Source organism: Gopherus flavomarginatus, chromosome 2 (assembly GCF_025201925.1).
Source record: "Gopherus flavomarginatus isolate rGopFla2 chromosome 2, rGopFla2.mat.asm, whole genome shotgun sequence".
Lineage (NCBI taxonomy): Eukaryota > Metazoa > Chordata > Testudines > Testudinidae > Gopherus > Gopherus flavomarginatus.
In genome coordinates, this window is record NC_066618.1 from 164,917,421 (window position 1) to 165,061,599 (window position 144,179).

Genomic DNA, 144,179 nt, shown 5'->3' on the forward strand with positions numbered 1-144,179 from the left:
CTTTAAAAATTGCTCCCAAACAGGAACCAGGTATCAGATCTAGCCATAATATGTTGTCCACGACACATTCCTTCTTCCAGGCCATTCTTTTTATTCGTCATTGAATTTAATATTAGTGAAAGGTGGCAGGTGGGCACTTTAGAGTACTATGCAGACCAAGGTCTTAAATTTATCAGCACAACAAATATTAATCTTATGATGGTAGCTCCTAAAGGCCCCACTGGGGAAATCAGGATGGTATTGTGCCAGGCACTGTACACAGGTAATGAAAAGACCCAAATAGCTTACAGCCTCTCCAAGAGATATGTCTGACAATCACAGGAGATTTAAAGAAATAAATGGGCAGGGGGTGAGAGACAAGGTAAACAGTGGAAAGCTTTTTGTTGGCTCAATGAAGAGAAGTGTCATCAGAACAACCGCGTGGCCACTGTTGAGTGATTTGCAGGCATCTCCAGAGAGGTGAATTTTAAAGGAGGAATTTGACAAGGATACAATGCAGCAACTGCTTTTTTTTTTTTTTTTTACAGAGAGATCCCTCAATAAGTAGAGGGCAGCATGGATGTGAGTATGAAGGTGCCTGAAAGAAAACTGGAATGAGGAGGAATGATCTTCAATTGCCACTCTCTCCGCAGTCACTGATGAACTGTTACGTGCTCTTATTATCCAAGAGGAGGAATGGACCCCTGGACTCAAGTGTCGAAAATCCCTGTAGCTCTGACATTTAGCTGTGGTTAGGCATATTGGAGCTGATTGGAAATTTTCCAAGTTAAACTTGATGCAAATCTGTGAAAAAAAAATTGTGTGTGTGTGTGTGTGTGTGTGTGTTCCTTATTTTCCGAACAAATTTTCCATACTCTGACTTCAGGGGAGACCTGTTGACAAGAATGCAGTGGCCAGAGAGGACAGGCTTTGTACCATGCTTCTGGGATACAAAGCTTACACTAGAAAAATTATTATTCTTCAAAGTTCCCCGAGAAACAAGAGTTTAAGGTGTTTAATGATTAAAAACCTGATGCCCTTGAATATGAAAGTCAGATAAAAGAACTGCCAGGGACCCTAATGCAGCTGAAATGATAAACACAAAGGGAGCAATAATGAGTCAGCCTGAGGTGATTACATTCTCTAATTAGAACACATGTATCATTTAGGCATGTTAATCTTTGTCTGTCTGACGCAGTTTGGTTAGACTAACCTATATGCAGTGTAAGTTATTTTCCTTTTATTAATACACTGCTCTACAGCCAAAATGCTTCTGAAATAAATGTAGTCCAACTTTACTAATTCTGGGTCACTGAGAATGAAAATGATGCTTAAAATTGTTGATTGGCTCTAGTTTTCAAGATATGCTATTGGGTCAGTATATACAACCCTTGACTTGGGAATGGCGGAGGATAAGTGAGTTATAAAGGGAAGGGATCTCAATTTAAACCAGAAATGACTAAAATACATCTTTAACTGGATCTATGAATAAATCTATGACTGAGTTTGGACAGTACTTACTTTTTAGGCAAAACAATGAATGATGCAGTCTGAAGCTGGTATTACGTCATACATGATATGAATTGCATCATGTTATTCCTAGAAGTCATGGATGATGCAATCATAACAAAGCTTACATCACTCTGCTGAACAAATTGCCCTATATCAGCTCTAGAAATCATACAGTGTCGTGCTCTCTTTTTTGTCAGTGTTTGATTTTGCAAAGGGACACATTTCTGTTTAGCCAAAGTGAGCAGAGATGCCTCGTACTTATGTGAACAGTGCAGATAACTTCTGCTATGTTTGTGCTGAAGTGACTTCTGCATCACAAAAGCACAGTATAACCACTATGGTTAAGAAAGCCCATCACTTTTATTTTGGCTGCAAAATTGGAGATCAGGACAAGAGGTGGGCCCCACACATATGCTGCAACACTTGTGCAACAAATCTTCGCCAGTGGTTGAACAGGAAAAGGAAATCCATGCCTTTTGCAGTGCCAATGATTTGGAGAGAGCCAACAGATCATACCAGCAATTGTTACTTCTGCATGGTGCCTCCAGTTGAGAAAGGTGTGTCAAAGAAGAAAAAGTGGACTGTGCATTATCCAAACATTCCATCAGCTATACGCCAGGTACCCCACAGAGAAGGACTGCCGGTTCCTGATGCACCAGAATCATTCTCATTTGAGTCAGACGAGGAAGAGGATGAAACTTCTGGTCCTGAACCATCAATGTCACAGGACCCACATTTTCTCCCATCCTCCTCCTCTGAACCACACCTCATAACACAAGGTGAACTGAATGACCTTGTCAGGGATTTGGAACTACCCAAGAGTAAGGTAGAGCTGTTGGGCTTCAGACTACAGCAGTGGAATCTCCTGTCAGGCTATCAGGGCAAATGGAGCCCTTCAATGCTTGCAGACTATTTCTGGACAGTGACAAGAGATGCTCCATTTAATGAATACGAGAGACAAGCCAAGAAGCACCGAGTAGACACTGAATAGGACTAAACTATGTACATAATAGTTTTTTGCCTTTTGTTTCATACTAAATTTTATTTATATAATTCTTTTGCTGATTTTTAAAGTGTTACATGAACAGGACAGGTGAAATATTATCATGTAAAGCAACTATAAACACATGAAAAGACCTAGGTTTACAATTTATGATTAAAACTCTACTATCTACACAATATACATAGACATAAAATGTAAAAAATTAAATGTCTTAGAAACAGTAGCCAATCAGTTGTTTTAATTGTCATATTTGAATTCAGCACATCAAAATACATAATAAATATCACATTTTATCTCTGAAGCAGATGACTTCTCAAAAATTGTAGACCAGTGATATAGCAGTACATGTAGCAGGCCAAACCATTACATGTATGGATGTTCTTCCAAACTACTCTGTTCTAAGTGAACAGCAAGTCCAACAAAATCATAATGGAGGAGGTTTTCAAAAGAGGCTAAAGTGATTTAGGAGCCTAACTCCCATTGCAATTCAGTGACATATGGGCAGCTGACTACATTAGACTCCTTTGAAACCCCATGCCAGTACATCTGGAGCAGGTAAAGGGCTTTGATTTAAAAGAAGGACTGACCCAAACTTTCATCCCAAACCTCAAACTGAACATGATGCAAAACGTGCACTCCTAAAACATTTCAAGTCACTCTTTGTAGAAGTAGGGCTACAGAACTGGAAGCTCAGCTGGTATAAATCAGTGTAGCTCCACAGGTGTAGCTTTGTTGAAATTAATGGTACTGCACCATTTACACTGGGTATTGTCGCAGTTCTTTGAGAGTCTTGACTGAAGACTTCTCTTAAATTACCAGCATTGCTTTCTGCAGCATCTAGATGCTCCTTGGAGGTTTCTTAGGCCAGTATTCAGGAGGTAGGATCCTGCTTAGCCAAATACTTGTGACTGAATAACACAGACTCAGGTATGTAAAAGCTAAAGCACTTCTCTTGGATTCCTTGCAGGTGCCTCTGCAGGTATTACAGTACTGGACAGAATATCAGCAAGCCTCTCTTCTGGACTGCAACATCTGCATCACTGAAGCCAAAGCCCTAATCATTTTTACAGTCTGTACTGCTTTGCAGCCATGTTATTTAACAAACTGCTTGCCAGTTGGCTTGGTGAGATCAGAGATTGGCTTGGGAAAAGGAATGGAGATCCCACTAATAACATTCAGCACCTTTCCAGGCCACTTTAGGACTTTCATGCAAATGCTGGTAGAGTCTGGTTCTCACCAGCATTCTTGTCAATATTATTTACCCATTCTCCCCTGTTCCCCCCATGTTGTAATGACACTCACTCATTTAATTTTGACTGCTGAGTAGTTCGACAATGAGCTGATTCATTCTTATTTCTTTGGGGTATTTAAATGTGGGTCCATATGAACTTTTGGGCATTTTTTGGATGTAGAAGAATAACAAGGGCCCTGCACTCTTAAACCCTTTGATTCCTATTTTAATATTTGTAGCCATACCATCCTCCTCTTCTCCTGGAACAGGTAACTATGCCTTATCTGCTGAGGGTACCATTAACATAATGATTTCTCTCATAGATCATCAGCAGTGTTTGAACTCTCAGCACCAAAGCTCAAATAGTAGGGAAGTGTGCTAACAGTTACTGTGCTGTTACCTTGTAGCAGTAGTAGGTTGTTATCTTCTATATGAATTAGCCATGTGAGGAAGGCACAACAAACACTTGACATCAGCTCCTTGGAGGCCTCACTGCATGTTTGGTTTAGATATTCTTCCTAAAGAAAAGTAGATAGAGTTTTATTGGAGCACAGTGGGGATTTCTCATTGGGAAATCTGGTTCACTTCAAAAGAGAAGTAAGACAGTCAAAGTTTAAATAAATAGCCTATGATTGTTCCCTGCCAGCCCAGTTCATAGAGTAACTAGAAGATATAGTATATTGTTCCCCAAATCCAGCTGTGCTCCTTGTCCATGAAATAGCACCCCTTTTCTTGTGCACCAAGGAGTAAATTCTGCCTAAATCCACAGTCACAGAGGGTCCTGTGCCACTGACCCTATTGTGAGTCTGCTGCGAAGAAGTGGAGAGGGAAGAAGAGGGGGTGGCCAAAGCAGATGCCTCTGGCTTGATTCTCCCTTTCTTTTCTGTTTGGTTGCTCATTCACACTCATGCACAGAGAGTGCCAGATGCTATTGGATCAGAATGGTCATGTTTTGACACTCTGCCCAGATGTAAATGATATCACAAAGTGATGGAGAACTGGTCCCGGGAATTAGGACTTCTGGGTTCCATTACCAGCTCTGTTGCTAACTCACTGCATAGGCTTGGGAAATTCTGTTCACCTCTTTATGACTTAGTGTCCTCATCTGTAAAGTGGGGGGGGGGAACAGTACCTCACAGGGGGATTGCTAGTCAGTGTTAGTAAAGTGCTTTGAGATCCTTGTACTAAAGGTGCTATTTTTAGTAATAAAGTTAGCAATAATCATAAAGGGATATTAATATCCCTTTATCCACAGACTCCTAGTACTGCATGCATATGAAGGCTCTAGACCCTGTAGACTTAAGACATAGCCAGCAGGGTCCACCTGAAGACTAAATGAGCAAGAAGCCATTTAAATTACATGTTAAATAAATGGCCTTTACCTGGTGTAACACAATATTTCTCCCTCCAGCTTAATCGCAAATTGCATAACGAACCTGACAATTTGGATTATCAGGCCCGAAGGGGGGACTGTGACAGTTAGCAGCCCACCCTCAACAGCTAGTAGTCTTATAATAGCTAGTAACCATTAAAAAAAATTAAACACTTCAGGTACACAGTAGCCTAAACTTTTGAACTGTCTTTCTTTATCAGTCTTGAGGCAGTTAAAGCTGGTCCTAAGCTGGTTTTTGCTGAACAAATTGCAAAAATGCAGAGTTTGCTAACCACCAATCAAATGCTAACACAACCAAAGCCTGTATATAAATATTTATGCCAGGGGATGCTGCCAAGGAGGTCATGTGACCTATTTGCACCAGTGTAGTTGGCAGAAAGTAACTGGAGCATGGGGGGGTGAATGTTCCCTTGAATGGGATGAGTATGGACAGCAGCAGCACAACTTTAGCCTCTCCTCCTAGTGTAGAAGGGTGAATTTTTAATGTCTGCATAATGCAGAGATTGGCACCTTCGTCATGATCCAAACCGCATGCATGCAGCCTGGAAGGAAGGAAGGAAGGAAGGAGACTTACAATCAGACGCTCCCCAGGTTCCCTGCCCCTGGCAGTTAAAGGCAGTGGGAGGATGTGGGCCACATTCTGGAATCACACAGGATGCTACCAGGCTCTATCAGAGGGGTTCTCAAACTTCATTGCACCATGACCCCCTTCTGACAACAAAAATTACTACACGACCCCAGGAGAGAGGACCAAAGCCACAGACTGTCTGAGCCCCACTGCCCCATGTGTGTGTGTGGGGAGAGGGGGGGAAGCCGAAGCCCGAGGGCGTCAATCCCAGGTGGGGGGGGCTGTAACCTGAGCCCCACCACCCAGGGCTGAAGCCCTTGAGTTTTGGCTTCTGCCCCAGGTGGTGGAGCTCGGGCTTTGGCTCCAGCATGTCTAACTCCAGCCTTAGTGACCCCATAAAAATGGGATTGTGACCCACTTTGGGGTTCCGACCTACAGTTTGAGAACTGCTGCTTCAGCACACAGCCTGTACTTTTCCTGGCTTTTGGAGGTGCCATGCACTTGCCTTTAAAGTGCCACTTCTCCCAGTCCACTCTCTTTCTTCGAGAGCCCTTCTCAGTGCTGTCGGAAAAGTGCTGCTAATTAGGAGCTGTGTCCGTCACCGTCCCTTATGTACTCAGTCTTGTATTAGCCCAACATTTTTTGTACCCTCGTTAGTTTTAAGAGCCCCCATCAGATGATTTCCAAATCAGTGTGATTGAGCCAATCAAGCAGGTTGCATAAGGTTGTTAAAACCCTTCATCATCCTCAAGTATCCCTTGTAATGACTGCCGAAGCTGAGAAAGCTTTGAAAACCAATTGAAAGGAGATTGTCAAGGCCAGAAACTGGTGGACAGGGTTCAAGAAGCTCATGGAGAAGGAACAGATCATCCTGAGACAGGCCACTGAGAGTACTGAAGAATCAAGCAGATGGTATGACCAGGAGCTGTCCAAAGTCTTGACCCTATATGCTCATTAAAGGGCCTGTGGTGCTATTGGCAACATTTGCAGAGTTTGCTGTTTTCACTTTTGTAATGAAAATATAGAACTGAAATTTTCAAAAGCCATCTTGGGGATTTGGACATGATTACAAATAATCCAAATCAGGGGTCTCTTAGGAAGCTTTGGAAAGATCTTAGGGTTTACCAGTGGTCTCCAAAGGCACCATGTCCATCCAACAGGTCATGGTAACAACCAGAAGAGGACTCAGAACCTACTGTTCCTTAAAGCACAGGCCTCAACCAGCTAAGCTAAGAGACAATATCCATTAGCGGTTAGCTATATAGGGCCTATGACATCCAATAGAGCAATTCAGATTCCTTCCAGTAGAGGGCAGTGGCTTGTTTACACACTGGCCACTCTGCAATAGCGTTATCCCTTCTCTCCTTAGAAGACACTCTTCTTGCCTAGTGTCCAGGCTGTATTCCGCTGCAGAGGCAGCTGTGTCCCAGCAGTAGGTGCATCAGTTGCCACCTGCTCATTCAGACAGAGCCTATAAAGCTGCTGGCGGCTGGCTCTGGCAGAGAAGCAGCACTGCAGGAACATGAAGGATTATTATTATCATCAAGAGAAAATGAGAAATGAGCTCATTCCTAAAAAATATGCTGCACTGAATATTCTTCACGCAAACACGCTTGATCCTCTGTCACGTCAGGCAAGTTTCTCATATTAGGTAAAATAATGGCCTTTCTGAAGAGATATTAGTGGGTTATTTTCCTTTTGGTGCATGTGGCATTAAGATGAGAGGCCCTGGCTATTGCACTGTCAATTCGTTTAATGTTTATTAGAGGAGCAGGTGATTTCTATTAAAGGGAAGTGACAGACTGTTCATTAGGTGTAGATGCATGTTTATTAAATTGGAAGCCTAGAGCAAGCAGCCGGGCTCATTCACATCCAAATTCCATGCCGATCCATTTTATTTTGCATCTGGAAGGTTCAGAGCACAGCTAAAGCAGAAGCAGTTCACCAGGCAGAGGATGGGAAAAGTGTCATGTTCATGCACAGACATCTCTTTGCAAAATGGAGACTGAGCTGGGGAAGTACAGCCTCTGCATCAAGCTTCACCATTTAATTTCCCAGCATCCTAACTGGAGAGGTTTGGGAATGGAGGGAGGACACAAAGACGACATGAGGATTTTGTCTTTCAAGCCAGGCCTTCTGCTGCTGCTGTCAGGGTGTGTCCTGGCTCTTGACCTAATAGGAACATAGGAGTTATTCTATGAATTCATCTAGTTCAGCATCCTGTTTCTAACAGTGCCAGCACTGACAAGAATTGTGCATGCGATCGGCAATTATACCTTAACCTGCCCATAGGAGAAGAGTCTTCCCTGCCTCCATCAGTTAGTGCTTCATTTGTGCTCTGGAGCAGCAGAATTTATATCCCCTTTTTTCTTTTATCCACTCTAATGTAACAGTGGATGTTTCCGTTATCCAAACAGAAGTTTAATCCCTATCAGTCCTGGCACCCAGTGCTTCAACTTTCATTGTTCCCAGTCCAACACCACACAATTAATTCATTCCATGATTAAATCTTTCCCTTACAAGCACCTAGTTTATTAATAAGCGTACAGCAAGATCCATTAGCATTAGTGACACCATTGTTAGAATGGTGTGTCCAGTTCTGATGTCAGCATTTCCAATAAGATGTTGAACTATTGGAAAGGGTTCAGAAAAGAGCCAGATGAATGAATCCAGGTCTGGAAAACTTGCCTTATAGTGACAGATTTAAGGAGCTCAACCTATGTAATCTATCAAAGGAAAGATTAAGAAGTGATTTGATCAGAGTCTTCAAGAATCTACATGGGAAAGAGAATTCTGGTAGTAGAGGGCTCTTAAACCTAGTAGACAAAGGTAAAATAGGATCCAATGGCCAAAAGCTTAAGCTAAATAAACATGGGCCAGAAATAAGGTGCAATTTTTTAACAGAGAAGGTAATTAGACACTGGAGCAATTTATCAAGGGAAGTGGTGGATTCTCCATCACCAGAAGCTTTTAAATCAAGACTGGATGCTATTTCTCAAACAGAAGTTATGGGCTTGGTACAGAAATTACTGGGTGAGGTTCTCTGGCCTGTGTTATACAGGCGATCAGACTAGATGATCATAATGGTCCCTTCTGCTATTAAAATCTATGGACTATTGAAAACCCAGCCACCCAGCCCCATGTTCTAGTCCTGACACTTCCTGCTCCCTGAAGCTCTCTCGCTGTGTGAAAGGCAGCCTCTCAAATAGTAGGTACCACTTCTTGGCTACCATCATGTGATCCTGATTCATGCGCAGGTCAGAGCTTGGCCTCGATTCCTTGCTCAACCTGTGATATTTTATTTTCTTCTGAATCTTGTTAAGTTTCTGGCTCCAGGAATACAGTGCAGCAATGAGTTCTACAGGCTAATCAGCAGTTTGCACATCTGATTCTATAAGTCAAACTTTCTCTGCTGTGTTGCACTGGTGCTTAGATCCTTCCATGATGGAGTCCATGTAAGTAGCTAGATAGAGCTTTGTCAACAGCCCCAATGACTAGCAAGAAAGAAGAAAGCATACAAGCTCCACTTATGGTTGGCCAGGCTTCAATGTGATGTAAAAAAGAGTAGCACTACTTTAAAACAATGGATTTTTCATTTCAATTTTCCCAAAACTGCGGAGGAGTTAATGTTTTTAAGCTTAATGTTTTATAAAGAAATGTTTGTTCCTCTCTAATGTCCTCTTTAGGAATGGAGGATTGTGATGAACTTTGTGTCTGCATATGCGTGGACATATGCATACTAGTCTCTTAATTGGATGAATCAAGTATGCTCAGGAGTGAGTCATAGGTTCAATATTGTTAGTACCTAGTGGAGATTCTCCTCTAGCCCAAGTGATAAGGCTCTGTGATTTTGGAGAATGTGGACCTGGGATCTATCCCCATTGCTGCATTGAAGTTCTGAGTGACCCAATGCTGTGACATGGTGACAGTCATCAAATCCTGTAGAGCCACATCGATTTGCCACAGCAGAGATCATCTGACCATGGGGAATATGGTTAAGTGACTTAAGCACAGGCCTGGGCGTGAGGGAGTCATGAGCAGATCTGGTCAGGAATTTGTCAACAAATGTTTTTTTATTGGAAAATGCAAATTTGTCAACACTGAATTTTTTTGTGGGAAATGGTCAAATTCAATAAATGTTTCAACTCAATTTTTTTTAAATAAACCTAGTTTCCAAATGGTCAAAACATTTTGTTTTGACATTATCTGAACAAAATGTCTGGTTTGCCTGTTCAAAACAATGTTTTGTTTAGAAATTTTAGCTAATTATAGTAGAGAAAAAAATTTAATGATCAAAATCAGAAACATATTTTGAGTGATCTGAATGGAAACATTTTTTGTTTTGTGAAAATTTTCCAGAGTTTGACTTTTCATCCTAATTTGGGATGGGAAATTTTTTCAATGTTTCAAAAATGTTTTGTGGGACAGGAAAATCATGTGCAATTCAGCTCTGCTCCTGGGGGCTGATCCCAGCTCTCCCACTGACTTCTTGAGTGGCCTTGAGTCTCTCTTTTTGTGTGTCCACATCAGTGAAACATAAGCTACAACTTACAAAGAAAATAAAACAAAAATCTGCTCTCCAGTAAGCTCTCCTTCCTCGGTTGTGTACCTGTCACTGTGAAGGCAGGACAGTGCACTGCTGCACACTAATAAATCACTTTCTTTCTTTCTTTCTGCAGCTCTGTACTGTTGTTGAGTGATTGTTATTTGTGACTGACTAAGTTTCTGTTCTGAGGACACTTGACTGAGAAATGAGCTGATGTGTTTAGCCAGCCCTTCACCCAGCTGGATCCAAAAAAACATGTAAATGCTGCCACCCAGAGGCAACACCTCTATATGGCAGCACAGGCATGTCTACACGGCACACTTCTTTTGTTGGCATGTAGAGTAGTACATACACTGGTATCCCCCCAGCACAGGTATAAACAGCAGTTTAGATGGTGGGGCACTGCATAGGTAAGTTCTGTAAAGACATACCTAAAACCAGTGTGTATATATCCTGTCTACACTGATATTTTTAGCAGCTTAGTGTCCTGCTGCCTCCCAAATGCTGCAGCCTATCCCTGCTTCAGGAAAAACTCTACCAGCAGGGAAAGGCTCTGGCATCTTCCTGCGACCAGAGCCTTTCCTCACCACAGGGCTCTGGCAGAAGGAAGCTAATGAAGTCTTTCCCCGCTGCCTCCCCGCCACCAGAGCCTTTCACTTTTGCATGTAGCTATGCATACTGGCGTGCAGCATAGCTGTAGCTTTAGAAACAGGGAGATTGGTTTCAGAGCCAGAATAATATCATTTTTCACCCCACAGATTATAAACACACAGGTTTCACTTCACTACTGAAATGCAGCTACCTCTGGAGTGAGCAAAAGATCAGTTATCTCTGTTTTACAGATAGGAAGCTGAGACGTAGAGTGATTAAGTGACTTATCCAATGTCAAATAGTAACCTGTGGCAAGGACAGGAACTGAGTCCTAACCTGGTGCCTTAATCTCAGGACCATCCTTCCTCTCAAGTGTTCTGTTTTAAGTCACCTAGGAGGGCTTCTGCCTACAGTCCTTGGTGCTTCTGGATTGAAACTTAGCTTTGGTAATATGCAGGGGACAAACACAGAAAATCTTGCCATCAGATGAGGTTCCACCTTAGAGAAATCCCCTTGGAGAGTTCTGGCGATGGCAGATCCCATACCTGGCGGTTCCAAGCAGGGTCAGAACTTCAGACAATTTTGGATTGTTTACTCGCTGTAACCTGTGATCTCAAAACCCTTCCAGAAAATCCAGGCATGGAGAGAGGTTGTGAGTACACAGCCAAATTCAGTGTGTGTGAACAAAACATGCAAAACCAGGGGAAAGTTACTCAGCTTAGGACAATAGTCTTTTTATCTCCCTCTGGGAACTTATTTCAACAGCCTTCAATTCCTGGCTCAAGATTTTGGAGTCTTAGATGAGTAGCTGATTGTAATTGTGGTGTGTCAAAGTGTAGAGGGACATACACAAATAACAAATCTGCCAGATGGCAAACTGTCCAAGTACAGTCTTCACCATTCAAAACACGTCCCATTAGTTCCAATCACTCACAGTCCCTTTTGGCGCTCAGATAGGGGAGGGAGAATTAAATAATGACTCTATTTAAAGGCCATAATAATACATTCTGTGCCCACCAGATGATGAGTTGCTAGGCTGTTATTTTACCATTTGGTTTTCATGTGCATGCATTCCCCCATTCAGGAGAAATCATCACTTTCACACTCAGCTGGCCTGATTGCATGAAGAAGAATCTGATTGCATTATTCATCTGAAAGCTTCATAAAAGACTTTAAAACTCTTGAGGAGCCCGAGAGCTTTTGTTGAAATTATATTTCAGTGGGATGGAAGAAAAAAAAAGAAAAGAAAAAAGTACTGAGTTAACTGGTTGCATCTGAACCCAACTTAGCAGCTGCAGATCTGGTGGCTGGGCCTGAATGGAAGAAGACGGGCTGTTGTTTTTATTGACCAATTTATTGACTATGGCATATTGTGCTACTCCTCTTCTGTTTTTCTCCCCTCTGGCCAAGGCCTGGCTATGACACCAACCCTTCAAAGACTCCTTCTTATATCAGAATGCAATAGCTTGCTAGCTAATCGCTAAGGAAATGCTGCCACCTTTGTACAGAAAGGTAGAATGGTAACTTCTCCTGAAGAACTAGTTTTTCCTTAAAATATGTTGATGAAGAAGTTTAATAAACCAGTCTTCAGACAGAAGAGAAAGAGAGTTCCCTTGTTCAATTCTGGCCATTTGAGCTCTTTTCATCACCTCTTGTTTTAAAATACAAATGTCCTATTGTTTGTATTTCTCTTTGAACTGTTGGACCCAGGCAAGAACTCCCAACTGATCACCCCTCCCCAAATATTATGGATGCCCCAAAGTTGAAGCTTTTCTGGATCTAAATTTGGCAAATAACCCCAATTTTTAAGGCATTATTATTTATATTATTGCCTGGAGCTCCAGACTGAGATGGTGTTGTACTGAGAAACAGTCCTTGCCCTAAGGGTTTACAATTTAAATAGACAAGATGAACAAGGAATGAAAGAAAGGAAGGATTTTTCTCCCTGTTTTGTAGATCAGAAAGTGAGGCTCAGAGAGACTGTGAGATGCCCCTTTTTTTATACTGTGCTACAGCCAGCAATTGAACCATGATTTACTGAGCTCCAGTTTAATTCTTTAATCACAAAACCATCTTTTATCTCTATTAATATTATTTATTAAGAAGAAGAAGATCAGAGTTTGAGAGTAGGATTGTTTGAAAGATTTCCAGTGAAAAAGCTACAGGTTATTTATGAAATGAACAGTACTACAATGTGTCTAGTATCAGAGGCGTAGCTGTAAGCGACAAAGAGTCCTGTGGCACCTTAGAGACTAACAGACGTATTGGAACATAAGCATAAGCTTTTATGGGTGAATACTCACTTTGTCAGATGCATGTACTACAATGTGTTATGACTGTAAAGAAAAATACACCAATATCCCTAATAATAAGAGATAGCCCAAATTAAAAAAGCCCTGGATCCAGATACATCTTTTTTGCATCTCCACCTTTTCTCTTCCTGTAACAGCAGTGACGTCACAGTGCTGCATGTTGATAACGATGTCACAATGATACTACAAAAGCATAGTGTGTCTTAGAACGTCACAGATGAGCAGTGGAGGAAGCTGAGAAAGAAACAGGCAGAGAGAAATGACTAGTACTAACCTGCATGAGAACAGAAACTTCTGTACAAAATACGTGCAGTTGGCTTTTATCCTCTCGTCTTTGTCAATTTTCTTAGGAGGCCTGTTCCTCATAGTAGCTTCCAGGGTTGCCAAATATGCTTACAAGTTCATCTCAAAGTGCATTCTCAGCACAAAGGTAAATACAAAGTCTTCTTGAAGTAGTGCATGTTTGGGTGCTGACATGGGAAAATCTACATTTTAGAAGTCTTGGGCCTTTTAAATTTGGCTGCAAAAGAAAAGGAAAAGGAAACTAATAGACAATCAGACCTAAAATGCAGGTGTCTGAATATTGTAGTGAGAGGAGATGCTCACAGTTTTCTACCCACAGAATAAATCTGCATTGGGTATATATTCTACTAATTAATAGCCATACCTATAGGACAAGAAAAAAGCCCGCAAATATGGTAAGCTAATCACAGTTAGCTGATTCTGCAAGGACAATGAAAGCCCCAGTCCTGGGTAGTGTTGGGGTCACATATAAGGGAAAAACAAAAGGGTGAATCTTGCAGGTCACATTAAAACAACAACCGAGAGCTGGGATATTCCAAGGCATATGTGAGAGCAATGTTTAAATGATCCAGAGTTCATAGGTTGAATTCATTCCTGGTGCAAGCAGGAGGGACATCTCACAAACTCCATGGAAGATGTGCTGGCTTACTCCTGGATGAATTTGACCCAGTTTCCTCCAGTCCAAGGTTACAAAGAGCCATAACATAAGGGTTGTCGACATATGTCATCCATGAGAGCATAAAATACTCCTTCATCAGACAGGCCACTGGTCCAGGCAGTCCTGTATCCTATCCCAAACAGTTACCCAAACAGAAAGGCAAGCAAACCTAGCATAATGGATCTGGTCAAATGCACAGTGCTATGTATGGGGATACAATGTCTTTTCCATTCCCTGCAGGCAGCCAACTGATATCTTGAATCATGAAGTTTGATTACTCTGGGATACTGTTTAATTCAAATTTAAGTTGTACAGTTATACAGCTTATTGATGGTAATAAACCTATGTGGCTGTTTGCAGGAAGAATACTTTCACTGCTTTCTTTTCAGAACTGTGTGTGTGCATATGAGTATTTGTGTGGATGTGTTCTGTGTGTTTGTGCTCAGGTGAATATTTGTGGGTTTAGGTTTGTGTGTTATGGGGGTGGTTTGTGGGGGTTTGATTTTCTTCTGACAATTTGTTTTCACTAGATGCCAAACAGTTATTAATTGACTATGCGGTCACGTGACTACCATGTGGCAGAGGAGAAACAAACCTATATGCTGTTGTGATGTGACAGTGGGATTCTGTCACGTCTGTCCAGCATGACTTCTAGCAAAGTGAATCTCAGGACAGCTCCTGCCACCTCATCCAAGGAAATTCTTCCCGTTAGCTCACCTGGGAGAGCTGCAGACTGGGCAACATATAGGTTTTCTTTCTAGTCTGGCGTATTGGATGCATGTTGCAGGGATCCCATTCAGTGGCTTTCACGATCCTAGCAAGCCATGTAAACTCTGGTACTTCCTAGGGTCCCAAACTATTTGTGTCTCTCTTAGGGGGAGCACAAACAACGTGCTCAGTGGCTGCCCAAAATGAGGCAAATTTCAATTCCCTGGAAAGGAGCCTTCCTGGAGTCAGTGGAGATGATGCTGTCAGCTCAAACATGTGTGGGGCGTGTGCTGGTAAGTGGATTGGTTGGCAGGGTTTCATCCCCTGCTAGGGATGATAAGGCCTATCAAACAAGTCTTCTGAGACTCTTGTAGCAAAGTGAAGCCCATTGGTGGTGCTCCAGCAAACCACACACAACAATTGACCCTGTTCCTCTAACCAGACATGATTGGGGTGGGAGGGGAATCTGAAAAGACTCCCTAAGCAGAAGAAACACAAAATGAAATGGTAGATGTTCATAACCCTGGGGTCATTCCAGGTCAGGATGGAGGAAGATTGCTGGGTCAGGTTGCACAGTCACTCTATCCTGCGGATAATCAAAGGGACTCAGTCTTCATGACCCATTGGGTGTTTGCCCCCTTAACTGAGACTGCAAGTACAGGGGCCAACTATGACAGCAATTTACTTATTTATTTAATGTTACTCAACTAGGCTGAAAGTACCTTCTCCTTCCATCAAAAAGTAATGATCTCTGTTCACTAATGCAGATGATGATGACTGCAGTAGAAATGCCTGTAAATGAAGTTATTCTGAATTAATAAACAGAGAAACTTGCATCTACCCAGTTTTTTAATGTACACAGATCCCTAGATGTACCTGGGACTTTATTGCAGAGTGTTTCGTAGATGCATACTGCTTTACATAAACATGGAAGAAAACACCTCTCTCTCCCAGGACGCTTACAATCTAAGTCAAATAATCATTATGAGCTAGACAAAATCAGGCACAAACCTGGACCATATAATACTGGGAAGAAGATCCATCAACAGTGACCCTTCATTTCCCCAAGTGCTGGGTAAAATTACTCCACTTATCATCAGAAACTTATTGCCCAATTTATCTGTCCTTCCTCTGTGTATTAGATATTGGTAAATTGGCATAATGCATTAGACTTTACTGCAGCTATGTCAATTAACAACATCTGAGCATCCGTTGCTACTGATCTAAATTATAAACCATTTCCTACCTTTGTCACAGAGCTCAGATAACTGATTATTTGTTTCCTGACTTTCTCCCCAAAGTCACAGATAAATTCCACAGGGGATGCTCTAGCCGTGTTTTTGGAATCTATGTCAGTTTCAGACTGGCAAGTAACATGACATCTCCTGCTTGATGCCTACGTTTTTAGGTGATACTGGTGTTCCTACTGAGTATTGGATCCCTCATCATTTACTTTATCAACTGTGCCTTGTAAGTAGAATCTAGGCATTTATCTAAAATGTTTATTGCTTCCTTAAACATGGGAACAAGCTGTAGAAGCCCAAAATGATATATGTTCTTAAAGGGTGGTCTTGTGTCTACAAACACAGGCAAGAGGAGCCTAAGAGAGTTGCATACCCAGCTCTTGTTGAATTTCAATGGGAGTTGCATGCCTAACTCCCTTAGGCTCATTTGGAAATGACAGCCTTATTTTAAGGAGGAAGTGGCCTTATAGTTAAAATCCAAAAATGGGACCCAGGAGTCCTGGGTTCAATTGTCAAGTCTGCCAAGACCTTTGTGGCCTTTGCTTTGTCACTTAGGGCCAGATTTTCAAATCAGTTCCCACCTAGGTAGGGTGACCAGATGTCCTGATTTTATAGGGACAGTCCCGATAATTTTTTTTCTTATATAGGCATCTATTACCCCCCATCCCCTGTCCCGGTTTTGTGCACTTGCTATCTGGTCACCCTGCACGTAAATTAAGTGGCCAGATTCTCCAAAGTATGATGCTCAGCATCCTGAAGCTCCCACCTGGGCTTCTGGAAATCATTTCTGATCATCTGACCTCATTTCTGGGGACTGAGCATTTTTTAACCTTTGACCCTGAAACTCTCTCTGCCTTAGTTCCCTTGCTGCAAAACAGGGATAGTGATATTTCCCTGCCTCACAGGGTTGTTGTAAGAATAAATTTATTAACACCCATAAACTGCTCAGATGCTAAGGTGAGGAGGCAGCATATAAATAACTAGATAGATAATAGATTCTCTTACAGCAAACTCCAAATCAAGTTGGCTCCAAATAAGAGTTAAATTATCTTTTTTTTCCCAACTACTGTTGCAGCAAAGTCAAATAATATCAAGCTGACAAAATACAGCTGCTTCTTCCATCATCCACAGCAATAAAGAAGATAGCTGATGATTCTACTGATGATGCATCAGGCAGAATAGAATCCATCTAGTTTCTGCACAGCTGCATTTGATTGGAATTGCTAATAAGAGTGAATCCCATTTGTGTCCATAAAAATCAACAGATCTGATAGTGAGAAAGAAGGGACTATGTTTACATGCAGTTGCTGTTCTGAGAACAAGACAGTATAGAAATGTAATTGTGTTCTTTGTGACATGCTCTGGTCTAAAAAGTTAGGTAGTGATAATATCCTCTTTGAGTTATCCCATTGAAACTGACCAATGAGAAGGTTATTGTTCTAAAGATGACCCACACAACAGAGCTCATGATGTTCCTGGGCAAAAAGGGAAAGAAAATGGGCTATACTTTAAAATTAAATGTTTGTAATTACATTGTAGTTACACTGTGGTTACAATAGCTAATTACCACTTATTCATGTCACCAGAAGTTAACTACATTACAGAATTACACTTATCATCTCTTTGATTTCATACTTAATATATGGATTTTTAGCTTTCAGGAACATTCATTATATCATATTTACACAATAATCACCCACTCAGTCATATAAACATCCAGTTTTGCAAATTAAGTAATAATTAGAGGTGCAAGAAAGCATAACTAAAATGTAATTACACTGAACATTCTTCTGCTCAAATTTCCTTAAACTGAATTCTTTTTTCTTTTCCCCTCATGGAGCTAATATTTTTTTCAAATGATCTTAGGGCCAGATCTCCATGTGCTCAACACCCACAATTGGGGCCAGATTTTCAAAGGAGCTCAGCACTCAGTAGCTCACATTCTGACACTTATAGCCAGATTTTCAAAGGAGCTCAGGACCCAATATGTTGAACTCTTTTGAAAATCTGGCCTCTTATTTCGCCCAAATGGGAGTTGTGATCTTTTTGAAAATCTGACCTTTGTAAACAATTTGACAGAAATAAAATAACTAGACAGAGTAGGAAACCTACTGTGGCCTCCAGCGATCTTCACCCAAATACATATATTTTACAGGAAGTGCTCAGGGGTAAAAAATATATTAGTATGTAAAGCCTCGTGATAAATGTTGAACTCTTTTGAAAATCTGGCCTCTTATTTCGCCCAAATGGGAGTTGTGATCTTTTTGAAAATCTGACCTTTGTAAACAATTTGACAGAAATAAAATAACTAGATTGAGTAGGAAACCTACTGTGGCCTCCAGCAAACTTCACCCAAAAACATATATTTTACAGGAAGTGCTCAGGGGTAAAAAATATATTAGTATGTAAAGTCTTGTGATAAATTTAACATGCCACAGCAGTGTTTCTTTTCTCAACACTTTATTTAGACTGCTGCACAACACTGGGAAAATAAAATGGAATGTTAAAACAAAATAAATAAAATATAAAAGCTTTGGAACAAACTGAAGTGAGTTCAAACAGCAAGGGTAAACCTCAGAAGCAGAATTATGCATCAAGTGCAATCCAATATTGTGTTTAATCCCAAGACATCAGAAACCTGCCAAACAGTTAGGAATAGCTACAGAGGGGAAAGAGTTTCTTTTCAATAAACAAACAAGTACTTACTCTTATTTATATCCTATTCTTTCCATGAGAAAGTATATTAAGTTTTTACACTGGTTGACCTATAAGGCCAGGTTAGCTGGCCAGATCTCTCCAGTTAAGAATGCCCCCAACATGGAAGAGTCTTCAGCTGGTGCACAGCCAACTCCTAAGGCAGCCCTCACAGCCAACTCTGGCATAGGTGGCATGCCAGAGATAGCAGGTGTGAGAATCTAGAGCTCTCTCAGGGTGAAATCCTGTCCTCACTGAAGTCAATGGCAGCTTTCCCATTGACTTCAGTGGGGCTATGGTTTCACGCTAGGGGCATGTCTATACTGCGTGTGAAGGTGTGATTGCATCATATATAGGCATACTCCCAGTTAGCTTTAAGCTAATTAGAGTGGGTAACAACTGGCAGTTCAGGCTTCAGTCCAGGCTAGCTGCTTAAATTCAAGTCTGCCGAGGAGCCAGGGTATGTATTTGGTTTGCTAGCTCACACTGAAGCCTGTGCTTCCATGTCTTCACAACTCCTGTTATCTGCACTAGCTAGATTAAAGCTAACACAGGTATGCCTACCCATGACACAATCACACCTTTGCTTGCAGTGTAGACATACCCTACAAATAAGTGTCTAATAAAATGCTATATAAATATATGAAAATTAAGATGTCCAATAAATTTGCCTGATTCAAAAAAACAGTTTAACTCACTAATGTTAATGCAAACCTGATATTAGTTTATACATCCCAACTCACTGAGAAAGCAGAGATTTAAATTGCTTGGTGTGTTCTTAACCTGTGGTTTGGGAAAATTCCACAACCAAAATAAAAGCCAGATCAATGGCCATTGCAGGTTTCTGTATTGGATACAATGGATGTTGAATCAGGACCTAAATGTGTAAATGGGACAATGACATCATGGAGGTACACACGCATTTCAACTTTGTTTGTGTTAGATTCTGCCAGTGCCTCTCTTACATGGTGGCACTACAGAAAGAGTATGGATTAGAATAGGGGACTCCAAATCTTGGTTCCCATTCCCAGCTCTGCCACTGATTTCATGTGTGAACTTGGGCAAATCACTTTATCCCCCTTTGTCTCATTTTGGGTCTGATCCAAAGCCCACTGAGGTGAATGGAAAGACTTATTGACTTTAATATGCTTTGGATCAGGCTGTGAATCATCACAAATGTGGAGGAATAATCCCTAATTCATAAGTATCTTGCAAGAGTTTAATAAATTAGTTAGTCAAGCATCTGGAGATTCTTGCATGAAAAGAGCAATGTCAATGCAAATAATGATGACTTTTCCTCCCTTAGCCCTGTAGAGCACTACTTCACAGACCACACCCTTTCTATAGATATGAGCTTCAATGCATTCTTCCTCTTCTATTTCGGATTACGGGTAAGGGCATTTTACAATCAAGCTGAGTTAAAATAATAAGTACTTGGAAATCATTTAACAGCATGAAGGAACATGAAAGGAATATTTCTCCTCTCATCACAATATGAAGCAGGAATTAACTCAACTGAAATCAATGGGATTACACCAGTATGGAACTGGCATGAGATCAGAATCATGTCTCAAATTCCAATATGTAAGCGAGACTGGACATTTCTGATAGCAAGAGGGAATACCAGGGGCCTCATTACAAAGGGCTAGGTTTTGATATCCTTCATCACATAGTATGACGTAGTATGTGACATTACTCCATACTAACCCCAATAGTGAAGTAAGGCATTATTTGCCATGAGCAAGGTTATCAGAATCTCTCCCATGTTAACAGGAGATGGAATGACTGTTATGTTACTGTACTGGGTATCAGGATCTGGGTTCAATTCCTAACTTTGCTGCAGACTCCCTAAGTGAGCTTAGGCAAGTCATTTCACTGCTTTGTAAGATGAGGATAAAAATACTTCCCTACCTCCATGGGTGTTGCAAATTAAGTGTTGTTAGAGTTTGTGAGGTTCAGGTACCATGGTGATGGGGAGGGGCCACATCAGTACTAAGATAGAAGTAACCTCTTTGTGAACCATGTTGCTGCCAATTAGGAACATAGGATTTGTCATACTGGTTCGGACTGTTGGTGGCAGTGAGCAAAACCTGATGTTTCAGAAAAAAGTGAATACTTATTTAATGCACCAGACTGACTGTTCATTAAAGAAACTTCCCTCCTGTCCTGACAGCAATGTCTGTGCTCTGAAGCATGAGATCTGATTGCCTTAGCTTAGCTTTTGTAGCCAAGGTACAAATGTTATCAAGGCTTATAAGAATTTTCTATCTTTCCATTTTTAATCTGTTTTTTCCCCAGCCTGATAAATTCTTAAACCCTTTTTGCAGATCCCACTGTGAACAATGTGTTCCTTACCCCTAATCCTCAAACCATCCAGTCAATTAGCTAGATTTCACCTCCATTCTCCTTGCATGGAGAGGATCATAGTGTGCATTTGTTAAGATACCACTGGCTGCACTGATGCGAAATACACTTTTGTCTTCGTTTTTGGCATTAGAACTCTGGCAAAGTTTTTAGAAAATAGGATTTTCCTTCTGACAGATTTGGATAACAATGGCTGTGGGTTTTACCAACCATTGGATTTGCTAGTTCAGTGTCATCGGCACTTAGATTCCATGAGAAAAAAAAAAGATGGGTAAATAGATGTCAGTGGAGATAGAGTTCATTACTGTGACTGTGAGATGATGGACCAAATCCTCCTGTTGTAACTCCATTCTCCACTGAAGTCAGTGCAGTTCAGCTACACTAGGAATTAAGTTGCCTCAAGCTTCCCAACTTTAAAACAAACTGGGAAACGTTCATTGGGTACCCATAGAAGCCTCATTTCTGCTCTGATGTGCTTCAGTCTCACACCGTTCTCATGCTCCTTGACTTTGCCTGTTTTCTGTAGTTCATGGCAGCAAACGACAAGCTGAGATTCTGGCTCGAGCTCAACTCCATTGTGGATTTCTTCACCATCCCTCCAATTTGTGTTGCCTACTATTTAAAGAGGAACTGGCTTGGTAAGTAGGACTTGGAGATCTAGTTTCCCATTATTGTTATTTCATGTCTTGTTCCCAGGATTATTTTACTATGCAGAGGTGAAGGTGATTTATAGGTATGAGAACTTCAGTCCTTATAGTTTTGTATAATACAAGGCCTGTCTTGAGGGCTTAAATTGAACTCAAGAAGCGCCTGGTCCTGAAGCCAAGTTTGATATGACATTGGCTACAGATAAAAACAGAAGTGTGCGTGTTTGCTTACATGCATGCACGCACACAGAGACATGGTCTTGTTGCTAGACTTTGCTTTTCTCTGTCCTTTTCCTTTGCTGTTTTCCTGCAGGTCTGCGGTTTTTGCGAGCACTTAGATTGTTAGAACTTCCCAAAATATTGCAGTTTCTCAAGATCACCAGGACTAGGTAAGTCAAAGTCTGGTCAAGTGATGTCTGCCATATATTATTGGCTCCTGGCCCCTGTATTTTGGTTGGCTTAGGAAATGGAGGAGGTGGGTGTAATTCATTGCTGGACAATTCTGATCCAGAATTCCATGTGTATTGCATCTGGCCTCTGACCCTGAATCTAAACTGCGCAAACTATTCTATATCCAACTTTGTGGCTCTGGCTCATCTATTTAGAAGGAAGAAGGAAAATCAAAAATATTATGCCCACTTGGAGGTCTCTTGCAAGAGGCAGATGGAGTCATGCAGGTAGTTGAAATTGTAACATAACTTATGCAATGTCTTTAATGAGATTTTCCTCCTCCTGTCCTCAGTAATTCAATCAAGCTGTCCAAATTGTTAGCTGCAGTTCTCAGCACCTGGCTCACAGCTGCAGGATTTATTCACTTGGTATGTACAGTTAGTTCCACATCCTTCCTGGATAACCATAGAACAGTGCTTAGGCATTTTCTCTTTGTACATTTTGCTGGAGGAATGTAGACATTTACTTGAGAGAGATAAGACAGAAGTAGATATTGGTCTGAAAGACCATTGCAAGGGTCTGTCTATACTACAGAGATTTGACCAGCATAGCTACAAAGCCATATCTATGCCAGCATAACCCCATAGGGTAGACAGCCTACATCAGTGGAAGGGTAGCAACACTGCCTCCCTAAATGATGATAGCAACATTAATGGAATATAGGACAAACAGGAAAGCAGTTTCTTCTTAGCTGCACAGTGACAAGCTGTTCCTTGGCAGGGAACAAGGGTGAGGTGGATTCAGAAAATAGTCTCCCAAAGGAGTAGGGGACTGTTAGACATCAGCTCAAATCCCTAATGCAGACATGTTGTACCTGAGCCAAGCAGAATTTACACCAACTCAACTTGCTTGGGTGTGTTACCAGATTAATCTGTACTGGGGTAAGTCCCATTTTGCACTACTGTCACGTATCTGCATCATAGGGTGACCAGATGTCCTGATTTTATAGGTACAGTCCTGATTTTGGGGTCTTTTTCTCATATAGGCTCCTATTACCCTCCTCACCCCCGTCCTGATTTTTCACACTTGCTGTCTGGTTACCCTACTGGATCGGGGGGTTACATGGGTTTAGCTATGTGGATGTAGCTACAACAGGGCAAATTTCATGTATGTTATTTCCAGCAAAGAGGTTCCCAAACCCTAGCTCACAGGGCAGATGAAGGTGAGGGAGGTAAGCCCTATTATATATTTATATATTGGAACAGGGCAGCTGGCAACTCATCCAACAGGGAAATCAATGGCAAAGAATCATTATGACTCTTGCTAGGAAATAAGCAGCAGATCCTATAGCAACAAAAATGCTTGTTTCATTTATGGGAAAATAAAAAAAGAGAAACAGCAGCAAGATTTGCCACTCAACCAAACCTTTCCAAAAGGCACTGAAATGTATCCATGACACACTCATTAATTAGAGATGGACCTGAACCAAAATCTTGGATTCAAAGGCTTTCCTACCCTTTTATAATTCTGGCAGGTGGAGAATAGTGGAGATCCTTGGGTCCACCATCAAAATTCCCAGTCCCTGAGCTATTTTGACTGTTTATACTTGACAATGGTGACCATGTCAACAGTTGGCTTTGGCGATGTTGTGACTGTAACGTCCTTGGGTCGTATTTTCATGATTTTCTTCATCATCGCTGGTTTGGTAAGAAACCATTATCTCCTTTCTACAAGTGGCCAGTTCTCTAGAGTTTAATGCAATAACAAGATGTTTAGTTGATTTGAATGCCAACACCAAAGCTCAGAGTTCAGCATTTCTACTGTGATAGATGTTGGCATGACTAGCAGTAAAGCAGGGAACTGCATTCACTTGCCTTTCTCACCATACAAGAACCAGGGGACATTCAGTGAAATCCAGAGGTGGCAAATTTAAAATGGCTAAAAATAAATATTTTTTTTCTGAACATTGAACAATTAGTCGGTGGAACTTACTGCCACAAGATATCATAGAGGCCATGAGCTTAGGACGATTCAAAAAGGGATGGATATATATCTATTAACAAATATACCCAGGATCTGAATAGCAAAAAAATTGCAAGTGTTTAATATATTAACCCTCATGCTTCAGGGCACAAGCTTTGACTAATCAGAGTTAGGAAAATATCTTATCTTTCTTCTTCGAGTGCTTGCTCATATCCATTCCAGTTAGGTGTGTGCACGCCTGTGCACATTCGTTGGAAGATTTTTACCCTAGCAACACTAGGTGGGTCGGCTGGGCGCCCCCTGGAGTGGCGCCGCTTGGCACTAGATATATACCCTTCAGTTCCTTCTTACCTCCCGTGTCGGTCGTTGGAACAGTGGAGCGCGGCTTAGCTGACCTCCACTTCCCTAGCTACTCGTAGTTCTCATGTATATAGTTATATAGTTATAATCCTTTTATATATATATTTAAATAGTTATACATTTTTTCTCTACTAGCATAGTTAGTTTAGTAATAGTTAGCGGGGTTCGGGGAGTAGCCCCTTCCCCGCACCCAGTGCCGGAGCCCATGCCCGGCTCACCGAGTTTTAAACCATGCTCGGCCTGCCACAAGCTGATGCCGACAGGAGTTCCGCACGACCAGGGAATCGCACTTGGCAGCTAAGTGCCCCATTTGCAAGGCTTTTTAGCCGAGAACAAAAAGAAGCTGGACTTTCACTTACCCCTCCGCCTTTGGCACCGAGCGCTGGTCAATCGGTGGGCAGAAGCGCCTCCTCGGCACCGGACCCCACCGGTACTGCCAAGGCCTCTTGGCACCAGCCATCGCCAGCACCGAGGTCGACTAGGCACCACTCCCTCTGTCCGAGGCTGAGAAAGCCTACGACTCCTCCTGCCAGTGCCTGACAGCTCCCCGGCATGCGCCGTGGTTGAGCTCCCTCCTCCTGCTGCTTCCGTGCCAACTGCACCGCAGCCAAAGAGCTCGTCTAAGTTGGATCACCCGGCACCGATGCCTGCAGAGGCACCGATGATGTTGGCACCGTCGATTTCGGTCCCATGGAGTCTTCGAATCCAGTGCCTAACAGCACCCCAGCACGCGCCATGGTTGAGCTTACTGCTCCTGCTGCTTCCATGCCAACTGCACCACAACCAGAGACCCTGTCTAAGTTGGATAGCCCGGCACCGACACCTACTGAGGCACTGACAAAGTCGACACTGTCAATCTCGGTCCCATGAGGGCCTTCGAATCCGGTGCCTGACAGCTCCCCGGTACGCGCTGTGGTTGATCTTACTGTTCCCTCCATGCCAGAGACATTCCCAACAGCGAGAGATCTCATTGCCATAACAGAGTTGACGCTGCCTGAACTCCTGGCACCACCGGTGCGGGTAATACAGTCTCTTGCCAAGCCTCCCTTGGTATGACCATCCTCTGTCGGCACAGCAGAGCAGCACCGTTCATGATCACGGTCCCGCAGACGCTCCAGGTCCCGTTGCCACTCCCGCTCCTGACACCACTTGCAGTCCCGGTGTTGTTCTCCTCCTCGGAACCGGTTGCACTCACTGCACTAGTCGGTATCCCGTTTGCCGACCAGCTACTCTCGGCACCGTTCCAGCTCCCAGCACTGCTACAGGCATCGTGACTCCCGTAGCCGCTCCTGACGTCGAGCCTCGAGATCTCGGTCAGCCTCCCTGCACCGCTCTGGTCGCAGGTCTGGATCTCGTTCCAGGTACCGGTACGCCTCCCGGTACTGGTCCCCGGTGCCGAGTTGGGCAAGGTCCGATAGAGTCAGAGACTCTGCCCATGGTTTTTCAGCACCTCCATGGCCATCCAGACACGCATCAGTGTCATCCCACGCGGACAGCTCTTATGCTCAGAACCGCGATTCTGATGTGCCCACCAACAACCTGAGACCCATCAGGACCTCCTAAGGAGGGTAGCACTCAATATGGACCTCCAGGTGGAGGAGGTCCCGGAGATAGAGGATCTGGTAGTGGGCTTTCTACTGGCGGTTGCCCCACTAGGGGGACCCTACCCCTTTATTCGGACCATCAGGCGAATGCTGATATTATATGGCAGTCCCCAGCCTCTATCCCTCCTGCTGCCAGGGGAGTCAAGCATAAATATATGGTGCCCTCTAAGGGGTACGACTACTTGTATGTCCATCCTCTTCCCTGCTCACTAGTCGTTCAGTCCTTTAAAGAGAGGGAATGGCATGGCCAGCAGGTGCCAGCCCTGAAATTGAAGGAGGCTAGGCGAATGAACCTACTCGGCCGCAAGGTGTACTCTGCAGGGGCCTTTCAGCTCTGGGTGGCAAATCAACAAGCCTTGCATAGCTGCTATAATTATAACACCTGGGTGGAGGTGGGTAAGTTCATGGAGCTTCTCCCTCAAGACTCCCGCCAAGAGTTTGCTGCCCTCTTGGAGGAAGGGAAAAAGGTGGCCAGAGCTTCTCTCCAGGCCTCGTTGGATGCAGCAGACTCAGCAGCCAGGTCTCTGGCCTCAGGTGTTGCCATGAGACGCATCTCATGGCTTCAGGTTTCAAACCTCTGGCCGGAGCTGCAGTTTACCATTCAGGACTTACCATTTGATGGTAAAGGCCTCTTCGTGGCAAAGACAGCCCCAGGCTGCAAAGCCTGAAGGACAACAGGGTCCTAATGCGCTCTCTCAGTGTGCTTACACCGGCGACCAAACGCAGGCCTTTCCGTCCCCAGCCACACCGCCATACTCTGTGCCTAGCCAGAGACAGGACTTTGGCAGACTGCGCGGCCGAGGTGGTCGCAGACCACCGTCAGGACCCCTAGAGGGCCAAGATCAAGGTCCCTCGCAATCACCACCGGGACCAAAGACGAACTTTCAAAGGTGCACCCGAGGGCGGCGTACCAGTTACAGGCCGGGATCCCACTCCTACTTCCTCCCGGCGTGGTCCCAGTTAACTTCAGATAGCTGGGTCCTACGCACGGTGGGGTATGGGTACCACCTCCAATTTGTTCCAACCCTGTCCCCCTTCAGGGACCCCTCTCACGAGCAATTCCTCTTACAAGAGGTGCAGACGCTGATGGACGAAAGGGGCAAGGGGTTTTACTCCCATTATTCCCTAATCCCCAACTCGAACAGAGGGCTCAGACCTATCCTAGACCTGCGAGGACTCAATCAATTTATGATAAGGTTGAAGTTCCGCATGGTATCCCTGGGAACCATTATCCCGTCCTTGGGTCCTGGAGACTGGTACGGCCCCCTTGATATGAAGGCCACGTACTTTCACATCACCATCTTCCCTCTGCACAGGAGATACCTCCACTTTCTAGCCAACTGTCAGTACTTCCAGATTACGGTCCTGCTGTTTGGCCTTTCTACAGCCCCACTGGTATTGACCAAGTGTATGGCCGTAGTCGCCGCCTACCTCCGCAGATGTCACATATGCGTTTTTCCGCATCTGGACTATTGGCTTATCCGAGGAGACTCCGAGACACAAATCACTCAGCATGTGGGCATCATCAAGGATCTATTCACATGTCTAGGCCTGATGATTACTATAGAAAAATCCACTCTGGTTCCCACGCAGAGGTTAGACTTCATAGGAGCTATCCTGGACTCCGACTTAGCCTGAGCCTGCTTACCACAGCCACGGTTTCAGGTGATGGCAACAATTATCCGAGGTTTGCAGACTTTCCCAATGACCTCAGCTCGCACTTGTCTTGGTCTACTGGGTCCCATAGCTGCCTGCAAGTTTGTAACCAAACACACCAAGCTCCACCTCCGTCCTCTCCAAGTTTAGCTCAACTCAGCATACCGCCCGGACAGGGACCCAATGGTCATGATAGTCACCACTCCCTCGAGTACCCTAGGCTCCCTAGAATGGTGGCTAACTCCCTCCCTGGTGTGGTCAGGGATGCCGTTCCATCTGCCCCAGCCCTCACTGTCCCTGACGATGGATACGTCATCTCTTGGCTCGGGTGCTCACCTCAGTCATCTTTGAGCTTAAGGCCTTTGGTCTTCTCAGGAGCTGGCATTCCACATCAATGTCCAAAAATGAGAGCAGTCCCCCTGGCGTGCCAGGGGTTCCAGCAGCAGCTGCGAGGCCGTGGTGTCTCAGTGTTTACAGCCAACACAACAGCCATGTGCTACATAAACAACCAGGGAGGGACATGGTCCTCCTCCTTTTGTCAGGAGGCCATCCATCTCTGGGACTTTTGCATGGCCCACTTGATAAATCTGGTGGCTTCCTTTCTCCCAGGCATTCAGAACGCCTTAGTGCTTCGACTCAGCAGGTCTTTCCTGTCTCACGAGTGGTCACTCTGCCCTGATGTGATGCATTCTGTTTTCCAGAAGTGGAGACTTTTCCCCACATAGACCTGTTCGCTTACCACGAGGACAGGGGGTGCCAAATGTTCTGTTCCTTCCAAGGTATCTCCCGGGATCGATATTGGACGCTTTCCTGATGCCGTGGAAGGGCTAACTCCTTTATGCCTTCCCACCTTTCCCGCTGGTTCATTGGGTCCTGCTCAAACTCCGCAGGGGCAAAGAGTGCATCATCGTGATCACTCCGGCATGGCCAGGCAGCACTGATACACCACGTTGCTCGACCTGTCAGTAGCCAACCCAATTACCCTGCCACTCCACCCAGACCTCATAGCTCAGGACCACAACAGGCTTGGCCACCCAGACCTGCAGTCTCTTCACCTCACGGTGTGGCTGCTGCATGACTGAACGGGGGTAGCAGGAAGCCTTCCACCTGGTCTACGTACCTGGCCGAGTGGAAGCGTTTCTCCTACAGGTGCGAAACGCTTGATCTTACTCCTACTGAGGTCTCGATCCCCTCTATTTTGGACTACCTCTGGCCTACAACAGCAGGGCCTAGCGGTGTCATCGCTGAGGGTACTCTTGGCAGCCATCTTTACCTTCCACCCAGGCTAAGGTGGACGTTCCGTGTTCTCACACTCTATAGTTTCGAGGTTCCTCAAGAGCTTGAAGAGCTTACACCCTCAAGTACTCCGCCCAGCCCCAACCTGGGACCTCAACCTGGTTTTAACCAGACTTATGTCTCCCCCATTCGAGCCATTAGCGACCTGCTCGCTGCTATACCTGTCTTGGAAGACAGCTTTCCTCGTAGCCATTACATTGGCCAGACGAGTCTCCGAGATCAGGGCTCTTACGGTGGTTCCACCGTACACTATGTTTCACAAAGACAAGGTGCAGTTACGACCGCACCCGGCTTTCCTCCCTAAGGTGGTTTCGGCCTTTCATGTTACCCACACGTAACACAATGGGAGCAACAATTGCACTCCCTGGACGTCTGTAGAGCGCTCGCATTTATATTGAGCGGACAAAACCATTTCGTAAAATGCCCCAACTCTCTGTCGCGGTAGCAGACCGAAGGAAAGGCCTACCAGTTTCCTCTCAGAGGATCTCATCTTGGGTGATGGCGTGCATCCGCACTTGTTATGATTTGGCTCGTATTTCCCCAAGCCACATCACTGTGCATTCTACCAGGGCTCAGGCTTCATCTGCCGCCTTGCTGGCTCATGTACCTACCCACGAGGTCTGTCGTGCAGCTCCATAGTCCTCGGTCCATACCTTTGCTTTGAATTATGCTCTGGTTCAACAGTCAAGATATGCTGCAGCCTCTGGCTCAGCACTTTTACATTCTGCCACATTTCACTCTGACCCCATCGCCTACATAAGGCTTGGGAATCACCTAACTGGAATGGATATGAGCAAGCACTCGAAGAAGAAAGGACGGTTACTCATCTTTGTAACTGTTGTTCTTTGAGATGTGTTGCTCATATCCATTCCACACCCGCCCTCCTTCCCCACTGTCGGAGTAGCCGGCAAGAAGGAACTGAAGGGTGGCTGGGTTGTCAGGGGTATATATTCGGCGCCATAGTGACGCCACTCCAGGGGACGCCCAGCTGACCCACCGAGTGTTGCTAGGATAAAAATCTTCTGACGAACGTGCTCATGGTGCGCACACACCTAACTGGAATGGATATGAGCAACACATCTCGAAGAACAACAGTTACAAAGGTGAGTAACCATCTCATTTATATGTCACTCATCAGTGTTGTATCTGATCACCTCATAATCACTAATGAACTGAATCCTACAACAGCGCTATGAGGTAGGGGACTACTATCCTCATTTTAAAGATGAAGAATTGAGGCATAATGGTAGATTAAGTGATTTGCTCAAGGTCATATAGGGAGGTTATGGGTGAGGTGGGACTAGAACATAGGTCATCTGACTCCCAGTTATATACCTTATCCTATAGATCATCCTTCCATCACTATAGTAGGCATCTGGAGGGTGTGTGTCTGTATGGAGAAGTTGCTCCCTCTCATAACTGCCTACTGCAGGGTTTCTTGTACTTCTCTTTGAAGCAGCTTGTATTGGTGAGTGTTAGAGCTAGGATACTGAGATAGATTTACACTTGAAATAAGCAAGAAAATTTGTGTATCGCACATGTACCCAGTGGGCATTCCCCCAGTCTTTATGATGACTATAGGATGATCAAGCCTTATTGTGAGCTTCTATAATGGCTCACAATTTAGGGCTTGAAATTTAACATGGATGGGGTGTTCACTCCACACCACGCCTAAAGGGGTTAACGTGGCTCAGAATAGGACTAATTAACTTAGTAGGCTGCACATAGGGGGAGACTTAGGCTTCCATGACAAGCATTAATTGAAGATGGAGTCCATCTGGGCAGCAGTTGATAGGGGCTTGTATAAAATCAGGAAGAGAGAGCAGAAGGGAGTTACAGTGTGGAAGTGTAACAGTCACTGTCTGGGTCTAGTGACAAGAGAAGGTGGAAGTCTTGGGATTCTGACCCTAACAGAAAGGTTTACCCAAAGTGGGGATGGAGAAGAAAGCTGCAGAAGGAGGGCCTGGGTGTCCTAGCCACTGGGGAAGTGCAACAGTCTTGAACTGGGGAGCCTGCCTGGAATGGCAGCTGGTCTGGTGAGACTTTGTTACTCCAGAAAGGGAAAACTGTACAGTGGTCTGACCAGAGGGCCAAGCCATGAAGTGGAAGCACTGCAGCTTCTAGAGAGCAAGAGGGATCATAGCATGAGCTACCAAAGGAAGTGGGTGTCAGAATGGTCAGAGCTAATCCCCAGACTCAGCCACAAGAGGATTCAACGAGCAGTACCTTTGGACAATGGGAAAAGCAGAGATGGCTCTAAGCAGGATTGTATTTCTTGACACTCTAGGTCTTATTTGCAAATTTTATCCCTGAAATTGTGGATATCGTTGGTGGCAATCAACAATACCGAGATTCGTATGAGGTAGTGAGAGGGAGAAAGTAAGTGCGATTGTTTATATTGTCTTTGCAAAACAAAGAGAAGCTTACTAGTTACTGATTATATCAGAGGAAATAAGGAATAATATGAATCTTCACAAAATAACTTGAGCCAAATCCTGAAACTATCTGTCTTTCCACCCATCCATCTTGGCCCTCATCACCAAAGCATCTGAGTGCACATCTAGTCAACAACAGCTCTCTTCAGGATGAGTTTTGTTTCTAAGGATATATCTATACATACAGTGCTGAAGCATGCAGTTGCACCGATACAGCTGCACTGCTGCAGCGTGTATGGTGAAGACGATCGAAGCTGATAGGAGAGAGCTCTCCTGTTGGCATAAAAAACTCACCTCCATGAGCAGAAGAAACTTTGTCTGCGGGAGGAGCTCTCCTGACAACATAGCACTGTACCCACAAATGCTTATGTCAGTATAACTTGTGTCACTTGGAAGTGGTTTATTCACACCTCTGAGCTCTGTAAGTTATGCCAACATAGGCTGTAGTGTAGAAATAGCCTAAGAAGAGAGGAAGTTTAAATTAAAGATAGACAAGTCCTATCATTTCAATTAACCCATCCCTTTCAAACAAAGCAGGATTGTTCCCATGTATTCTTCAGTGCTTAGTCCATTCTATTTTTCAGTAAAACCAGTTGACATTTTTCAAATTTCAGCTAAAAATGTCACTGAAATTTAAAATATCACCAAAAACGGAGGGGGGAATGATGTCATTAGATCAACATTTTCAGAGTTTGAGGTTTTTTTATTTTTAATTTAAAAAAAAAAGGAAATATGTCCCTTAATTTGTCTTGACCTGTATGTCAGCCAACTCTGTTTTTCAGTGACGCAAGTGATGGAGCTCACACAGTTTCCTTGGGGGAGTATCCCACTGTATTAAAGAAATCACTTGTAATATTTTTCCCTGATATTCATTTTAAATTATTTTTGGCTTAATTTTATCTCATCACTCCTACTTATATATTCATAGGCTGAGAGATTTTAATGCTAAAAGGGACCAGTGAGATCATCTACTCCAACCTCTGGCATGGCATAGAATTTTACCCAGTAACCGTGTATCAAGCCCATAACTTGTGGTTGAACTAGATCATCTCTTTCAGAAAGACATCTCGTCTTGATTTAAAGGTTCGAATTGACAAGAGTCCACTACAGATCCTTTGGTAAATTGTTGCAATGATAAACTACCCTCACTGTTAAAAATGTGCATCTTATTTCCAGTTCAGAATTGTCAAGCTTCAACTTCCGGTTATTTGGATTTTGTTATGCCTTTGTCTACTTGACTAAAAAATCCTTTACTACCTGATATTTTGTCCCTGTGTAGGCACCTATAGACTCTGAATAAGTTACCTCTTAAACTTCTTTACAGTATCCCCCAAACCCTTCCTAAATGAGTCCTTTTTCCCATTGGTGTCCTCACTATTTGAATACTTGTAAAGGGTTGTATATCCCCCTTGTTTACAAAATAACCCTTCTAACCTACAGGATCATGATATATGGAATCACGATCACAGCTACAGATACAAACAAAAAGGCTTCCACACAACTTGAGTTCCAACTTTGTTGCTATATTTACCCAGGACCACACTCTGTTTGGAACTCTATACAGCACACAGAGACATGTAGGGGCTAATTAATTGTTGCACACAATGCCATGCTTATAATAAGCACTCTACAGGTTTCAAACATAACAGAGAGTTCTCTGAATCTCTTTCTGTAGGTACATTGTTGTCTGCGGTGATATCACTCTGGAGAGTGTGACAGCTTTCTTAAGAAACTTCCTGGCCCAGGACACGAGAGATATTTGCACTGAGATTGTCTTTCTGGGAGAGTAAGTATTCCCACTAAACATTTCAAAGTCACTTCCTAAGCACAGTTGTTTGGGGGAGCTAGAGGATACTTCTCTTGCCTGGTGGCTTTGGGCAAGGGAAGTCACAGTGTAACTACTGGGAAATAAGAGCAGAGAGTCATGTGAGACCTTCCCACCTTGGGAAGCTTTATGATAAAATCTTCTCTGTGCTAAATGTTTAATGAGAATAAAAATGTTCTCCTTTTTGAGTGTATCTTGCATTTTGGACTCACTCTATATGAGACTCTATGACCCACCCAAGGATCTCTTGGAACTATCTGGCAGAGTGCACAGGAGTAAATAAGGATTACAGGGTCTAGTATATACTTATTGTCAGATAATATCATTTAATTTCTCTAGTGAAAGTCTATGTCACACTGCTCATCATAATCACAAAGACATGTTTGTATGGAAAATATGTGAGGAGTTATATATATACAACAAAATATATTCTCTAGGTCTGTTAAGACAGGTCACCAAAAGGTGATCCATATACTACTGTCTGTCAGGGGGAGGAGACATTTATCTCTCTTTGGCTGGCCATGTGCAAATTAAGTATTGCCTGGTTCACAATGGATTCCCATTTACAGTCTGAGCAAAATGAGTGGGAGGTGATTTTGACTCTGGAGCACTGATGGGACTGGCACTGGGGTAATGCATGCAGTTCTGGCACCCATATTTTGCGAGGGATGTTGAAGAATTGGACAGGATGTGGAAAAAAGCCACAAAAATTATTAAAGGACTGGAAAAAATACCTTACAGTGAAAGACTTAAAGAGCTCATTCTGCTTATCTTCTCAAAAATAAGATTGAGAGGTGATTAGATTAGTGTTCATATATCTTCACGGGGAGCAAGTACAGTGTACTAAAGGGGTCTTTAATCTAGTGGAGAAAAGCATAATAAGAACCAGTGGCTGGAATTTAAAGCCAGACACATTCAAATTAGAAATGAGGCATAATATTTTATTGTGAGGGTGATTACCACTGGAACAAACTACTAAGGGAAGTGGTGGATTTTTCATCCCTTGTTTTCAAATCAAGACTGGATGCTTTTCTTGGCCTTAGCCAAACATAAATTATTGGGCTGAATACAGGGGTAATGGCGTGAAATTCTCTGGCTTGTGTTATACAGGATAATCTAGATGATCTCAACTTCCCTTCTGGTCTTAAAATCTATTATTCTGCGAGGGAAGGTTGGGTCATGTCTCTTGTATTTGGAGTAATAGTAAATGAGAGTGCGGAAATGAGTTAGGAAAATAACTGAGTTTAAGGGAAGGAGGTGACCTGAAGTGCACAGGGAGGAGAGAAACGGACTCATGGTTCCACCTGGATGCAGATTACAGGATCAGGGCTTTAGCAAGTCTTGCTTTCTGCTTCTCATGCAGTACCACTATGCTGCAGAGTGTGGCTGTGCTCATTTAAATGGAATAGTACTTCTTTAAATTCCATGACACTTAGGCTGTATAAAACCTAAATGATGTGCCTTCGCTGATCTGCCAGTGTCCCTTTTAAGCAGATTTTTAAAACGGTACATAAACAAAAGAAATATTTTTTGGGAGGAAGGGTCAAGAACATTGTTATTAGGGGCTGATCAGCCTTTTCCTTCTGTTCTGAATTTTTTATCATGTAGAACTCTTCCTAGTCTGGAACTGGAAACTGTATTCAAATGCTATTCTGCCTATACCACTTTCTTCCATGGCTCTGCACTGAACTATAAAGATCTGAAGAGAGTTGTGGTAAGACCCGCTTTTTTCCATCCACCATTTTCTTTCCAGGAGTCACAGTTTTGAAAATCCAGGCTCCAGCTGAGCTCCATCCACCCAAATGGTTAAATTCTGCCCCTACTAGCATTGATTAGATCCTTATCCAAGCACTCCCATGTATTTCAATGGAACAATTTGCAGAGTAAGGTGAAACTCGGTGTGAACAAGGATACAAGAATCTAATCCTAAAAGTTTGAGCTTAATGGGTTAAGACTTGGAAAGATGGAAAATGAAAATCAATGACAAAACCGATTTGGGACCAATTGGCCTTAAAATAAACATATAAAATAAAAGTAGCATTTTTTGGAAAGTAGAGATTCTTGACAGTAAGTCAGCTAAACACAGAGGATTATTGTACTTCATGTGGAATCAAACCCTGAGTCTGCTTTTCTTTTCTGAGAAACAGATGGGATTTGCAGATGCTTGTCTGATCCTAGCAGACACTTGCTCTTCGGACCCTTATGTTGAAGACAACTCCAATATCATGAGGTAGGGTGAGATCCTCCAGCATTCTCTTTCTGTATCTGAGTGATATTAGCATCGGCAAACACAATGAGTGGACCCAGGAAGGAGCAGAATGTATTTACCCTGTCACAAGTTTCTCTGCAGGCAGAATCCTAACATCATCTTTTGTGTCAGAGGACCAAGGAGACAGACAACTCTCCTCCCAAACCCTACAGTGGATGATGTTTTTGCTCTCTCACCCTCATGAATACTGTTGCAGCTCTCAAGGGGACAGGTGCCTTTATCCTGAGGAAACAGTCCTGCATTCTCAGGTGGCCTACTTTGGGCAGTGATTAGGCTAAGTCAGTACTTGTATGTGAGAGTCCTAGAGTGCATGTAGATGCTGTATTATCTGGTGCTGGTGATTCAATAGGTGTGTTGCTCCTTTTCAGAATCATTACAGAAATACTGTTCTGGCCCAAATTCCAAGCTAGATGATTATTTACATTTTTTATTTTATTTATTTTACAGCACCTAGCACAGTGGGGTCCAGGACTGGGGCTCCTTGGTGCTACTGCAATACAAATAAATCATAGAATACTTGTTACTGCCTTGAATCCCACCCTGAAGTTCTCAATGGATACAGATCTGATCAGAGGTGCTGGAACTATAGGTGCTGGGATGTGGCAGCACTCCCTGGCTTGAAGCAATTCTCATCATATACAGCGTTTGCAGTTTTGTTCAGTGGCTCTCAGAAACACTTCCCTCCCTCCCCCGGTATGATTGTTCCAATGTCACTGTGTATGGTTCTCCACTTCTTGTCTGATAATATTGTCAGGCACCCTTTCATTTCACACCAGAAGTGGCTGCATTTCAATGGGGATTGAAGTGTCTCCCCTTCTATAGATGGAATATCAATTTGTTGCATTTGTAAAACATCATTTGTGGGAAAGGCATAATGGGAAAGTACTATATGAATTATTGTTCTCCCTAAGACCACCTTCTCTCCCAGCATCAGACAGTGGATGGGGAGGAAGCCTGGGGTTGGAATTATTCCTTTGCAGAATTCTAGAACTTCTTTTTCAGATAACAATTTTTCACACACAAAAATCAGAAACTGACTGTAGTTTCGCTGGAGGGTCCTCCGCAGTTGTCCCCACTCCAGTCCTGATTCATCCGCAGCAATGGGATCCAGCTCTGGATTTCATCATGTCCAACTGCTTCAACTCTTGTGGTCAGCTGTGACATCTCATGTCCCTGGCCGGTCTCCATTCCCCTCTTGCTACGCTGTGCAGTTACCACTGTGATGAGGCTATGAAACCTGAGGGCATTTCGCCCAGAGAAAGCACATTAACCAACAGGTATATTTTTCACGCAGGGCACTGTCTGTCAAGAATCACTATCCAAAGACAAGAGTCATTATACAGATAATCCAGTCTCATAAAAAGGTAGCCCAGTAGCTTTGACAGTCTAATCTTATTCCTTTAGTGCTACTAATCATGGGTGAAAGACTGGCCTCACTGAAATCAATGGATAAATTCCTATTGACTTCTGTAAGACCAGGATGTCACCCCACAGATCTTCCTCCTTCTACTACTATCATATCAAGTATGTCTGTTAATGTTACTAAATGATAATAACTGAATCTTCTTCTCTCGTGCACATTGTGTGCCATCAAAGGGGCATTGCTAGATTTTTTGTTTTAAAAATATATGTTTAGGTTTTAACTCTGCATTGTGTGCTGTCCACATCAGAAGCATTGCTCAGTTGGCAGAGATTTATTTTTGCTTTCCAGCAAAGTTTCAGGTATTAGTCATAGCAAGATATGAGGGATCAAACTAGAGGGACAATTAGTCTGATCCACTGTGGCAAGGTGTGGGATCCCTACTGGGCTAGATTTCAGAACGATAGGAGCTAGATCAGGATTTTCAAAAATAATGATTTTTTTGGTGCCTTGGTGTTTTGGTGGCCAGTGTGAGACCTATTAAAGCTGCTTGATTTTCAGAAAGTGTTTAACTCCTTTAAGGTTTTCCGGTAGGGCACCTAAACCAAATGGCACCTCAAATCTCTAGCCCCTTTTAAAAACTTTGGCCTACAGCTGTTCACAATCTTCATTACTGGTTTTGTAAACATTTTTAGAATATTGTTATTTTGAAAATTTCAATAACTATTTTTTTCAAAATCAAAAAATGGAGACAGAAAAGACAGTTTTTATTTTATAGGAACATCATGTACCTGCCTGTCTTGACCCTCACTTGTTTTCACTATCTTATCCTGAGACAGGTATACCTGGCAAACATCCCCAGCTGGGACTGGAGTAGAGGAGACAGCATCATCTGTTTGTCTGAACTAAAACTAGGCTTCATAGCACAGAGTTGCTTGGTCCCAGGCTTGTCCACACTCCTAAGAAGCCTATTCATTAGGCAAAAGAGTACCAAGGTAAGCCCTTCACTTGTCCAAATAATGTGACTGACCACTGCAGGATCTTATCGGACAAGCATGTGTCCTTCATTTTAGTGGAAGCTGTGCCTGGGTATTTTCAGGCTTATCTTGATTAAACTGGGACTTAATTTGGCAGGGAAGACAAGCTAATCTAATAGGCTATTTTTATTTAACACTTGAATGTAGTACCACAGGTTTGCAATAATGCTTTACAGCATGATTAAAGGTATGGATCCTGATTCTCCTCTCAAGCCAGTGTAGCTTTGCTGACTTCAGTAGAATTACTCCTGATTTGAACTGATTGATGTAAATGAGGTGAGAGTCAGTCCCGGGGTAGGTTTTCCATCCTGTATAGTTAATAGCCTGCTTCTCACAGTTTAGGATCTCTCTGTGTGCATTAATTTCCCATCTTTGTTTTATTCTTACAGAGTTAGGCTATGTCTACACTATGGGTGCCGTAGTAAGGCTTCCTGCCATGATGGAAGGGTTTTTTTCATTGCTGTAGATAATTCTCCTCTCCAAGTGAAGGCAATTAAGTTGATGGGAGTATTCTTCCATTGATCTAGTTGTGTCTACACTATGAGTTAGGATAAGCATAGCTACAGTGCTTAGAAGTGTGAACTTTTCATACCCCTGAGCACCGTAGCTCTGTGTTTTAAGTGTTGACCAAGGCTTAAGGCTTGTCTACACAGCCCGGCAGTTCAGACAACAGGGGAATGAAAAGCAGTGTGCACCAAAGCATTCTAGTATATCTCCCCCAATTGCACACTTTGGATGCGAACTAAAAGGTAAACAGGACTACATTAATGCAAGGTAGGAACCTTTTAGTTCATCCCACAGCATCCACATGGGGGAGATAAGGCACAGCACTTTGGTGCACACCGCAATTCATACCCCTGAAGTCTAAGCTGCCGGGCAGTGTAGACATAACCTTAGATTCAGCCTTTACAGAGGGATAGAACAAGGCCACTGAACCACTTACACCCTCCAAATAAAATTTAATTGAGGCTTAAGTGTGCACAGGACTTAGGTACTGTCCTTCTGCAAAAGAGTGAATACTAATATACTCTCCCTTTCCTGATCTGACCCTATTAAAGAAGAAAAATTAACAAAGATATTAGCTTTTCAGTACACAAAATTGCTCGCAATTCTTACAGCCAATGCTGGAAGATGTAATAAAAAGAAATAACTGTCAGGCATTATGTTGTTTAGAGAAGCCTCATGTTTTCTCGTGCTGCAATGGATATGTTTTTACTATCACCTAGTGGCCGTTTGAGATGCCTTCCATAAGTGACTTCTATGCTAATTGAATTTCCCTCTATTCTAGATTAGAACAGTGGCAAGAGAATTATACCATTTCTGATTTCTGATACTTTTCATTCACAGGTTTCGCTTATACAGATTAAGTGAATGGAATATGAAATAAATATAGGTCTGGTTCATATACAAAAGTTGTACCTAAAACTTGTTGGAAGATTTTTGACTAAACATATTTTCATCAAAATATGCTGTGTTATCAAAACCAAAATGTTTTGAAAAAAATTATTGATTTTTGACAGTTTGGATGGGAAGGTTTCTAATGTGCAGGGTTCTCTGCTGACCAGAGAAAAAGAGAGACCCACGTTGCAAACCTGATGCTTTGTACTGGAAAACAGATATTTTGACACAATTCCGTTTCACAAAACATTGAGAAGGTTTTCGTTTTGTTACAATGTGGAACAAAAACAAATTCTGAAATCTCATGTTGCAAAACAGAATTGTCATCCTGTGGCCTGCTTTAGTTCTTCAGCTTTAATTATAGTTAAACAGATATAACACCTCTAGCAGGGATGCTGTTGTATTGGTATAAAAGTGCTTATACCAGCATACCTAAGGAAACAATTATTTTATTTGCTTATATATGGGATGAATAAATACAGATTTATAAGTCCTAGCATTCAAATGTATCACCTTAAATGACAAGGATAAATCATGCATGCAAATTGCACATCAAAGTTGTGAAATGGGTTACAAATGCAATAAAAAATAAGAGATTCAAAAGATTAATAAATGGAAGGGGTGTGGCACCGAAGACATTCCTCACCTGGGGCACTGTTTGGTCTAGGGCTGGCCCCGTACTGAGCCACTTCAGCTCCCGCTTTCTTCAGTAGAATTTTTGGTGCTCTGCACGTCTCAAAACCAGGCCTAAGGTTTCTCTAATCGAGCATCCCAGAACAGAAGCACTCGCAGTTGGTAGCCACTCTTAAAAATCTGGAGTCTACATAAAATAAATTATTTTAGTGTGCAGGAACATGGACTGTACATAAGCTAGTAAGTCACGTACATGGCACCTGGATGTAATGCAGGTATCTTTTCAATTAGTCACCTTTTTTAAAAATTATTTTTGCCTTTTCCTTCCAAGAAAAAATTGTATATGTGATTTTTCAAGTGACAATGGAATTCAGGTTAGATATAAGGAAACGATCCATTATCAAACAGTAATTATGGCCATGGAATAAATTGCCCAAGATATTAGTTAACTATTATTAATTGTTCAAACTGGTTAAGAAATTTTCTTTCCTGCAAAATTTTTCAGGTGTTTAGTTTCTGATCAAAATTTCTGTTTTTCTAATTGCCAGAAAAACAAAAACAAAACAAAACAAAAAACTTTTTTTTTTATTTTGTTCTGTGAAATCCTGGAAGTCTTTGACAATTGGCATTTTTTTGCCAAAATTTCCATTTTGTCAACAAAGCCATTTTTCATTTAAAAACAAAAAACAAAACCTTTTCATGAGAGAATTTTCAAACAGCTCCATTAATTGTTTTTCTTGGCAGGCAGTAAGATACCACGGTGATGGGTGGCAGTATAAAATCCTAAGGACTTCTCTGCACTAGAAATTTTTGCTATTTTAACTATACTGGTATAGTTAAAGCAGCAACGCTCCTAGGATGGACACAGTTATACTGGTTTAAAGAGACTATACTGGTATAGCTTATTCCAGTTGAGGAACCAAAATAAGCAATACTGATATAAAGCACCTTTATAGCAGTATAATTGTCCCTACTCTATGGCTTTTACCAGTATAACTAGGCCTGCAAAAAATCACAGCCCTAACCAACGTATTTACATCACTAAAACTCTTAAGAGAAGACCAGCCCTATAATAGATAGGTAGACAGAGTAATTGTTATTGCAAAGTAAAGGAATTTTTGCTCAAAATTATTTGACTCTGGAACTTCTTTGTATGTTTTCGTCATTATGTGACTTCCTCTATTTTTAGTCCTGCTAAACAACCAGCCTCAGTTAATGTATGAGTGTGAAGTGTTCAGATCACTTATGGTTTAACTTGGCCCATTATTCTAAGTGCTGTTCATGTGGCTGTTGCAGTAGCCAGTGGGTGTCACTGAATTCTAGTAACTGTCAGGGTTGCCGCACTAATATATAATCATGGCCAGAGGCAGCCCAGTATTACACTGCCTCTTTTGCAAAACAACATTTGCTCCATGGTTATTTATTTTAGGTGAAGAGAAAAGGCCTGCAGCACAGGAACATTTTTGAGGGCAATGACTACAAAGTGATGACTCATTGGCTCTCCAATGATTTTGTGGACATGACTTTTCCAGACGTTTGCCGGTAGGTAGTACAGAGTTCAGTGTTACTTCCCTGCTCCCCTTTTGAACGTCAATCCATAATAAGAAAGGGTGTAAATTTAAAGTGAATTAACTATTCCTGATTAACTTCATGTGTTGGAAGCTCTTAATCCAGAACATTACCCATGGAATTAAACAGGAATAGCTATTCTGGAAAAATTCCCTGTGTAGACATGCTATTAGGGCCTTAATTTGATTTCACTTAATTCACTTCAAAAGTGAATTAAGATGAGCTGAATAAGGACACTCTAATTCTGAATAAAAGTGTTCATATAGGGACTTAATGCAGTTTAACGAATCCACTTCAGGCCTGTTTCCTTTCCCCAGGTTCTGCTTTGTGAAGCTGGACCTTGTGCTGCTCGCAATTGAATTCAGATCTGGTGTTCATGAAAACAGGTGACTAGCGAAGCTGCTGATCCATTTCTTTTAACAAGAACTTGTCTATGTAGTAACCATTCCCAGCCCCCTTTGGATGAAATTTATCTCTGGGCAGACAGCTAGCACAAGGTCTTTGCATTACACACCACTTCAGCCCTATTTTGAAGACATATGTGAGATTAGTCTTTGGGTTGGTCAAATGCAAAGGGATGAATTTCACCCCATATGATTAGTTTCCTCTTCACCTCCAGGGTGATCAGCAGAAGAGGCAAATGAACTACTGTTTTCATTGTCCACTCCTGTACTGAAGTGACTGCCCATCCTCAAAGAAGAATGGATCCGGGTGATTCTCTTCCCCATCATCCTCTCAGATCTAATCATCAATAGTGTATCATGATTTTATACAGCATTTTTCATCCATAGATCTCAAAACACTTTACAACAGAGGTCAGGGTCATTAGCCATATTTTATGGATGGGTAAACTGAGGCAGAGATGTGAAGTGACATACTCATGGTCACTCAGCAGGCCAGGAGCAGAACTGGGAATGGAACCCAGATCACTTCATTCCTAGCCTTGTACTCAATCTGGGAGGCCACACTGCATCACATGTGACTTGATATTATAGGCTGAGGTAATATCAGGAGGAAGTGTCTCTGAAAGCCTCTGAACAGTTCAAACTCAGAAAGCCCTTAGTGGAGACTCAGCATTTCCTGCAAGGGGCCAAGCAGAACAGGTTGAAAATTTTGTTGTTCAGAGAAAAACACTATTTTGTTGAAAATGAATGTTTTACTAAAATGTATTGGTTTGGGCAGAAATGTTGCAAGACTTAAGTGAGACTCACTTGGGATATGACCCAGGTTCTAGTTCTTGATCTATAATAGGGTTTAGAACTGGGGTCCTCCACATCCCAGTTGAGTCTGCTGGCTATTCTGAAACAGGTCTCTCTCTTTTTCTGTTTTTGCAAAGAATTTCAAAAGGTTTTGTTTTCACTCCATGTTGGAATGAAAAATTTTGTAATCTCTGGATTTTTTGCAGCCAGCCCTCCTACTGAGCACTCTCATCTCCCACTGGCTTTATGGCAGATGAAGACTGGCAGCACTTCTTGGATTCAGACACAAAGAAAGTTGTGGTTTTCTTTGTGTTGAGGGAGGAGGGAAAGTCCCCTGAATCAATATGTGACTTCTTCTGTATAGCACAATTATACAATAATGACTAGCGTAGTGGCCCTTTTCCCAGCCAGTACAAGACCACGGTACCAGGGACATGACAATGATGACTATGGACAGAGACAGGCACATGAAAACAGGAATTGTTCAGCAGTTTAGGCCTCACTTCATGGTCTTAACTGGCATCTCATGTGCAAACTGCAGATGTTTCACCTTGATTTGGGGTGACCCAGCTCAATCTGAGCCCATTTCTTTCCATCGCTAATAGAAACACTTCCCTAGGTTTTAACCTCAAAAGTTGCCAAGGTTCCTCAACTCCATGACGTGTGGTCACAAAGGCATAGTCTGTCAGTGCTGAAAGCAGAATCTGCTAAAATCTGAAACTGATCTGGGCCAGAGCCAGATAGTAGTCTCTAACTGCTCTAATGATGAAATGCAAGACAACCTAATGGGAATGCTGGAATTGGCTGAGAAAAGAAGAATGAGCCAATGCTGCAGATTTTAGAAAACATTAAGAAATTATCCAGAAAACAGCAGTTTATTAAGGTCAATTATTTTTTCTGTCTTTGTAAATGAAATGTCTGCCTGTTTGGGGGAAACTTCTGAGAACATGAAAAGAAACACTGACAACAAAACAAAGGGACAGAGGAAAGAGAAAACTACTAAAGATATCACAGGGCTGATTTCCAGAGGTGCTGAATGCTCACAATTGTGAAGTCAGTGGATGTCATGGGTGCTTAGTTCCACTGCAAGTCTGTCCCTGGGTGAATCTGGTGCTTCTGGCATCTGTAATAATGGGAATAAGAAAAAGATGACAAGGGGGAAAACTCTTTGGGGCAGAGACCATCTTTCTGTTCTGTGTTGGTACAAAATCTACCACAGTGGGGGCCTTCGTCCATGGCTGAGGCTTCTAGATGCTGACACAATAATAATAAGAAGAATATGTTTTTCTTCTGCCTCAGTTGTTTGTTCATTAGTAACTGGGCAACTAAAGAGGAGAAGGAGCTGAGGGGAGGGTTCCTCTTCCTTTTTGGGTGGGAAGTGAAAAGATGCCTCTTTATGTGGCTGTTCCCTGCTCCAGCTGTACTGCCAAGACCCATTAAAACTGGATTGAAATCAGTAGGATGTTAGGATGTCACTGGTACATCCAGCAGTTGAGCAGCTCTGCCTAACTGTATCTGATAAATTTAGTAACACTGCAGGAGGATTCTACCTACATGTACCTAGTACTTATAGTAGCACAGCAGGTGCACGCTCTCTGAATGTGCCTGGGATGTTCAGGTGTCTTTTTCCGGGATGTAATAGTATGTTTAGCAGCCCAGCAGGTGCATTGAACCTGCCCATCCCTAATACATTCAACAGCACAACAGGCTGGCATTCTCAGTATTTGGCATTCTCATCAACACAGTGGGTGCACCTGGATCTATCTGGAATATTCAGCAACTGCAGCTAGACTATGAATTTATCCATTACATTAAAAGAAATGTTTTTAAATTGTTTGGAGAATGAAAAAAGTCGGTTTCCTATAAACTTAACAATCTAACAAATGTTTAAAAAACATTTTTAAAACATTTTTTAAAATGTTATATCGTGGTAATTCTATGAAGATTGGTCTTGTCATTAAGATATTAGATTGGGACTCAGGAGACTGGGGTTTGAGTCGTGGCTCTTCCACAGATTCCCCATGTGTCCACAGGCAAGTCACTCTCTCTGCCTCAGTTCCCCATCTGTAAAATCAGGCAAATAACACTTCACCGAATGATGGGGGTGTTGTGAAACTTGAACACAACAGTGATAGTGAGGTGGTGTATAAGTGCCTCGTACACTGTAAGGTAAGAAGGAACCATTATGACCATCTGCTCTGACTCCTTGCAGAACACAGGCTAAAAAACCTCACCCTTGGAATCTGTGAATGGTAATTTTCCTTTTTTGTTTGTTTGTTTGTTTCCAAACTGTTTTCCAATAGCATCTTGGTCAACCCATCTGCACAGATAAAGATCCATCGAAACACAATGGGCTTTTTTATTGCCAAATCCAAGGTGGAAGTCAAAAGGTAAGTTTCCGTAGTATCCTATAGTAAAAAAGTTCTAGAAAAGTAGAGCTTTCAAGAGTTAACAAATGCATTTGGATCTGTTCCTCCACTCTGCTAAATTTAATCCAGTTTCTCCTGATTTTCTTTTGTTGTTCAGGGCTCATTTTTACTGTAAAGCCTGCCATAGTGATGTTGATAATCTGGAGCTGATTAAAAAATGTCACTGCAGAAGCAAATCTCGGACAAGATCCTTTTCAGGTAACTTTCTGTTCAGACTGGGTCTCAGTTAGAGGAAATAGGAAGCAGCTAGCTAATTCATACCTGATTCTTAGGTTACTGAGCCATCCTCTTCTTTATTTTGTCTGTGAAAATGTAGGTTTGAACATAACCCTTTATCCTTCTGAAAGATTGAAGCTGAATTACATACAATTTATTGAGTGTAAATCTTTCAGACGAGTTCTCAGAAGACCTTTTGATCCCAACTACTCTGACTGGACAGTAAAGGTTCCTGTTCCATTTTTATAAGATCCACATCTCCATGGCCAGAATTTCCCCTATGCTCATTGTCATACTTTGCATGGGCTGCTGCTCTTTAACTCCAGAACTGGAGTCTGGGGCAATTGCATTTCTTTGGTGCTAGATATGTATAGTTTGTGAGGTGCTTTGGTGTGAAAGGTACTACCGGATAAACCCAGAGGTCCTTACTCAGTTTGTACTCAATTCTTGCTCAGGCAAAACTCTCATTAAAGTCAGTGGGAATTACCCTAAGTAAAGGTTGCGTATGACAATGAGTACAGATGTCAAGATATTACTCTATATAAGATATTATCATCATCATAAGACTAGGAAATAATAAAAATGAAGGCAGCAAAGATGTATTTGAGGTTGAGCAAGATTGTATTATAAGATTTAAGGAGTTTAGACTAAAAATTGAGAAAGCATAGATTGAATGGGAAAAACTCCTATTCACAATAATGTCAGTGCAACAGTGGAATGGCTCATTCTCATCCCATCTCAAATTCCCTGGCACTGGAAATGGGACCTACAGCTTTTCAGTACCATATCACCTGCTGAAATCTACCCCAGGTAGTAAGTGCAAATTCCTTCAGTCCATTGGTTCTTCATTGGCTTACATGAATGATTTGATGGATCTCAATTCAATCATTAGTGGATACCTGTCCACGCCAAAATGTACATCACTTTGGTCATTACTAATTAACACCCTTCTTGATTCATAGATTCATGGAGTTCAAGGTTAGAAAGTACCATTACATCATCTAATCTCACCTTCTGTACATAACAGGCCATTAAAATTCACCTACTTATCTCTATATTGAGCTCAACTTGTGTTTGATTAGAGCACGACTTGAATTATACCACCATGACAAGAAAGCAGGGTTGGCTCCAGGCACCAGCCGAGCAAGCTCATGCTTGGGGCGGCAGATTCTACAGGGCGGCATTCCGCCCAACCTAGGATGGCACGGATGTTTGTTTTTGTTTTTGTTTTTCGTTTTTGGTTCGCAGATCTAGCCGCCCTGTAGGGGGCGGCAGCATGGAGGAGAGGAGCGCCCTGCAGCAAACTCAGCAGGGCAGCCCACGTCCTTCCTTCCCAGCCAACCGGAGTGGCGCAGAGCCCTCCTGGCAGGTGGCATGGCAGTCAGGGCTGCGTGGCAAATGCCTCACTGAAGCCTTGGCCGCCCCACTTCTCTCTCTCCTCCCTGCTCCTTCCCTCTCCCCTCTGCTAGCCGGAGCATGTCTGCAGCTCAGGGAGTCCCCCTGCACCCTGGCTCCAGCCGCGCCACAGGATTTTTTTAGTATTTTCCCCCCTGCTTTGCCTCTCTGGCCATGCCGCAAGTTTTTTTTGTTTGTTTTTTTGTTTTGTTTTTTTTGCCGCTCCAGCTGCACGTTCTCCCCCCCCTCCCGCTTTGCCACTCTGGACGTGCCATTTTCCCCCTCCTCCCTCTTTGCTGCTCCGGTCATGCAGCAGGTTTTTATTTTTGGGGTTTTTTTCTCCTGCTTTGTCGCTCCAGCCACCACACACACACATCTTTTTTTTTTTTGTGCTTGGGGTGGCAAAAAAGCCAGAGCCCGCCATGCCAGAAAGACCATGGAACTGTGATACCCTCCTATTCTCAAAAAGTGTTCTCCTCAAAATAATGTTGAGCGCCGTTTTGGCGCCCCTCTGGAGCACCCCATGTGCAGCAGCTATACATACTGGCTGAAATTTTCAAAAGCAGTCTAATGGAAGAGTTGTGTCTAAATCCCCTAGTTTTAGTGAAGAATGTATATGCAAATCTAGACTGTTTTGAAATTCTCAGCCACTGTGTCCGTGCCCTGGATATAGGACTGTTGCTGTATACTGCTGTCAGTCAGGTATCTTTCATCAGCACTCAGCAAATTCATACACACAAAATATATATTTTAAATTAAATCTCCTTTCAGCAGTAGATGGCAGCCAAGCCCCATTATTAAATATCTGGCTGACGTGCACAAGGCTGAGATCAAGGAAAAACTCATTCATAGAGAGTGCTCAACAAAACAGGCTATGTGAACAAACATAAGCATGCTGACACCTGGAGGATTCCATGTAGGAATGTCATTTATAAAGAGAAATCGTAGCCCATTTTTCAGTCCCACATACTTATTAAAGTAGATGCAACTAAAGTCCCCCACAGCCAGCCGATTCCCAGAACAGAATCTTCTGTATAATACAAAGATATCTCAAAAAGAGTCATCAAGAGACAGATGGACAGACATTGAGACTGTAAGAGCTCTCACACCTGACGGCTTTTCCTTTTCCTTCCTGTGCAATTTAAGGCAGTTGGATGAAAGGGCAAGACGGGATTTTAATATAAACGTAGCCTGATAAAAAAACAATTGCTTACAGTTCTGCACCAGATAGACTGCAGGGAAACATGTGCTTCAGAGGAATTGAAGTATTACCAAACATAAGAACTTGCCATCAGTTCCTCCTAGCATTTTGGATGTATCAGAGCAAAACACTGCATAAAAATAAGTGTTTTGGTCTGTGACAAAAGAAGTAATGCAGCTTAATCAGTACATAACATCCTGGCTGCCTTTAGTTCCACTGTCAGCCAAAGTGAGATAAGGAATCGTGAGCCAGATCACCAGCTGGTGTAAATCAGCCTCTCTCCATTGTTTTCAATGAAATTAGGCTGATTTTACACCAGCTAAGGATATGATTCATTTTCATTAATCTTCAAACGAATGCAGGAGCCTAAGAGACTTGAACTTCAGTTAAAGTAGCCAAAAGTTTTCCCACTGTGCATGACATACAGTGTCAGCATTTAACTGGAGTACACATGGCTGTGAAAAACCAGGGCAATCTGTTAAAATCAGAGGCAAGTGCTATTCCTGCCGTATCCCCAAAATACCTAAATCTTGCCAATAGCTATTGATAATAAAACATAACCTTCCGCCATCTGGGGCTGCCATGGTATTTTTAAGAAGGGAGCCAGCCTGAAGCCTCTATCTAGAGACCATGTACATCTCGAGCAGTTGTGAGGCCTGGTCCACACTAGAAAGTTTTACTGGAATAGCTATGGTGGTATAGCTGGGGATGTGGAAAAAACCCTATGCCAACCAACATAGCAATGCTGGCAAAAGCCCTAATGTAGACAGTTATGTTGAAAAGAATCCTTTTTCCGGTTTGTCTTATTCCATCTGGAGAACGAGTTCAAGCTGTCCCAACAAACAAATTCTTTTGTTGGTATAAGCTGTGTCTCCACTGGGAGGTGTGGTCAATATAGGTCTACTAGTACATCTATGCCGGCAAACCCTCCTAAGTGTAGAAAAGGCCTGAGATTTTTAAACATGCCTAGAGCTTGTCTACACCAGGAAATTTATCAGCATCGCAATAATTATCTCACTATAGTTGAATCTACAGCTATAGTTATACTTGTATAATTATATATATACATATAATTATATATATATATATACAAAAGCAGCCAAAACCTCTGTGGCACCTTATAGACTGACAGATGTTTTGGAGCATGAGCTTTTGTGGGTGAATACCCACTTCGTCGGATGCATGTAGTGGAAATTTCCAGAGGCTGGTATATTTCCACTACATGCATCCGACAAAGTGAGTATTCACCCACGAAAGCTCATGCTCCAATACGTCTGTTAGTCTATAAGGTGCCACAGGACTCTTTGCTGCTTTTACAGATCCAGACTAACACGGCTACCCCTCTGATATATATATATACAGACGCTCCCCGGGTTACGCAAAGCTGACTTACACAAATCCGCACTTACAGAAAAAGTTCTGTAAATTTCGTGAGCACGCTAGAAAGGTGGAGGGGGGGAGAGGTTTGTGTGTGTGTGTGTTTAATGGTTGGGTGTACGTTCTCGACTTATGCAAAATTTAAATTACGCAGGCGTTCCAGAACCGAACACTTGCGTAAGTTGGGGAGCGTCTGTGTATATGTATAGTAATATCAGTAAATTTCCACATGTAGATAATCCCTAAGTAACTTAAGTTAATGGGTCTTGTGCTCATAAGCCACTTAGGACCAGATTTTTAAGTGCATTTTGTCACCTACAGATGTAGACCAGCACCTGATGAGATTTTCAAAAATCCCTTGGTGCCTAAAGAAGGTCCTCAGGCATTTTTGAAAATCCCAGCTCAAACTCTGAAACTTCAAAATTCAGCCTTACCACCTTGAAAGTCAAGGGTCCTGATTTATATCAGTTGAGAATCTGGCCTTATGTGAATTACACAGGGAGTCTGTGGCAAAGCCAGCAACTAAAACCAAATCTCCTGACTTACAGTCAAATTCCTTAACCTGAAGACCATCCTTTCTCAAACTCAGAGGTTTCTCAGATGATTATTTCTCCTGAAGCTTGTTAGGCTGTTTTCATACCATATCAGTCTTGGCTTACCATACTTTTATTAAGCCTGATCTCCTGTAAAGGCTGACAGCTGCATGCTGTGCCCTCAGAGAGCTGGTGTTTTTCCCACCCACCTCCTGGAAAACAAATCCCCGGATAAGGAAACATCAGTCACTTGGATAAACTGAGACAGGACACTGTAAGTAAATAGAGATGGGTAGAATGGCAGATAGAGCTATCTTGTTACCAGGAGTAAATGCACCTGCTTCTAAGACACCTGTGCGGTACAATTGCTACTTATTAAAGTTGACAAATGGCCCATGGAAAAAAATGTCCCTTTTCTGCCAGGTGTATGTTCCAACTCATGAGACCTTTCAGTTGGATTAGAACAGTCTGGGAAGAGTTACAACATCAGAAGGAAATAATGCGCGTGTGATAGGTTTCCCCTGTCAGACTGTGCGATTAAGAGATATGTGGGTCTGAATGCCTCTTCAGTCCAAGTTCCACCCACATACACACATGGGACATGTTTGGACACACATAATGTAGAGCTCTTTGCTGAGCCTCCTGTCTGGATCCGACAGTGATAGGAATGCAGAGTGGATAGGCAGGTGGCAAGACAGACTCTGAGAAGCAGTGGGCCAAATCCTGAGACCTTTGCACAGTTGTTACTCAGCAGGAAGGACCTCAGGATTTGGCCAAGAGAGGATTAGATGGAACATAAGTTTATTCAGAGAAATGATACTACAGTGGTTAGAGTGCTAGTCTGTTACTTGGGAGGCCTAGGTTAATTTCCCTGATCAACTGCCAACTCCCTGTGTGACACTGGACAATTCACTTGATCTCTCTGTGCCTCACTTCTCCATCAGTAAAATGGAAGTAATAATTACCTTTTTTCACAGAGTGCTATGAGGATAAAAAGGTTCAAGACTATGAGATGATCAGACAATTGCGTGAGTAATGGAGTCCATATAATGCCTAAGACAAATTCACTCTTCCCTCTATGACTTTTATTTCTAATCAAGAGGAAGAGATTGTCTGGAGCTTTTTCTCTAATCTAAGCGTATCTCACACATAAAGAGCATCCCCCACTCTCTTCCCACAAAATGCAGTTGAACACCCAGGCATAACAAGCTGTGCAAGTGTGTGTTATACCATAGGACCTAAGAGCTTGTCTACATGGGGACAGTAAAGATATGTCTACATGGAGATTATACTGGGCTAACTTAAATTTTTTTTTTGTTGGTGCAGGAACACCACTTCCCCAAATGAAGTTAGCTGTGCTGATGGAAGTCATCTTTCATAGAGATAGTTGTGTTTACACTGGGGATTATGTTGGTGTAGCAATGTCAGTCCAGGATGTGGTTTTTTTCCACACCCCTGATCGACATAACTATGCAGTTATAACTTTTTAGTGTAGACCAAGCCTCAAGAAAATTAATCCAAATTACCTTTAAAATGAATTAGTTGAACTAAATCTAAATCTATTTAAATCCATGTGGACAGTCTGATGCAGAATTATAAAGTGGCTTAATTTGGTTGATTTTATTTCACCTTGGAAGTGAATTAAACTAAACTGAGCAGGCTGCGGCTATACAGCTCCATAGTATGAACTGGAGGGGTGTGAATGGCAGAGTGCACTGAAGAGCTGTGCTCTAACTGCCCCAGGTGGATGCAGTTGGGGCAAACTGAAAGGTACGTTGTTCATGTTAACATAGTCCTCCTTCAAACTATACTATAGCATATAGTATGCACATGACAGCCATATACATGGCCAATACCTCATAATTATCAGTTAATGCAGTCTTCTTTCAGACAGGACTTAATTATGATAAACAGTGTACCTTTTAGTTCACACCAGCAGCTTTCACATGAAGTAGTTAGAGTGCAACACTTGGGTGTTTTCTGCAATTCATACTCCCACAGTTCACACTGAGTTACGGTATAGACAAGCCTTGAGTTAAGGCCCCTTTAATTCTGAATGAGCACGCCCACACGGGGTTTAACAAATCCACTTTAAATTCACACCTTTGTTAATTCGGATTACTTTTCCTGAGTGTCCCCGCACAGACAAGCCCTTAGTGCATGGTGAAGGTATTCATCTTTCACTGAATAAGACAACTACCAAAGACACTGGAAAAGTCTGATTTAACCCAATGGTATATAGCTTGGAGTTTGCATTACCAAAGGACAAATGGGAGGGTCACCTGTTTTGGGGGGCAAAACTTGGCAGTTTTGAATGAGTTTTACTTTTAGTTTTTTGGTTTATATAAATCCCCTAAAAACCACAAACAAAAAGATTTATTTGAACAGCCCTTTGGAATGAAACCACGAGTTGTATGTAGTATGTCATGTATAAGGCTATTATGTACATACTATACATACACACCATAATATAATACCATGCTTTATAAGCTGTGTGGTTGTTTGGCTAAGCAATTACCCAAAGCCCCATTGTCAAGCATTTTTAAGACCCTGGAGAACTCTTCTGTGGCACGGTGGCCACTTGCAATCAGCATATAAATACAACCAAGGGATATATAGAGGGGCAAGTTCCTTTTCACTGCCTTTCTTTTCAGACAAGCTGAGGATTCCCCAGGAAACACTGTACCTTCCAGACCGACAGCCAGTAAAGTCGATGTCTCTTGGGGTTCTTCCTGTTTCAGGTATCACTCCCAGGTAAGAAATTCAGAACTCTTCTTGGTCTTACTGCTGCAATGAATATTTGTGTGAGAGATGAGAATGGCAGGGTGTTTTCTTTCAGGATGGAACTAAAAACCCTTTGCACCTACTACTTCTTGTGGCATTGCTACTGGTTTTGATTGCAATAAATGGTTTAATGGCTCCTCCCTGCCTTGATTAATTGAATGGCCTCGCAGAAGCTCAGTTCAGCCCTACACACCCATCCAGCTTCTCAGTCCATCAACCCATACTCTCCTTGAAGGGCTCGATTCTGCAAGAAGCCAGGCATTCTGAACTCAGCACCTGACAAAAAAGTGCTTGCATGCCTGGAAGGTTTAGCAAATCTGGACTCTGGTGCAGCATGGGAAAAAGATGATATATAGTTGAATGGCCTTGAATCCCAGAGAACTCTCTGACAGCAGTCCCACTTGTCTAGCCTAAGCACCAGCCTGAATCAGTCTGCTGACCATAGTGGTGGCAGTACCACCAGGGGAGACCTTCCCAGGTTTCACAGTCTAAATTCCTCCAGCTGTCTCCACTGGATATATTGTCATCAGAAGAGTTTGAACCTGGGCACCACACTAGAGACCTCTCCTGCAGAGACTAAAGGAGTCACTCCAGTTAAGATAGATTGTGCTACCTCTTACTCACATTGAGTAGTACTTACCTTCCCAAGCAGCCCTACTGACCTTCAGTGGGACTACTTATTGTGTAAGGTGCTACTCAGCCAAGTAAGGGGAATTAATATCTGATACTTAGCTGGCAGCAATAGTAGGCTGTTATACCGTGATGATACCATGCACTAGAGGGGGATGAAGCACATATTGGCCAGAGTTGTTATACAAAGACTTGTGGGGAGTACACAAGATCCTGGCTGGGGAGGAACACACAACCAACATGTGACATTATCTTATTAGAATATGACCATGTAAATCATTGTTGTTATCACTGTTATAGAATTGCAACAAATCTTATGCAAAGTGTGTCAAGTAAGGCGTCAATGGAAAAGTTTTGATTTGCTTAATATGATTATGCTATGATTATGCATATATTGTTTGCTTCTGGGTAGCACGCACAAGGTATTTAGCCAGCACATTGTGAAGAAACTATTCAAGTGAACCGCACATTAAAGAATACTTAACTCACAATGGAAGATGCCCATCTACACTTAATGGACTTTCCTGCTATGACTAAGCAAAATCACACATAGACATGTGACTTGCCCATGTGACTCCAAACACCATCTTGTCACCTGTAATTTTCCTCAGTGAGAACAATGGGTTTCCCTTCACTTGAGAGAAGCTATAAAAGGCCCTGGAAACACCTTCATTTTGCCTTTTTCCTGCTCAAATCTCTGGACTATGGACTGACACTAATGGGAGCATTCTAGCCAAGGGATCAAGGACCTTCCAGTGATTTGGAAGCACCCAGAGACTTAACAAACCAGCAGTTTATTCCATCACTGCTACAAGCCTGAACCAAGAACTTTACAATTACTGTATGTATTTGATTCCTTTATCCAATTTTAACTTTCTTTCTTTCTTTCTTTCTTTCTTTCTTTCTTTCTTTCTTTCTTTCTTTCTTTCTTTCTTAAACCTTTAGATTTTAGATAGTAAAGGATTGGCAACAGTGTGATTATTGGGTAAGATATAAGTTATATATTGACCTGGATATGTGGCTGGTCCTTTGGGATCAGAAGAATCATTTTGTTTGATGAAACTAGTTTTAAATAACCACTCATCTTTAAGTCTAGTGTTTGAATGTTGAATCCAGGACTGGAATGCCTAAGGAGACTGCTTTCCTGACTTCTTGTTAGCCAGTGTGGTGAAACCAAAGTTTATTTTTGTTGATGGTTTGGTATATCTGATGGGAGAATAACCACCAGTTTTGGGGTGTGTCTATCCTATATCTCAGCAGTTTGTCCTGAATTTGATATTCTCAGTTGTGACCCTGAGAGATGCACAGTGACACTATAATAATTTTCAGCAAATTATAACTTTTCTATTGACACCTTACTAGACACACTTTTTGTATAAGATTTGTTGCAATTATATAACAGTGGTAGCAACAACGATCTACATGGTCATATTTTAATCTGATATCGTCACACAATGTTTGTCACCTTCCTTCTACAAAGGCTTGAGGTCTAAGTATGTTAACAGCTCATGAACACCAGAGACCTGAAGAAAATAAATCTTAATAAATACCACCCCCACCACCCCCACACACAATCCTTTTCTCTGTTTTGACAGCAAAGACAAGCATTGGCATAAGAAAAACTCCAGGGTCTCCTCTGGGTAGCTTTGCAGCTGAGCAGCTGTCCCCAGCACTTACATAGGATCAGAACAATAAAACGTTGTTCATCGCTCCTGCTCTACAACCAGTTAGGTCAGTTGTAAATATTGGAACTGCATAGTAAACACATGCACACAGGCTGTTAGACTGTGCTGACTCGTTAAATATAAGTGAAAACACAATTAATTTATAACACATCTCTTTTCCCCTTACATCCCACAACATAATTTACAAAAAAAAAAAAGAGCCCTCACAACCTGCTGAAATATCATTTTTAAAATGTGCATGAAAAGTCAATTATGCCAGAGGGAGGTATTCAAGAGAAGTGAGTTTCCATTCTTTGGCATTACACCTTGGGGATTAGGAATTTCTTATTTATTTATTTTTTGCTGAGATCTTTGCTGCCGCTTAACGAAAAGGAACACAAATTTTACTAGGAGATGTTCTGTAATTCTCTGAAGATGCACCCAAATATGCAAATACATAATTCCCTTCCCCATCAAGATTCTCTCCCACCATCAAATCACAAAAGGGGCAATGATGTCCCATCTAGCCAAGTCATCATTGTACCCTACACAAGGTTTCGGATGTCTAGATTTAAATGCCACCAGGGATTGGACTTCCACTGCTTCCCATGGGAGAATATTTTACAATATTACAGTTAGTAGTAGTACTTATTATTGGCATTATAATAGTGCCTAGAGGCTCCTATTGAGATCAGGAGGCACTGTGTAAACACATAGTAAGAGACAGTTCCTTTTTTAAAGAGCTCACAGTCTAAATGGAGAAGACAGCCAAAGTCTCAGACTATGTGACAAAGTTTTGCTGGCATAGCTGTGTCATCTGTGAACGGGAAAAAAGCATACCCCTAGCCAACAGAGCAATGCTGGTGAAACCTCTGGTGTAGACACAGCTATGTCAACAGAAGAGTGCTTCTGTTATCTCAGGTAATGTCATTCTGGGAGGTGGTGTGGTTATGCCGGGAGAAGAACTTCTGTCTGCTTAAGCTGAGTCTCCACTAGCGGGATCTGCTGGCATAGCTATGCCAGAGAAGGCTCTGTAGTGAAGACAAGCCCAAAAGGAAGGGGCACACGGAGAGGGGAAGTGATGTGCCCAAGCTCACAAAGTGGATACACACTCTGCTAGGTAGAGTGTCAGGAGCACAACAATTCAGTGCCCCGGTAACTTTCTTCTCTTCTTCTTTGGTTCACGTCCTTATTCTCAGCAATGACAATGGGGCCAAATGAAGTCTTTTCCATTCTTCATTCACTTTCTATTGTCTAATATTCCACAGGTGTTTGACCCTGACTCCTTGGAGGGCCAGGCATGCCCTTCTTTAGCGGCTGCCACCACTAACTACTCTCACTAGCTTTAGCATGCCAGCTGAGGTAACGTACTAGGGTATGACATTGCAGTGTACATGCAGCTATTTAGACCCACTAGTGGGAGCTAAGTGAGTGGCCAGGACCAACTGCAAGCAAACCACCCCCTACACGCGTGGCTGCCTCCCCTGCAGGGGCACTACCATACTCACCCCGTACGTTATTAAAATCACTTTCCAGGTTTGGTTTTGTTCTGCATGGAATGAAACAAAACTTTGTGCATGTCTTTGCAACAGTGGAATTGAGTGAACATGCCTGATCATTTCCACTCTGGGCTGTCTAGTGAGAGGATGGCTATCACACTCCATAGCACAGAGGTTAGGTTAGGGCAGTGGCCTGCAATGTGCACAGCCCATGTTTATATCCCTGCTCTGCACCCCAAATGCAGCAAAGCAGGGATTTAAGCATGGGTCTCCCACATCCCAGGCCATTGCCCTGACCACTAAGCAGTAGAATGTGTCTCCCCAGCGTGAGCCCTGGACCAAACCCCTTCTTGACAAATTGAAATGTCATCAAACTAGGGATCCTTTGCCCCTCCATTGGGATTGTAAAAGAGGACCTATGGAAATTTAGAAGCCCAGCTCCCAGTGATCTTCAGTGGGAGCTGGGTACTTAGCTCCCAGCTGCTCCTTTGAAATCCCAGTCCTTGTGTTCATGCACAGAAGTGCTCCGAAAGTTTTCCAGACTGGCTTAATGCCATTTGGAGTATGCTCTGCTGCTGCAGCATTAGAAGCCACATCCTCTTGAACCATTGCAGTGCATATATGACACAGACTAACTGTATTGGTTCACATTGTGTACAAGAGGCTGTTCAAAATCTTCAAGATGCACCACTTCTGGGAGCTATGGTGAGAACTTTAGGATAGATGCCAAGAGGGCATTGCAGTTGAAATGATTTAAGGACAGTGCAATATTTAGGGAATAAGCAAAGGATCTTAAACCAATTCATTCTAGTTAGTGTAAATCTACTGAACTGTTCATGCTTAAACCAGTTCAGTTACAAATGGCTCTATTCCCTACCATAGACAAGAACTTAGAGATCACATGACCCCTTGTTTAGGAAGGTTGCAGGGACTTGGGGACTTTTAAGGCACTTAGATTTAAGCACTCTATAAAAAGGGTGCCCAGATACAACTAAAATAGACTCCATCTAAGGAGTTAGAGAGAGAGAAGGTAGAATAGGTACCCCCCCCCCAAAAAAAAACACCAGGAATTTTCAAAATATGTTAATACATTTTCTGAACTTTTCAAATGTCAAAATCAGCAAACTTTTTTCACTGCATGTAAAGTTTTCACTAGCTCCATATTTAGTCAAAAAACTCAATTTTTTTGACAAAACACTTGTGTCTATATTTGTCGGGAGTGGGTTCTTTGTCAAAAAATGTATTTTCAATTTAAAATTTCATCAAGAACTTGAAATTCAGAAAATTTCAAGGAGGTCCAGTTGGAGGGAAAATGGCAGGGTTACTAGACCTCAAACACTCACCGGGCCCAGGCCATGCATAGATTTTTGGTTGCATGCCGAGATCTGATTAATTATTTCTTCTCGCAAACTACACATACAAAATTTAAATACACACACACACACATACACACAGACACACATTTTTTCACCCAAAATCACCAGGAAGTGGGTCTTTATATCCTGGAAATTAACTTAACTGGTACCATTTCACAAAAGAAATTCTATAAAGCTGGGTTATAAGTGAAAGAATAAAAACCTGTTAGGATCCTGAGACACTTATAAGTCCTTCCATCAATACATTTCCTTTACTAGACATGGTTTTTCCACATGTTCTTGCCTATAGGCATGACAAATTTAATGGTATATTTTTTGCTGAGTTGATGACTCTTGCTTTTCATTCCTGCTGTTTCTAGATAGGTACTAAAGAATGTTTGTGCATAAGATCCCATATTGCTTCTTGATTGTGCTGTCTTGGGCTCCTTTTTGTCCTGGATGGGAGATCATTTAGCCAAACAAAGAATTAATAAAAACTGAAAATTAGATGAAAGCGAAAACCAGGTTAAAAAAAACAAATTTTAGTTCCTCTTTAATTGAAACTTATCTAGCATCTGGATAATTGTTCCTAAATACCTGCTGAGTTGCGAAGCCTACGTTCGGGCTTGTCAGTTTTTAATAAATCTTAAAGATGTAAAATCTTATTCTTTGATGCTACCCATCACATCTCAATCCAAAGGCAAGGCAAAACAAAGCAATAATGGTAAGCACTCCAGCATTCAGCTAATCTGGAAGAATGCATCACGATCTTTATGAATGTGTGTGAGGGGCTGTGCAGGAGCTCACGAAAAGGTCACTGGTATTTTTGGAGCAATAAATCACATAGGGAAAAGATTTGCATTTTGGCTGTATAACATCCAGGGCCGGATTAGAGAGAGAATACTTTGAAGTAATATTTCTCTGCTGACTTGTTTTATTAGCTTCCTTTAAACATGTTACATTATTGCTTATAGAATTTCATTTACTTGGATTGGCAGCTTGATAAATATGTCTATTCGCGATGATTTGGATTGCTCTGGGCATTAATATTATTAAAACCTGTCACATGGAAATGTCTGAAAGATGACTTACTGTAAAGATTACAGCATGAAATAAATCATACAATGGTATTTGTTACCGTTTATGGCCTCTTGGAGCCGAGTCAATCCCTTTTTATGTTGCATTATTTTTCAAGTTTTTATAGCCTTACATTATATATCGCTGTCAGAAATGAACAGATGGGGTGTCAAACACAAGCCTTCTGAATAATTCTCACCCTCGGGTTATTTGTATGAAGGACAAGTGTAAAACTGTGTTCTCAAGAAAAGGGAGATAGATAGAGGTGGAGAAAGTGTTGTTACAATAAGCAAGATCCTTTTTGTCGGCATGAACTGCGTGCTTTTGATCCCTACCTGGCATTTACCCTGAAGGAGCGAGGGTTCTGGGAAACTTTAACTGCCTGTGTTTCAGTCAGGAGGAAAACCTAACTTACGAGTTAAACAAGTTTCACTTTCCCTTTGTTTTTCTGTTGATGGAAAAGTCAGTGGGTGTCTAAAGCCATAGTGCAACCTCAGAGGGTTTGGATAAATGTGAAAAGTTTGGATGCTTCTCCATGCCTCTTTTATCTAGGAAATTTTGGGCCTTCCAATGTCATTTGGAAATTGAAATTTTAAGAAGGTCAAGGAATGAAAAACAAAGTTAACCCTTCTGACTGGGTTTTTGGAAAAAGTTTAGTAGGCCATTTCTTATTTCATCCACATTTTCCCAAATCTTGTTTTGAAAATCTGATTTGCTGTATGACCTTAAATGAAGAGTGCTGGGGGGGTGTAGGGGAAAGATGAGGGTGGGTAGACTCATGTGAAATGAACAGGGTTTTTTTGTTTTTTGTTTGTTTGTTTTTTAATATTTGTGAACCTGATCTAAGGCAGGTTTTTGTTTTGTTTTGTATTTTGGGAAGCAAGGGTACTATTTTGCATTCTGTTCTTTACTCTAGAGTGGAGTCTATGCTTCATGTTGTGTATTAGCAAAAAGTCCTTGTCTGTGTCAAGATGACAGATTAGATAAATTGATAGATAAGATCTGCTGATAAGTGCAGTTCATTGGACTTATCTAGACTGGAGAAATCAGGTGGGATACATTCAGCTATATTCTCTTTCTCTCTCCACAACTCCTAAGCCCCAGAATCCTATAAGGGAACTCAACACAACTCAACCTCAGCTCCAGCAGCATTTTGTTAGTTCCTCTTTTCCTTTATAAAAGAATTTTTGAAACGTCCTCATTTATTATTCTAACGCAGCGCTGGGTGAGTCTTGATCTTGGAGCTCTGATGTCTTTTTCAGCTTAAGGATAACTCAACCAATAAGCCTTAAAGATCAACACACCAGTGTATGAGACATTATAGCCTGGATCAAGTGGTGATATGTATAAGAGACTTAGTGACAGCTCTAGCTGTGCAAAGACTGCAAAACCTGTCAAGAGGTGTCTGGTTAGTGACATCATAAATCTGTTTACATATAAATCTGATTCATTTACTGGTACCAAAACACAAGTACCAAATTTTTGCATAACCACTAATGAGAAAATGCCCATTTGCATCTGGAATTTTAAGAACATGCTATAATTTATGGAGGAGAAATCCTGTCCCCATTGAAGTCAATGAGAGTTTTGCCACTGATGTCGATGGGACCATGATTTCACCCACAATTTCTTGACTTAAACTCAGCTGAAATCTGTATGTTGGCCTCCATATCCTCTTGTCCCTGCTCTCCAGACAGCAGGACATGCAGAATTTTATGCACCAAGAGGTGACAACTACATCTGGGTGGGAAATGTTCTTTTTTCTATATTGGGAAAATATTAGAAATTAAGGGGAAAAAAATGTCCATTCCAAATCAGGATGAAAATTCAAAATCTCAAATTTTCACAAACCTGTGAAAAACTGAAAAAAAAATGGTTTGGGTTAATTGATACCTTCTGTTTAGGTAATTTAGGAACATTTTTTTTCAATCTGGACCATTAAAAATTACTATTATTAGCCCAAATTTCAAAGGGAAAAGTCATCGTGAACTGTGAAGTTGAAATTTTTTGTTTCAAAAACATCAAAAACTGGACTTTTCAATGATTTCTAAACTTTTTTTTTCAAAATTTTTTCTAGTCAAGAAATTAATCGAAACAAACCCTTTCTCGAAAACAGTTTCAGTTCTGAGAAATCAACATATTTTGATGCTAAAACAAACAATTTGCCAAAAAATTCCCAGCCAGCTTTAGTGCCATTTCAACCCCTGCCATCTGCTGACTTCCTTGTTTATTCATGCATTTCACAGTCCAGTACGAATCTCCCTTCCTTGTTTTTAAAGATGACTATGGACTTGTTCCAGCCAAGCTCACAGACTTCATCTCTCTCAGCTCTGCCTGCTACTCTCTTCACTCTTTTTCTTTCTCTCCAGCTTGCCACTCTTGGTGAGAGAGCCTTCTTCTCTGCAACTTCTGCTACTCCATGCATTTTTCTACTTCTTTTCAAATCTCATGTGAAAGCATAGTCTTTCTCTCTCCTAAGCCTCTTTATTCCTTCCTCTCATGTCCATTATCAAGCTTTCCAAAGGGCTTGGGCATATATTTACTATGCAAAATGAAGTTGCTTTGCACAACGTAATAAGAGTTATTCCCACCATATATTGCTCACTCTATTTCACATTGTACAATAGTATTATCGCTTTAAGACATTATGTGACTGACTATGTGAGTTCTGAGTGCATAAGGATAAGTTTCATAATTAGCTTTCGCTGTGAACTTGTGCAAACCAATCTATTTCTAATTTGGTCAGCTCCTGATTTTCAATGAGGGTGCAGAGAGTGACTAAAGTTTCTAGCAGCATGCACTTTTTATTTTAATTACCTACAGTAATTCTGACAATTACACAAAAGTCATAAATCACATTGTAATGATCCATTTTTAAAAAACTGTTTAATTACTGTATGGGGATTTGAGTTAAACAGGTATGCAGTGGATTAACAACGAACTTGAGCTCCTTGGAGTACAAGGCAACCATATTTTGTTGGTTGAACTCGTGCGTTAGCATGTGAGAAATACTGGTAGGAAGCCTCTTTGACGGGGCCAAGTCCTGAATTCCTTAGTCTGCCTGGGTGGAACTCAGCCCTGTGCAGAGGGCTAGCCACAAGACCTATGCACCACTGAAGCACTCAAAATAGGGCCTAAACAGGACTTAAATTGGCCTTGTGTGGAGTGAATTTCACCTTCTGTGCTCAATCCTGGCTCAACAAAACTCCTCTTTGTTTCACTGAGTCCAAACACCCATTACTCCACCAGGTATGTCTCCCTAAGAGAGAATGATTGTTTTGTATTGGATTAAATCCACCTGTAGTGTTTAGATGTTGCTTGTGATTATTAGAACTGGGAGCACTGGTTGTTGGGAGTCTGAAAGGACAGGAAACAGGAAGGAGAGGGGAGGATTTGAGGAGGTAGAATGAGAGTTACAGAGGATGCAGCAGCAGCTTGGTAAAGAGGTTTCCACTTTAAAAATAAAGTCCTTTTGAAGTTTGTTAGTACCTTGCCTGGTTAATACAACATTATGGTGATGAGGATGGATCTTCTGCCTCTGAACCCACCTGCACCCTTTCTGCAAAGCCCAGGTGAGCCTCCAATTGCTTTTACTGCCTGGATCCATATGTTTGAGACTTATCTGCTTGCAATCAGTGCTACAGAGATTTCTGAAGTAAGAAAGCATGCTCTGCTAACCTACTGCCTTGGAGCAGAAGGGCAGTGTATATTTTACACTTTTCCCCTTGCAGATGATAAATATGAGACTGCACTCACTGCATTCAAGAACTTTTTTGTGCCAAAAGTGAATGTAGTAGCTAATCTCTACAGATTTCACCAGCGTGAACAGAAACCAGGGGAGACTATAATGCAGTATATTGCTTCCCTGAGGAGTCTGACTGTAACTTGTGACTTTGAGAATATGGCAGATGAAATGATTAGAGGCTAGCTCATTGAGAAAACAATCATGCTTCATGTAAGAGAACGCTTACTTCTAGAACCACGACTTACACTAGGAAAAGCAATAACAATTGCTACTCAGATTGAGTCAGCTACAGCTGAAGCCAAAATAATGAGCAGGGATACAGGAGGCACAGTCCAGGCTGTGACAGAAAAGTTCACTATTGCCGCAGACTGTGCCAAACAATTGCAGGAGGAAAACTAACGAAAAACCACTGAATCGGCAAATTCAAAATACAGTAAAAGCATGCTTTCACTGTGGATCCCCACAAAACCTTGCGAGCTACACAGTATGTCCAGCAAAAGTAGCTCAGTGCAATCATTGCAAAAAGATGGGGCATTTTGCTAAAGTATGTCGCAGTAGCCAGTTCAATCAACAGGTGCATGCAGTTACAATACTAGATGTTACTGTGCTGAGCGTGGACAAAACCACTACTGCACATATTCCAGAACAGATAGCGTGCACTATAAATGTTTCCGCCGTACCCCCAGGCAAATCACACTCTGTTCAGCTAATGTTGGACAGTGGCTCAGTATTATCTATACTACCTTATTCCATCTATTTGCATTACTTTAAAGATGTGCCTCTTACTCAACACAAACTTCAGTTGGTGTGCTATTTGAAAAACCATATTCCAGTACATGGCTGCCTGCCAGCAATAGTTACTTTTGGCGATTGCTGTGTAACTGCAGAGTTCTATGTTGTCCACAAAGGCACTCCTATCCTTGGCAGAGATTTATTGGCTGCTTTAAATCTCAGGGTAGTTAATGGATGAATTGACCTTCATCAGCAAAACACTCTTGCGGTACACACACCAGTTTCATCTGGGACCCAACACCAGGTTGAGGAGAAACTCGGCTGTGCTTATGGGTTTCTGCATAAAGTTAAAATGCGGAATAATGTGATGCCTGTACGACAGAAATTACTGCGCTTACCATTTTCAGTCAGGGAAGCTGTTTCAGAGGAACTCAGAAAACTTGTTCAAAAGGACATTATTGAAGAGATTAAGCCTTCGGAATGGGTTTCACCTATAGTAGTGACACTGAAGAAGGGTGGAGGCATTCACCTTTGTGTGGACTTAAGGGAGCCAAATAAAGCTATTGTGATTGACAGCCATCCTCTTCCTCACATTGAAGAAGTATTTGCAGAACTCCGTGGAGCAAAGATGTTTCCTACTCTTGATTTTCAGAGCGCGTACCACCAGGTTATGTTGCATGAAGATAGCAGAGACCTCACAGAATTTATTACACATCAGGGACTAATTTGTTTTAAATTTGTTCCATATGGTCTCGCATCAGCCCCAAGTGCCTTCCAAAAAATGATGTCATTGATTCTGAAGAATCAACCAGGAGTTCAGTTCTATTTGGATGATATTATCGTTTTTGGAAATACTACTGAGGAGCATGATGATAACCTGCAGTTTGTAGTAAACTGCATCAACAAAGCAGGCCTCAAGCTCAATAGGTCCAAATGCAAATTTAGACAAACTGAACTCTCCTTTCTGGGGCATACAATTTCACAGGCTGGACTAAACCCTGATCCAGATCATATCCTTGCAATTTCAAATGCTTCTCCTCCAACAGATTTGCAAACCTTACGTCCATTCTTGGGTCTTACCTTCTGGTATGCAAAATTCATTCCCAATTATGCTTCTGTCATTGAACCGTTACGAGAATTACTATGGAGAAGTTCAACCTTAGTGTGGACAATGGATGCACAAGCTAGTTTCAAAATGATGAAAGACTTTATTGTACATAGTCCAGTACTTGCACTATTCAGTCTTTGTCAAGGTATGAACCCCCACTCTGAACCTTAGCGTCCAAAAGATGGGGTACCTGCATGAACCCCCCTAACCTTAATTACTAGCTTAGAAATGGTAGAGCTGCCACCATCCAAAAATATAGTGTTTTGGGACACTTTCTGGCCCCCAAACCCTTCCCTGGGGACCCCAAGACCCAAAGTCCCTTGGGTCTCAAAACAAAGGGAAATAAACCATTCCCCTCTTCTCTTCCTCCCAGATCCTCCCTTCCCTGGGTTACACTAGGAGATTGCTGTGATTCAACTCCCTGAATCTTTAAACAGAGAGGAAATCCACCTTCCTCTCCCCCTTCTTCACTCCCCCTCCCAGACTCTCCCTGACAGAGAGACAGTGATACTAACACAGAGAGAAATCAGGTTTTTCCTCCCCCCCTTCTCTCCTTTCTCCCACCAATTCCCTGGTGAGTCCAGACACCCTCCCTTTGGGTCTCACACAAGAATTGAAAAAAACAATCAGGTTCTTAAAAAGGAAAACTTTTAATAAAAGAAAGAAAAAAGTAAAAATTGTCTCTAAAATCAAGATGGAAAATGTTACAGGGTCTTTCAGCTTATAGACACTAGAAAGAATCCTCCTCCCAGCACAAATACAAGTTGCAGCAATCAGAGATACAATTCTTCCAGCAAAATACACATTTGCAAAAATAAGAAAACAATTAAAAGACTAAACCGCCTTTCTAACTGGTACTTACTAAATTGAACAGAAGAGGCAGTTTCAGAAACTTGGAGATATCTGCTTACATGTCTGGTCCCTCTCAGAACCCAGAGAGAACAAAGAAAAAACTTAGAAAGTGCAAACAAAGGCTTCCCTCCACCGAGATTTGAAAGTATCTTGTCTCCTGATTGGTCCTCTGGTCAGGTGTTCCAGGTTTACTGCTAGTTAACCCTTTACAAGAAAAAGAGACATTAACCCTTAACTATCTGTTTATGACAGTCCTGCATTGCCCACAATTGTAATTACTGATGCTTCTGATTATGGACTTGGGGTTATCCTCACACAACTTCATGAGGACAACACGGAGAGGACTGTTGCGTTTGCTTCAAGGACACTAAGTAATGCTGAGAGAAAATTTTCTACAGTCAAAGAAGAAGCACTTGCTTGTGTCTGGGCTACTGAAAAATGGAGAACTTGCCTGTGGGGCTGCACATTCAAGTTGCGCACAGACCACAGCCTTTTGATGATGTTGCTCACCACGAAAGGACTGGGAAGAGCAGGGTATCGTATTGCTAGATGGTATGCAAGACTACTCTCTTTTAATTATGAACTGGAATATAAGTCTGGAAACAAAAATGTGGTAGCTGATTGCCTTTCTTGCCTGCCTTTGCCTTCACCAGATGGTCCACTGGAGGATGAGGGTGTAGTAGTCACACTTATTACAAGCACTCTTACTGCAGTTACAAGAGAACAATTTCAAGCTGCTTGTTCATCATGTCCAATTCAACAAAAACTATGGGAATTTCTGACAAAGAGATGGCCCAGTAACCCTAAAAATCTTGACCCAGTTTTGCTGCCTTATTTTAGAGTTTGGGATGAACTTTCTTTGCTCGATGGCTGTGTGCTATGAGGTAAACACTGCTACTTGTGCCAGAAAAATTACAGTCAAAACTCATACACCTGGCACATGATACTCATCAAGGAATTATCAGAACCAAACAATGACTACGGGATCTGTATTGGTGGCCAGGGATGGACTTTCAAACTGAAGCACTCAGAAAATCCTGTGTCACTTGCCAAATGCATGATAAGACAGCAGTGACATGTACCCCTCCATTACAGCCTGTTGCTCCTCCTGAATCTGCATGGGAAAAAGTGGCGATTGACATTGTAGGACCCTTTGATGCTGCTCCAATTGACTGTCATTATGCCATCACTTTAATAGACTATTTCAGTAAATGGCCTGAGGTAGCGTTTACATCGCAAATCTCTTCTGCTACAGTAATTAAGTTCCTCTCTTCAGTTTTTAGCAGGGAAGGTAACCCCAAAGAACTGGTTTCAGATAATGGTAGTCAATTTACTTCCCTGGAATTTGAAACTTTTCTAGCAGAGAGGAACATTTTACACAGAAGATCATCCCTATATTACCCTCAAGCCAATGGGGAAATCGAATGGTTTAACAGAAGTTTGAAAGAGAACTTGCAAACAGCTAAACTGGAAGGGCAACTGTGGATACCCTTCACTACTGATATCTTGCAAGCATACTGGGCAACATGACATGCCACAACACAAAGATCACCTGCAGAGTTACTGCATGGGAAACAGATGAATACTAAACTGAACATTGCTGGATTGTTAAAGGCACGACCTGAGGCCCCAACCAAAGATAATGTGAGGAAAAACAGTTGAACAGAACCAAGCAAAGTATAAGGCTTTCACAGACAAGTGGCGGGGTGCTAAGGAGCCAACGTTTGAGTGTGTTTCCTTCATTAGAATACAAAAACCTGGAATTTTATGCAAAAGGGACCATAAATTCACAGCTTCTCTTAAAATCATAGAGAAGAAGGGATCTTACACCTATTGACTTTCTGAAGGGCGGGTATGGAATGCTTCTTATCTTGCACCTGCCTATGCACCAAGAGATACAATTCTTCCAGCAAAATACACATTTGCAAAAACAAGAAAATAATTAAAAGACTAACCCACCCAGGAGATTATGTCAACACCCAATCTGCTTGGATGACTTCACAGTAGTATCAACACAACAAGACATTGCATTGGAACTGGGGCTTGAGAGACAGCCTCTCAGACCCAGACGACCACCTGTCTGGACTAGAGACTATGTTATGTAGTATCTACAGTGTTTCAGTGTAATATTTCTGCCAATAGTATAGTGTCTTGTTTCCTATTTGTTCCTGTGGTTAGAACAACAATGTTTGTTTTAATTGGGAGAGTTTCTTAAGAGAGGAGGGAATGTGGTGTTTAGATGTTGCTTGTGATTATTAGAACTGGGAGCACTGGCTGTTGGGAGTCTGAAAGGAAAGGAAACAGGAAGGAGAGGGGAGAAGTTGAGGAGGTAGAGTGAGAGTTACAGGGGGTGCAGCAGCAACTTGGTAAAGAGGCTTCCACTTTAAAAATAAAATCCTGCTGACGTTTGTTAGTACCTTGCCTGGTTGATTCAACACCACCCCAGTATAGAAAGCCAGCGTCAGACCTGCATGCCACTTGTAGAGGACTCAGACCAGTCCGTCTCACATGCTAGAGATTCAATTCATCTAAAAATTACATGGTGTGTAGCTGGGTCCCAGCTTTTGCTGGATATTGGCCATAGTGAAAAATCACTCCTATCATCGAAGATCTTGACTAACCCAAGTTCTGTTCTTTAGATTATTTTGCTATTAATTATGTCATGATAAGTGGAGGGAAGTAGCTGATGGCACTAAGTTACAAATTATCCCAAATGTTCCAAGTCACTATTCTCCTGCAAACTTTGACAGGTTGGAAGTGATTAGAACAATATTGCAACACTCAACATGTGTTTATAGGACAGTGATCTGTTCCACGATGGCTTCCAGATGTGTGAGTGTGTGCAATTTCATAATTCAAGAACAGATTCTGTTGCCCTTCACAGATCCGCCATCAGGATGTTCAGAAGCACTGCTCATAATTAAATTAACCCGCTAACTAGCCATGCAAATTCTGATAAGCAGTGACCAAAAAAAAAAAAGAGGGAACTGTTGAGAAGCTCTCAGAAAAACAAGGTTGTCATTGGAGATTATTGGTCATTATGACCAGATTTGTTTTTCCTTGTTTGCCAAGTTCAGTGTTGTTCCTTCATACATATCAAGTGCTTTGGGGTTTTAATTAGGGGCCAAACTCTGCCATGTGTGCTCAAGCTGAGTGGTGCCTTACTCTCTAATCAGTCTGTCATTTAGAAAAGCCACTGCTGAAAGTGCGAGTAGCAGAATCAGGCCCTCCTTTTTTAAAGTTAGCATCCACCCCATTCTGATTGACAATAGGCTTGAATCCAAAACTTTGCACTGTAAATATCTGTGGTCATTTTCCATCAGTACAGCTGTGTTTAAAGTTCTCTCATAGTATAAAACCAGCCAAATATGGGCTTTTCACCAATTTCCACCATAAGGCAAACCACATCATTTCTTCAGCAGTATACCTTCAGAAGCTTGTACTGTGAGTAAAAGGCATTTTTCCTCATCCCGGTGAAAATGGTTAAATTTAAATCAGTGGTACAGTGACATGAAATAAGTTGGAATGCAGGGAGGGTGGGAAGGAACCATGAGCAGGACACCACAGGGAACAGTAGTTTTGACAGTGTTGTGTCAGGACAATACCCCTTCAACATGATGTTTTGGCAATCACGGGTGATGTCACAGCTGATGAATTGAGTGTATATCTGTGTGTGTGGAGTGGGGAAGGGGGGTTGAGTTCCAGACTAACCTAGTTAGGGGCTGCCAGAGTCCTGAAGCTGATACTACTCTGAGTCAGTGGTTTGCAATTTTAAACCATCTCTCAGTTACAATACGTTATACATAGGTGTGGGCAGGACTGCGTTTTAATGGCCCTACAGTAACCCTTGGGAACTTCAGCAGAGATCTCAAAATGGACACCACTCATAATGAGCTATTGTTTTCTGTTAAAACAATTTGCCGACACACACATTCAATCTGCAACCGGGTCATCTGGTTTTGTTGTGATAATGGTGCAGTTATTAAACACGTCAGTGCTGGAGTTATGGCACCTGGCTTTTATCTGCATGCTGCACAACGTGTCCTTGTACAGTAAAGTGATAGCAACCTTTCTGAGGAAGCTAATTAGAGTGGAGGGCAGAGAGGGGACATACAGATCAGATGACAGGCTTACTAAGGAAAGTCAAACAGCTTCATAGTGTTTAGAGGTGGAAAGGACCCATGAGAGCATCTAGGTCATCTCGCCAACGGTGCAGCATTGTTACCTATTGTACATTTGCACCCAAGTTTTGTTCACAGAGTTGCTAACTCATGATTTTATCACAAATCATGTGATATTTGGTGTTTTTATTAAAGCCCCAGCTCCTGCAGTCATGTTATTACATGAGACTCCTGGCTTTCATTTAAAACAAAAATTGCTAACCTTGTCTTTGCAGAGAACTTTATTCTTGTAGTTAAACATAAAGCAACTGGCACAATGCTGGTGCTGTCTCAGGCTATGTCTATACTACAGCCTATGCTGGAAAAACTTATGTTGCATGGAGGTGTGAGTATTTCAGACCCCTGAGCTACGTAAATTACACCAGCATAAGCGTTTGTGTGTACAGCGCTCTATCCTCGGGAGAGCTTCTCCCGCCCACATAGCTTATACCATTCACGGAAGTGTTTTTTTTTAATGCCGCCGGGAAAGCTCTTTCCCATGGGCATAGAGCGTCTTGACCAGAGCGTCTGGTATAGCTGTGCTGCTGCAGCGCGGTATGTCTCAATGTGGCCTTGCTGTGGCTTAATGGATTAGCCTGGGAGTTAGAAAATCTGGGTTCTGATCTCAGCCCTTCTATCCACCTAGTGTGTGACTGCAGGCAAATCACTTTCCATCCTGTCTCTGTCTTGTCAGTTCATACTGAAAGCTTTGGGGGGCAGGGATTGTCCCTTACCCTGTGCAGGCAAAGCACCTAGTATAATGAGGCCATGATCTCATCTGTGGGCTTTAGGTGTTTCTGTACTATAAATAAAATTGTCTGTTGCAACTTTAGTGATACCTATGTAACTCCACTCACTTCACTGGGGATTGCGTGTATGTTGTTAAGGAGCTATTTGGTTCAATGGATATAATTACAATACTTTTTTATAAAAGGCTTATTTTTTAGATAGGTTTTACGTGTTGCTCGATATGTTTGTTAACTGTTTGTTGCAATACAACAAATAATGATACTTTGCAATTATGCACAGCTCCTCTGCATACATTAATTAATTACACCTCACAGTTCCATGCAAAGTACGTAAACCACTTTGATCCATTATGATTGAAGTGATATAAATTAATCTGTGATGATGAATAAGCAATATTCTCACAATGCAGCCATGGCCATCAAAGGAAGACTGTGTAGCAACCTGCTCAGGAACAGTCAATTTTTGCTTTCTGTTTGAAGCCCCACTCCTCCTTGAAGTATAAGACTAACATATGTGCAGTGCAATATCTGGAGTGATTAAAAAAACAATAAAGAGGATTCCCAAATGGGATGTGAACTGAATAGCCTATATTCCATGCATTAACTCATTCACGAGCCTCAACATGCAGAAGACAATGGAACGATGTCCAGGCTGGTGGGATGAGGACTTTCCAAGCTCCAGCTGTTGAATCAACCTGTTTGCTTCATTCAGGTACCAGGAGATTTCTTCTTTCTGAAATCTTCTGCAATCGCCCCTCAGGGATTTACAGTGTGTGTTAGTTGTTCAGGCATAATCAAGAAATTCTTCCATCCACCACTAATGGAAGGATGCTTTGCATTCAGTCTTATGTCCTTTTCCTCTCTTCATTACAACACTGGGAGACAGAAGGCAGCATTGTGTCCCGAGGATTTACAAAGGTTCTCGGCTTGCCGAAGCCAAGGGAATACAAGTAAACAAAGAACTCAGCAAACACCAAAAAAAAAAACCTGACACCAAGGCTCACTTCAAGCACATTCTCCTATGTGAGAATGAAACATCCAAGGTCATAATGCTGCAGGCTGGGGATTCAAAAAAGATTTCAGAGCTTTGCAAAGACATTGTGAAGGATTTAAAGATAACTTATCAGCAGGATGTTGTTGGCAGTTGAAGATATGATAAAAAAGGCTTCCATTCCTGTCTTGCAATGATATAAACAACTGTTAATCACTTATGCTAGTTCAAAGTTCTCATATGAAGTTTGAAACATAATGGATCTGTCTGTCTTCTAGCATACCTTGGAGCTGAGCTACTGATCTAGTGTTCACTAAGACGTGACTGATGGGTTTCTGTTGCAATTTTGACTATGAGTTGATATAGGAAAAGAACAATCTTCACTATCAAACTGTAGTTATCTATCTACCTATCATTTCAACTCTGGAGCACCTGTGATGGCTGCCATCCTGAGCACCTGTGATGGCTGACACACAGAGTATTAAATTGGGGACCTCTAGAGCTGAAAGCACAAGTCTTTCTATGGCTTGGTTAAACAGCCAAGTATTGTCAGGTGACGCTATAAAAGATTCATATTCTGGGTGGGTCAGACACAGAGTGGGACCTGGAAACACCCACACACACCCCCACATCCCTACGCATCCATCCACAAGTGGGATATGCACCTATCTCCAGATTTTCAAACATTCAGCACTCACAACTGTGGCCAGATTTTCAAACAGCTCAGCTCCCATTCAGGCATCTAAACAAGGCTCAGCTTTTCCGAAGCACTCAGTAAGCAGCAGTTCTTATTCTGACACCGAAAGCCAGATTTTCAAAAAAGCCCAGCACCGAACATCCTCAGTCCTTTTGAGAAATTTGGCCCCAACAGTAAGTGACAAGCTCTTGAAAAGCTGGTCCTGAACTCTTTTGATAATCTGGCCTTAAGCATCTACATACCAGTAAGACTCTTTTCCCCACTTTCAAATTCCTAAGATCTCAGTGTAGGCTGATTTATTCCTCTTCCAAGGAAAGCAGATTTAGGCAAGGATCATGTTATTTTCAGAGCATATGGCAGAAGGGAACCTTAGTTAAAGAATGGTGAGCTAAATTACAATCATCTTTGCTTTGGCAAGGACATCCGGTGGATGTCTTTATGATGAAGTGGGTTTCTTGCAGTCTTTTTTTTTTTTTCATCTCAGGGTCCCAACAGGTGTTTCCTCCAAGGCATATATGTTTCCTATAATATTGGAATGAAGGGAGATGTCACCCATGACGGTTTGTATATATAGATGATGGTTTTATTATGACAGAAAATGGGTGCACTGATTGATTGGTAGAGCTGAGTAGAGTAAAAAGAGCTTCTGAGAAAACTGTCTCTAACTTGCCAAAATACCATTTACTCACTGGCTTGGACATTCATTATCTGGGCAGCAGGGAGGAGATCTTGAATACTGGGGAGGAGCAGTATGGCTAATGGACAAAACTGTCTTTATTTGGCATCAGACTGTACAGAGACACTGGAGAGATTTAAAGGGATGCAGATTTATTTATTCCCCTGGATATATCAATTACTGTAGACAGTTCTGTTTAGAGAACAAGTTTAGACTATCTCCCTGTCTCATAACACTAGAACAAAAGGAGAGCAAATGAAATTGGAAAGTGAAAAATTCAAAACTGATAAAAGGATATTTTTTCATGCCACCTGTAATTAGGTAGTGGAACTCACTGCTATAGGATGTCATTAAGGCCAAGAATTTAGCAAGATTCAAAGAGGGACTAGACATTTACATGGTAGCAATAATATCTAGAGTTTTAATAGTTAATAATAATTAAATTTGGAAGAGATATAAGACCTTATGTTTCAGTGTTTAAGCCAGTCTCTAAAGTGAGACCATCACGGAGGGCAGATTATCCCATATCTGCCATGGGTGAGGGTTCTTGCACTTTCCTCTGGAACATCTGGTGCTGGTCCTTGCTGGACTGTGCTAGCTAAGAGGGAACAGGGTTAAGAAGGCACTGCAGGTCTGCAATGGAGCCAGCTCTCTGACTTCTGATTAAAATTAAACTCAGCACATGTTCTAATATCTTGAACATGTCGCAGAGAAGGCTTGCAGGCTGCTTGGCAAGCTGCAGTCATTACAGCTTTGTTCAGTGCCATTAATAGACCCTTTGTGGCTTTTATATTTTGTGCTGGTCTCATGATGGGTGAATGTTTATAAAACCTGGAAACATGTTAATTTAAAAAGAACAAAGCAACCTATTCTAACGAGGACACCCTGGGGCTTTGTTATTATTTCCTAAGGTTGGTGAGCTAGCAGCAGCCAACTGGAACTTCCAGCCTGGTCTTTGATGAGGTCTCCTGTGGAAAGAAACAGGCTCAGAAAGGCCCTGCAAGCCTCATAAAGGAATGTCACCCTTTCCCTTCACACCTCCCTTCTGCCCCTGCAACACCCTCCCGTTCAGTGAAACTCGCCTTGCTAATTCTGTTTAGGTGAGAAATTACTGACACATGGTCTACACCAGCAAGGTATGTCGGTATAACTGCATTGTTCACCATGAATGATGTAGTGATATCAACCTAATTCCTGGTGTAGACTGTGCTATAACAATGGGGCGGGGGGCTTCTCCTGCCAACATAGCTACCACTTCTTTGGGAGGTGGAGTACCTATCCCAGTAAGAGAAGCCCTCCCATCGGCACTGGTAGCATCTTCACTGAAGCACTACAGCGACACTGCTGCCTTTTAAGACTAGACAAGCCCTAAGACATGTAAAATATGAAGGGCTAGAACCTCGGCTGGTGCAGGCTCATGTAATTTCATGGAAGCAATGGAGCTATGCCAATTTACGCTAGCAGAAGATCTAATCCCGTAAGTGGGGTTTTTTTTAATTCCCCCATTATTGTGGTCATTACAGTCATAGGGTGATCAAGTAGATTTTGTACCTGACTTGACAAATGTTCTTGACAATTGTTCAAGGTTGATTTTACCCCAACTTTAGAACCAGAGAAAATCGTTCTGAGTGAACTATTTATTCAACACATTTGACCTCTTTTCCTGTTCAAGAGTTGGCTGTGATCAGATAGTGATTTACTCATAATTATCTGTCATTCAGAAATATTCTCCAAACAATTCTTGAGGTCAGGAACAGTAACATCACAACAATTTGGCATTCAGAATTTAACCTGATTGGATATGTAAGTCACATGGTCTTGTTTCTGCTCCCTGATTAGATGAGTATAACATTTTGAGCACAAATACATATCTGAAATTTACTTTCTGTCAATACTCTGCAACATTGTCCTGATCCAAAACTCATCGAGTCCATGGAAAGGTTCCTGTTGATTTCATTGGGTTTTGGGGCTAGACCAGGGTTGCATAAAAATCGCTCTTTCCATGAACATCGCTGCTGATGAACTTGATGCTTAGAGTGTTCAGGGGAAGCAAGCACAAAACAGCCACTAGAACCATCCATATAATAATTCAAAGAAATATTTGATGAATATGTTTTCCCTGCATTTGCTTGGCTCTACACAGCACGTTAACAAGAGGATTCATCTAAATAATCCCCTCTTGTGTTCTCTAAATTGCTCCACCATCACTGTAACCATGTACCAGCAGGGTACAGAGCTCTTGTGTTTAGTGTACAGCTCCATACAACTGATCTGCCTTGCTGCAGTGGGACAGACTAGCCATGAGTCAGACAAAGATGGGTTTTTGCCACCAGGTACAAAGATAATTTCAATGTGGCTAAACTGTCACCATGGCTGCGATGTAGCTGATCAGTTGGTCTATCTATTTAGGACTGCAGCTCTCGTGATAGAAGAGGATAGAAATGCTTTGCTGGATTCAACAGGAATGTTCCACTGGTGCGAGGCTGTCCCATTGGAACAGGCTATCCTGGTAGGTGTGGTGTAATTAGCTAGGCATGGAACTAACTTGCCTTTTTAAATATTGAAGGGCTCTGCTGTCTGCAGAGGTTGATACCCACTGTGTACTCAGTACCAAGGACACATTCACACCTGCACTGTTCACTCACTCACTTTACTTGTGTTCTTTCTTGTTCTCTTCGAGATACTCTGTGCCCTTTAGACATTGATCTATGCTACGAGGCCCTGAGGGAAGGTCAGAGAGGGGTTGAGCCTCAGGGACAGGTGGGAATGGGAATGTCTGGAAGCTGTACAATCCTCGAGGGTGTTCCATCTGCTCCTGCTGGTTATTATTATTAGTACGACAGTAGCATCTGGAGGCTCCAGCCAAGACGAAGACCCCATCCTGCTAGGCACTGACATGTACACAGCAGGAGACAGTCCCTCTCCCGAAGAAGGTATACACTACATGCAGAAGACAGGCATGGGAGTGTTGTCCCCATTTTACGGATGGGAATCTCAGGCTGAGAGTGGCTAAGTGACTTGCCCAAGATCATAGAAAGTGTCTGTGGCTGAGCTGGGAATTGAACCCCAACCTTTCTAGGGCTATATGTGGGGCACAGAGAGGGGGCTCTTTTTAATATATCTCTAATATAATACTTAATCGCTCCCCAGCAAGGCCTTTCCTATGCAGCACGAGTGGGGAGGCAGCTGATTCACTAGAGGGTCCTGGCAGGTAGGCAAATGGGAAACTGATTTTCAAATATTTTGTTTTTAAAATGACTTAATTGCACATTTCAAGACTTTGTGTGTTCTGATTTTACCAATCTGGGAATCTTTAAACTTTTTTTTTTTTAGTTTTAAAAGAACAAAATTCCATTTAGAAATGGCAAGCGGTGCTCTGAGCTTCCAGGTTGCTGAGAGGAGGCAACCAAATCTTGCAGTGAGGTGATCAAAGATTTCATCAGACTTACAGAATGTTCAAGCTGTTCCGCCAGCTGGGAGACTTGCAGCCAGTTGGAATTCATGCTGCTTGAAATGCAGCATCCTCCTTCTGAGCATGTAAAAGGATTCTAAAACCCATCAATCATGAGAAATCATATCAGCGCTAGGTCTGATCAAACCAGTGTGCTAAAAATAGAGTGTAGCCACAGCAGTGCAAGAAACCTGAGGTGCTGGCCAACACAACTACGTACCTAGCATCTCAGGTGGATATGTGCTAGGGTGGTGCTGCTCCCATTACTCATGCTATGCTCTTTTTAGTGCACTAGCACTATTAGGGCTAGCACCAGTGTGATTCTTTAAGCTGGGAATTACAACCCAAGTGTGTAGACTTGTTTCTCCAAAATGACATGCCAGTCCCTGTTGCTTACTTATTATACCAAACTTGCTCCTGTTGATCTAGCAGTTGCATACAGTATTTCTTTCTGCAGATTCCAGCAGCCATAGTTTTTCCAATTGTTTCTATTAAATACACTATATAATAGGTTGTGTTTTTTAATTGTTTAGCTCCATTCAACAAATTAATCATTGGACTTAAGGCATGTTGCATTAAATACAGCTGAAGGTTTCATTATTCAATATAAACTAATCCAATTAGTTAGAGACAATCATTTAATTTAGTTATAATTGTAATCTCTCATCAGGAAAGTTTCCTCTGCCATAATGCTTTTGTTTCTCTGGGAAGAGAAGCAGTTGGGGAAAGAATGTTATGAGGACTTACTAATGTGACACCTCATTGGCTAAGGTGGACACATACCATGTACACTGACAGCTCTTGACTGGTTAATGTGGACACATGTCATGTACCATTCAAGTAAGGCTTCCTCAGTCTCATCTCGTTACTCAGCACCTTGTCATGCAGAGGGGATGATGAAAACAACGGTGTAGTGTGTCACAAGGAAACATGACATCACAGAATCAGAAATGCAAAACCCAAATATACATCTGGTCAAAAAATAGGGAAACAAATTCCATAACATGATTGCTCTGCCTCTCCCCTGAGCTATGTGATTTAAATGAGATGACAATGACTAACCATGTCTTCCTGTGCATTTGTACCATGCCTTGCACAATAGGGCCCCAACCCTGAAATTAATAATAAATACATAACTGGATAAATAAGATCCTATGCAAATAACAAATTGGCCAAAGTTGTTGTTGTTATTAATCATATTGACTGCAGTGGTGCCTAGGAACCAAGCAAGAATGAGGGCTCATGCACAAACACAGGGTAGCAGATACAGCATGAGGACCATGGTATAAAACACAAGCAGAGAGAACAGTGTGCAGGCAGCAGGTGTCATGTTACTGCTACAATTTAATGTATGGATGTATTTATTTATTTGGGGGTGGGTTTGGTTGGGAAGATATCAGATAAATAGACAGAAAAGAAGGGAGCGGGGACCCTGAAGGGAAGAGGCTTGAGGGGGACACAGATGAGAAGGGCAGTAAAGCTGAGGTGAATAGACTGTGAGGGAGGGGAATGAAGAGGGTTTAAAAGTGTGTATGTACACCACTGCTCTCTACTGGAGGGACTAAGAACTGCTCCACTGTGCATTGTAGGCCCTATACTGCTAATAGCTTGTTCCAAGCAATACTGCTCTGTGCTTTCGGAGCAAGATGACTGGAGTTCTAATCCCACCATTGCAATGAAGTACTGATTAGCCATGATATGGAATACACTCAAAACCTTAGCACTGTAGGAGCAGCCAGTGCAGAAAGGGTGGGGAGTGTCCCTTTAAAATCCAGAACTCTGGCTGAGCACACCAAAGGAATGGGTTTTAATCTGATGTCTAGGTAAAATTCTTCTGTTTAAAGCAATCAGCCTGTGTTTTCTGACAGGAAGTTGCAAGCTTCGTGGAATTTACTGCTCATATATACTGAGAGGAGTACACTTCACAGCAATGTATGTGTGGGTGAGGGGGAGAGATTTTGACCACAACTTCAAGGTGAACTTTCAATCCTTAGTGAAAAAGTTCCTTGTATCTGTAATATCCATGCACAGCTAACAGGACCTTACTTTTTAAAGGCTCACCTGAAAGACTCATAAATACAACACTGCCTTACATTTATTTTACCATCTTAGAAGACTGTACGGCTCTGCAGATACTGTTGGGATTTGAACATGCAGCTCACCTCACCCTTGTAGGCTATCTTCTGTGCTATGTTATATTCCTCCCATCAAAACTTTAGGGGAGTGAGTTTGGACTCAAAGAACTTGTGAAGAATTGTTTCATTTTATACAAGGTCTGATTCTATGGCAGGGGTATTATCCAGTAAGAAAATGATCCAAGAAAAATGTAAAAAACTAGCAGCATGGGGGCTGTTCTGTTTTAATTTAGAAGCACCAGGGACAAACTACTTCACCTCTGCATGATCATATCGTGGTTTGTGTCTTTGGAGATGCTAACTCGACATTGATTGGGCTACGGAACTTTGTGATGCCTTTACGAGCCAGTAACTTCACTTATCAGGAGCTGAAAGACATTGTCTTTGTTGGGTCTCTGGAATATATGAAAAGAGAGTGGAAATTTATCCAGAATTTCCCAAAACTGCTATTATTCCCGGTAAGAATTTCTTTGTTCAGTCTCTCACTTTCTCTCTGTCTCTGTCTCTCATACACACACTCACACCATTTTTAGACAGTTTTAAAGTTCAATATGTTTTTAATAACCATGTGCAAAACTCCAAATTTGGCACTCCCCTTATGAAGGGACTTTGCTTCTTTTGTTTTCCACTGGATTTTCCTTCTGCAATTCTGTATTCTCATCAGGGATGGACAAATCTGTTCAGATCAACAAGAACTTAATTGATCCTCTGCCTCAAAACTTGAACCTGAACCCAAAAATTCCTTGAGAAATTTTCACTTCTCTGAAGTTTGTTTTCTTTGCGGGTGCCTCTGCACTCTTTGGTTTCCTGCAGAAGCACAGAGAACCTGCTCCCTACAAGAAGTGGGAAAGTATCCAAAATTTCACAAGAGAAGTTCAAAGCTTTTGCAGTTTCTACTTCTGTTTCTGGACCTTTGCTGGTGAGAGGAATGTTGGAGAAGTTTCTGAAATGTGTTTGCTTATCTGAACCAAAGCTATGACCCTTTAATGTTCTCCCTTCTCTCAATCTCATACTCCAATTATCTGTCGTTTTTTACCAGGGCAGCGGTCTCTCCTGTGCAGACCTGAGGGCAGTTAACATAAGGTACTGCACCATGTGTACCATCCTGTCTTCTAACCTGAGGGCTTCCACCAACCCAACTCTGGTGGACACAGAAAGCATTTTAGCCACTCTTAACATCCGGTCTATGCAGTTTAAGTGCCGTTCAACTGCTGGAGGTAAGAACTTCTCAGTTATGTAGATGAGCATCTTGATGTGGTGAAGCAAGGGAAAATAAAATAATCTCTGTCTCCTCTCTCAAGCAGCAGCATTAGAAAAGGAATGTTTCAGTTTACTTCTGCATAAACCTTGAAAGGGGTCAGGACTTTGCACTAACACCGTCCACGATGGTAACATGCACTTTTTGTCGGCAATTTTAAGGTTTTTCAAGGTCCTACCAGTGACGGATTGTAGGTTGAAACTCTTGCCACAGTCCCTGCCCTGCTTTGTCCAACATGAAGAAGTAAAAAATGCAGCCACTGCCCTCTGTCTGCCTTAGTACTGGTGTCGGATTTGGTAGTAATCAAGGGACACAAGGTAGCAGTTCCCACTATCTTGCAGCTTTGAGGTGAGGGGCACCAATTAAGAGCAACTCCTTGGCAAGGGTCAGGGAGAATAGGAAGCTAACTATTCTCACCAATGGGCAGTGTGTAATGGGAAATATACCCACTACCACTGCCAGGAACAACCATAGGGGCATAGATGTCCCACAGGCCATTCTTTGGTTGCTAGGAAACCCCTCGCATAAAATAATTGTAAAAAAAAATTAAAAACAGAGAAAGCTTAAGTAATGAGGTGAGTCAGGGAGTGTGGAAGGACACTTTTCTGCTTGACAAGCAGGTGTTTAATGGGAAGGAAAACCAGTAGGTCTCTGGGACCTATTCTCCGTGTGCTCAGAGAGCCACCCAGTGTGTTATAGCAAAACACGACACAGTCAAATTGAAAAATTTTATGAGGAATCATCTGTGTCCTCTTTCTCTCTCCACCACCCACTGGGCATTGCCCCCTCATTTACCACTGCTCTAGTCACTAGCCTATCCCTCCAAAAGATAAATACATTACAGGGCCGGCTTTAGGAAGTGTGGGGCCCAAATTGAACAGTTTCAACGGGGCCCCGGCAGGGAAGACCAACAACAACAAAAAAACATGTAAAAAAAACACGTGGGGCTTGTGCTCACAAGGCTGTGCTCTGAGTCTTCGGCGGCACTTCGGCAGCGGGTCCTTCACTCGCTCCAAGTCTTTGGCGGCACTGAAGGACCTGCTGCCGAAGTGCCACTGAAGACCCAGAGCAAGTGAAGTACCCACCACCGAAGTGTTGCCGAAGACCCGGAGCACTGCCAGGTGAGTAAAAATTAAAAAGGCACCTCTAGCCAGGGAAGAGATTCTCACTGGGTGTGGGGCGCTCTGAGGCGCGGGGCTCACCTCGGGGGAATTGGTGGAATTGGCCTAAAGCTGACCCATGATCAGTGACTCTTCCAAATTCAGAGCAATACTTCGGGTTTCTACCTTCTGAGGATGAGGAATGGAGGAGTGCATCCATGCTTACTTCTGAAGCTTTAGTAGCTTCAGTTTTGTTTGCAAAAGCCTATGTGAATGGAGCTAATGGGCAGTGGTAGATGGCAGATGCATTACACACTCCCTGACCTTCAACACAGGTAAGAGATTTGTATGTTTCCCCATGGGGGATTTGGGGGGGTGGGTTGCTGCTGTTTTCATCTAAGCAGCAGTTGTAGCACAGAATTGCCATGGAAGCAAAACATCCCGTCCAGCAGAATATTTATTGCATCTCTCTTCCTCCCTTCATTTGGCAAGGGAGCCAAGATTTGTCCTCCTCTTGGGAAAGGAGAAGTATTAATTAACTGAAAACAGGCTGAGAAATATATGGCTCTCCTAAGTGTTTTCCCATGCTTTATTATCATTCACAAGGCTTTTAAAACAATGGCTGTGCCAAAGCAAAGATTAGAGTAAGGCAGAGATACGTTTTTAAATAATAAATTGACAAAACAATATGAATATAGGACTAGAAAAGAAGAAAAAGTAACTAATAAGGGATGTTTGAGTACGAGGAACATGTAGCTGAAACAGATTAATTAGTTAAAAAGCGATCTGTACATAGATATAAAGTTAGATCTATAGTTATAGATCTATATATCGATCATACAGATAGATAGATATACCGTGTGTGTGTATGTGTATATATGTATATACACATGTGTATGCATATATATATATATATATATGTTTGTATCTCTCTATCCATAATAGATAGCTATAGCTACTGTACATACATCTTTGTATGTATGGAGATAGATTAGATTGATACATCTACAGGAATAAAAAGAAATTTATTACTATCAATCATTGCCTCTCTTCAGCATTTTTGCCTTTATCATGAAAACTTGTGATAAGCAGAATCCAAACGCCTTACATGAAAATAACAATAATAGAGAAAAATAGAAAAACAACTCTTCCCACCCCATCTGAGCAGTTTCCTCAAGTACATTTTTACCCACCTCTCTTGGAAATACTTCTATAGCTTTGTCCATCAGAAGATTTCAGAGCCCTTTATAAACTTTAATTAACCCCAGTAAGCCCCCAGGGCGGTGGGTATTATCAATGTTTTACAGTTCTTTAAACTGAGGCATAAAGAAGTTAGGCAACGTGGCTCAGGTCCTCAAGGGTATTCAGGCATTGTGGGCTCAATACCTTTGTTGATCTGGGCCTATGCCAATGGTCACACATCATGTCAGCAACAAGGCAGGAATAGATCTCAGATCTTCACTCCTGGGCTTTAACTACAAGACTATCCTTCCTCACACCATGTCGCTTTCCAACAATTCTGTTGGGAGATAGACAGATGACAAGATGATTTGTTCCACGGAAGCAGAGCACGTGGAATAAGATGCCTCTGATTTCCTCATTCATTAAAATGACCAAGAGGGATGGGGGAAAAGAATCTTATATCATGGATAATGAAAAAGCTCAATGCTCAGCCCCAGAATAGGAGAGACAAGGATACTGACAAGAGTATAAGGAATCAGATTGCTTCTCTGGAGAGGGAGAAAAGGGCTAATAGTTAGAATATAGAAGTGAGAGCCAGGACCCCTCGGTTATGTTTCAGTGACGGAGTCTAGTGTACTGGTTAAAGATGGGATGATTAAAAATCAGGGCTCCTGGGTTTTCTTCCTGACTTATGGATAGAGTGTGGGCTAGTGGTTAGAGCAGAGAACTGAGAGTCAAGGCTCCTGGGTTCTATTTATGGGTTTGGGAAGGAGTGGTTAGAGCAAGAATCCTGGCATCAGGTCTATTCTTATCCTTACCACTGACTTGCTGTGTGTCCTTGGGCAACTGCCTAGCCATTCTGCACCCCATTGTACACCTCTGTAATCAAAGTTGTAGGATTGTTGTGAAGCCAAATTAATTACTGTTTGCAACATGAGTTGAGGTCTTTGGCCGAGAGGCAATGTGGAGATGCAAATCATTCTTGTTTTTATTACTCATTACTGTGATCAGTTCTTTCTAAAAAAATAATCTGAATAAAGAAAAAGAGATTCTATCACCACTGACTCGAACAGCTTTGACATCTTCTGACAAAAGACAGAATTCCCCAACATGATCCCTTTCTATCTATTCTAGGTTTTTCACTCAGGTATATATAAGGTGCCTCTCTCCTAACTCACTTTTAGTGAGTTCTGGATCCCTAAAGTGACTACAATCCCAATTTCATAAATCCTTGACTACTCAGTTAAGGTCATTTCTCAGATTTACACTGTTTTCTGGGGACAGAAAAGTAGTATTCACTTAAAGGACGTTATCATCAATAAAAAAAAAAAAACCCTTTTCCCTGATCCAGCCATTAAATCTGTTTAGTGATTCACCTTCTGAGTATAAATTGATCTTTCCTCTTTCTAGATTCATTAGATGTGTTGTTAAAATATCCAGCCCACTTTATTCCTTGCTACTGTAATTATTTTTAATTATAGGCCCAGATCCTGCAGCTGGGTCTACCTGTAGGAAGTCCCTGCTGATACAACAAAAGATTGAAGCCATATTTTACACTCCTATAGGGCTTTTCATATGACGATCTCAAAACCGTCTTATAGACATTCACCTCCTAGGAAGAAGTAAATTATTATTACATCCCGTTTGCAAATGGGTAAATCAAGTCACAGAGAGGTTATATGATTAGCCAGCAGGTTATGAACTAAGGGGAGAGAGGTTGGAGTAGAACCCAAGTGTCCCAGTTCCCACTGCTATAACCACTAGATTCACTGTTTCCTCTTAATTATTTTGTAGTCCACCTGTAAAAATCAAAATAGTGGTCAGTAAAGACATCAATGGTTAAAGGCAGGAGATAAAGTAAAAATGTTACTTTTTTGAATTACTATTTCTTTTTAATAACCTCACATATAAAAACAAAAGTCCCCAGCCTTGCTAGATCAGATAGTCCTGTACTTGAAAGCTGCCCTTAGGCTGTCTGAAGGGTCAGTCCAGGAAGTAACTAAGGTACTGTGCGTTAGGTATCTAAATCCCCAAGTGTGGCACCAAATCTCCTGCTTGGCTGCCACCTAACTTTGTAGACACCTAAATTCACTCAGTGCCTAGCTTTCCTCTGTAAAAATCCCGTAAGTGCCTAAGCTTTAGACACTGGCATTCACTCACTGCTGCTCCTCTGTCTGTGCTGTGCCACCTATCTCCTGCCAAAACCTCAGAGTGACTCTGGAGCTGGGGAAAGATAGGCATTCGGCTGCCTAAGTCATGTGCAGGGCACAATCCAGTAGGCTGCCTCTGAGCACATCTACTGGATTGGGTCCCATTCAAAAGCCAGCTGGAGGAGGAGGTAGTGGTACCCATTTTATAACTGTTACTCATGTGGGAGACCCAGGTTTAATTCCCCCATCTGTCAGCAGAGAGAAAGGATTTGAATAGAGGGGGTCCCACCTCTCAGGAGCGGATCTAACCACTGAGCTATGGGATAGTCTGGTATGGGGCTCCTTCAGTGTCTCTGACTGAAGCTGTTCCACTGTGGATAAATAACAAGTGATTGGAGTAGGTAGACGGGTCCTCTCCCACCTTCCAGGTGGATCCCTAACCACTATACTATAAGGTCATTCCTGCTTTCTCTCTGACTGTTCCATGGGAGGAGCTGGGCTTAGCACTCCTTTCCCCTATCAGCTAGCTTAGGCCACTCCCTGCCTCACATGCTGACTTTTGTGGATCGCATTCTGAGGCACCTCTCTTTCCCCATGCATTGTTAGTAGGGAATCTAGATGCCTAACCCGGCTTTATTGATCACAGTGTTGTCCCTGTGATTTTCTAGGTACTTAAAAGTTAGGTGTTATAACGTTCAGCATTGCAGTGCCTAAATCGCTTCATGGATCCTACCCTAGGTAGCTAACTTGATTAGCCACTTTTGAAATTCCCAGTAGGTGCCTATTTGCATATTTAGATACCTAAATACCTTTGAAAATCTGGCCTCAAGTGCAAATTAGGGTTGATCTTTCCTTTCTTTATGAGCATTGTTACAGCAGGGCCACTGTGTATGGTGCTGAAAGGGGGCCATGTGTGTGGTGCTGAAGAGGTTTAAAATCTCTTGCAGTAAAATTCTAGCAGGTAGCTCCCTGCTGCTGAGATTATCTCAGGTAGCATTAATTGAGGGGAATACTTCCAGGTGAAATAGCTGAATAATGGTAGCAACTAAGGAACCTCATGAGGTCAGCTGATGATCTAAATATAAATGAGGAAGCGAGGGGGGGGGGCGGGTTCTATTCTCTGTCTCCATTTTGGTGAGGTCGGGGGAAAAGAGAGGAGCTTGGTTACTTGATTTAAGCCAAGTAAAAGAACTAGAAGGGGGTAGGGGAGAGAAAAGAGCCCACAGAGATAGAGGATGTCCAAACAGTTTGCTAAACTCAGCTGATGTGAGGCTGGCAAAACCATTCATGCAGGGGCTTTATCTCAAAAGATCCCTGACCTTGCAAACACTTGGACACATGTTGAAGTTTAAGATGCAGATAGTCGCATTGACTTTCTTGGGACCGCTGTGTTCTTAAAGTTAAATGGGTGTTTGGCTTAGACTAGGGAAATTTGGACCAGTCTATATACAATACTGTGGTTGCACTGCTACAAACCTCTAATACAGCTCCTTTATTTTTCTTTGAGGAGGCTTTGGAGGAAGGAGTGAATGGCTACCTATAAATACATCTTCTTATTCAGTGAATTTAATGTGTGGAGCAGGTGCCCACAGCACAGGATAGACACCTATAGTTATATTTTGGAAGCTTGAGATTAAAATAGTAATGTAGACCTGTTTCCCAGTAGAAGCAAATCAGGGCTTCTACTGTTGTAACCCACCATGGTAACTTACTGGTATAAATTGCACTAGCTTGTACAAGCTCCATTTCATACCAGTGTAGCACATCTAGACTGGGGTTTTCACTGGCATAGCTTGACAGTCCAAGACAAAATTTAAAAAAAAAACACAAAAAGCCTCCCCAAAAACCTGGTGCAGACAGAGTCTAACTGTTCACAGAACTGGGGTCAGGGAGGAGACATGTAGAAGATAAATAGAGAAGAAGAACTAAAGCAAGTGCAGGGGAACCAACAAATAGTCCAAAGTAGTCCATCTGAAATAAATGGGATTGCAGCACATTCATGAATGCAGGATCCCTTTTTTAGGGGGTGTGGGGTTCATACCAGAGAACCAATGACTGATGAAGACCTGCCCCTGGTATGACCCAGATTGATCTTGGGGACCAAGAGTAGAAAAGCATTGGCTGACAGTAACTATTGGTCTGGAAAATAGGAGCAGAGAGCATAGATTAAGAAGATCTTTCTTTAACATCATCATAATCTGAGGAGCTAGCAAATACAGAAGGGACCAATTTAAAATACCTGTCTATGTATGTTATGAAGCAGCAAACCTGGTTTTAAAAAAGACAGTTAAAAGCTGGACTTTTCTATGCAATATTTATCATTTGCTGATGGACCATTCAATTACTTGGCTGGACATCCAGCCACCTTTCTGACCCTGATTCTCCATCATCCTAAACTTTGCAGCTGTAAGTAAAACCACCTCATTTCAAATCTGCAACCTTGCAAAAGTTGGACATTTGTCATGATTTTGAGGCAGAAGTCCTAGCTAGGTTCCTCGAAAGTTAAGTGAACATTGCCTTTTATGTCAACATTGCAGCTATATGATCTGAGTCTGGAGTTTGTAAAAAAGCCTGAACCAGCCATGTGTCTTGTGGTTTTGGATTTCATCATAAACATTTCAGAGAGCTCCATCTGAGCCCACCACATCTCTTCCAGACATTACCTGTCCCCAGGGGTATACAACTGAAGAGCTCTTAGTGAGCCAGACCCCCATGGAGGTCAACATTATTTACACCCACAGGAATGACCATTTATTAGGGACATCTTGAATGCCAAGGGCTCCTAGTCTTTCCCATGGAAACTTTTAGGTTTTCCTGTAATGCTGTAATTATCACCCTGTCATGTCACAAAGTGAACAGGTTGGCAAACCTAGGTACTGAACTAAATAATCTGTGGCATAATCTAAATATATAACAGTAATTAAGTCTGACAACTTAATATGCTATTGAAATTCAAATGTACAGTAGTAATCTACAATTAAGTAATCTTTTGTAATAGCACCCTGCCAGTTTGTAAGATTTCAGGTACAGTGCTGTGTACTGTTTGGTAGCAAAAATATTGACATAAGGAAAATGTATCCAGGCAATGATCTGACATACATTCAAATCAGCTATTACACTATGTGGAAAGATAGAATAAAGGCAATAATTCATTTTCAGACATTTAGCTGATGTCACCAGCAGATGTTCAGAAATGCCAGTGCATGCCCAGGAGGTGCTTTTTGTGCTGCTTCTCTATCCCATATTTCAAATGTTTTTGGGCAGTTCTATCGCCTGAATTTAGGAATTGTCAGGATAGATTAGACCAGTGGCCCATCTAGGACCATATCAGTGTCTAGACAGAGAGAAGGTTCAATGCATTTTACTTCCAGACCCAGATAATACTTCTGTTATCACTGTTTGTTCAGTCACTTGATATAGGATTTGTAAGAGAGACGATCCACTACCCAATATCCTGTCTCTGACTGAGACGAGACCCTGCTTTTAGACAGAGTCCCTAGTACAGTTTGGATCTTTACTTGGAATAATGCCTTACTCAATGAGTGGTCCAATTAATAGTCACCTACTCATATATTAGAACGATGGGCACTTATATAAGCACTTAGATGTTGATTGATAGAAAATAAGTAAGGGAGACAGAATCAGATCCTATCCAAACAAGAGATGGGGAAAGCAGACAATCTGGCACAGTATCTGAAAACTGTTCTTGAATAAAATGGGCCTGGTTTTCTTCTCACTTCCACTGATGTAACTCAGAACTAACTCCTTGAAGGCATCCAGATAGTGTAAAGTAAGAGGAGAATCAGGAATAATATTTTCTAGGAGGCCTTCACATGTCTTGCTTAAACCACTGGCTTATGTCTTGAGTTCCAAAACGCAGGCCATTTTGCTTTCCCCTTCACTTTTGCTGCACATGTCCTATCCCATTTCTTTACAGCCTCCTTCAAGCAAAAAAAAAACAAAAAACAAAAAACAAAAAACCCCTTGGAGTGCAAATTGGCTTACTAGGGGCTTTGTGCCTAACAGCACTATTACCAGCCCTGCTGCTCCTCAGAGGGTAATTATATTTTAGTTATGATGTCAATAAGCAGCTCCCAGGAGAGCTTTTCTTTTTTAATCCTTTGAAACTCTGAGTGACTAAAATACAGCTTGGAAAAGCAAACCGAGGCAAGAAATTTTCTATTTATAGGAAGTGCTTTGGGATTTTTACATGACAATGACATTTTTTTAGGCTCAGGTAAGTGCCTTTCTGCACATCAGTCTCTGAACCATTGTCTTCCGCCTTTACCTCTCTCTTCTCTCCCCATGTTGTTGTTGACTGTTTCTGCAGAGGCAGTTGGCAGAGTGGGAACACTGGAGAATGAATCAGAGCCAAGTTATAAAAGGATCCCCGTCATCACAGAGCTGAGTAAGTTATTCTTTGGGAACAAATTTCACAGAAGCAATATGTGTACTGCATTATTTATTTACCCCAGACCCCCTTTAAAATTCACAGACAGAAAACAACAAGCACTGCATGTCCAAGGAGCTTTAAAAGGGTTGATTTAAATGTTAATTTGGTGGCTTTGAAGAAGTCAGGGGAAAAAAACCCTATAACAGTGTGTTACAAAATCCCCAGTGTATAGGGAGTCTATTGAAGAGAGAAAGGATACCCTGGTGGCCATGCAACTGACCTAGACCTCAAGAGATGTGGGTTCAGTTCCTGGTTCTGCTGAAGACTCCCTCTGGGACCTGAGCAAGTCCCTTAATATCTCTGTGCCTCACTTCCCCATCTGTAAAATTAGGGCTAGTAACACTTCCCTCTTTCATCTCATTTGTACTACACTGTCACCTAGAGGCCCATTGTCCAGAAAGACAGTCCCTGTATCAAAGAGCATGCAGTCTAAGTACCACCTGCCTCACAGAGGTGTGCTGTGAAGATCATTCAGAAAGACTGTGAGGGATTCAGACACTGCTGTGATGTGGTCCATATAAGTCTGGAGACAGCTCGAGAGCTCGGCGCATTTTAGTATCAGATCCAGTGAATACGTCTGTCCTTGACATCTCATATTGTTCAGCCACTCTGGATTTCATTTATAACAGAGACAACCCACAATGCTTTTTCATGCTACTCTTGGCAGTTTCATCTTCATCCCCTGGTGATTACATACTAAATCCATTAATTAGAAACATGTGCAATGATTAACTGATTACTAGTAACATAACAAGCAGTGTGACACCAGAGTGGTATGGATGGGCTGCTAGTCTCCAGGGATGCTGATGTTTAGTTCCATTTACAGTGCTGACACAAGGCAGTACTCATCAAATTAGCATAGTGTGTCACTAGGCGTTCTGACTGGGCCCTGACTTCCTCAGCCACTGTTTTGTTTGGCATGATCCTTAAAAGTGCCATGTGCACTGAAGAACTCAGTGACAATTCTGTCAACGGAACCACCCTCCATTCATAACGAAGCCCGAACCAATGACCTACCCTTCCTTCTTGTCCATCTGTAACCACCTCTCAAAGTAACCCTTTCAAAGCTGGATCCCCTGAGGCGGTGGTAGGAATGGCTGAGATGGTTTGAATAAGAGGTTTACTTTATCTGAGGTTTGACAATAATGTTATTTTATTTTTTTATTTATGTATTTATTTTTTATTTATTGTTTCTCCTATTCCCATGATCCCCTGTGCTTCCCAGTTCCAGCTGGGGCAGGAAGTAAAAGTATGGAAAAGCTCCAAGGATGGCTGTGGTGGTGCTGCTTGTGAGCTGGTAGTCATTACACTTGGAATAACTGTTAATGAAGAATCCAGAGACACATTCGAAAAATAACAAAATTTCTATTAGGAGAGTCTATTTGGCTGAGCTAATTGAAACTGCACCAGCTGGAGAGAGAGAAAAACGTAGCTCCCCACATAAACATGTTCCTCCCCAAAGCTGCCCAAGGTTCAGTGACTGTACATTCTACCCATGTAGGTCTCCATCCCTATAGTATATTATCAGCTCACATCCATTAATTAATTTACCCTCACAACACTCCAAGATGTAGGGATGTATGACTACCTCATCTTACAGAGGTAAATGAATGAATAAATGAGTAAATGAATTATTTGCAAAAGTCTTCACTGCTGATGATGTGAGGGAGATTCCCTCACCTGAGCCATTTCTTGTAGGTAACAAATTTGAGAAACTGTCCCAGATTGAGGTGTCAATAGAGGAGGTTTTGGAACAAATTGGTAAATTAAACAATAGTCAGTCATCAGGACCAGATGGCATTCACTTAAGAGTTCTGAAAATACGAAATTGTAGAACTGCTAACTGTGGTATGTAACCTATCACTTAAATCAGCTTCTGTACCAGATGACTGGAGGTAGCTAATGTGACACCACTTTTAAAAAAGACTCCAGAGGTGATCCTGGCAATTACAGGGCAATAACCCTAACTTCAGTTCCAGGCAAATTGGTTGAAACTATAGTAAAGAACAGAATTATCAGACACATGGATGAACACCATTTGTTGGAGAAGAGTCAACATGGCTTTCATGAAGGGAAATCATGCTTCACCAATCTATTAGAATTCTTTGATGGGGTCAATAAACATGTGGACAAGGGTAATCCAGTGGATATAGGGTACTTGGACTTTCAGAAAGCCTATCACAAAGTCCCTCACCAAAGGCTCTTAAGCAAAGTAAGGAGTCAAGGGATAAGAGGGAGGGTTCGCTCATGGATCTGTAACTGGTTGAAAGACAGGAAACAAAGGGCAGGAATAAATGGTCCATTTTCAGAATGGAGAGGTGTAAATTGTGGTATCCCTTGGGATCTGTGGGACCAGTACTGTTCAACATACTCACAAATTATTTGGAAAAAGGGGTAAATAGTAAGGTGGCAAAGTTTGCAAATGATATAAATTACTCAATCCAAAGGTGACTTCACTGCGAAGAGTTACAAAGGGCTCTCACCAAATTGGGTGACTGGGCAACAAAATGGCAGATGGAATTCAGCATTGATAAATGCAAAGTAATGCATATTGGAAAATATAATCCCAACTATGCATGCAAAATGATGGAATCTAAATTAGCCATTACCACTCAAGAAAAAGTTCCTGGATTCATTGTGGATAGTTCTCTGAAAACATCCACTCAATGTGCAGCAGCAGGCAAAAAAGCTAACAGAATGCTGGGAACCATTAGGAAAGAGAGAGAGAATAAGACAGTAAATATCATAATGCCACTATATAAATCCATGGTACCTCCACACCTGGAATACTGCATGCAGTTCTGGTCACCTTATCTCAGAAAAGATATATTAGAATTGGAAAAGGTACAGAGAAAGGCAACACAGATTATTAAGGGGATGGAACAGCTTCCATATGAGGATTGTTCAGCTTGGAAAAGAGACAACTAAGGGGAGATATGATAGATATCTATAAAATCATGAATGGTGTGGAGAAAGTGAATAAGGAAGTGCAATTTAATCCTTCAAATAACACAGAAACCAGGGGTCACCAATGAAATTAATAGGCAGCAGGTTTAAAACCAGCAAAAGGATGAGATAACTGGCTCTGTGGTTGAAGGGAAAGCAGTGGACATGTTATTCCTTGACTTTAGCAGAGCTTTTGATATGGTCTCCCACAGTATTCTTGCTAGTAAATTAAAGATATATGGGAAGGATGAATGGACTATAAGGTGATTAGAAAGCTGGCTAGATCATCAGGCTCAACAGGTAGTGATCAAGGGCTCCATGTCTAGTTGGCAGCCGGTATTAAGTGGAATGCCTCCAGGGTCAGTCCTGGGGCCAGTTTTGTTCATATCTTCATTAATAATCTGGAGGATGGAGTGGATTGCACCCTCAGCAAGTTTGCAGATGACACTAAACTGGGAGGAGTGGTAGATATGCTGGAAGGTAGGGATAGGATACAGAAGGACCTAGACAAATTAGAGGATTGGGACAAAAGAAATCTGATGAGGTTCAACAAGGACAAGTGCAGAGTCCTGCACTTAGGACAGAAGAATCCCATGCACTGCTACAGACTAGGGGATGAGCGGCTAGACAGCAGTTCTGCAGAAAAGGACCTAGGGGGTACAGTGGATGAGAAGCTGGATATGAATCAACAGTGTGCCTTTGTTGCTAAGAAGGCTAACAGTATTTTGGGCTGTATAAGTAGAAGCATTGCCAGTAGATCGAGGGATGTGATCATTCCCCTCTATTCGGCATTGGTGAAGCCTCATCTGGAGTACTGTGTCCAGTTTTAGGCCCCACACTACAAGAAGGATGTGGAAAAATAGAAAAGAGTCCAGCAGAGGGCAACAAAAATGATTAGGGGGCTGGAGCACATGATTTCTGAGGAAAGGCTGAGGAAACTAGGATTATTTAGTCTGCAGAAGAGAAGAATGAGGGGGGATTTGATAGCTGCTTTCAACTACCTGAAGGGGGTTCCAAAGAGGTTGGATCCAGACTGTTCTTAGTGGTAGCAGATGACAGAACAAGAAGCAATGGTCTCAAGTTGCAGTAGGGGAGGTTTAGGCTGGATATTAAGAAAAGCTTTTTCACTAGGAGGGTGGTGAAGCACTGGAATGGGTTACCTAGGGAGGTGATGGAATCTCCTTCCTTAGAGGTTTTTAAGGTCAGGCTTGACAAAGCCCTGGCTGGGATGATTTAGTTGGGGATTGGTCCTGCTTTGAGCAGGGGGTTGGACTAGATGACCTCCTTAGATCCCTTCCAACCCTGATATTCTATGATTCTATGATTCTGAGTATAATGCAAGTCAACCGTTGGAATTCATTGCCAGGAGATGTAGTTGCGAAGACTAAAAGTATAACTGTGTTCAAAAAAGTATTAGTTAAGTTCCTGGAGGATAGCTCCATCAATGGCTATGAGCCAAGATGGTCAGGGATGCAACTCCATGATCTGGATGTCTCTAAGCCTCTGACTGCCAGATGCTGGGACTGGATGACAGGGGACAGATCTCTTGACAATTTCCCAGTTTTGTTCATTTCCTCTGAAGCATCTGGAATTAGACACTGTTGGAAGACAGGATACTGGACTATATGGATCATTGGTCTGACTCAGTATGGCCGTTTTTATGTACAGAAGGAGACCTGAGGTATAGAGAGATCTCATGACTTGCTTAAGGTCATATAGGGAGTCTGAGGCAGAACCAGAAATTAACCCCAGCTCTTCTGAGTCCCAGTCCAGTGCCTTAGCCACAAGACTATCTTATTTACATCCTCAAAACCTCTTACTATGGTCCTGATGCTGCCTTATCACAGCTTAACTTCCCATAGGTGCCAGGAAGCAGCAGAAATCATGAAAGAAGGTTGAACTCTGAGGGTTTCAGTCTGACTTCATCAGTGTTTTGTCTCATGTCTTGGAAGCAATTACAAAGCATAGGTTTAGGGCATGATACCTCACTTACATAGTAAGCACTTCAGGGCATTGACCATCTTTTTGTACAGCACCTAGCACCATGGGGTATTATCCATGCCTGGGATTTCTAGCCAATATTGCAATAGAAATAATAAATAATAACACCTGTCCTACCAGCATCTCAGACCTATGGACCACTCTGACACTTGAATTTCCCATAGTCATGCTTTGATATTCACTTGTGCTGTGGTTTGTGTTTTTATGTCTCTGGCCTCCCAGCATCTCAGAATGTTTTGAGCAGGCTGCTACGATCCGGCCCCACTGAGGAGAGAATATGCTGTCAAGCTGGTGTCTTGAGATAGGCAATGGACGAAGTGCACAATTCCCTCCAGGATTCCATGTGGCAGTGGAGGGGAAAACACCTGCAATCAGTTGACATGGCTTTGCATTGTTGTCATGTTAGATCTTTGACAAAGAAACAAATTGGGGCCAGTCCCATAGCACATGCTTCTCTGCCCCCACTGTGGCCTAGAACAGATTGGGAATCTATTTGCAGACTCAGGGGTAAGGTAGGAAGGCAAATGCCCTCAAGAGTTTAAGACCTGAAAGCACAAAAACAGCTGTCTTGCAAAAAGTCCGTCATATAGTCCCCAGTCCAGTGACCCAGTTATGCCTGTGCCTACCTTTAAGCACATGATTAGTTCCAAGCCAATGGAGGAATTACTTGTGTGCTTGAGGTTAGCCGTATACATAAATGCTCTTTTGGATCAAATCTGTGGCTAACCTCTGGTCACTGCTGGGTACTACATACCAATGTCAGCAATAGGACATCCATTACCAATATTGCCATCTACCGAGGGCATCTTCTGGATACCAGTCACACACTGTTTAAAATCTGTCAAAAGAAGCATCTTAGTATCCCTTAATGTCTTAGACCCTTAGTATCTTTGGGTGAAATCCTGGGCCAACTGAAGTCAATGGGAGTTTTGACATTAATCTTCATGGGCATAGGATTTCATCCTCTCTCTTTTAGATTGCCATCTCTTTTGGGCAAGACTTGACCTTTGCTCTATGTCCATACAACACTTAGCACAATGGAGTACTGACTGCGAAGGCCTCCAGGAGCTGCCACAATATAACGGGTAAATAGTAAATTCATAGAAGCTCTTCAGTCGCCACCTACCAAAGGAAGCCCATTACAGACTCTGAGCTCCTAACAGGCATAAGAAGGCATCAGCAGACCCAATTTCTACATTAAAAAATGCTCTCCAGGAACTCAGACCCATTGTATTAAAAGCAGCCAAGCCATTTCCTCAGGATTCTCATCAGCAATATGATATCTCAGTTGATTCAGCATTGCCAAGCTTGGCTGGCCAAGTACCCTGGCCTGAGTACCCATGAAAGAAATAGACATGGATATAGCTGTTGGAGGATCATTCCCACATCTGGAGAGTAGTGTTACTGCCCTTATACTCTGATCGACTGCTGCTTTTCCCTGACTTATGGGGACATGAGAAAGAGTATTCAAGGAAGGGAACTAGCCAAACCAGCCACTCCCATCAGGCTGATCTAAAGCCCATTGAAGTCAATAGAATTTCTCACTGAGTGCAGTGGGCTTTTGTTCAGCTCTGGGAACTGGCTGGCAGAGCTTGGATTTTCAACGCAACAAACTTCTGATTTGCTCAGCTACTCCCTCAAACACAGGATGACTGGACATTCCTCTGGAGTTATGGCAGCTAGATACCCCTGGCACAAGAGGCCAATAAGTGAAACAGAAAACATAGAAACAATAACAACCCCCCTAAACGGGAAAGAATGGGTGAAAAAACAAAACAGGTTATTTCAATCTATGCTAGTATATCCATGGGCTTTATATCCAGATTTTTATGGGCCCATCAATGGATCAATGCTGATTTATACCAGTTGAGGGTCTGACCCCCAACATCTAGATTTGGTTAAATGTCTGTATACACTGCTGAATGATAACGCCAGTGTCACCGGGTCTTTCAACAGCAATGTGAAACTGGCCAATTTTAGTCATCTGCTTTAAGTATCTGTTCAAATGCCTCCTAGCTCTGCAGGGCACAAAATACATTAATCAGTAATCACAGAAAGGTTACTTGTTAAGGTTTTATTTTTAATGGAAAAAATGGGTTCTTGGTCTTAATTCCTTTGCTCATTCTGTCTCACTCCAACTGTGTTGCTGTCATTCATCAACATTCTCACTGGCATCACTGGAATACTAGCATATACCTAGTGCATTCAGGAGCACAGCAGGTGCCTTCTGCCTGGATGGATTTACACAGTCTATTAAAAATAGATAAGAAAGTTAAAGCAATGCCATTTTTTATTATGAGGATTTCTTCAAGAACTATCTGTTCGCTCTTAAATGTGGGCAAGACTGACAGACGGCCTGACGTCCCACTATGTCTCATAACATAAGAACTGGTGGGGTAAGGGTTTCAAAAAAATAACTAGACACATTTAAACACATAGCATTTTTCTTTTTTATGATTATATAATTAACTCATGGAACTCACTGCTACAGGATACTGAGGCATTATGGGTAAAAGTTTCCAAAACATTTAAGTGACTTGGGAACTTAGGAACCTAAGACTTAGGTCATTTTTGAAAATGAGACTTTAATTCCTAAGTCATTTGAGTGCTTTGGAAACTTTTTCCCCATTTCACTAAGGTGTGGGTTCTTGGTGTGATAAGTTTTTGCCCCAGTGCACAACGGGTCAGGTTCATTAAATGCTTTTTTTCCTCTTCTTCTAAAGCAATAGATTCTGGCTAGTGCAGGAGACAGGATAATGGGCTAGGTTAGATGAATCATTGTTCTGTTCTCATCCTGTATGGTAACTACAGTGTTTTTAAGATCTTTAGTGTTCCTTCTTTTATTGATTGATTGCTTGATTGATTGATTCCACAGATGCTACATCGAATGTCCAGTTCATTGATCACAACATTAGCAGCACCTCTCACATCCCAGGGCAGGAGCTGGATCTCACCACCACCTTTTCCAGTGGAGCTATCTTCTCAGATAGTTTTTTGGATTCACTCTTGTCCGCTGTAAGTACATCACTGACTCGTGTAACTGGTTGCCTCATAAACAACCACTTGCTAGGACAGGGACAACTGATCAAGGAACATAGCAATTGCCATATGGGATAAATCCACCAAGTCTCCCATCCTGTCTCCAAAAATAGCCAACACCAGCTACTTCAGACCAAGGTGCAAGAAACCCTGCAGTAGGTAGTGATTGGATTAGTTAGAGTTTGCCTTATGCCCTAATGCAGGAGGGTTTATAGCTGTTCCAAAACTCTTGTATATTTTTAATCTTTTACATTTTATAGCTCTAGGTATTCCTGTTATCCAGAGAAATGTTTATTCCTTTTTTGAATCCTGCTCTTGGCCTCAATGATAACTTGTGGCAGTGAGTTCCACAGGGTTAAGGGAATCCGGAGAACCATAAGTTCCAAGAGACATCTTATTCAGTGCACACCATTATCAGCACTCTCATTCTCTACGCCTGGGGTTCTCAAATGTCATTGCATCGCAACCCCCTTCTGATAACAAAAATTACTACATGACCCCAAAAGGAGGGACCAAAGCCTGAGCCTGCCCAAGCCTCACTGCTCTGGGTGCGGGTGGGCAGGTCCAAAGCCTGAGCCCCACTGCTCCAGGTGTGGGGCCTGTAATCTGATCCCCACCACCCAGGGCTGAAGCCCTCGGACTTCAATTTCTGGCCCGGGCAGTGGTGCTCGAGCTTCGCTTCAGCTGCAGGCCCCAGCAAGGCTAAGGCCAGCCTTGGAGACCCCATTAAAACAGGTTGTTCCGATGCACAGTTTGAAAACAGCTGCCCTACGCTATATAAATAAGAGTTATCTGGAGTTATTTTTTAGTGTTTTCATTAGAGTTTTTTTTTGTTTGTTTGTTTGTTTTAAAGAATTCCTACTTACTGTAAAAGATATTTAGGATTAGTATGACTGTTTTTTTAGCATGATTTAGATCACGAGCAAGCTGTTCCTGTGAAGGGAAATGTATTCGTTCAAACCATCATTACCTTTGACACCAATTGGACCTTTTGTTGGAAATCACAATAGTAGTGCCAAAAACTGAATGGCCCATGAAGACTCAAACTTCTTGTTCATCCATGAGAGAGAGGGACAAGGGGAGTGGGAGAAGGTACCTCCAGGTCCAGCTTGAAGTGCATTAGTGAGCTGAAGTGTGGGGGGACATTTACATGACCTGCTATAACTGATGTGGGGATAAGCACAACACTTCATTCTCCAGGGATGTCCGTCCGGCACCAGCATGGAAATTCAATTTGGCTGGATTGAAAAGTGAAGTTAATGGGAGTAGTTCTATTGACTTCTGTGGGCTATGTATCATGACAGTGGTATGTTTTCTACAAAGAGATTTAGGTGTACAACTAATGCTACACGTGTTGCCACAATCATAGACCCTATGTGGTCCAGATGTCTGCAAGCCACATCAGATTAGGACCCTTACAAAAGAGGTAAAGTTGTGAACCTGCAAAAATTGTTGGCAATGGCTCTGTATAACATTTCGTATATCTTTAAGAGTGTGTTTAACATGGTACATGGGATTGAAAATGTAAGGAGAGCAGAAAGAACATGACAGTTCCCCACCCCAATAATGTACTCATGTCAGATCGCTGACAGACGTGAGTGATTCTGATGGTAGTGACACAGATGATGGAAAGTGTGGGGCAGTTAAGCCAACATTTTGTCAGCAAGACAGCAGCTCAATTCATAATAAGCCTGCATCTCCCAAACTGGCTGTCCTTCTTTCTTAACTGTGCCACCTCCCATTCCCCTCGACCTCCAGTGCTGCAGGCAAGTTACATGTGATGTGCCTTGGATTCAGGAGTAACAAGATACTGCTTGGGCGGCAGTTTTAAAGAAATTGAATAAATACACAGCAAACCGCTTGAAGGGAAAAGCAGTCCAGAAAAAAAGAGTGTCAAGTCCAGTTATGCTTTTCTGAGAAGGCTCCAGTGTTAGGGAAAGTATTATATTGCTGCTAGTCACTGATATGTCAGTCAGCCTGACTGTAATTAAGGATTGCTGGTGTCAAGTGTAAAAGTAACTTGAGATCTAGCATGACCTGTCTTCAAGGATAAAATTTCACTCAGGCTTCAGATCCCAAGTCAGTCCAGGAATGATCAACTCTCAGGTCTAATTTTTCAGCAGAACGTCTTTGGTCAGATTCAGCTGGTCTTTAAATGTAGGAAAGAAGGAAAAGAGACATGATGTTGTTTAGTCAGGCAGAGGGTTGGGAAACGCAAAGCAAGCGAATGAGAATAATGACTAGAGAAAAGCATTCAGCTGTTAAATATCATCTCTGCTTTCCCATCATTGTGAAGATCTGCTGAAAGTTCCTGGGTTTTTGAGGCTGCCTGAGAGCCAACTTGTTGTTTTCCTGTAACTAGAAAGGATGGTGCTAGAGAGGTCAGTGTGGAGGAAAATCAACGACAGTAGTTTCTGTCAAGTGAAGTATAACTCCCTGGAAAGTCCAAAGTAGAAATGGCTCTCGTGCTAACCTGATACTTGATGGCTAACTGGGCAGAAAGGAGCTATATAGCGCAGAAGAGAGAGAGGATGATTTGTGATTAAGGCACTGAAAAGAGTTCAATTAATGGCTCTGCCGCAGGTTTTCTGCATGATGAGGGGCAACTCATGCAGGGCCAGGTTTGCAAATGCTCAGCACCTGCAATTAGTCTGGATTTCCTATCATGCTCAGCAAGGTAACTGCTCAGTAATGTGAGAATAGGGTTCACAGCCTGTCCTGTTCTATGCAGTGGCATTCCAAGGACAGCCACACTCTTCAGGCTGTAACCAAATAACAGATGGAGAAGTCAGTGGTGTCTCCCCCTTTCATCACAAGAACTTGGCTCTTTTACAGTGAGCTTGGAGATCCATTTTATGCATGCTGAAACTTGCCTGCGTGCATATACTCTTACACATCTCTTTACTTGTTTTGCCTCTTTCAAACTTCTACAGTATAACTGAGCAAAGAAAGTACAGAATGAGGGTGACATGCAAATCCTATTAATTCGCCCAAGTATGGAAATACAATTCTTTTGATGTCAAAAACTACAGCAACGATATGTTAAATAGCTCAGTGCTCTTCAGTTAAATATGTAAAATGCAGATTCCTCTGGAACAGTATCACTTGAGAATAACCCTGCACTACAGCTCCTTACTTTAAAAGGCTGATAATTACTCTAACAGCATTATAGCCTTTTGCCCAACAACATGTTCATATGTTCTTAAGCGGATTTGAGTTTAGCTTGGATTTATTCCTTCTCCACAGCTTGTTTAGTTTTTCCTCCTGAGAATGCAGGTGACAGATTCCATAAGATTGCTACCCCACCATGTGGGAAATGAGTTTTAGAGAAAGAGTAGAAATTAAATGATTTGATGCATTGAAATTATGAACAGAGGGAATTGATTCAGATAAACATAAGAAAAATGCTATTTCCCCCTCTTCCCCCCCAAAAATTGAATTTGAACCAGACACCCTTTTTTTCAGGTTTGCAAAAGCTCAGTTGTCTTCCCTCCCCTCCACCCCCCCTCGTTTCAAGGTGTGCTTTACAGTTTCTCCAGCGAGCCTCCTTCTCTATGTTAAATGGCTGGCACTGAGTCTCCTTGTGGAGTTGCTTACATTGTGAAGAGTGTGTTTCAGAAGCTATCTTTCTGAGCTGGTAGTATTTTTTGCCTACTATTATTGGTATAAATGAATTCACAAAATGCGGGACAATAGAGGATCAGGCCCACTGCGTCCTGCAGAGTTTGGACTATACACTTATTGAGTATTCTATTTCGCCACTCTGGGGTGATATTTTGAAAGCTCTATGTGTTAGTTCTGTCTTCAGCAGTCTTTTTCCAAAACAGAGGGCCCATGAAGCTAAAGCATGCTGCATAACTTTAAAAAATACAGCCACATAATTAGGGTGCTGTGCTTGGAATCAGAAGCCCTGGGCTTTCTTTCCATTACTATCACTGACCTTTGTGTGACCTTGGGCAAGTCTTTTCACTACTTGCTTTCTCTGTTTCCCCTTTCGCCTGTTGTCTGACTTGCCTACTTAGACTGTGATCAGAGATAGATGGGAATTTGTCAACTAAATATTTTTTCATTGGAAAATACAAATTCATCAAAACCAAAACTTTTCTCAGAAAAGGGTTGGTTTCAATTAATTTCTTGTTTTGAAAAAAAATTAAAAATAGAAGTTTCAAAATTGCCAAAATGTCCCCTTTTTGACATTTTCTAAGTGAAGTGTTCCATTTTTTGACTCCAAACAATTTTTTTGCTTAGAAATTTAAGATAATTTATTGCAAAAAGCATTTAAGAAAATAAAAAGCTCAAAATCAAAATGAAACGTTTCTGTTGACCCAATTCAATTTCACACACCCCTCCCCCAGATTTCTGGTTCATTAAGATTGCTGAGATTTTTTTTCACTTTTGTCCTGATTCAGGACATGAATTATTTTTCATTTTCATCTAATTTGGGGGGGGAGAGGTGGCAGAGCTGCTGAGGTAGGGGGGAGAAATCTCATTTTCTGACCAGGTCTAGTCAAAACACTGTAGCACACACTGTGGAGAATAATCATGCACCGCAGGGATTACTGTACTAGAGGTACCCAAAGGTCATTTCTATCTTAAACTGATAGGGTGATCACTTTTGTCAGCCTGATATGAACTGGAGGTTCTCCTGTCTGCTGTCACCTTCATTTCCAGACCTACCGTAACCACCACATCTTGGCTCTGCTCCAGACTCTGGTGACGGGTGGGACAAACCCTGAACTGGAGGAACAGCTGGCAGAGAAGAATATGCTGAGTGGCAGTTTCAACAGCATGGCATATGTGGCCCCCAGAGCTAGATGCAAACTTTCACTGGTGCCACTGTCTAAGAGACTGTTAACAGATTCCCGGGTGAGTTATAGCACAGTCTTGGTAGTGTTGCCTTTTGTGGGCTTGATTCTGATCTCACACTGGTGTAAATTAGAAGTAACTCCCCTGAAGTCAATGGAAACCCAATACTGAGAGTACAATCAGGTCCCATATCACTATTCAGTGCAGCAGTGTGAACAGACTGACCTGTGTATATGACATATCCTGTATCTCAGTGTTTTATGGGGTAAATATTTCATGACCTCGCACTGAATAATGGGTTGTTTACCAAGTGCAGTCAGTAAATATCTCCTCCCTTATCCAACCTAACTATGTACGTAGTCTGATGCCAACTTCTATTACTACTTGGCAACAGTGGGCCAGAACCTCAGATGGCTGTAAATTGTCCGATATACACCTACCGAAGACCTGCTTCAGTACCACTAAGATACAAATGCAATTGGTTTGGGCCACACCTGTATCACAGGATAAATCGTCCTGCTTCTTCAGTCTTTTGTATTAAGTATCAGAGGGGTAGCCGTGTTAGTCTGGATCTGTAAAAGCAGCAAAGAATCCTGTGGCACCTTATAGACTAACAGACGTTTTGGAGCATGAGCTTTCGTGGGTGAATACCCACTTCACTTCGTCAGATGCATGTCTCCATCTGATGAAGTAGGTATTCACCCACGAAAGCTCATGCTCCAAAACGTCTGTTAGTCTATAAGGTGCCACAGGATTCTTTGCTGCTTGTATTAAGTCATGTGCTGACAAGTACCATTGCATACAAGTGCAGGCTGGCCTGAGGGTTATATGGCAACACAATACAACAAGCACCATTTCCACTCCATGAAACAATATCACTAACTAAGGAATAGCACAGGCTAGCAGTGATGCAGGATCAAGAGTGGGACTCAAATTCAGACACCCGTGTGACACTGACCTGAGATAGCCCATGAGTGGCCAGTGGTGACCATCTCAACAATATCCTTTATTTTTACAGCAAGACATTTTGGAACTTTAATAAGAATATGACGATGTACAAAATATCCCATGATTCACTTGTGTAGCTGGGATATTGGTGTCTTAATATGATATTGACACTCTGGCCTCCTGCAAGTCTCAGAGTGAAATATCACCTGAATCATCCTCTATCCAGGGGCAGCTCCAGGCCCCAGCACGCCATCTGCATGCTTGGGGCGGCAAGCTGCGGGGGGCGCACTGCCGGCGCTGCGAGGGCGGCAGGCTGGCTGCCTTTGGCGGCTTGCCTGTGGAGGGTCTGCTGGTCCCGTGGCTTTTGTGGACCTCCCGCAAGCATGCCTGCCGTGCTTGGGGCGGCAAAATCCCTAGAGCCTCCCCTGCCTCTATTAACTTATCCTCTTGTTGTTCTCTTGCCAAAATACTGGTGCCTACTGACCAGGGCCTGGCCTAAATGTGTCTCTTCCAAAGATACCTGGCTTCCTTTGGCCCTGATTGCTATCCATGGTCATCTCTCCAGTGGTCATTATTGTCTCCTTCATACAAATCCACAGGAACCAATGGAGGGGGGTGGTAGGGTGAGGAATCTTGGCATGCACCATGTACCAAGGCTAGTGAATGTTACTTTCAAGGCTAGGCAATGATCATCCTTATTAAGCATTTTGAAAACCACTCTCCAAAGTAAGGCCCTGATTCAGCAAAGCCCTTCAGTCAATGGGACTTAAGCAAGTGCTTAAAGTTAAGAACATGCTTATGTACTTTGCTGAATCAGAGTCTAATTTATTTGGCTTTGGCTTTTCTCTGGCTGCTGAATACGAAACACAACCATTCCCACATGCTCTAGTGGAGATATAAGACTGAGCTGACATATGTAAAATTCAGGTTCATTAAATTGGATCTGAATCTGTGGCTAAGGGTGTCAGATATTCTTACTTAATATTACTTAGACTGTAAAAACTCTTTGGGGCTTATTCTATGCTTCTACAGCACCAAGCACTATGGGATTCTAGTCCAGGACTGGGGCTCCTCAGTGCTACAGAAATACCAATAATAATAACTCTGCTAATTGACTGATCTCACCAGAGGGCTGAACGACCACTCCAGATAAGAATACTTTTTGTTCTCTCACTGCAGGATTCCTTTGGAGACGTTTACTGCAAAGCATTAGACTTGTTTGGAATCCTTTGCTTTGGACTCTACCGTCTGACAGAAGAGCCCAATCCGTACAGGAATAGGGGAGTGCATTTTATTTGAAACAGTGTTTTATATTTACTTCAGTTTGAGCTGGGAAAGAAAGAGCCAAAAAATATCTGTTTAATCAATCATAATCATAATGCAGCAATTATTTTAGGTGGTGGGAAAGGAGATACAATCAATTTTGGAGTGCCCATGAAAACCAAGGAGTCACAGCATTCACTAATTACACATGCAGTGCAGGCAGATGAAGCCTTCATGTGGCTCTAATAAGATAGCTCAGTCTTGATTTGCAGCTCAGATGCTAACCTTAATCTTAAACTAGAGCAGCGCCATCTGTTCCAGTGCTGTGCCTCCATGATATCCTAATTCTGGTCCCTTCCCCAGTTCTGAGTCAAGCTAAGGACCCTTGTTATGGCCCTGGATATCCCCTGAACAGAGACCTTTAGATATATCTAATTCTTTGGTGGTTACAGTGCCTACTATGGGCTAGCATGAAAGACAATGATGCTTATTTAATGTCTGATTATTCTTTACATGTGAACACTGGCCATTAGTGAAAGGCCAGAATGTGACATTAGTGGAGTTGTCCAAATTCATAGATTCCACAGATTTTAAAGTCAGAAGAGAGCACAATAATCATCTAATCTGATCTACAGCATAACCTTCAGCATGTGGCCTATCAGTGTAATCCACTGGCGGGCCACGAGACAAATTGTTTACATTGACCGTCCACAGGCACAGTCCTCCACAGCTCCCAGTGGCTGCAGTTTGCTGTTCCTGGCCTATGCGAGCTGCGGGAAGCAGCGGGCTGCAGGGACGTGCTGGTCACTATGTCCCACAGCTCCCATTGGCTGGGAACAGTGAACCATGGCCACTGGGAGCCAAGGGGGGCCGTGCCTGCAGACAGTCAATGCAAACAAAATGTCTCACGGGCCGCCAGCAGATTACCCTGATGGACTGCATGCTGAAGGTTGCCAATCCCTGTTCTGGTATCAGAGGGGTAGCTGTGTTAGTCTGGATCTGTAAAAAGCAACAAAGAGTCCTGTGGCACCTTATAGACTAACAGACATTTTGGAGCATGAGCTTTTGCTGGTGAATACTCACTTTATCAGACGCATGTGTTGGAAATTTCCAGAGGCAGGTATAAATATGCAGGCAAGAATCAGTCTAGAGATAATGAGGTTAGTTCAATCGGGGAGGATGAGGCCCTCTTCTAGCAGCTGAGGTGTGAACATCAAGGGAGGAGAAGTTGCTTTTGTAGTTGGCTAGCTGTTCACAGTCCCTGTTCTAATTATTCAAAAGGATTTTTCAAGTGTAGTTAGACATTGCAAAAAGCTGCTATTCCCTAGCTGTCCTGAGCATTACTTAGCAAAGGTCAAAACAGCCCACAGAGCTGTTGGAGTCTCATGTTCTGGTGCTTTTCCAGGTATCCAATTGCTCGGCCCCCAAATGATTTCAAGATGTTACCTACGGATATGCTGTTTTGCTTTGTCCCATTCGGCACCACAGCAACTAGTGACCTGTCAGTTTGTGAGGATCTTTCACCAAGAATGCATCAGAGTCATATGGACAGCTCCAGAAAGCAGAATGACGTGACATTGTGATGTATTCCCTGGAAATAAAAAAGAATGTATTGGTTAATAAGACCCCATAATGAGCTTTTTTGGTCATTTTTTCCTAAGGATGTAGCAGGCAGTTGAAATGCTTAAACACTGACAAGAGCAACTGTGTAACCACTCAGTCTGGGATTTTCAAAAGTGCCTACAGAAGTTAGGCATCCATGTTAACCTTTGACCCATGACCTGAACTCAGATGATCAGGTAAATAATCATTTATAACTTAGCAAGCATCTTAACTCTTTCTAAATTAACATCAATGAAACTCAAGTTTTCATGCAAAGTAAGAGTAACCAAAGAAATGTAAGGATTATTTTCAAATAGGCTTTGCAATAGACCTGGGGTACAATATTTAGCTTGGGGCCTAGTAGTAGTAATTGTTAGCATGAGGCACTTTAGGCTTAATGTAAGTTAGCATAGGTAAGTAACCTTGGATTAGAAGATTTAGCAATATGTATCCTGTAACAGACTGATAGCCTGCAAAGGCTGTATTTAGCCAGACTTCCTTAATGTCATTGAACAGAGAATCTTCTACCCTTACGACAATAGTGGGAATACCCAAAATAGATAGCCCAAATGCCCAAGAATAGACAAGAGGTCGAGACTTAATCAAATATGGTCTCAGAAATAGGTGGATGTAAGAAATAGGGGCATACAGGGGTATTGAACCTGAGCCTTGGCAAGAATTCAGGATGGCAGAATGGTGTCAACCTTAATGCTTTTCTCTCATTAAGGGGAACCCACAGCCCCATGGATTCATGAGTATACAATATGTGAATTCTGCTGCTGTTTGTGTTTTTCTAATTCTGTGATTTCGCTTATAATGATTGTGGTATTAATAAAATTCATAAAATCTCTTTATGTGTCTCACCAATCATCTTCTTCATAATTAATCTCTAAATAGCCACCAAAGAAAGAGGCTGTTATTAGTGACACGTGCATTTTGCCCCTCAAATTAATCATCAGGCTACACCTCGCTTGCGGGGAAATTTAATGGAAGTTGGGCTCCCAGTTCCCAGCTTTACCTTTGAAAGTAACCCATCTGTCCCCAATTAGCATTACCCACTTCTTACTGATAAGGTATCTCCCCCTTGGTTCTCAGGCCACACACAGAGCTAAGGCATGTAACAGTTTTCCCTTCTAGACAGAAACAGGGATAGAAGAGGGGCAAAGCCAAGCGTAGCTATCTGCTGCCCTTCTGTGGAAGATGGCATGGAGAGCTTGGCCCTGTGCTGTTAAATCAGTGGCAAAACTCCCATTGACTTCAATGGAGCAGCAGACTCAGAGGGAGCTCCCCAGTGCATTCCTAATTGTGAAATACACGTTTCTGATTTGTCTCTCTTCCACTCTGTCTTCCCCCTCATCTTTTGTTTACCATCTCATTTCCCCCTTTCCCTTTATTTTTGAGCTTCCTCCCAAGTAAATGTAGAATATAGATTCTCTGAAACATACCTTGTGTGGTTAGACTACCTGTCCTTCAAGGCCAGTTTTCTGCCTATGGTCAATACCTGATACTTCAAAGAAGGTAGTCCTCACCTCCATCTTATAGGTGCCAGTTGTGCCAAGGGGGAAAAGCTTCCTTGCCTGGCAAGCTGCTCTTCTCAAGTGTAAAACAACAGCAACAAATGGGTCAGCTGGAAGGCTAAGGATCTGGGCAAAGGACAGTTGAACATAGAAGTTCAAAAACCCATGATAATGCTCAGGAAAAAAGGCTAGAGTATCAGGCCTTTTCTCCCATAAAATATTCCAAGTTCCTCAAAATTTGAAATTTCAAAATGTGATTTAAAAAAAAATTGAAATTCAAAAAAAGGCCAACCAACTCTTGAGTTTGTCCAAGTATGGGCATGTGGAAGGAATTTTTGTCCTTTTTGTTTGGTTTTGCTTTACTTTTTGGGTGAGAGATAGATTTTGAAAATTAAATTGTTGTTGATGTTTCAAGATGTTGACAAGCTCAAATGCTAATACCACACTCGAGGAGAGGAGGAGCTGGCAGTATCATAACCAATGAAGTTAATCTGAGGTATGATTATTGCTAGTTGAAATCTTTTCTCTAATAGGAGGCAGAAGATACCTGAATCTCTGCTGAACAATGCATGGAACAGCCATAATTAACTACTCTTGGGAGATTAGTGCTTCTTAACCATGCCGAGGGAGAAAGGACCTCACAGTTCAAATACTCTAAAATACTCTTCTCATGCAAACACAACAGAAGATATTGCTATGAAATATAAAAACTCAAAAGGAACTTGTGGCATAAATTAGGCTCTGTCCTTACATTACAAAGTCAGCTGAGGGAACGAAAAAGGGTGTTGTTTTTTTTCCCTCTTCCCATAACACTAATTAGGTTTGAAAGACTGCAGCTTGAGTCCAGCCACCGCATGCCGAGAAGAAAGGAACCCGAACAGCTGAAGCAGAGTTCAGACTAAACTAACTGCAAGCTCCCCAGGGATGTCACAAGGTAAACCTGATAGTCTCTGTCATTTACAATCATTATCAGGCAGCCGACTCTGTGTAATTTTACTAGGGAGCCAATTAACAGATCCCTGAAGCTCAAGAAGGAAGTCTTAGTCCTTTTTCTATTTTAAAGGAGGAAAAAAGGTTGAATAAAATGAAGGAGTGTGCCAGGTCTCTGTGTCCTATGCAATGGACACATCCAAGCCTACACTGTTATTGAGACGAAGGCTAAGGAACTGAACTGGGATTCAAGAGATCTGGGCTCATTTCCCAGCTCTGCCACAAACACTCTGTGTGATCAGGGCAAATCACTTAATCTCTCTGACGTAATTCATCATCTGTAAATTAAGGATAATAATTGGCCCTTTGTCTATTTAGATTGTAAGCTCTTTAGGTCAGGGTCTATCTCTTACCATGTGTAGAGCCTAGCACAATCGGACCCTGATCTAGGATCCAAGTGCTACCATGATAGAAATAATAATAATAAGCATCTAGAGACAGGCTTTAACCAACACTCCAGATGGACAGAAAATATCATAAGATAGAAAATATCATAAAGCCACTATGTAAATCCATGGTGCACCCACACCTTAAATAATGCATGCAGTTCTGATTGCTCCATCTCACAAAAGATATATTAGTATTGGAAAAAGTACAGAGAAGGGCAAAAATGATTAGGGGGATGGAACAGCTTCCATGTGAAGTGAGAGATTAAAAAGACTGGGACTGTTTGGCTTGGAAAAGAGACAAATGACAGGGGGATATGATAAAGGTCTATAAAATCATGAATGGTGTGGAGAAAGTGAACAAACAAGTATTATTTACCCCTTCATATAACACGTGAACCAGGGGTCATCCAATGAAATTAATAGGCAACAAGTTTAAAACAAACAAGAGGAAGTGTTTCTTCACAGCGCACGGTCAAGTTGTGGAACTCATTGCCAGGGAATTTTGTGAAGGCCAAAAGTGTAACTTACTTCAAAAAAGAATTAGATAAGTTGTTGGAGGATAAGTCCATCAACGGCTGTTAGCCAAGACAGTCAGTGATGCAACCCCGTGCTCTGGGTGTCCCTTCACATCTGAGTGCTAGAAGCTGGGATTGGATGTCAGGAGATGGCTCGCTCAATAATTCATCCTGTTCTGTTCATTCCCTTTAAACACCAGGCATTGGCCACTGACGGAAGACAGGCTACTGGGCTAGATGGACCATTGGTTTGATCTAGTACGGCCATTCTTATGGGACCATTCCTGAACTTTGGGGAGGTCTTGGGTTTGGAGACAGATCTGAGCTTTATGACTCAGACTCAGCTTTCTTGGAACAAACTAATCATGCATTTTCTGTTCAGGACAGATTGCAAGTAAGGATGGGAGAAACCTGCTCAGAAGCACTTATTTCCCTTGCCAGCCCTTTGTAGAACAAAACTTGACCAAGACTGTAGGCTGATTTTTTGGAAGGAGAAAACCACTCACTGTAGGTAAGCCTCAAAGGCAAATCTGTACACTGGAACTTGCACACATTCCTAAAAATATAGAAATTGCTAGACTACAGCATTTCAGCACTGCATCTAGTCCAGGATCCTGCCTCCAACAAAGAATGTCTCCTAGCCAATATAGAAAATGGAATTTATTTTAGAGAAACACATTTGGGTTCCCTTGGAATTTAAAGGTAGAGACCTAAGGTTCTTTATTAATTATTTTTGTTATTATTTTTTTGTTTGCAGTAGCACTGAGACCACAATTGAGATTAGGGACCCATTGTATTAGGCTCTCTACTGACAAAAAGTAGCTCAAGATCTGTCCTGAAGAGCTTACAGTCTAAATAGGAAAGACAATCAGGAGGTGGGAAGAAGAGAATACTCTTCTCCCTTTTCTACAGCTGGAGGAATGAAACAGAGAGAGATTAATTGACTTGCCCACAGTCACACAGTGAGTTTGTGGCAGAACTAAGAACCAACCCTATGTCTCCTGACCCCCAGTCCTGTCCCTTAACCACAGGATCATCCTTCTGCAGCATTCTTCAAGCTACTCCTGTATTATTTTAACTAGTAGCAATTAGATAATTTATTTTAAAAACTCCTTCAGTCTGCTCTAGTGGGATCTGTTTGTGGAGCCGTTGTGGCTCATGATGTTTCCATAGCAAGTTGGTGAAAAATTACTCTCAGAAGGAAGGATGGGTAAGAAAAACAGCTATACGCATGCATACACAAATCCCATGAGATTGCACTAATTACTGTGTAAGTGGCAGACTCTGAGGTGGGGTCTCACCTGCGGCAGGTGAGAATAAGGTGCTGACAGAAATTAAATGTAAAAGGTTTTTTGAAAAGGTACGTGACTGTAACAGATTGAATCTCTGGGAGGGGGATGGAGAGTCACAGGCAAACCCAGATAACCTGTCCTTCAGTGATTACAGCTCAATGGTTCCACAACACACGCTGGGAATTTCCATCACTGCATTCAGCCAAGCTGGCTGGCTTGCTCATCGATGTGGGGTTTTTTTAGGGTGCATTTTGCTTGATCCATTCATAGATTTTAAATCCAGAAGAGACCATTATGATCATCTTCTCTGACCTCCTGCATAACACAGGCCTGAGAATTTCATGCAGTGATTCCTGCTATGGCACCAGCTAACTTACCATGAAATCCTCCACACAAACTCCTTTTGTGCAGCCCAAAATCAACATGGCTTCAGTGGAGGATAGCAAAACTACTCTAAGTGAAATTAGAACTACTCTAAACTTTTTTGCCCAGATTTAGAAGATTCAGTTAGTTCGGAGAAGCCACCTAACTTTGGGGCACTTAACTAAAACTTTAGTGTAGTTGCTTTTTAAAAATAAATACATAAATCCCAGACCCATAATATGAAGAGAAACATTGCAAGCCTGTCACTGTGGAGCAGGGTCCCTTTGATGGAAATAGGGCTGGACAACTTCTTATACAGAGAAAAGAAGAAAACTCACCAAGATGGCATGTATTCTGCTTTCTCCCACAACAGACTAGCACAGCCCAATTATTTTCAAGTGCGAAAACTGATTGTCTGAATGCTTTAGTTACTCTTTTTAACATGGTCAATTTATTTCACATTGATGTGGCTCATGCATGAGTCTGAGAGAAGTAAATATTCAAAAAGAACCCAAAACAAGGGACCTGGATGGCTCAGGGGGATCTGATGTGGGGCCTTTTGCTGTCACTAGCTGGAATGTAGATCTACAGCATCAGGATATCTATAGTATCTGCTGGCTGGTCAATGGCCTATTTGAGTAGTACTGTTGGCTGGTTCACTCATGAGCTGCACTGTTTGCTGAGATGGGCTGGATGGACAAACCCCATACTGTATCAGAGAAGGAAGAGTTTAATGTTCTCTCTTGGAGACAGCTTGCCCTTCCCCAAAACATCTGCCTGCAGTATAAAGCCTGAAGGAGAATAGAAAAGGAGAAAGCAGGTCTCAGAGCTGTGCTCCCCTGAATGAGAGGTCTTGGGTCTTAAAGAACAAGGATGGTCCAGTGATTAGGGTCCTTCCCTGGGATTTGAGAGATCAGTACTCAATTCCCTTCTCTGCCACACACTGCCTGTCTGACCTTAGGTAAGTCACTTCACCTCTCTGGACCTGTGTTCTCCATTTGCAATATGGGGATAATAGCACTTCCCTGCCTCACAGTGGTGCTGTGAGGATAAGTACATTAAAAATTGCTAGGGTTTCAGATACTATGATAACAGGGCCATTTAAACACTGTAAATTGGTAGAGGGAGGGCAAGTCTATACTACAGCACTACATTGGCATAGCTATATTGGTGCAGCTGTTCCGCTGTAGCGTATCTGGTGAAGACGTGCTATGCCAACAGGAGAGCACTCTCCCATAGGCATAATTCCTCCATCTCAGTTTCTGCCTTTCACAATTTCAGCAGGAGAGCATCTCCCGCCAGCATAGCACTGGTGTGGACAGTGCTTCAGTCGCTGCAACTTGCGTCACTTAGGGGATTGTCTTCTTCACATCTCTGAGCAATGAAAGTTAAGCGGTAGTGTAGACCTGCTCTAAGTCTAAGGCAGAGAAGACATAGGGAGTGGACTGAACAGTCTTAAGGAACCCAAGGACCAATTTAGATTGGGGAGAATTCTTGGGCAGGACTTTGCATTGTTTTTGTAAGTCAAACACCTAGGAAGGGGAAGGAGAGGCAGTAAATTCTGACTCTACATGGAGCCTGTGGATTCCTCAAACATAAAGCTTACTGCTAACCACCTACACTGTTTGTCTGGATCCATTTTCAAACTCAGCAGCAGATTCCTCAGCCAAATCCAGGCACATATGAGGAATGGAAGCACCGTTTTTTTTTTTTTTTCATTCTTTATTGTTCTATTGCTTAAAAAGAAAAGGCATTCACACAGGCATCTTATTTGCTTCTCTAACTGGCTCCTGCACATTGAGAAGAGATTTTAACCAAGACAACTCTGAAGAACATCAAAGTCTGCTCATTCAGAGGTTCCCCATGTTCAGCCCCCCTCAAAGCATGTGAAAAATTTAATTTTTTTTCTTGCCAGCAGAGTTTCAACCTTCCCTTTGTCCCAAATCATCAGCCTTCCATAGAATGGATGGATAAACATTGGAGGGGCTTCTTCATTACTGAGGTATCTATAGTTCTCAGAACTCTGTTTTATCCAGCTGCAAGATACATTAAACATTCCAGGCCCAATTTACCACAGGGTTACATTACATGGTGCAAAACTGGAATAACCCCAGGGTGAATCGGCATTTTTCTTTCTAGCTAAAGGAGAAGCCTGAAGCTAGTTGTTTTGCTTGTTTGTTTACGTACTTTGCCTCCAAGTGCTCCTTAGGTGTGGGACTGTCAGTCGTGTTCCAGAGACTGTCAGTCATCAGCCATGCTGATGACTGGTGACAGGTGCTCTATTTTCATACATTCATAAGATTTCTGAAAGATAAAGGGGTGCTTTGGGAAGTGAAAAAGGAATAAGCCCATCTCAACTGAGGGAGCTTTCCCTCTGTGGCATATTTCCACCTGCCTTACCTGAAAGCCTCTACTTCTTATCCCTGGTAGGGTTCTTTTTCAGGAGGGGGGACTGGGTGGTTTTCACATTGCTTACTCCAGCTTGTAGTTTGGTTGTCACTTATGTGCAAATGTATTTTTGCTTTGCAAGAGAGAAAGAAGCGCGGGGGGGCGGGGGGGAGAGTAAGGTGAAGGGGATTCTAAGAAAGGTAAAAGAGTTAATAAGTCAAGGCATCCTTTGCATAAGTCTATTATCACCAGGAAAATTCTGCAATAATCATGTTAGGCATGTGCTGTGGAGCATCAAAGTGACTTGTCTTACCTTACTTTTGATGTTAGACAGGTTTAAATGCTTTGTACGGGTGAGGAGCCTCAGACAGCTGATCAAGACGGCATGTGCTGTTCAAGCAAAGCAGGGGACTTTTTTTTTATATCAACAATGCTGCATTATTCCAGTGAGAAATAATCTCTGTTGTCACAAAACTGCGAGAAGCAAAGGTGTAGGAGAGGATCTCTGTGTGTGTGCATGTGTGCTCTGAAGCTATTCACTTTGACTCTTCAGCTACAGGATCTTCTAATGCATTGGTCTGGTTTCTATTTATTTTATGTTTTTTATGTGGTTTAGAGCCAGTGACAAAAGCCCTGGTGGGTGAATTCCATAAAGGACAGACAATAGATGTCCAATCTCCCCACCCCCTGACTTTTCCCTGCTGATCTGCCACTGACCTAAGCTGCAAAGGTCACCACTGTGAGTGAAAGACAACTTGTTCTTTTTAATTAGTACTGTAGCACCTAAAGGCCTCCAAAGGAGATTGGAAGCCCACTGGGCCAGGAGGTGTGCATGTACATAGTGAGAGGCAGTCCCTGCCCGGAAGAGCTGACAATCTAAATAGACAAGACAGAAGAAGAGTAGGAGAGGATGTGACTTGCCAAGGCCACCCAAGAGAATCTACCTCTCCCAATGCCCTGTCTAGTGCCCTATCCACTGGTCTGCGCTGCCTCTCTACTACTCAATCCTAAATCTCTGATCTATGTGGAGAATGCCTAATAATTAATTCCACCTCAGAGACTGAATAGGGGCTATTTAAGTCCTCAACCCCTAAGGGTATACAGCCTGCCTCATTCCTCTCCCCAGGCACACGTTTATAATATCCCTTTGGTGGAGAGCACCCAGGGCTGAGAGCACTCAGGGCTAAGAGCACCATGTGAAAGCAATGACATTTTCAGAGCTGGCTGGCTGGCAGTGAGGGCACATTAATAAAATTACTGTGTAGCAATTTGCACATGCGATGTCAAACCAATTTACAAAGGTGTGAGCGTCACTGCCCCCTTCTTACAGAGGGTGGAGTTGAGAGACAGAAAGAGGAAGTGACTTCCCTAAGAGCTCCCAGAAGATCATTTGCAGGCCAGGGATAGAAAGCAGGTCACCTAACTCCCAGATACTTGTGTCCTGTCCACTGGGCCACACTATGGTATGATCGACAAAGAGATCTCAGGCTGGTAGGTGAGGAATTGGCATCTGTGGGCAGGAAACTGGGCATCTGTGCCTGTAAACTCCCCATGTATGCACTCGGACCTGCTTAGACACTTACCCAGACACACTCATCCACCCAGACACCCATTCATACCTATACACACACACAAATGTGTGCACACTGTACATACTGCCCATACCTGGGGACATCCATGCACGCACACCCATACCTGTTTTCAGACTCTGCACACCCCTACACTCACAGCCTATGCTTGTGGAGACACACATGCACATGCATACACACATGCAGCTATCTCTGTGTTTTCTCGGCCTGTAACTTGTTCGCCAGCCCAACTCTGCCTCTTCCCCCTCCCCATTCACCTGTAATCCAGCACAGGGAGAGGTGAGTGGTATCACTGCTGTGCATTGTGTTGGGTTTTACAGTGCAGCATGTGGCAGGTACTGACTGACAGATATTTGATGAAAATCCCAGATTCTATAAATGTTGGATGAGGCCAGCTGGGCATTGACAAAACAAGAGGTGACTGCTAACACTGAGTTTCATTATTGTCCAAGAAGGGACTGTGAAGATAAGCTACTTCACAAGGGTCCTGAAGAACCATTTTCTGATACAAGCAGGCTTCTCCTCACTCATCTGGGAGCACTTGGATGGCAATGGTATATGGCAGCAGGAGCAGCACCTCTGAGCACACATGATGTCATAAACAGATGGTTAAGGGTTAATGCTTCTTTTGCCTGTAAAGGGTTAAGAAGCTCAGTAAACCTGGCTGACACCTGACCAGAGGACCAATAAGGGGACAAGATACTTTCAGATCTTGGTGGAGGAAAGTCTTTGTTTGTGCTCTTTTTTGGGGGTGGTGTTCACTCTTGGGACTAAGAGAGACCAGACGTCCATCCAGGTTCTCTAAATCTTTCTGAATCAGTCTTTCATGTTTCAAACTTGTAAGTAGCCAGGCAAGGCGGATTAGTTTTATTTTTGTTTTCTCAACTTGTAAATGTCCCTTTTTTGCTGAGAGGATTTTACCTCTGCTTGCTGTAACTTTGAACCTAAGGCTAGAGGGGGTTCCTCTGGGCTATATGAATCTGATTATCCTGTAAAGTATTTTTCTATCCTGATTTTACAGAGATAATTTTTACCTTTTTTTCTTTAATTGAAAGCTTTCTTTTTAAGAACCTGATTGATTTTTTCCTTGTTTTAAGATCCAAGGGGATTGGATCTGGGCTCACTAGGGAATTGGCGAAACCTCTCAAGGCTGCCTAGGGAGGGGAAGGTTTTGTGGGGGGGACAAGAAGTTCTCCAGACACTGAAATTTCTGGATGGTGGCAGAGTTACCAGATCTAAGCTAGTAATTAAGCTTAGAAGTGTCCATGCTGGTCCCCACATTTGTACCCTAAAGTTCAGAGTGGGGGAGGAACCTTGACACACGACCACTCACTCAGAGTATGCGTCCCGCGTGAGAGCTGCAGAAATGTTCATCTCTCCAGACAAATTCCAAATAACTGACACCAGAACCATGCCAGAGCTGCATGAAGTCTCTCCTGTAATGAATTATTAGCCGGTGACCCACACCAGACATTGCTTGCTCCATTGCAGGGCAGAGGGCTCTGTACTGCTGCCTCCTTCCATCCATTCATGCCATTCTCCAATCCACTAGGGAGAGGGGGCCTATTCATTGCTGCTCCTGTCCATCAACCTCAGCCACTGTCTGCTTTGCTTGTGGAAGAAGGCCTCTACTATCACATTGCTACCCAGCATGCACCCCACTGGAGTGGTGGGGGTCCATGGGTGACGGAAATGGGAAACCAAGGATGTAGCTGATGTTGTTTTGCCTGAAAGATATCACTGCAATTTCTAGGGGGGGCTGGGAGGGAACTCTTCATTAAATGTTCCACAAAACTTTTAATAGAATCTTGGATTTTTTTTTCCTGGTCTCTCAATTTTTGTTTATGGCTCTACATGAATTTCACACAGGTGAAAAGTGATGGAGTTGAACTCTTCTCCTTATCCCTCGCCGCACAACCGTTGATGGAACAAACTGCCTCGGAAGAGCCTTCACTGGAGGTTTTCCAAAGGAGGCTGGATAGCCAGTTGTCTTGGAAGGTTTAGACACAGCAAATCCTGCATCTTGGCAGGCGGTTAGACTAGATGACCCTTGCAGTTCCTTCTAACCCTATAATTCTATGACTGCGCTTCATCCGTAACCAGCAGTAGGGGAGACAGGGGAAGTTCATTCTCAATTCAATCCCTGACCTCTCTCTGCTTCCAATGCCAGCAGTCTTTGTTACTGACACATTTTCACTTAACTCCATTAAAAATTAATGTCTGATTAGCACTGACAATGTACTTACAAGTTGGCCCAGTCTGAGACACAGACAAGGATGGTCCTTGCCCCAGAGAGCTTACCATCTGGATGGCAGATACAGAACAAGCCAAGATGCACCATCAGACCCAGAAGAACCCCCGCCCCCATCCCGTATTTTTACAGGAGGCTTTGTTTCTCAAGCACTGGGGGTGGGGAGTTGTTTTTCTTTATTTTTCCTCGTGTTCTTCCTCTAACAGACTCGCACTACTGGAGGCTTCTGGAAAAAAAAGTGCTGCCATGACTTAGTCCTGTTACTGTTTGGGAACTTAATCTTTATTGATTTGTGGGCATTTCCCTTCTTCCCCAGCCAAGTCCCTTTGCCAGGAGCCCCTGACCTGCTACTGTTGAAGTTTGTGTTTTTATGCAAGGACATTGGGTAGAAACGGAAGCTGGCTGGTGTCTCTGAATCCATCCTGCTTTTTAAAACATACGTTGACACGAAAGCCTCACCCCCTCCCCATCCCACTGACACAAGAGCTTGAATTTTCAGAAATAGCTACATAAAGTTTGGAACAAGTTATTTAATAGTGACTGAAAATTTTGGGTGCTTCCTTTTTTCATTACTGAGTACCCACCCTCTGAAAATCAGGCCCCTTTAAGGTGTCTTAAATTGGGTACCCAAAACCCCTACTCCTTTTGGAAAATCTTGGCTGAAGGCTCATATTTATATGCCAGAATAAGTGGCCTGATTTTCAGAAATGCTGAGTAGTCAGCGGGTCCCATTAGAACAGGAGCTGCTGGTGGCCCAGCTTTTCTGAAAATCAGGACACTTTTATAGGAGGCTAAATGTGGATTTAGGGGCCTATGTTCACACACCCATTTTTGAAAAATTTGGTCTAGCCCTATACCAATATTTCACACACACAAACACACACACTGTCATGCACACAGGCACACACCAAAAAGAAGCCGCAGCCCCTAACGTTAGACTAATACATCAATCATATTTCCTCAGCTGCCAGCAGTCATGTAACTGCTTAAAGACCTCAACAGCCCTCTGGCACTTAAAGAAAAAAAAATCATCTAATTAATCACAGGTGAAACAGCTTGGACCTGCTCCAAAAGCCCCTGAATTTACTGCCAAGCTTTGATGCTAATTTTCTTTCCAAGTAACACCCTAAAGAGATTTATGATTAGGTAATTAAAGTGATGACTAAAGAGATATTTAGAAGAAGGAGTGAAAAAAAAAACAACTCAACAACCTTGAGTCAAAAGTCTTATATCTCCTCCGTTCCTGAAAGAGGAATGTTAGTCATTGTCTATGAAAACCAGGTTGTATTCCCACCAGAGGCTTGGGAAATATTTCTTAAGTCAATATTTGTGTAACCAAATAAAACAGAAATAATGGAACCTCTAAACAGATCATAATATCAGGTGGGCTAAGATGGGAAGGGCTTAAGACCTCTCTCCAAGAGCCACATGTTGTTGAACTTGTATATCTCAGGTGGCTGCTTCCCTGCTCTCCTCTGTAACTAATCTATCTATCTATCTATCTATCTGTCATGTTGTTATCCAGGACCCAATTCATATAATAGAATGCAGTTGATGCTTGTTCAATATCTTCTTAAGGGGTGAGGAGTCTCTTCCTTTGATTTATTTTTTTAGAGGAAAGAGAACTAAATAGCCTTTGCTTTGTTTTCTTAAAAAAAAAATCTAAAAAGCCCGTTGCTTTGTGAGATATAGACCCAAGGCCTTAACCATTTAAGGTAATTAATTATGCCTTTGTAAGCCTAGAGGTGCTGACCCCAGTCCCCTGGCCCAGGTCCAATTAAAGTAATTACTAGAGCCATGTGAAATGTTCTCAGTGAAACCCAAACCCACAAGCAAATAGTCTGGTTTTGTGTTTCATTTCACACTTGGAATTCAAACTGGGTTTGTCTAGAGGCAAGTAAGGCTTAATTAAATAACTAGTTAATATTTGTTAAGCATTCAGCAGATTAGAAGAGCTATACCATGAATCTGAGCATTATTAGTCATTTATAGCAAGGCGCCCAAGCTGCCTACTTGTGACTAGGTTCACATCCTGGATCAAGGAGTTGGTTCAGCCCAGAAATGGAGAACCACTTTAAAATTCAGGCATGCCAGTACCCAGGGATCCAGTTCAGACCCTTTTCTATTATTTCTTTATAGACTACAGTTCTGGGCTGAAACCCCGATGGTTGCTGTTGGGAGCCCATTCTTGTGACCAGTGAGCTTGAGGCCTCTCCTACTCCATGAAGCCTTTTCTTGAGGGCCACAGAATAAAAAAAGCTGCTGTGTCCAGAGGAAAAGCCCTTTCATGGCCTGAAATGATATTTGCCTTCTAAGGCAACTCCATCACCTTTCCTCTTCCCTCTCTTTGGTTCTGGTCCCCACCAGGGTGCAAAGCAGCCAACATTCACCAAATCCTCTCCCCTCTGCTCTGGGATTCTGCTCATTGATACATGATATGCCTGACCTTTCTTTGATAATAAATAATTGCTGACCCTGTCACTCAGCACCCTGGTGCTCTGCACAGCACAGAGGGAAGAGTTGCTGGATGATTTTAGAAGGGAGCAGATAGGATAAAAAATGAGAATGGGGCCGATTAGATCTGAGATGACAGGGATGAGAAATAAAAGCCATTAGAGCCCATTTGCAATGTGCCCTCATTGAGTCAAGTTTCAAGGTGTTTCTCCAGATTATTAATGGTCCGGCAGTGTCTTTTGTACAGGAATCTGATAGACGAAATAACACTCATGTATACACGCTGTAGTGTAGAGGGGGAAAGTGGACTCCTCTCATTTATTTACTTGCAGGGATTTGAAATACAGTGAATCAGCCAGTTGGGTTACAGAAAAAATAAACATTCTTTATTATAGTCTCAGCCCTGTCAGACGCATGTCTCCATAATAATGCACTGGTATGAAAGAAACTACCCTAGACTAGGATTAAACTCTGCTCTCCATCAGATGGGAGTAAATCTGGAGTGACTCCACTGGTGTAGAGTGCATTGAAGGCTCAGTCTCATCCATGGCTCACAGGAGCCAGGTCTGCATCCAACGGGATTGTCTGTAACCTCTTGGCCAAAAGTTTTTCCTGGTTACAGCTGCTGTTTGGTTATCTAAAAAACAGAGGGGAATCTAATCATCCCCACCAGTTGCAAATATTGCTTACAAATAACAGGCCAAACACCTCCGTCAGGGGAACTGTTATAACTCCTGCCAACTCCCTCTGGTTGCTTCCCCAAGCCCTACATAATCATCTCATTCTTCTCAGGATTGAGTCCCAAGGCCAAAAGCAGAAGGAGAGAAGAAAAAAGAAACATAGGCAAGGGGGAAAAAGATGTTCAAAGGTAAAATCTGCAGAGACACAGATGTGAAATGGAAGATGGGTAATGCTCTGTGCTCCATAGGACTCAGCGGAATCGCTATTCCCATTATAATTAATAGAAGGCTCTGAAAATCAGAGCAATATATCTTATACTGCCTATGAAACACACAAACATTCACATAGGCAAGATGGAGCTTCTCCAACCAGCATTAAATGGCAACATCTGCTTTGCTGTGACTGCTGATTTCTCCTAAACTCTGTTCTTTCTATTGTTACCTCCTCCTCTCAAACTGCTCCCCCATTTACCTGTTTTGCCCTATCTGACTATAGACTGTGAGCTCCCTGGGGCGGGGACTGTCTTCTCTGCTAGTTGTCTTAACAGCACCTACCACAGAACCCGACCTGGGGTTCCTAGAAAATACCGTAACACAAACCAACCAACCAACCAAACAAACAAACACAATAGTACTAATTAAAACATTTTCAGATTGCAACATTTTCTAGCAATATAGTAATTGAACAACTTTAGCCCAAGGTACAGGGCTGTCCCTACGAGCGTTGCTCAAAACCATTTTTTTTTTTTGGTTCTCTTTCTAGCACAAGGCAGATGCTCATTGTGTGCATAAAGGAACCTCCAATGCTGTGAGCCTAGGATAGCAAGGAGAACAGAATTTACACTGAGAAGAACTCTATATATGGAGAGACGTATATTATTTATTGGCCTTTCTGCAAGAGGGGGGAAACTAGCAGCCCGACTGGGTCATTCTGGAGGATTACACGATCTGAAATCCCTGCAGGGTCATTGAGATGAGATTAGAAGAGCAAAGTCTTACTAAATCTCCTAACCACCAGCCCCCTCCCTTGTTTTAACAGTCTCACAGTTTATAGTTTTAATAACAGGAATTGCAATTTGAATGTCCGCAGCCTTGGTCAGTTCAGGGCGCTTAACGATGTTTCTTCCCAGCAGAAGACAGAGATGAACTTAAAACACTCAGTTGATTTCTAATGAAGCAAAGCTCCCCTTGCCCCACCAAATGGGGCTCTGCCAGGAGACGGATGAGGCTGGCTGCAGACCCACTCTTGCATCAGGATCAATTACCTCCCAGTGGAGTCCCACCACCTAAGGGAGTGATTTAAATAATGCAGAGGATTTTATTTTTCATTCTCAGGCAAAACCTTCTTTGCTGCTCTCCATCCGGCCTTTTTATTTTTTATTTTTTCCCTCTGCTTCCCTGGCTTGGCTTTTCCAAAGTGCTGAGCACCCACAGCTCTGGTTGAGTTCAGTGGTGTTTGTGGCTTCTCAGCCCTTCTGAAAACCAGACCCATGAGGAGACAAAAAAGCCACAATGCATAGGAAAGGCTGATTAACAGGATGTGCATAATTGACAAGGACATAGGGACCTGCAGATATTTCCAGAAACAGAACAGAACCTTGATGCCCAATTTTCAGATGATGTAAATCAGCATAGCTCCAGTGGAGTCAAGGGAACTACAATGATTTTCACCAGCTGCAGATCTGGCCCTGAGTTTACACTGAGACACTAGTTACTTCTGTGCTCCAAATACTCTCACAGGCACTCTAATAACTTCTACATTAGCTGATTACATTAAAATAATACTGCTTTATATCGCCATCACCCTTTTGTCCTCACCAGTTTTGCCTGAGTAAGTGCTGGGTATTATTATTAACACCCTTGGCATTTATTGTAGCTGATTGAAATTTTTCAAATGAAAATATTTTTTCTTTGAAAAATAGACTTTTTTCTAAAACAAAAGAAAAACTGGACTTTTTAAAAATGTTCCATTTTCATAACATTATTTTAATCAAAAATTTTCTCATACTGTGGTTGAAATTTTTCATTTGCTGAAAATTGATTTTTCAATAAAAGTCAAAAATTGGGTCTGTTTGTGATCCTGCAAGATGACAAGAGTTTCAGAATTCTGAAGATCCTCATTAAATTGAAGGGGGGAAGAAAATCCAGAGACCAACCCTAGTGTTTACATCTACAGTTTGCACAGTGCTTTATGATCCTTCATCATGGCCCCATATAAATAGAAGATGTTATTACACTTCCTTTAGTGTTTTGTACATACATGGTTTACTAACCGCTAAAGGACCCAGTGGAATTTCTCTTTGATGTCACTTCTCTTGCCTATATTGTGGTTGGCAGTTGACTTTCTCTCATCTGACCAGTTACAATGCTGCCAGTGGCACTTAGATCTGCTAAACTCATTCCTCCAATAAAACCTTAGCTGGCTGGAATGAATTTTCTAACACATTCATGTTCTTTTCCACCATGGAAAATATCAAAAGAGAATTCTTGCAGCCTATGTGGGTTATAGCAAAAAGATGCCTATTTACATGGTTCAAATTTCCCTTCAGGTAAACTACTAATTGTATATACAGCTCTCATAATTAAAAGCCACATCTTATAGAACAAAGTCCTCTGTGGAAACAAAGAGAAGGGGAAGATGAAAGCTCCACCAAAGACACGTCAGGAGTCCAGCTACAGGTCTGTACATGCCTCTCTCTTTCTTCCTATTCTGAGAATCACTCAGAACCTGAAACCCCTTTTGACATGTAGTTCTTCTGATGACAGATTCTCCTGGCTGCCTCCATAGGCTGCAAACAAATACATTGTTCTTGCTGTCAACTCCTCATTGAGAGGTGATTCCAGTAAGCAAGAATTGGCCTCATTTGTTAGCATTAGTCAGTAAACACAAGGCTTAGGTGCCTTATCAAGAGAAAGGGAAACACAGGTTTAAGGTTGCAAAATAAGAAATTTAGAGTCGGGAATCTGTCAGCGCACTGTGAGTTAATGTCACTTTTTGGGAAGTGAGTGAAGGCAAGAAGCAGGATAACAAACTGGTGGGCAAATAATCTGGTCTGGAAAAACAAGGAGTGAGAAACTGTACTAGATGGATATTGACCTTATCCATTGCATGATACCAGACTAAAGAGACATTTGGCCTGATTAGTGTACAGGAGGCAGGAATCGAGATTTGAGGAGCAATCGTCTGACAAGAGGCAGGAAAACAAGACTGCAGGAACTACTGGTCTTGTCAAGTATGGCAACATCTATGTGCCTGTGCTTGATTTTCCACCAGAGAAGATCAACAGTAGCCATGGTGAACATTCATTATGGAGAGATTCAAATTGCAGGAGCCGCTGGTGGGTTTCATAGGCTTAGATAATTTTGGACAAGCCCCAAGAGATTCATATCCTTATCTTGTGATTGTATCATGACTGACGTGAGCAAGAAAGCAGGATAAACTGGATTCTTTACTTCATCAAATTCATAAATAGACCTGGGAAGCATTTTTCAGACAAAGTTTACTTGATGAAAAATGGAATTTCGATTGACCCCCAAACTCTTTGCAAATTCACAAAATGGCCAGAGGAGGAAGAGGAAGAGGAAGGTGCCATGCCCACCCTCCCTCCCCCTTTATAATCTTTAGCCCAGTAGTTAGGGTACTTACCTGAGGTTGTTTGAATCCCTGTCCTGAAATAGGGACTTTTTTGATCCACCAAAAATTCTGAAAAATTTTAGATTTAGTTCAATCTGAACAGATTCCACCCCTCACATCTCCAATTTTTGGGAAACTGAAAAATCAGTTATTCATCCAGCTCCACTCCTAAATACAAGAGTTATTTTCATCTCACCATTCTCTTCTTTGCTCCCCTTTGATGCTTTCCCCACAGCCCCTCTAGTATTATCTAATATGTGTTTCAATTCACTAACTTCTCCCCTGTTTAATTAGCTTTAGGTTAAGTCCATTAATGGCTATTAGCCAGGATGGGTAAGGAGCGGTGTCCCTAGCCTCTGTTTGTCAGAGGGTGGAGATGGATGGCAGGAGAGAGATCACTTGATCATTACCTGTCAGCTTCACTCCCTCTGGGGCACCTGGCATTGGCCACTGTCGGCAGACAGGATACTGGGCTGGATGGACCTTTGGTCTGACCCAGTAGATCCGTTCTTATGTTCTTAAGGACAGTGGGACAGCCTTGCTCATGACATTTCAGTCCATCCAGTTCCAGCTGAAACAAAAAAATGAAGAGGTCACATGTGACCCTTTAAAGCTGTAATCACAATTCAGAGAACAAGGACAAACCTCTGTTCTTGTTTCCACCAAAGCAACCCTGCTGGTCTCAGTGAGGTTGCTCTGGTGTACCAGGGTTTGACCAATGTGCTTGATTCAAATTTAGGGTTACCAGCTTTGGTTTGATGTACTCTTGGAGGTTTCATTATATAACATAATTCCTGGAGACTCCAGGACAATCTTGGAGGGTTGGTGACCCTACTCAAATTATGATTTGGAAAATTCAGACAACTAGGTAAGGCATTGCACCCTCCCACATTCTCGCAGCTGCTAGATGACCTGAATAATTACTGGCTCTGTGAGTCTCAGGCTCTAGCTAACTAGAACCTTAGTATGGTGCTGGCTCTAATTTCAGGCTTGTCAGTAGTTCTTTGCTGTGCTTCACAGAGCATCAGAATCCCTCACGATGCAAAATACAGAGCAGATGTGAGCCATGGGGAAGGAGAAAACAGTTAATGCTGAGCACACAGGCGTCCTACCTTGAGCTGCAGTTTTGTTTATTGATTTTTTTTTTTAAAGTGCAACTCAACACTTCCCATCGCACACTCAGGATACTCACAATTAGGAGGAGTTTTTGTGGTGGGTGCATGTCACTGCACGCCAGCCAGAGCAAGGCTCACTCTTGAGAGTGAATGGCTAGTAGCACTGCAGATACAGGCCTAGATTTTCCGAGGTGGCTAATGACTGAGGGAGGCGCAGTTTTCAGGTGCTCGACTTCAGACATCTTAGAGGGGTCTGCTTTGCAGAAAGTGCTGAGCGCCCACCTGCTGAAAATTAAGCCCCTGTAACCTGTCTCGTTAGGCAGCCAAAAATAGAGGCATGCAAAATGACTAGTGACTCTGACAATCTTGCCCTTAGAGCCGTATTCTCCTCTGATCTGCAGCATGTGTCAAGACTGACCCATATGTAAAATGCTGACATCTGGATTTGGTAGTGTCTTACACCCACTTTGTGCAGGTGTAAATGACAACACAAGATGCAGGGCAAAAGGAGAATCAGGCCCATAGACTTCAGGCAGATTCTGTACAGGCTTTCCCTCCCCACAGCTCTGCCCATGCACCTTAGAGTACATCTACACTGCAAAAAAAGAGACCCACAGCCACCAATCCCAGAACCCAGGTCAACTGACTTTGACTGAAAGGACTCATGCTAATGGGTTAAAAATAAATACGCAGACCTGTGGGCTTGGGCTGGAGTCTGTGTGCTGAGGACCGGTAAGGGAGGTGGGTCTCAAAGGCCAGGCTGCGGCTTGAGCCCAAATGTCTACATTGCTATTTTTAGCTCTGCTAATGCACTCCAGCCCAAATTAAACCTTCGCTCCCTTTCCTTCCCCCCACTGATGTCTCAGTTCTGGGCTCAACACCCAGGTCCACCGAGACCCCTTAATTTTGAGCTACCATGTCCTGGGGCTGTTCTCTGTCAGAGCCTTTTCTTGAGAAGGATTGTCAGCCATGTCAAACTGCATGTCTCTCTTGACGGGTGGGCCAACATCCACATCCAACAAGGGTGGAAACACCAAACATATTTTCACCTGAGAGCCAAATCACTGTTGAACTCAGCTGCCTAGAGGCAGAAATGCCTATTGAGTGGGCTAGAGGAATGTAGCTTTATTTATTTGGGGCCAAAGCCTTAGAGAGATTAGCACCTACAACTCAAAGTCAATGGAATTCACAAAGTATCAGCACCTCTCAGGATCTGGTCTTTCTTGTTTTTAATTCAAAATCTGGCAAGTTAAGCCTGGGCAGCAGCACTCGATGTTCTGGCCAGAGAAACATCTGTGACTGTGCAGTGTCATTTGCATAGTGAAACCCCTCTAATCCCTTGAGCATGTCACTCTGCAGTGACATTTCCAGGACATCCACTCTCCAAAAGGCACGAAGTAGCCATGGATTAGCGTTTAAAATAGAAACTTGTTTGTCTTTGTGTAGAGCAAATGATTGCTAGGGAGAAATCGCAATGAGTGCACATAGCGGAATCGCCTGGCACTTGGCAGTTGTACGGTCCAAAGGAGCTTGTGGGAACAGGTGATGGGATCTGCTCTGCTTTTCACAGTAGGAGGAAGTTCTGAGTAATTGAGATGACACAGACAGGGGACACCTTAGCTTCTCACTCTCCCACCAGTTCAACTTCATTGACTTCAATAGCATTTACCCTAAATAGCAGTAGCCTAAGTGAGATGAGAGTCAGGCCTATAGAGTTTACGACAGCACTAATCACAACTACTGAGCTTGTGGTTTATCAGTAGGTTGAAAACTGGATTGAAGCTCTAGTTTTTAACAGAACACAAAGCCAGATGATCCTCACTCAGTTGTCACGGAATAACCCATGCATGAGGCTGTGAGAAGCCTGTCATGGACCTCGCCACCACCAACCATCTGAAAATTCTTCCTGCTTAAATAATAACAGCACATATTTACAAGCTGGAACCGTCCTTTTTTGCAAATGTGTCACAGGCAACACCCTCCAAGTCAGCTCCAAGTTCTCGCTATAGAGGATGTTCCAGGCTGGCTTTTAGCTAGAGGAGCTGGTCTTTGGTTATCACAGTAAGAATCTCATGCTCATGGGCATTCATGATTGCTCAGGCTTTTATCGTACTTTTCATAAGAGTAGGGATTTTGTTAGCTCTGGTTTCCCCGCTGTATCCCCCTGGGCTAATTAAATGATGTCTCCCTTGCAGTAGTTTCCTTTGAATGTGATCTTGTTCTTAACCGATTAATAATCGGGGATTTCAGCTAACATATACTCTGCCAAGTGAAGTGTCTAAGTATAATTAGCCAGACCAAAAAAAAAAAAAAATTTGAAGAGCAACTAGCAAAAGACATAAAAATTAACAGCAATTTTTAAAAGCTTCATAAGAAGCTTCAAAGCAGGATAGTTCCCAACTCCTGTAGATAGAGATGGGAAGATTTTCAAAAGGCAGATAGATGCTCAACTCCCATTGAAAATCAATGGGAGTTGGGTGCTTAATTTCAATTTGTGCCTTTGACGGTCTCCCCCACCCCTATTTTATATATACCCTAATATGTTTAAACATGAGTAGGGAATGGGGTTCTGGATGGCTCAGTTTTGAGATGTACAAATTGAGACACTTTAAAGGGGCTTGCTTTTCAGCGATGGGTGCTCAGCAGTTTCTCCTTCTTTCTTTCTATCTCACTGGTCCAGTCTTCAGAGGTGCTGAGTCAATGGAAGCTTTTGGTGTCCAGCACCTCTGAAACAAGGCCCCGCATATTTTCCATCCAATTCTGCAGTGGCATTTCCCACTGGTTAATAGCGAGCACCCGTCTGATTTATTGCTCCTAATGTCTCTTGGTTTGTAATAAAGTTTTCAGCAGCTCTGTCGAGCCCTCCCTCCACCCCCACCCCTGCACACACACACATCCCCACGCTGGCTTTGTTCTTCTCACACATAATGTCAACTCATAAACCTTTCATCAAGTCAACCAGGTGGAAAAAACCCATTACTGAAAGAAGTGCTCATTCAGGTTGGGGAGGGGAAACGGTGGGAAGCAGAGGGGGGAGGAGAACGCTCCCCGACAGGAAAAAAAAAGGCGTTATGCACTCTTAGCCGAAAAGCCGGCTTTGCTCTGCACCCCAGGTGCCAGGCCTCTGAGAAGCCTGACAAATCTGTCATCCTGGTGACAGGATATGGAATGTGCTGTGTACATATTCAAAGAGATAGAGCTTTGGGCCTAATACCGGGTGATGAAAGGGAGGCTTCAGCACAGCCAGGCTTTGCCTGCTCAAACAAAAATGCTTGTGCTTTTGTGGGGCATTGTCTTGTGTAGGAGTCTCCCTGCATACACACCATCCTCTCCCCTGCCACACCCTGTCAGAGATGTGTTCTAGCTGCGCTGGCACATGCTAACACACTGAAAGATGATGTTGGCTACTTAATATGGCAAGTGATGGATGTTTCAGCGGAAGCCATGCTGCAAGGGGAAGGTGCTGAAAAATGGCCATGTAGGGGGAAAGGATGGGTGAGATGTGGAGAGCAGGCAGTATCTTGTGGATCACTTTGTATTCAGACACTGTGTGACTGAGAAAGTGCTGGTAGCAGTGAGTACTCGGAGCCCAGGCAATGCAGATTGCAGTGCCAAGAATGCTTTGGTGAGCTGCCAATTGCAAGAGGCTTTTGTGCTTTCCATATACAGTCCTGGAAAAGCTCAATGCCACCAGGTGCTGAGCACCTCTGTTCCCACCAGTGTCAGTGAGGAGCTTGGGGATCTAAGCACTGTGCTGTACTGGACCTCAAATCAACTACATCTCTACACAAGGAAGAAGGATGGGCTTGTGGATAAGGCAATGGAGTAGGACTCAGAAGATCCGGTTTCACAGATTCCCTTTGTGACCCTAGGCAAGGTCACTTAATTTCTCAAGGTGGGGATCCACAAGTCTCGTGTTGGGGTCTGCGGGTCCCTAGGCAACTGTCACATCCCAGTTGCCACCTAGTAACTAGTGTGCTGACTGGCTAATGGAACCCTTTCCCCATAGAGACACCGCCTCTGGGTGTCCTGGCTGGGGGAGCACCCAGCACCAACAATTGGTCCTGCTGCACTATTTAAGACAAGAGAAGCTACAGGAAGTTGTCTCTAGAATTAGGTGAATCCCTGGCTGGCTGCTACACTGGACCTTGCTTCCTTGCCTGACTCCTGCCTTCTTGATCCATTCTTGGTTCCTGCCTTGTTCTTGATCCCTGCCCCTGGTCTCTGACTCCCAATGCCATCTCTGACCTGTGGTTCATCTCTGATGTCTGCTCCGACCATAAGCCCTGGCTGTGAACGCCTCATCCATAAAACAGAGATGATCATACTCCTTTCTAACACCGTTTGTCTGTCTAGATCTCAGGTTCTTTGAGGCAGGCACTGTTTTTTATAATGCACACATGTAGTGTATAGGAGTTAGCACAATGGGTGACTAGAGCTGGTTGGGGGGGTGAGAATTAACAATTTCATGGACACTTTTTGAAAGATTCTACTGTTTCATTTTAAATTTCAGTAACTTGTTAATATTTTTAAACTGGTGAAAAAATTTCAACCAGTTCTATCGGTGTTTGAAAGAAGACCCAGTATTTTTAAATGAAAATTTGTTTTCTTTTCTCCCAAACAAAAAAAAAATCAAATTTTCAAAAAAAATTAAAAATTAAAAAGTTTGAATGTCAAAATTCAGGAAATTGCAACATCTCTAAATAGGTCTGAGTGGAGGCCGAATGATGGAGATGCTTTTCCTCCTATGGTGCAGGATACTTAGACTTGGTAGAACTCAATTTTTATGTTTTTATAATTTTGATGGACAATGTTGATTATTTTAAGCATTTTTTTATTTTTGTCAATTTAAATTTTCAGCGTTGTGGGAAATTATGAGGGATCAGACAATAATTACTTAATGATGGTAGATGTTGGGATTCAGAAAGTTAAAGCTTATAACAGTTAAAACACAAATTGTCAACATCATATATCAAAATAAACAAAGTAAATATTCTTAAACCAAACTCTAATAAGTTTTCAAGCAGAATTTTTCTTACATTGCCTCTCTGTAAACTTTGATTATTACTGATGGAAATGTTTTTCCATTGCTTTGTATGCATATGGAGAAATTGACATTTACCAATAAAAATGTGGTGATTTCAAGCCTTCATTTGAAATAAAGCAAAATGTTTCACTTTGATCTGGAGCATTTTTTAATGTCAAAAAAAACACAAAGTCAGCACACATCAAAAAAATCTAAATGTTTAATTTCAGAAATGTTGAAATAAAAACCATTTTTAGGGTTCATGGGTTTTAATTTTTTGTTTTTGTTAAATGAAACAACTTCATGAAATCCACAAAAATTAGTAAAATGTTTTGATGTCACTGAATCTTCATCTTTCTCTCTCTCTCTCTCTCTCTCACACACACACACACACAGAGTTAAAAAATGTCACTCAGTTCAAGGTGAAAAGGAGTGAAGAAGCCATCATAACCACAATCCCCAGCCTCTCCCACTCCAAACACACACACTCAAGTGTATCCCAGAGCTTAGAAGCCAGCTATTGAGTGCATTATGACATGAAAATGCTGAGCATTTATCAACCCCAAATCCCTCTCCCTTAGTGCTACCACAACTGCTAAGGATATAATAATTCTTTCCCATCTTCCTTCCTACCATCTCAAAGAATTTTTACATAATTAATCTTCTCGATATCCCTCTGTTATTTCCACTGTCATTATCCTCATTTTACACATAGAGAAACTGAGGCATGGTAAAGGGATGTTGTTTACTCAAAGTCACACTGTAAGTCAGTGCCACAGTCTAGAATAGAATCCAGGAGTCTTGATGCTCAGTCCACTGCTCTAGCATTAGACCCAACTGTCTCCCAATCAAATGGCTCATCATTAGATCTGTTTAAAAAAAAATCAGAAATTGACATGACAATATCTGTCTTTGTCTGAAGTTTTCACATTTTTATTGAAAAAAACAAACCCACAAAATCCCAAAACTCATCAGTTTTTTGACAACCAAAACAGGATGGCTTTTTAAAAAACAAAGTCTCAATGAAAACCTAAAAACTTTATGCAAAAAAGTTCAGTGAAAATGAAAATAACATAATTTTTCCATCCTTGTTATTCTCCAGAATTAAATATTTCAATAGAATATTTCCTGGAGAGTGGTGATGGTGGGGCAGGAGATGAAGAAAGGTTGGTTAGCAACAGAGATGAGGAGGTTTGTTTCTAGAATTTTTTAAGACAAAAAGGCTGCCATTAACTACTGCCACCCTGCTTGCTACCTGGAGTTTCAGCAATAGCAAAATAGCCCTCATTTCTACATAAATTAATTCAAATCTCTTGTCTGCATCATATGGGATAAGAAAGGGGACATCTGGTTCATGTTCTACATGTCAGAACCGCTCACACAAGCATGCTCCAATACTACAAGATGTAACATGACGGCATGCATTAGCGTCTCCCAGAGACCTGATGCTGTTGTCCTATTATGGTGCTGCCATTTACAATGTCAATAGCAATAATAATAATGCAGTACTTGGCATTGCATAGAACCTTTCATCCAAAGGGCTCAGAACACTCTACAACGTAGCTAAATATTGCTAAGTTCTCAAAAACTCTTCATTGTTGTTATTTCTTTGTTCAATAGCACCTTGGGACTCATTATACTAGACACTACAAACGCAGAAAAAGAGAAAATCCCTGCCCTAAAGAGTTTATAATCTAAATAGACAAGACAGACAAAGAGTATGTCTCCACTGCAGTGGCTACAGCTGCAGTGCAGTAGTGTAGACATATCCTACATTGACAGAAAGGGTTTTTCTTTTGATGTAGGTTATCCACCTCTTCAAGAAGCAATAGCTGGGTCGATGGAAGAATTCTTCCATCAACAAATCTGTGTCTCCAGTGGGATTTAGGTCAACCTAATGACATCACCCAGGGAGCTAAATGTTTTGCAGCCCTGAGTGAAGTAGCTAGGTTGAACTGAATGTAGGTGTAGACCAGGTCAAAGAGAAGGAGCAGAAACAGAGAAATAGAGCAGTGAAGTGACTTTCCCTGTAGAGCTAGGAGAAGAAAGCTCTTGGATTCTAGTCCACTGCCCTCTGGTTTGCTGCAGACATGATGTCTTATTATAGTGGGTAAATTTTTCAAAAGTGGCTATGTGATCTAGGAGCCTGTCCCATTGATTTAGGCTCCTAAGGCATGTGGATGCCTTTGAAAATTTTACCCAGTGTTACCACAATAATGATTATAATAATAAATCTGTTTTGCTTTTTTTTTTTTTTTTTGCTTTTTTAATAGCTACTGATGGATCCTCACAGCCCTTTGTGCGATACAGCACTGGAGATTCCTGAATGATTCATAGCAAAAAATGGATTTGGTGAATTTCACATCTCTTTTGGCTCTGGAAATCTCTGAAAGCACATTGTAAATGCCTGGGATTTACTCAAGGATTTAGTATTGTGAATTTTATTGTTTTTATTTAGTGGACTGATCACGAACAGCTCACTATGATCATTTGATATCTGATTATACAAAATCCATGTTAGTTTGTTTTGGCTGGTCACCTAAACAATATGAGTTCTCTGAAACTAGGTCATATCCTCATAGGGAATCTTGAAGAGGGCAGAGGAGACAGAGTCTCAGCTGATGCTAACTGGCTCGACTGACCATCACAAGGGCCCCAGATCATGAATTCCTACTTAATTAGGAAGGATGGTTAAGCATGTGTCTATTTTTAAGCACATGCTTAAGTCCCATTGAAATAAATGGAAGTTAAGGATGATCTTTAAAAGCAGCAAAGAATCCTGTGGCACCTTATAGACTAACAGAGGTTTTGGAGCATGAGCTTTCGTGGGTGAATACCCACTTCCTTGCATGCATGCAAGGATGATCTTAAAATTAAGCATATGATTAGATACTTTACTGCATTGGGGCTCAGATGAAGATCTGGTCTTGGAGCTTTGAAACGCTTAAGGGAGAAGAAGCAGATATGAGGATTAAAAAATGTGAGGAGATTCTGTAGCTTTTCTTTTCTGGGCTGCACAGGCCTTGCCTGATGATCATGCTTGGTCATTTTAATCTCTCGCAAGATGCTATGGCTGGGTACCGATAGGCAAGGCAAATCTGCAAATCAGGGCAACTTGATCATCTGTCTAAATTTGGCTGGAAGAGGGTGTGGATTGTCAAAGGTCCAAGGATCACAAAAAGAGTTGAAAGTCAAAGGTACCTAACTCCTAATTCCACCTCTGAAAACCTCCCCTTTGGTACCAAATTTTTGATATTTGGTCTAATTTCCTTGTTGAACTTTGCAAAGCCACTGTCAATTCACACCATTTATATTACAAACAGGCGGATTATATGAAAAACACTGTGGTGACATAAGGTGAAGAAGGGGACATAAAACAAACCTGGCTTTGCCAAGAGATTGAAAGTATACTGTGGTCCATGTGGATGTCAGATTCTGCCCCCCGCCTCTCCCCCGCCCACGTACACACACACGCACACTTTGAAGTAGAATAGAAACCTCCAACTTCTGCCTCCAGACCAAAGCTGTGCCATCTCTGCAGTGCAGTAGTTAGGAAACCAGCATGGCTCACCTAGTTACCCTTTGACATGGGGTGGTTCTTGTTTACTACATGACGCAATGTAAGCCATCCTTTTGAGAGTACTAGAGTGCCATGTAGGTTGTTGGCCTTAGGCGGTGAGGGGGCATCTAAAGTTCCTCTGCAGGCAAAGTGAATTGATTTCTCAAAGATTTTATTTGGAAGGAAAAGGCCACAATCCCAACTTTCCCTAGACAAACTCCCCAGTCAGAAGCCCCAAACGGTTTCAGGCAGGGGATTTTTCACCAACGTGGATTTCCTTGAGGCTTTGTTTGTGAGTTCATTCGCAGTGATGAGCTGGAGCCGGTTCCCACAGGTTCCCAAGAACCGGTTGCTAAAATTAGATCTCCATGGAGAACCGGTTGTTAAAGGACCAGGGAGTGGGCAAAGAACTCCAGTCTGTGGGCCGGACCATCCTGTTGCTCCCAGGATTCCCAGCTGAGGCTGAGGCTTGCCCAGCCCTTCCCCTGCTTCCCCCCAGCTGCAGCATGGCCAGCTGTTGGCATCAGCTGGGCAGCTCAGCTGAGCTCCGGAGTAGTCCTGCTGCCATTTTTTGAGAAGCCCGGCAAGCTGTGTGGAGGGTCCTGCTGCAAGCTCCAGGGCTGGCCAGAGGGGAGGGGAGAGGGCAAGTGGGGCAATTGGCCCAGGCCCTGCAGAGGCCTCTGGCCCCACGAGGATGTCTCCCTCGGGCCCTCTCCCTCTTCCCCCACCCCGAAGACCCTCAGCATGGCCAGCAGCTGGGCAGCTCAGCTGAGCTCTGGGCTGCCAGCAAAGTAAGGGGGCTGCAAGCTCCGGGGCCGTGGGGCAGGGGCAAGTGGGGCAATTTGCCCCGGGCCCCTAGCCCCAGGAGGATGTCTCCCCCCAGTCTCCCCCACAGAGCTGCAGCATGGCCAGCAGCTGGGAAACTCAGCTGAGCTCCTGAGTCATCCCGCTGCTTTGAGCTGCTGGCAAGGTAAGGGAGGAGGAGGCTGCAAGCTCTAGGGCTGCCGGGGGGGCAAGTGGGGCAATTTGCCTCAGGCCCTGCAGGGGCCCTCAGCCCCACAGGTATGTCTCCTCCCACCCTGACCCCTCCCCTGCTCCCAGCTCCCCCCCCCCCTTAAATCAGAACTTTTTATAGGGAACTGGTTGTTAAGATTTTGGCAGCTCATCACTGTCAAACCTCATGGTTTCCCAGTAACATAGGCTCTGAGGGGTGTCATGGGAACAAGTAGAGTGAAATTCTGAGGAATTGCAAAATCTATCCCTGCCTATTCTTCATTCCATGCCAGTTATCCTCCTGCTGGAGCCTCTTCCCTGCCTACATGGGGGAAGGAAGAAGAGGCCAAACATAAGTTAGGTCTACACTGGAGCTGGAAGGTATAAATTCCAACTTGAGAAGACGTACCTGTGCTAGGTCTGATTGAGCTAGCATGCTAAAAGTAGAGTGCAGCCAGAGTGGTGAAAGTATCAGGACTGGATAGCCACACAAGCATGATCCCATCACACACCCTAGGTGTGTACTTGGGCAGCTAGCCCATCCCTCTGCTCATGCCACTGGGGTACACTCCACATTGCTCCTCCAGCTCCAGAGGGGCATAGTTGTCAACCGTGGTCTTTGTCCTGGAGCTTCAGGTATCCTGGGCCCAGGCCATAGAGCTCTGTGAAGATAAGGCCCAAGACCTTGATCTGATGCTTCAGATGAAGGCCATAGAACCCCATATATTACACCAGGTCAATTGTGCAATACTGTACATGGGAGAGAATATTCTTTCTTGACCTCAATAGCCAGTAGCAAGGAATTTGATGAGGGTTTAAAAAAAACAAAAAACTGCAAACCCACAAATATTATTGATGGCCCTAAAATTATCCAGACTCTTTAGAACCCAGCCAAGTTACAGTATTTGCCATGAGTTCATTTGCTGTAGCATTAACGGAAGCCATATGAAATTTTGTGTATGCCTCTGGAATGGACCCTGCACCTCTGCTTAAATAGTTGCTGTTGTGTTATTTCTCTTGTATGCTTCTTTCTGGGTTCTTTGCCCTACATTTTGTCCTGAAATAGATGAGTGAAAAGTTGGGGTGTGTGTGTATGTGTCTGTGATCTGATCCACAATCTCTTACAAATGCTGATGGAAAGGCATTCTGCTATGTGACAGATGTTTCATATTAATATCAGATTTCATATTAATTTCATATTCATATTAATATCAGATTTCAGAGTGTGGTATCTTTGAAAATGAGACACAGTTCTTATCCATGTGCATATTTTGGAAGAGAATCAGGATCCAAATTTGCAAATGGCATCTATCTTTGGGCCAGATTCCGCCACACGTTGAATAGTAGCTTACTCCTCAAGTAGTTCCATTGGTGGCAGTAGTGGTGTTGCTACTGCCATGATTTTATGGTGAGTCTCACAGTATTTGATATTTATCTTAAAGCCCCAGCTCCTCGAGTCATGGGATTATGTGAACATCAGGGTGGTCAGCCCCCTTATGGCTGGGGAGGAGCCCAGCAAGCAGGTGCTGGGAATCATCTCACTCAGCTGAACAACATGAAGTGATTGTGTTTGATGATTCCCAGCTAGGGGATATAACGGAGGGGCCTAGCTCCAGGCAGGAGGCTAGGACCAGGAGAAGGCTTGGAGTACACTCTCCTGTGGCTACAGCAGAAGACTATGAGAGGACAAGCAGGCACTGTGGAACCCCCTAGATTGCAGATGGTTCTGGACATTAAGCTGTCCCTACAGGCTTGATTAGAAACACGACTGTTACTTTATGTCAGTGGCTCTCAGCCTTTCCAGACTACTGCACCCCTTTCAGGAGTCTGATTTGTCTTACCTACCTCAAGTTTCACCTCACTTGCTTACAAAATAGAACATAAAAATACAAAAGGGTCCCAGTACACTATTACTGGGGGAAAAATTGCTTTCTTTCTCCTTTTTACCATGTAATTATAAAATAAATCAATTGAAATATAAATATTGTACTTAAATTTCAGTGCACAGTATACAGAGCAGTATAAACAAGTCTTTGTCTGTATGGAATCTTAGTTTGTACTGAGTTCACTAGTGCTTTCCATGTAGCCTGTTGTAAAACTAGGCAAATATCTAGATAAGTTGATGTACCCCCTGGAAGACCTCTGCATAACCTGGGTTGAGAACCACTGCTTTATATTATTGCTCAATGTTTCTCTTTGTATGTCTGTGTGTGTTGGCAAAGAATAAATAGAGTCCTGAAGTAGGGGGTAAAAATTGAACTGGGTGTGGCTGATTATTTTGCCCAGGCTGATGATGGGATGCAGCAGTCTACAGTGAGAATCTTAGCTTTCAGTTAAAAAAATGTACATTCTAGCCCTCTCGGTTATAGAGAATAGCTTGAAAACATCAGCCCATACGGTTCAAAACCCAGAAGGAAAGTAAAAAGCAACCAACATTTATTTAATGTATTAAAAATAAACAACTCATGATTTTTAAGCCTATCTCATGATTTTTTGCAGGAGAAGGGGAAACCTGACATGATTTTTTAATGTTTAAAAGTCTAAGAGCTGCAACAGGGTCTGCGTGTGGAGGAGCACCCTAGTCTAGCAAAGCATGTGCATAACTTTAAGCATGTGAGTAGGTCCATAGAAGTCAATGGATCTATTAAAGTGCCTAAAGCAATGCATTTGTTTAGGTGCTTTTCTGGATCTAAGTCCAAGGTCAACGTGGAGTTGGTCCTGCTTTGAGCAGGGGGTTGGACTAGATGACCTTCTGAGGTCTCTTCCAATCCTAATCTTCTATGATTCTATGTGTATGAATGGGAGTATCAGGTCCCCGAGAATGGATTGAACCTCTGAACAGAGCATCATTGAACTTTGAAATCCAGACCCATGCTGCGTCTACACTATTCAGCTTGTCCCACGTCTGTGTTAAACTCACTTCATTGTACTAAGATGTACCTCCGCCTGCCACTGGAAAGAACATGACTGACAAATTCTATTTTCCAAGTGCAGCTACTGTTGCAACAAGAAGGATGCTAGCAAAGAGCAACAGCCATGTTAATCAGAGAGGGTGTGCAGATCAGACACTAAATCTAGAACGAAGGGATGGGAGCACGTTTTCCCAAGAAAAAAAGCACTTTCATAGACTCATCATTGAATCTCAGCTTTCAGCTCTTCACTGTTTTTGGCAGAGCAGGAGGCTGAAGAGGAAAAAGAAAAGTGAATGAGTGAGACTGGCCAATCTCGTCTGGTCTCTGCACGCTCCATTAGCTCTGGCAGGTGATAGAAATGCAGATTACACCGTGCAAAGGATCATAAATCACTCCTGGAGATGGGTGTGTGTGTGTGTGTGTGTGCAGGCGGGGGGGCGGAATTGGGAACGGAAGAGAGGAGAGATTTGTACTCGAGAGGAGCATGTGGCTGAGGCCAGAGCAACATGCACATCAGTAGGGCCCCCTGGAGAAGGAGTTTTGCAACAACAGATGTTGAGTTAAAACAAAGAATTTCATAAAAAATGAAACCATCCCCCCAAGTGATTATGGAGACCAATGATTGCTCTGGCACCAATCCTGCAACGGTATCTGCGTGCACCTAATTTTTCATAAATAAATAACTCCTCTTGGCTTCAACGAGAACACTCACCTGTGTAAAGTAAAGCATATGTATGACTCTTTGCAGGATCAGGGCATAAAAGGTTGTATTGGGCTTCTCCGTCTCTGTGAGCTGGGCTGCATGTGGGTATGGATCCAGAAAGGGGCAAGAGGACTAAAACAGTGTGTTCCTGTGACGGGTGGTACCACATGCTGCCAATTCTAGGTGAGGCAAGTGCTGATGTGTGCAGGCTCTGGCTGCATTAAATTTCTTTGGATTATTAGGTGCACTCTCACCTCATTTGTTGGGTACACTTGGAGTGGCCATGCTAACAATAAGCACCCCAGGGTGAGGTTCCTGCTGTGCAGACATCCAGCACAAGACCTTGGGAACTTCTTATGGCTTGATCCAAAGTCTGCTGAATGTGAGTTTTTCTACTAACTTCAGTGGGCTTTGGATCAGGCTTTTAGTGCAAATGTGGGGTGCAGACCCTAAGTCGGGAGGGGACAATCTGTGGCTCCAGAGCCACATTCGGCTCTTCAGGAGTTAATATGCAGCTCCTTGTACAGGCCCTGACTCTGGGACTGGCGCTACAGGCGTCAACTTTCCAATGTGCCGGGGGGTGCTCACTGCTCAACCCCTGGCTCTGCCACAGCCCTGCCCCCACTCCACCCCTTCCTGCCCCCTTCCCTGAGCCTGCCATGTCCTCCCTCCTCCCCTTCCCTCCCCCCAGAGCCTACTGCATGCCACAAAACAGCTGATCGGGAGGTGCGGAGAGGGAGGCGGAGCTGCTCATCAGTAGGGGTGCTGGTGGGTGAGAAGCACTGGGAGGAGGGCAGGGGAGCTGATGCGGGGGCTGCTGACTTATTACTGTGGCTCTCTGGCAATGTACACTGGTAAATCTGGCTCCTTCTCAGGCTCAGATTGGCCACCCCTGCTCTATGCTCTCTGCTGATTCTCCTGTTACCAGCAGCTAATTGCTCGGATCCCAGTCAGTACGACTGGGGATAATCACAGCGCCTGTTTTAAATTGGCCTGCTCATTATTATGGTTATTAATTTAGTCACAAAGGTATCACCTAGCGGCCCTTATTGAGATCATGGCTCCATGGGGCTAGGCACTGGCCAAACGTGACAAAAAGAGGGTCACAATTGCAATCTGAGTATCAATCATGCAGTAGAAGTAGAGTGGGGCTATAGCTTTCTCCTTTCTCTGCTGTAACCACATGCTACATATGTGCAGTTCATTAGTCCAAATAATATTAGAGCAACGTTGTTGTTGGGAATTTCTGTAACCTCCACTGGGAAAACTTAGAACAAACAGTTTAATCTAGGCAGGACATTCCCTTTTTTTTTTAAATAGTAACTTGAGCTAGCCAAGAAAATCTGAGCATTTTCCAATAACCCAGAGCCATAATTATTGTCTCTAGGAGGAGAATATAATGAAGATTGAATCAGTGCTACAGGTTATCTGAGTTTTTGGCCTGAATAACCTTTGCCATGATAAGTCATTTACAGAAGTGCAAAATAAAAGACTACAAAATGAGCGTGGGACTTAAAGTGTGCACAAGCTGCATGCTGACCCTCAGCACAGGAGTTTGGTTACTTCCACCCCTATGGCTAGGGGGCATGAGGCTCACTATACACCTTAGCTAAGATTCTACTCCTGAATGGTGTAAAATGTTTCTGGGTTATAACCGCCTGTGAATGGGGTGGGGTTGAAAGAAGAGAGTTTAAACCAAACTCTGTAAAACTTTATGTAAGTAATAATAATAATTAATTATACCTGCCTCTGATATGGTCATTTGCAAAAAGTGCCGCTAAAGTGCTATATAAGCGCTAGTTATTATTCATGTTTTATTTATTATTTTAGCCTAACTCTGTTCCCATTACCACCCATGCCGTAAGTATGAGCTTTTCCTTTGGCTTCACAATGCAGCCCCTGCTGAGCTGCCCCAAAGAGCAAGAGTGAGTGAATTCTACCAAGCCTGGGTAACATGACAGGAGGAAGATGAAGCAGCAGAAAGAGTGAGTGAATTGAGGAATAGAAGCAGTTTTGCAAATTTCAGTGTTCAGGACCCTCCCTGTTGCCCATCTTTTCAGCTCCGTGCTGCTGCCTGCAGACAGTCAGGGTAGAGCAAATGTTTCATGCTTTTACGCCCACTTAAGAACACCAAGAAATGAAGCCGCGGGACCAGCGGACCCTCCTCAGGCAAGGCGCCGAAGGCACCCTGCCTGCTGCCCTAGCGGCAACTGGTAGAGCACCCCCTGCAGCTTGCCGCCCCAGGCACGCACTTGGAGTGCTGGTGCCTGGAGCCGCCCCTGGTTGAGTCACCCAGTGAGTCCAGGTATTGACCGGAATTCCAGCTAACTGCTCATGGGAATGTGCATTTGAACTTCTCTTTCCAAACGATTGGTCTAGATTATTGACAATATAAATGTTCCCTGAAAGGTACCAATCTGAGTTAAAGAGGCAGTAGAGCCTACCAGTTAAAGCAGAGCACTGGAGACACCCCTCCTGGGTTCTACTATGGCGTCACTTTGGGCCAGTCACTTAGGCCAGCATTTTCAGCCCTAGGTGCCTTAACTTAGCTTAGACCCTTATTTTCAGAGATGCTGAACACCTACAATTTGCATTGACTTCAGTAGGACCTGTGAGTCAACACCCCTGCTAACCAGGCCACTTATATTTAGGTAAGTGCCATAGAGTTCTGATGCAGCTTTCAGGAATTATTAATGACACAGTAAGAATCGGCCCAAACCTTCCAAAACTTGAGTCAGACACAAAATCAGCTCTGAGGTTTGCAGTGTAAATTAGCTTGATTAACATGTCATTTTTCATGCACCTCCTGGCCTCAGCTGGTGCAAGAAATATCACATGAAAAGCTGTAACACTTCTGCAGCAACCCCTTTGGCTTGATGGGTCATTAGTATAGAATGAACCAAGGGACTTTCAGAACTAAAAGCAGAAGCCTCTGCTATTGGAGCTTAAGGAGCAACTCCTTTAGCTGGAAGCATTAGTAGACTATTATCCTCATGCGTGGACCAGACACAAAAGAGAAACGTAAGACACACAATGGAGTAAAGTGCTAAACTTCAATCCCAGCAGTCAAGGAAGCTCATCCTTGTGAGGTTTAGTTTCCAGACATGAGAGTGTCAGATACATTTTGATATCTCTATGAGGTGAACACCCACTCTTTGCAAGTTCCCTAGCCCTTCTTTGGGAACAGGGCTAGGTCCTTCCTTTCCACACAGAATTCTGTAGAGTGATTCACACACAACAGTGTTAGCATGGGTCTGGAATATCTCAGCACATAAGTATTTATCCTTCACTAAAACAACGAAAACCATGTCTGGATCTGAGTAATATCCTCTCTGCAATCTGCCAAGAGGGGCCTTGTGTTTTCAGTATTGAAAACCAAGCCTGATTTTTTGCATATTTTATGTTACCATGGTTTATGTCCAAATGCAAGGATTTAATTTCGTCCATCATCATGCCATGGTTTCCATATGACACTAGTGCATTCCTGCCTGCTATTCTGAGGGATGACAGAATAGAATTAAATGTTCCAATTACCATATTTAAAAGCAAGAGCCCAATTTCCTTAGGCCCTGCAGTTCACAGGGCAGAGCCTCAACCCAGGTACATTTTTTTCCATGGAGCTATGACATTTTACACTAGCTATGGATCCATCCCCAGATGTATTTGGTGCAGAAGATAGTCCAAAGGAAGAAGATATAATGAGACTGAGAAGTGAGATAGATTAAGTGAGATTTGATAGGGTTACATTTAAGTTTAAGAGGTAGAACCCTTACCAGCCACGACCACTGGCATGATCTAATCTATCTATCTATCTATCTATCTATCATGAGTCTCTTTCTCCCAGTCTCCCTACCCAGGCTGTCTCTGTCCTGTTCAGTCTCTATGTAATGTTGATGTAGACGTGTCAGTTGCAGAATACTAGACAAGGTAGGTGATATCATGTTTTTTAATGTTATTTATCAATTTATCAAAATATATCTCTGTTCAATCTCTAATTGTTCTCTCTAGCTGGGAATATTATTGTATTTTCCGGTTTAACATTCATTAACCAGCCCAAATTCTTCTGCTGAGAACCCAGGGGAAGGAGTCCCACCAGACATTATTCCACCAACCACAACCTGCCCGTCATGCCAGCCAACTTCTGGTGAAAGATATCACAGAAGCATTTGTCAACCAGGAGTCTTCTTACTGTGTGAGGTTGTGGATGGAAGAATGGAGTTCTCCTCTAAGAAAATAGGCTGGAATTTTCAAAGAAGTCTAAAGGAGTTAAAAAATCAACTCCCACTGAAATTTAAGCTCCAGTTCCTAAACATACTGAGCCATAATGTCATCACAACCTGCCAGCACAAGAAGACCGCTGATTGGCTGACATTTTGTGATGTCATCCCATAAGGGCTAGTTCTTTGGAGAAGGTCAACACACAGCAGCAGGGAGCACTCATGAGATAGCCTAGTTCAGAAGGCCAGCAGGGAGCACTCGTGAGGACTAATGACTTTCATGCCTGTTTTGTCACACTCTAACATTCACACCATGAGCTGGAAATACAGTGTCCCACCTGAGAATTGTAACAAAGACAAATTGAAAAATCCCAGTAGATAAGGAAAGGATACGTGTTCCATAAATATTTTATTTTCTGGAAGGAAAAAGACTTCAGAAGGCAGATGATAACTAGCCATTTGGACCCGGGAGTCAGCACTATTGCAGGAACAATGATCAAACTTGGTCAGCTTTAGGATCTTGCCCTGGGATTTACAGTCACATGACTGTGTGTTGTCATGGCAGCTAAAGGTGTTGTGGTCACTGTGGTGATGGAGCCAGTGGTCTGGGAGGGGAAAAAGGGAACCAACCAGGACTCAGAGATGAAGAAACTTTGTATTAATTAAAAGCAAATGTTATGTGTTGGCTGGTGAGTTCCGAAGCAGATGTTAGTAAAAATAGCCAAGAGCAAAAAGTTATAAATAATGAGGGTAATAAACATATGTTACTGTTATTTCATATTTACCCAGGTCAGAGCCATGTGTCATCCAGTGCTGGAAAATATCATGGTGTGAGATGTGTCACATTCAAACAAACATGCACACAAACATACTGTAATGTACACTCTGCAGAGAGCCATGTCTTCATCAACATACCTCCTGACCCAGTCACTCATACCAATGCCCATCAAGAGCTGTATATGTCCCACCCACACCCCATATCCACATACCTCTCTAGGTAGCACCTTGCATACAACTCCTGCCTCATTGTATAGAACTTGACCTGAGTGTGTCTCTCACTTTATAGTCCCTGCCTGAAACGCTGTACACTCAGCAGAGGTTGCTTGTCTTAGTTCCTTTGTGAAACTGAAATTTTCCTTACAGCCAGCATCTCAGAATTCAGGCAATTCCCACAGGTCTGATACCAGTATATGTCTCAGGGTTGTGAAGAATGAGTTTCAAATTCATCTATGACCTAACCTCTTTGCAATTAATGTGTGAGACCAGAGAAGAACTAGACTTCTACTTTGAATGCAGCTATCTTGTATATGTGCTTCATGGTGGGATGTGCCTAAGGGAGTTAGGTAGCCAAATCAAATTGAATGTAATAGGTTTGGGGTGCCTAATTCCCTTATGCATTATTGAAAACCCTAGCCTATGGTCTTCAGAACCAGCTGAATCATCACCCTTCACTCTCTACATTGAAAGGCAGGCTGTGGGAGACTCTTTCTGTCACTAATGTGCTATGGCACTGCAAAGACATCTACATATTCACGTTCCCCTATGCCATCAGAGCCCAATTCATTGCTGACACAAGTCAGCACAATCCAAATCTTCAATGGGATTTCACCCACTTACTCCTGAAATGAATTTGGCCTATATATTCATACACACACCATTATATATAAAACCCCTATAGAAACATCTTCCATATACATGTACATATATGCAGAGTACTGTATATGTAGTATATACGCATATGGGCCAGATTCTTATATGGTGTAAAACAGCATAGTTCCAATAAAATCAAGAAAACTAAGTGGATTTACATCACCTGCAACTCTGGCACTGTGTGTGAAATGACTATAACTAAACTGACCAGTCTGTTTTAACTTTCCAAGTGGAATAAAGTACAAATTTATTGTTTTCAGATGCCATAAATGATGAAAAGTAAATTAAATTTAAAGCATTATGTCAATGTTTAGTAATCTAACATATTACAAGTAAAAGAGGTAAGAGAATTTTTTAAATGAACAAAGAGAGAATATGGACATATACCTATCCTAGGGTTTCTCCATATATCTGGGTAAATGTGGCTGTAAGTATATGTTGTGGATGTGTGTATTCTTTGGATTTATGTAGCAGTTCAGATATGTGTGTATAAGAGCAAGAGCAAATCTACATATGTATTAGTTTACATATGTGTATTGTGACAGACCCAGACCAATGTGGTACAGGAGTCTGGTAGAGGGCAAATATACTGGTCACTGGATGAGTAGTTTTCTGTTCCCTGAGTGACCAGAGCAGGGGCTGCACTAGAGTAATCAGGAACCTGCTAGGACCAATTAAGGCAGACAGGCTGATTAGATCACCTGCAGCCAATCAAGGCAGGCTAATCAGGGCACCTGGGTTTAAAAAGGAGCTCACTCCAGTCAGGTGAGGGGACGAGAAGAGGAAGTGCATGTGAGGAGCTGGGAGCAAGAGGCACAAGGAGCTGACAGTCAGAGGGTGTGCTGCTGGCGGACTAAGAAGTACAAGCGTTATCAGACACCAAGAGGAAGGTCCTGTGGTGAGGATAAAGAAGGTGTTTGGAGGAGGCCATGGGGAAGTAGCCCAGGGAGTTGTAGCTGTCATGCAGCTGT

The 144,179-nt window shown here is 42.5% G+C and overlaps 1 protein-coding gene and 1 pseudogene across 1 annotated transcript; both read left to right on the forward strand.

Moving 5' to 3' along the window:
- The first annotated feature begins 13,394 nt into the window (after window positions 1-13,394).
- On the forward strand, window positions 13,395-104,988 carry KCNU1 (potassium calcium-activated channel subfamily U member 1). Its single transcript, XM_050939924.1, has 28 exons — window positions 13,395-13,565; window positions 14,972-15,097; window positions 16,213-16,274; window positions 20,049-20,133; window positions 21,633-21,744; window positions 22,067-22,142; window positions 22,496-22,571; window positions 23,678-23,848; window positions 31,330-31,421; window positions 33,153-33,263; window positions 34,911-35,016; window positions 35,450-35,532; window positions 36,866-36,935; window positions 37,771-37,926; window positions 41,429-41,541; window positions 41,886-41,954; window positions 45,071-45,157; window positions 45,294-45,394; window positions 50,896-50,946; window positions 52,573-52,672; window positions 75,047-75,146; window positions 78,457-78,681; window positions 79,263-79,440; window positions 88,244-88,321; window positions 96,189-96,328; window positions 101,024-101,218; window positions 103,286-103,392; window positions 104,775-104,988. The coding sequence occupies exons 1-28, from the start codon at window positions 13,395-13,397 to the stop codon at window positions 104,950-104,952; spliced, it is 3,219 nt and encodes a 1,072-aa protein (XP_050795881.1). The 3' UTR covers window positions 104,953-104,988.
- A 1,960-nt stretch (window positions 104,989-106,948) lies between these two features.
- Window positions 106,949-107,098, forward strand: LOC127046043 (uncharacterized; annotated as a pseudogene).
- The last annotated feature ends 37,081 nt before the right edge of the window (window positions 107,099-144,179 follow it).

What these genes read in the sequence shown, in the direction of transcription:
- KCNU1 (XM_050939924.1), top strand. Translation starts at nt 13,395, where the DNA reads ATGACTAGTACTAACCTGCATGAGAACAGAAACTTCTGTACAAAATAC. An exon ending in CTCAAGATCACCAGGACTAG is followed by an intron (nt 22,143 to 22,495) that starts GTAAGTCAAAGT and finishes TCCTGTCCTCAG; the next exon opens with TAATTCAATCAAGCTGTCCA. An exon ending in CCCCGTCATCACAGAGCTGA is followed by an intron (nt 88,322 to 96,188) that starts GTAAGTTATTCT and finishes TTGATTCCACAG; the next exon opens with ATGCTACATCGAATGTCCAG.